The sequence below is a fragment of the Eurytemora carolleeae genome, unplaced genomic scaffold (assembly GCF_000591075.1).
Source record: "Eurytemora carolleeae unplaced genomic scaffold, Eaff_2.0 scaffold718, whole genome shotgun sequence".
Classification (NCBI taxonomy): domain Eukaryota; kingdom Metazoa; phylum Arthropoda; class Copepoda; order Calanoida; family Temoridae; genus Eurytemora; species Eurytemora carolleeae.
In genome coordinates this window covers 18,999-142,851 of record NW_019396607.1, presented here as the reverse complement: position 1 = coordinate 142,851, position 123,853 = coordinate 18,999, and the positions used below count along the sequence as shown (strand labels likewise).

Genomic DNA, 123,853 nt, shown 5'->3' with positions numbered 1-123,853 from the left:
TATGTATATATATCATTTCAGGATTCATATATGTATATATATCATTTCAAACTTCATATATGTATGTATATCATTTCAGGATTCATATATGTATATTTATCATTTCAAAATTCATATATATATCAAGCTAGGATATTATTAAAGGTTTCATATATATATATATATATCATTTCAGCATTCATATATGTATATATATCATTTCAAAATTCATTTATGTATATATATCATTCCAAAATTCATATATATATCAAGTTAGGATGCATATAAATATTATTTCAGGATTCAATATATATATATCATTTTATGATTCGCATTTATATATATATATCATTTCAGAATTCATAGATGTATGTATATCATTTCAGGATTCATATATGTATATATATCATTTCAGATTTCATATATGTATATATATCATTTCAGGATTCATATATTAATATATATCATTTCAGAATTCATATATGCATGTATATCATTTCAGGATTCATATATGTATATATATCATTTCAGGATTCATATATGTATATATATCATTTCAAACTTCATATATGTATGTATATCATTTCAGGATTCATATATGTATATTTATCATTTCAAAATTCATATATATATCAAGCTAGGATATTATTAAAGGTTTCATATATATATATATATATATCATTTCAGGATTCATATATGTATATATATATCATTTCAGGATTCATATATGTATATATATCATTTCAGGATTCATATATATATCTATATGTATCATTTCAGGATTCATATATATGTATATATATATCATTTCAGGATTCATATATGTAAATATATCATTTCAGGATTCATATATGTATATATATATATTTCAGGATTCATATATGTATATATATCATTTCAGGATTCATATATGTATATATATATATTTCAGGATTCATATATGTATATATATATATTTCATTTCAGGATTTATATATGTATATATATCATTTCAGGATTCATATATGTATATATATATATCATTTCAGGATTCATATATGTATATATATCATTTCAGGATTCATATATGTAAATATATCATTTCAGGATTCATATATGTATATATATATCATTTCAGGATTCATATATGTTTATATATCATTTCAAGGTTCATATATGTATATATATCATTTCAGGATTCATATATGTATATATATATCATTTCAGGATTCATATATGTATATATATCATTTCAAGATTCATATATGTATATATATATCATTTCAGGATTCATATATGTATATATATTTTCATATATATATCAATTTAGAATTCATAGATGTATGTATATCATTTCAGGATTCATATATGTATATATATCATTTCAGAATTCATATATGTATATATATCATTTCAGGATTCATATATTAACATATATCATTTCAGGATTCATATATGTATGTATATTATTTCAGGATCATATATGTATATATATCATTTCAAGATTCATATATGTATATATATTATTTCAGGATTCATATATGTATATATATATATCATTTCAGGATTCATATATGTATATATATCATTTCAGAATTCATATATATATATCATGTTATGTTGATTGTGATGCATATATGTATCATGTTGTGTTAATTGATGCACAAATGTATCAAGATGTTAATTTTAATTGGTTAATAAATGTATTATGCTGTATTGGGTGTTTCAGATATGTATCATGTTATGTTGATCGATGCATATATGTATTATGATGTGATGCATATATGAATCATGATGTGATGCATACATATATTATGTTGTGTTGATTGATGCATATATGAATCATATTGTGTTGATTCATGCACATATGTATCATGATGTGTTAATTGATGCAAATATGTATCATATTGTGTTGATTGATGCACATATGTATCATGATGTGTTGATTGATGCACATATGTATCATGATGTGCTGATTGATGCAGATATGTGTCATATTGTGTTGATTGATGCACATATGTATCATGATGTGTTGATTGATGCATATATGTATTATGTTGTGTTGATTGATGCACAATATGTATGTTTCATTTTGAGTGGATCATTAAATATATGTATCATTGTTAGGATTGATGCATATGTTTTTTAATGATATAATGATATCATGTACCGCTTGCTTTGCAAACGGCTTATAAGTTGTAATGCTTTACATTTACAAAAAATCAACGGAGTATTTGTCAACTAAAATATAAACTTACGCTGATCAAATAATAAATATATTTAGGTATTTATTACGCTGTAACAATGGTGCTAACTACAGCTGCAACAGTTCTTGGTGTTATTGTACTAAGGAAAGTTTATTACTAACTAAAGATTAAATCAAATCAAATGTCTTTTAACAATTTATGCAGAATTTTAATTTAATCTATAAAGTATATAGTACAGATACATATAGGTAGCAAATATAGAGGCCCTATAGTAAATCTAGATAAATAAGGTTGTACTTGGCTCATAAAGCTAAATGTGCCCATTGATAAATACGTATATCATGTATTGCGATTAACCCAATTTATATACTTAGATATATATATAACTCCGTCATACCCATAAAGTGATTGCTTAACTACGTTATATTTAACAGGGCATAACTTGAAATTACGCTAATCTAATTCTAATTCTAATCTAACATTAATTAATAGCTGATCGCACCCATTGATTTGGGGTTGATAGATTATTTGCTTGTGTCCATGTAGACATTGATATCTGATTGTGCCCATTGGTTTGGCATTGATCGATTATGTGCTTGTGTCCGTGTAGACCTTGAAAGCTGATCGTGCCCATTGGTTTGGCATTGATGAATTGAGTGCTTGTGTCCGTGTAGGCCTTGATAGCTTATTGCGCCCATTGGGTTGGCGTTGATCGATCTAGTACTTGTGTCTGTGTAGTCATGGATAGCTGATCGCACCCATTGATTTGGCGTTGATCGATCTAGTACTTGTGTCTGTCATGGATAGCTGATCGTGCCCATTGGTTTGGCATTGATAAATTAAGTGCTTGTGTCTGTGTAGTCATGGATAGCTGATCGCACCCATTGATTTGGCGTTGATCGATCTAGTACTTGTGTCTGTGTAGTCATGGATAGCTGATCGTGCCCATTGGTTTGGCATTGATAAATTAAGTGCTTGTGTCCGTGTAGACATTGATAGCTGATTGCGCCCATTGGTTTGGGTTGATTGATTTAGCGCTTGTGTCCGTTTAGCCATTGATAGCTGATCGAGCCCATTGGTTTGGCATAAATAGATTTAGTGCTTGTGTCCGTGTAGCCATTAATATCTGATCGAGCCCATTGGTTTGGCATTCATCGATTTAGTGCTTGTGTCCATGTAGCCATTGATAGCTGATCGTGCCCATTGGTTTGGCATTAATCGATTTAGTGCTAGTGTCCGTATAGCCATTGATATCTGATCGTGCCCATTGGTTTGGCATTAATCGATTTAGTGCTTGTGTCCGTGAAGACATGGATAGCTGATCGCACCTATTGATTTGGCGTTGATCGATTATGTGCTTGTATCCGTGTAGACATTGATAGCTGATCGCGCCCATTGGTTTGGCATTGATTGATTAAGTGTTTGCGTCTATATAGACATTGTGAAACTGAATTGTACCTGGATTAAACATTCACTGAACGTATGTAATCTTTAGTAGCTTTCTCATTTTAAAGGGATTGAGTCTATGCCACAAACTCTGATTTGATGATCTCTTTTACTTTTCAATTCCATTTCAAACTGTGAATTCTGTTAGATCAAATAATCTAAGTTTTGAATATCAGAGGTTTACACCATCATCAAGTTGATAAGATACATGGATTAGAAAATTTGAATTTGTGGCAAAGACTCAAACCATTATCAAAAAGTTTCCTGGCTTCTATTCAACGCAAGTGGATTTTACTTGAGCGCAATTGCGAGCCCTGTAATACTGCGCAATTTCGCACAATTCCGCCCATTTCCCTGCAATATTGCGCATTTCCGGGCTATTCCGCGCAATTGAATTCCGATTGTAAACTCTAATTCTAAGCTTCATGGGGGATACACATTATTATGGAAGGTTTTTAGTTACATTTTGTTATCATAGACCTTTTTAGCAGGACACCTTACTTTGAAAACTTTTTTATTTCTCGATTTTTTATTTGTTTAAAAGTAATAATATTTGTTATCAGATTACATCACCAGGGAAGGCGGGGTATTCCTGTTCCAAACTATCTCAGAACTGTTGCAAGGTAAACAATATTAGAATAAACTAACATTTTGCTTGTAATATTGATCTAATAAAAAGCATTTCGAAATGATAAACATTTTGTCCAAAATGAGGAACAAAATGTTAGAGTTTTCTTTACCATTCTGTTGGATTTGATATTATGGAAAAATATTATGATTTCTTATTTGTTTTGAATCTTCATGACAGAAGCAAATCTCAAGAACCCAGACCAAAATTTGTTTTAAAAAATGTGGAAATAACACCTATATTATTTACTCAGTGAGGCTTGGAGCATCTTTAAAGGGAGTGTTCGCGAAAAATGAAAGGGGGTAAAGGCTTAATGCGATAAAAAAGCGCTTTTGATCGCTACTAATCTTACTTCTATTTGTTGCGTCTAAAAGGAGAAAATTGTTAAAAACGATTAAAACCGAAGAACGTAGTGTCCATACAAATTCGGAAAGATGCAACATTCAACTCTGATCGTAAACAAATCAATTTTATTCCAAACAAATCATTAATAGTCATAGATTATTTTTCCACGCATTTGTATATAGTTAATATTTCATAATATTTTTGATTTTTTCAAAAATAATTTTCGCTGGCGCTGGATTTTCGAACATTCCTGGAAAATATGAAAATGTCAAAAAATTTTATGAAATATCAACTATTTACGAATGCGTCGAAAAATAATCGATGACTATTGTTTGTAATATCTGAATGATTTGTTTGGAAGTAAATTCATTTGTCGTACATCCAAAATTAGGTTTTAGATAATTGTACATTAAGCGTTTCAGGTCGTCTTTAAAATCTCATTTTTCGCGGATAACCTTGCACAAAACAGATAAAAGCTGTTACGACGTTTAAAGTGTTTACTCAAAAGTATAAAAATATTTATTTTACTAAACAGAAAAAATTAAGTTTGTTCTGTTTCTGATAAAAATTAGATGAAATTATGACATTTATTTAAATACCGTTTACCCCACTACGCATACACTTTTATTGAGAAGTAGAAAGTGATATGTCGTCTTTTTAAGGCTGAATTTGCTGAATTTTAATATCCAAGAATGTGTTTTTTTATCATTTTCCTTCGTATAAAACAAATTAACAAAATGACAATAATCAATTTCAAAATATAATGTTTCATTGGACACACTTGAAATCTGGTGTCCCAATAAACATAGAAATTTAAGGCACGACATGAAATTGTCTCGCTTTCCGATAATTGATAAATGACAAAGACTCAACGTCTATGAAATTGAAAATATGATCTTCCTTTCTCTTTATTTCTAAGATAGACGGAGATATTAAACATTTGAAAGATTTCGCTTTTATTAAATAGACTAGAAGCTGGACAGATTTATTAATATCTCCGTCAACTTTAAAGGTGCAAATACGGTAAACCACATTTTTGAATTATAAAGACTAGTTGTTTTTATTATTAACTGTCTCAATTGGAATACTATAAAAAATTTAATTCACATGTTTTTTGGGACACCCTGTAAGATCTCGGATCGTTTTTTAGTTGTCTTTTTTATTTATGATTCTATAAACTCTAAAAAATATATTTTGAAAAATAAAAACTTTTTATTGATTATTTTTTGCAGGTGGATGGCGTTCTTCTCCTACTCTAGTTATCCTCCGATAGAAAAACAATTAGAAAACCTAAATAAAGGAACTTACAGGTAGGTGTCTTACAATTCTATTTTACAAGTAGGTTATTTACAATTCTATTTTACAAGTAGGTTTCTTACAATTCTATTTTACAAGTAGGTTTTTTTACAATTCTATTTTACAAGTAGGTGTCTTACAATTCTATTTTACAATAGGTTTTTTACAATTCTATTTTACAAGTAGGTTTCTTACAATTCTATTTTACAAGTAGGTTTCTTACAATTCTATTTTACAAGTAGGTTATTTACAATTCTATTTTACAAGTAGGTTATTTACAATTCTATTTTACAAGTAGGTTATTTACAATTCTATTTTACAAGTAGGTTATTTACAATTCTATTTTACAAGTAGGTTATTTACAATTCTATTTTACAATTAGGTTATTTACAATTCTATTTTACAATTAGGTTATATACAATTTTTATTTTACAATTAGCTTATTTACAAATTACAATTATATTTTACAAGTAGGTTTTTACAATTCTATTTTACATGTAGGTTATTTTACAATTAGGTTATTTACATTTCTATTTTACAAGTTGGTTGTTTACAATTCTACTTTACACAATAGAAACATTTGAATTAAATTCGTTTTTTAATTAGAAACGTAACTTGTAACTAAAGCTGCTATAATTTGAGATCGAATGTAACCTTAAACATTTTTAAAGAAATGTACGTCGAAAAAACGTCGTTATGCATTTCTACTAACATTTTTTGTTAAAAATTTCTCATTTTCAACAATAATAAACCTGCCCTGCTGTCATGTGAGATGCCACAAAAAATTTGGATCCGATTGGTTTAGCTGTTTTGACATTTATTGGATACAGTCAAACAAATACCCAATCTAGCAAAGTAAATATTTATCATGTTTTTACATTAATTTTCAAGAGCATATTAAAATTGTAGTTGGGTATCAAACATAAAAAGAAAGAAAACGAAGAGTGTATATGTAAAATTTATGAATAATCTGTATTCTTTAACAATTCCTATTATGTTGTCGGTATTCGGACTCGGTATACGGAATCCTGTATTCGGTGTTCGGTGTTAGGTGTTGGTATTTATTATACGGTATTCGGAATCTTGCATTCGGTATTCGGAATCTTGTATTTGGTATTCGGAATCTTGTATTTGGTATTCGGAATCTTTTTTTTGGTATTCGGAATCTGTTTTTCGGTATTCGGTATTAGGTATTCGGTGTTCGGTGTTCGGTATTAGGTATCAGGTATTCGGTATTAGGTCTTCGTTGCCATTTTGAAATGCCAAATTTAGCTTGCCGTGTGAGGACCTTCAACCATTTTGGAATTTTGATGATTTTAATGATATTGAAAATAGGTAAGTGTCGGGTTGTATGTATTCTAACTTGCAAATAGAACTGCAGTTAGATTTTATGCATCAATTAAACTGCACCAGGTCCCATGTTGCATCACAAGCACAATATGCATCATGAAGTACGTCATTACTTGTTGCATCACTAGCTCATGTTGAATCACTTGATCAAGTGGCATCGCTAGTTAAAGATGCATCTCGATTTCAAGTTGTATCACGAGTTAAGGTCGCATCACGACCTTAAGTTACATTACAATTTTTCAACTTAGATCACTAGCTTATGTTGCATCCCTTTTTCAATTGCATCACGCTCATAATTTGTATCACGAGATCAAGTTGCATCACAAACCTAAGTTATATTACGAGATTAAGTTGTATCACATGTTCGAGTTGCATCACGAGCTTAAGTTGCATCAGGAGCTCAAGCTAGATCACAAATTTGCAACCCAACCTAAAGTTGCATTGCGCAATAATTTTGCATCACTTGTGCAAGTTGCATCACGATCTCAGTTTTCATCACGGGCGTAAATTGTATTTTGCACATTAACAGATTTTAACAGAAATAAAATTTTATTTGTAAATATAAATATAGAACTTTTATAAATATCTAATCAAAATAACATAATAACATAATAACATAATAATTGACACTTAGATATAGAAGGGGCAATTTGTTTTTTTGGTTATGTTTTTTTATAAAGTAAAAAATTTTGTTACTTTTTGAAATTAAATTTGACAAACACAGATATTCGTTTTCTTTTTGTTTTAAAGGACGAAGAAGAAAATGAGGTGTGGGGCTTAATACCTAATCTCAAGATTAGTACCATTAAGTAATAGTTTATTAAAATTCGAATAAACTTCACACTGTTCAACAATAGCATATTAAACAGATTTTAACTTATTAAATATCAAAAGTGTAAAAATTTTTCACGGATTTAAAACAAAAGTTTCATATATATTAATTCAAACATTCTTCTTTAATATAAACTAATTCAACAAGAAAAATTGGTTAAATTAAAAGTGTCCTTTTCAAAAATTCACGAAAAATCCACGAAAATACATGCCATGTAAGGAAAATACATGCCATGTAAGGAAAATACATGCCATTTACGGAAAATACATGTCATGTATGGAAAATACATGTCATTTATGAAAAATACATGTCATGTACGGAAAATACATGTCATGTACGGAAAATACATGTCATGTATGAAAAATACATGTCATGTATGAAAAATACATGTCATGTATGAAAAATACATGCCATGTACGGAAAATACATGTCATGTACGGAAAATACATGTCATGTATGAAAAATACATGTCATGTACGGAAAATACATGTCATGTACGGAAAATACATGTCATGTACGGAAGACGTTCATATCAAGACATAATCATTTTTTTACATTGACATGCACATTGCACATGCAAGTTTGGGAAAATTTTCATTCAATTAAAATTCTAAATTAATTTTTTTGCATGTCAGACATTTTTTGATCATTTAATTTCTTTTGTTAATTGAATCCAACACCGGAATGAACATTTTAAATCCGGAGGGTTGAAAAGATATTTTTTATGCATTAATAAAAACAAATTTCAGAATAATATTCACTTCATTAAATGTTAACTTTAAAATAAACTGCTTTACATGCCTAACTATCATAATTATTAAAGACCTAGAAATAACGTTTTTTGTTTCTTCTAGACTACGATCTAATCGATCAGGGTTGATTTAAAAGTATCGACTTTTTATACGGGCATATCCGGTTCACTACATATCCGGTTCACTACATCTTCACTAGATAATGTGGATCTTCCTTGATTGAAAAGTTTCAATTAAACAATTTCAATAATTTTTTTTCTGAAGCAGAATTGTGCAAGGTTTTATAGAAAAACACGAATGAAAAAAATCACTTTTTTAAAAGATTGTCATGCACTAGACGAGGGTTTTATTGGCCGATTTTAATTCTAGCAAGCCATTCTTTAAAAAGATCTCTTTACAACTTCTTTTGTTGTTGAAAAAAAAACACACATATTTTCATTGTATAAAGACATTGTATACATACATAAATAATTGTTTGTCAAACATGTTTTACATAAAGATTTCTACATAGCCTGCTAAATAAATTAGTGAAAAAAGTCCATTGCTAGTTAGGGGTTGAGAAGACAACCTTTTTTTTTATAAAAATAATTGATTAAAAAAATGTATCTACTAAATAAAGAATAGTTTGAAATTAACAAATTACTAATCTTAGTTTTTCGTGACATTTATACAAGTTTACTTTTACTTTACGTTTATGAACAAAAATGGCCGTAGTCAGGGCGAACCATAGTTTAAATATCCTAAATAATTATTCTGCAAATTTTTTTTGAATAATCTTGATTTTTATTGCAATATATTAGTTGATATTGGATTTCCTGATTTTTATTGACATTGAAAAATTCTTTAAAATTTGACGATGGATAACATTTTTTGCTTTTTCAGAATAATTTAAAAAAATTGTTTTTAAGGTCTGTGGCCCCAGATGATTACTGTTATAACATAAAGGATTACGATCATATGTTTCCAAAGAAGAAATCTCCGATTTTTAGGAATTTTTCTTTATCTTTAGCTAAAAATAATAAAAAAATATATGTAAATATTTAGTATCTAATGTTATCAGAATTTGAGACTTAATTTTAGGTGAACTTCCAGTTTATTAATGATATCCCTGAGTCAAAACTGTACTTTCCAACCTTTGACTGATCAGCGAGGGTAGAGAACTCAGTGTAAATTAAATGCTGTGGAAAAAGACGTAAAGTTTAATTGTTCAACAATTAAGAGAATAACAAGCATTTCTGTAAATAAACAAGGAAAAGTTGATTATTTTTCATCAGTTAAAGGTTTAAAGGGTATTGTTGTAAATCTAGGATCCCGCTCTTTTTTAACAAAACAATCAATCCGGGGTTTTCTTCTTTTTTTATAATTGATTGTATTCATGAATTTTGTAGCTGATTTATTTCTTAAAACCGGAAATAAATTACAACTTCTTGACGAAATTTCCTGTTCGACAAAAATAAAGAAAACGACAAACATTCCACTGTTTTTTGTTTATCACTGTACTGTATCCGATACAAAAATGCTCTGCAAAATAATTTTACATTTTTTTTTCATGAAAAAGGGATAAGAAAAATTAGACAACGGCCTTGGTTTAACCATAAACTTTTATCGACCACAACAACTAAACCCATAAAAACTAAACTCACAACGCCTAACAACATCAGTACAACAGCTCAACATCATCAACTTCAAGATATACCACATCTAAATACAAAGCCAGGGATTTGCAATCAATATTTTAAGTTTGGACATTTTTTAATGCCATTTTTATATTTTAGCTTTTTCCAAGTGAGTCGAAAAAATCAGCTGTTTTCAAAGGAGGTTGTGGATAACTTAGCAATAAATTTACACTCTAAATGTTGAATGCCACGTAAACCTATAAAAACTAATAAAAATACTTCTAAAAGATCTTGTATTTTATTAGACAAAAATTCCTACTTAAAGCATGTCAAGTGCCAAAAATGTTACAATAAATAATCTATTGATTTCCAAAAAACTGAAAAAATTGTAAAAAGTGGAAAATAGTTTAAACAAAGGAATTTGCCACAAACTCTGATTTTCTAATTCCCTATATCTTTGTCACCCAATGTCATAGACCTTAGATATTTCAAACTTTGAATTCTGTTAGATCAAAGATATTGGGATTCGAAAATTTTAGTTTGTTGCAAAGACTCGATTCTGTTTTCTTTCGTTTTCGGTGTTCTTATAATTTAGGCTTACACATACTAACTGCATCGTGGTTGAAATAGCGTCAATTTTTGGAAAAGCAGAAAAAAATTAATTTGAAGGATCAAATTGCAATCCCTTTTCTGTCTAGTGGTGAAAAAAATTGTGAAAAACGGGAAGCCAGTTTTTTCGCCGAAAGGTAAAATTTGTAAAATTTGTAAAATGTGTAAAATGTGTGATCACTTTAAAGCTTTTTTTTTTATTTTCTTTATTTACATTTTTTTCAGGTTCCCAGAAACTGAGAAAAGCCAAGCTATACAGGAATAAAGATGCTTAGTTTTTTTTGTTAAAAGAATATCAACGCAATTTCAAGTGCCATTCTTTTAAATAATTTCATATCCGATTCACAAGGATACAAAATGAAAATAAAGCAGCAAAAAATGAGATTTTCTTGTTCTTTTTCTGAAAAAAAGGAAGAGATAAAAGAAAGGAAATTAACGAACAAAGATAATATTCAAAAAAGAAAAACAACGATTTTCTCATTATTGTTACACAGATAAAGAATTTAATGGTACTGCTGTGAATCGGGCTTGGAACTCTATGAATAGAAAATCGCTTTCAATCATGTCTGCAGTACTTTAAAACTAAATGATGAATAAATCTTAACGTAATAATATTTCATATAAACTCAATTGTTTTAACCCTGATATCTTTGCAACCTGATGGTGTAAACCTTAGATATTTCAAACTTAGATTATTTGGTCGAACAGAGCTGAAAACTTTAGAATGGTGGATATCAGGATTAAGGCTTAATCTACTCTTTTTCTTAATCTCCAGATTAAATATTGCTTGTTTACCTCGTGACTTTAATCTTCAGATTAAGTTTCCGACGGGATATCTGGATATCTCATTCTAAAGTTTTCAGCTCAGAATTCATAGTTTAAAATATCCATTGAGCTGCATATATATAGGAGTTAGAAAATCCCATATTTTTAATAATACATTTGACAGATTAATAATAAGCATAATTTATTAGTTCTAAAGATAATATTTCAAAGAAAGATTTCTACAATGAAACAGTAAATCAGAACAGGTGCATTCTTATCAATCCATTTTCATTCTTTTATGTAAACTATTCCTTTTAATAATTTTTTATAAGAAACATTAAAAATAATTTATGCCTATTGTAAGTAAAATTATTATCAATGTTCACATGTATTTAACAATTAACAATTAACAATTAACAATTAGCAATTATTAAAGGGGGGTAGAGAGGTGAAAGTGCTGTAGAATAAAATTATAAATCTAAAAAGTAAAAAAGCATTAAAAAATGTTCCAATCTTTTTTTCAAACAGCAATGAAATAATCATTTTTCAGTGTTGTTATACAGATAGAGGACGGAGAAACAGATACTCTCTTGGGACCTAACCCTCTATCTAGAGATCTACTCTATCCTGAACCTAAAAGAGATCTACCCTATGCTGAACCTATGCTAGATCTACCATATCCTGTCTCCCCCTCTCCAACTCCTGACACGAGGGTAAGGAGGTCTGATCCGACCACTGCAGATAGGGGCTTGAGATTGTTGTTCATGCTTTTAAAGGTGATCTTGTCCTTGGCATGTTCATTTTATGTTTAAAGCATGTCAAGTGCATACTCTTTTCCCTAATCAAGGCATGTAAAGCATGCTCATTTCCTGCTTCAGACAATTTAAAAACTTGTCATGTTTTGCTTCAAGCATGTCAAGAGCACATTCATTTCCTGCTCTAGGCATTTCAAGAACTCGTCATTTCCTGCTTCAGGCATATCGAAGCATGCCCATTTTCTACTTGAAGGGACTGTAAAGAAAAACTGAAAGGGGGTATAGACTGAAACCTAAGTTCTATCTGATGTTCCTGTCTCGAGAAATAAAAAAAAAATGTGTCAAATTTATACAAAAATCGGTATATACCAAATTTTGTATAAAAATAGTAGGTTTAAGCAGATCATATTCAGCAAATACGCAACCAATTTGAAAACGACGATCGCTACTAATCTTACTTCTATCTGTTGCGTCTATAAGGAGAAAATGGTGAAAAACGACTCATAACGAAGAACATAGCGTCCATACAAATTCAGAAAGTTGCAATATTCGACTCGGATCGTAAGACATCATTTAATTCCAAAGAAATCATTCAAGTATTGCAACTAATAATAATCGATAAGATTTTGATACATTGATGATTGGTATATAGTAAATATTTCATAATTTTTTTATTTTTTTTTAAATTTAATGCACTTAAAACGACGATATTTTTCCGGTAGGTGTCTCTGCCACGTGAAATCATTCAGATCATCGAGAGCAGAGACACCTGGCGGCCAACTAATTGGCGTTTTAAGTGCATATTTCAAAAAACAAATAAAAAATATTATGTTAAATACCAACTAAATACAAATTCATCGAAAATTATCGATAATTGTAGTTTGTGATATTTGAATGATTTGTTTGGATTTAAATTGATTTTTATACGATCAGAGTCGAATATTGCAACTAAATTTGTATGAGTCATTTTTCACCATTTTCTCCTTAAAGACGCGCAATAGATAGTAGTAATTTTTCGCCGTAATCCTATAGTCCCTTTAATTTTTTGTTAACCTCCCGTTCAGGCATGTCAGAAGCTTGTTATTTCCAGCTTCTGATATGTCATAAACCTGTTATTGCACGCTCCAGGCATTTCAAAAACTTGTTATTTCTTGCTCCTGGCATGTCAATTTTTTCCTATTCTGGCATGTCAAAAACTTGTTTTTTTTCTGCACATTTTTTTTCTGCATGCCAAAAACTTTTTAGTTTTTGCTCCTGAAATGTCAAAAACGTGTTATTTCCTGCTCCTGGCATGTCAAAACCTTGTTATTTTACGCTCAAGGTATTTTAAAAACTTGTTATTTCCTGCTCCTAGCATGACATAAACATGGTAATTCCTGCTCCTGATTTCTTACTTCAGGCGTGCCAAAAACATGTTATGTCCTGCTCCGGGCAATGTCAAAAACCTGGTATTTCCTGCGTCTGGCATGTCAAAAGCTTGTTATTTCCTGCTCTTTGCATGACAAAAACCTGGCATTTCCTGCTCCTGGCATGTCAAAAACTGTTTATATCCAGCACCTGGCATGTCAAAACTTGTTATTTCATTCTCCTGGCATGTCAAAAACTGTTTACATCCTGCACCTAGGATGCCAAAAACATGTTATTTAATTCTCCTGGCTTGTAAAAACTGTTTATATCAAGCACCTGGCATGTCAAAACTTGTTATTTCATTCTCCTGGCATGTCAAAAACTGTTTACATCCTGCACCTAGGATGCCAAAAACATGTTATTTAATTCTCCTGGCTTGTAAAAACTGTTTATATCAAGCACCTGGCATGTCAAAAACTTTTTTGATTCATTCTCCTGGCATGTCAAAAACTGTTTATATCTAGCACCTGGCATATCAAAAACTTGTTAATTCATTCTCCTGGCATGTCAAAAACTATTTATATCCTGCACCTGGCATGTCAAAAACTGTTTATATCCTGCACCTGGCATGTCAAAAACTGTTTATATCCTGCACCTGGCATGTCAAAAACTGTTTATATCCTGCACCTGGCAATGCCTTAAGCTTGTTATATTTGCATTATGCACCTCTAATCATTCTTTTTATATTTGATTGATAACAATGAATTTCTTTAGTAATGCCTAATTTGAAGTGACCCTCCATGCAAAGATGACAATGTCCGATTTATAACGGTACCCTTAAAACCTTAATATTTGATCAAAATGTGGAAGATATCATCGTTTTTCTGACCCAAAAAAGTTTTCACTTGGTGGGTGGATTTTTGGTAACTAATTATTTGGTACCTAACAATTTGGAAACTAATAATTTGGTAAATAAGAATTTGGAAACCCGACAAAATGGAAACTAATAATTTGGAAACCGACAATTTGTATCTTGACAATTCGGTGACCTGATAATTTGGAAACCGACAATATTGTAACTAACATTTTGTATAATACAACCTAACCACAAATTTCGGCTAACAATTTATTAGTTAGATAAATAAGGCGCTCAGCCCAGATATTGTCTTGACCTAACCAATAACTCCACATATTGGATATCATTGTATTAGTTTTTAAAATATGGCCGCAGCGCTCAGCCCCCTAGCCTGTCCTGGCCGCACCGCTCGGCCCAGAAATCGTCTTAACCTAACCTAACCAAATTGCGAGGTTACCAAATTGTCAAGTTACCAAATTGTTCGGTTACTAAATTATCAGTTACCAAATTGTCAAGTTACCAAATTGTTAGTTACTAAATTTTAGTTACCAAATTGTAAGTCACCAAATTATTAGTTTCCAAATTGTTAGTTACCAAACTGTGTGTTACCAAAAATCCGCCAATCGTTCACTTCTGTAAAAACATTTATATCGAATTCACACTTTATAATACAAAACTGTTGTGAATCGGGCATTAGCATCTTTGCATGGAGGGTCACTTAAAATTACACTTACAATCCCTTTAAATTTAATTATAGTTTGATGTTAAATATTTGTATAGGTGGTGGACTGGCATCCTTCGTGTTTATGTATAAAGAATAGGCATGCAATCTGAGCTAAAAACTTTAGAATGGGATATCCTTAATCCCGATCGCTTAATCTGAGTATCCAATGTACACACTTTGATTTTCTTCCTAATCCCCTTTTTTGGATATCCCTATACTGTATAAAAGTTACGTTTGATAACAATTACAGATACAATGCTATATCAATTGGACTAATATCCGATTTAACTAATGTCAGCTGTTCACAAGCCGGCTTTTAGAGCATTTAAACAAATATAAATTTAATCATATTAATATGAAATTATTAAAAAAACATATTTTATCACATTTGAGGACTATAGCCATTTGAACGTTTGTCATAATAAACATTAATCCAAAACTTAAATTCGTTCAATCAATCATTAGTTCAATTGATATGACACCATCAACACCAGAAATGCGCAAAAATTAAAAACTGGTTTTTCAAAAGTTAATGAGCGTATCTGTAATCTCTAGAAATTAATCTAAAGAGTAAATTAGTCTTGATATTAGCAAAAAGAGAGGATCAAGTATTGATCTCGATATCCACCATTCTAAAGTTTTCAGCTCTGTTCACAAGCCGGCTAGAGCCATTTTGAACGTTAGTCTTAATAAACATTAATCCAAACCTTACGTTCGTTCAATCGATCATTAGTTCAATTGATATGACACCATCAACACCAGAAATGTGCAATAATTAAAAACTGGATTTCTAATCTCTAGAAATTATTCTAAAGAGTAAATTAGTCCTGATAATAGCAAAAAGAGAGGATTAAGCATTGATCTTGATATCCACCATTCCAAAGTTTTCAGCTCAGATGACTTAAGGTTACAGTGTACACTATACACTCCGTGCTAATGTACACTTGCGCTGTTTCTTGGCAATACGAAATCCTTGATCAAGCAAAGGTTAAAGGGTATCGTTGTAAATTGGACATGTCACTCTGTAAACGAAGGGTCACTTGAAATTATGATTACAGTCCCTTTAAGCTCAGGAGATATATACATGTACAAACATTACATTTTGTACATGTACATGTAACAAGATCTTGATGCTGTTCGTAGGTTAAAGTGCTCTGGAGAAAAGCAGCATCATCTGAAAAAGAGAAGAAAAAAGAAGTTTCACCAAAACCAGAGGTGGGATTTTAACAAAATAAAAAAATTCATATTGTAACCCCTTCAGTCCTCATACGGACCTGTAGCTAAGATGTAACAAGTATTAGCTCAATAGCTCGGGATAGGGATAGTTCCATTGATGTAACCCCTTCAGTTCTCATACGAACCTGGAGCTAAACTCAGAGTGGATAGTTCTATTGATGAAACCCCTTCAGTCCTCATACGGACTTGGACCTAAGCTCGGATTGCAAGTAGTCCTGCTTATAAACAAGAAAGCATATTGCTCTTTTGTATATAGCTATAGGTCGGACAAAAGGTGGGGCGGATGATAATTTGCCAACATGGAGAAATATTTATCCGTTAAGAAATGCCAACTCAGAGAACACAAGTTGGTTAATTTATCCAATAGGCAGTTCGACACGGCTTGAAAACGATGCAAAAGGAAATAGAATGAAACAAAAGTTAGCATGCACGAAGTGTCTGGAGACGAAAGTTAGCAAGCACGAAGTGTCTGGAGACGAAAGAGTAATTCGTCGTACGAGACAAATGAAAGGCGGAGAAACTGTCAGAGAGCTCCGACTTTCCATATGGATCATTAGTTTCATTTTATTTGTTCATTTTTCACTTGTAAATACATTTCTTCCTATAATCTATAACTCATGTCTGTTTCAGGCTTTAGATTTCCTTGATTTCATACCAGTTTTAAATGTTGCAATATAATCTCAAGTTGTGTTATTTGTCATTTTTCTTTAAATGTGTGGGGTTGAAAATCAGTCAGAAAAATGGATACAAAAGACCGAATTATAAATGCCCGATACGACATTTGCCGAAAGGTACTTTTGCCAGACATTTTCATCTGTCCGAACCGGAAAAAATGTCGGGATAATGTAGTGTCGGGAAAATGTAGTGTCGGGCAAATGTAATTCGGGCAAGTGTTCCTCCGGGATTTTGTAAGTCGACCTTTTGCAATTCTGGTTTTTGTATCCACTCCAAAAAATGAGGATACCTTAGTTTTCCTTGATCCTGGGTGTAAAGGTTACCGTTGTGAATCGGCCATGTCACTTTCTATCTGTATTGTAGTTGAGTGGTGCCTGGAAGGATTTAACGAATAAGATGATGGAGGAAAGATGGAAGGCGGAGGAGAGAAAGGAGATTATTGGAGAAGAGTGGAGGAAAATCTCTAGAATATTCGATAGGTAAAACAATTCAGGACTCGACTCAAACTCAAATTTTATTTATCTTTTATCTTTGCAACCTGATGATGTTTTCTATTTTAAACTTTAATCTAAATCAGAATCATAGTTTAAAATATAAAAGGTCTGTGACATCAGGTTGAGAAAATTAGAGTTATTAAAAATATAAAGTGATAACCAGAAAACAATGGAATAGGAAGGCGACATCAAAGCAATAATAAAGTGTATTAGATGTTCTTTCAAAGCTAATAGTTTTACTAGACACTCATTAAATAAATAATTTAGTAATATGGGTCCGTTTACACTACACAATTGCTGTGTCTCTTGCTTATTGGACTTTTTAAAGTTATAACTTTTTTTCCTTTTTCAGAGTTTTCTGGTTATCACTGTAATTTCTTCTTAAGCGAAAATATCTTTAATTTATTTAATTTTCAGGTTTTTATTGATTGTTTTTGTGATAATGTCACTGATAAACACTATCTGGTGTATTTTTACATCTCCGCATTTCCCCGACAGTGAAACTGATGATGAAGACATTCCTGATTTTAAATAAACATTGTAATAAAATACAGTACAGTACAGTACATTACAGCACAGTACAGTACAGTACAATACAGAACAGTACAGTACAGTACAGTACAGTACAGTACAGTACAGTACAGTACAGTACAGTACAGTACAGTACAGTACAGTACAGTACAGTACAGACAGTACAGTACAGTACAGTACAGTACAGTACAGTACAGTACAGTACAGTACAGTACGGTACAGTACAGTACAGTACAGTAATGTACAGTACAGTATATTATAGTTTAGTATAGTACAGTACAGTAGAGGACAGTACAGTACAGTTCAGTATAGTGCAATACCGTGTAGTACAGTGCTTTACAATGCATTATAATTCAGCACAGTACTGTGCAGTACAATACTGTGTATAAGAGTATATACAGAGTATAAAAATTCAGCACAGTATTGTACTGTACCGTATAGTAATAGTCCACTACAGTACAGTTCAGTACTGTACATTTTACTTCAGTGCAGTCCAGTACCGTTCCAAACTTAGAAAAGCTTAGGCTGATTTATTTTTTCTTGAATTACAGAGAGACCCATTAAACTATGAAATAGGAAGACATCAAGCCAATCTTATTGGTCTATAAAGCAAATGTTTTACAAGCTTGAACATTAACTAATAACTTAAGTCCATAGAACAGTCTGCTAGAGCTGTATAGTATAAATGGTATTTGGGCATTTTACAAAAAGAAAGAAAATGAAGAAATTTAGTTTGAAAAAAACGAAGTAAAGCAATTAATTTTCAAAATGTAGATTGAAACTTTGGAATGCATAGTCCGATTTGGCGTATTTTAGAAGGGATCAAAAATAGAGAATTTCCAATGAAAAATCTTTTGCATTGTAGCAAACACTTAGAGGAAAAATTTATGAAAGTTTTAAAAGTTATTTAAAAAACCTTTTTTTATTTCCAAAAGAATTTCTGAAATAAAATAAAACCATTTTCGTTATTTTTACATTTTTTGTTGTATCAATGCATTCCGTAAAATGATACTTATTTTGTTTTTTAATAAATTTTAAATTTTAAATCTTTTGCAAACTTAATTAATTGTTATTAATAAGCCAAGATTGTAATTATAGTCTCACCTTGTGTGGGTAACTCTGTATCTGATTTATTACATCTATATATATATATAAAGTTTGTGTATGTCTGTTTGTATGTCAATTCATAACTTTTGAACCCCTTGACAAATTTGTTTCAAATTTTGAAGAACTTGGGAGACCCACGGAAAAAATCTTAGCTTGGTTTTGAGATTTTAATTTAAGTACGCCCACTTGTATTGGAAAAATAGCTAAAATCGAAATTTTACAACTCGGGTTTCAAGCAAAAAGGAAAAGTCGTTTCGCGAAAAAAAAATTTATTTGCGACCTTTTCGTTTCATTTTTGCATTTCGTTTGCTCGCGAGAAATACGAAAATTTTCTTTTTTTCGCTAAATTTCGCTTCAATTTGTATCGAGAAAAATAGTGCTAAAATTTGCTAAAAAATAATGCGAAATTTGGCGTTTTCGCGAAACTTTGCTTCGTTTTCGCTTCATTTATTTTCATGAAAAAATGCGAAATTTCGCGAAAAAGTTTGCGAAATGCGACCGAAAATTTTCGCACTTTTCGTATTTTTTCGCGAAACGTTTTGTTCGCTGGAAACCCTATTTACAACCAAGCGCAGGTAAACGGCGGGGAGTAACTATGAGTACCCTCGGCAACACTGCAGGTTCTTAATCTTAAGCAAATATATAATATATTTAACTTTTGTCCAATCAGCTGATATTTATTTCTATGTTCTTTCTTGTTATTTGTTTAGTAAATGTATTATTTTAAAATTATCTTAAATTAAATATATATTCTCTAAAATTTATTTTGCTACATTTTAAGTAAGTTAAGGAATCAATAGTTTTTATGATAAATTAATAATAAATTGCGAAAATCTGCTTTTCACACTGTAGAAGATGTAAAGATGTAAAATGTTCTGAAAATGGGGTTTCTTTCTTTCTACTGAACACACGATGAAGTGTGTTTATATGTGTGTGTGTGTGGGGGGGGGGGGGGGNAAGGTGGTTAGGACAAACCAAGATTTTTTATTCGAAAGTGTTTTTAAATGAAAATAAAGCTAAAATTATAGTAACATTTTTTTCAGATGATTCTTAAACTTATCTTTTAATGCATATGTTACTGTTAGGGTTCAAAAGAGTCGGATGAACAAATGCAAATCTTAAAGCAATAATATGAAAATATATTTTGTCAAATTTTGTAATTGGCGAAAATTCAAAAAGAAAGAATAATACAATTTTGCACCTTAAATATAATTTTTATGGCTCCAAGCAAATAGTTTAACTCGATGTTAGAAATACCACGTTTCTTTTTAAACAGAATCTATTTTTTATTCATTTAGTTATTCATATTGATATTTGGTATTTCTCTATATATTAATATATTATTCATTGTTCATGTTTTAAAAAATCGTTTTTCTTGTAGTTGTAAAAGCAAAAACAGTGAAGTAATTATCGTCTTGGTTTTTTCTTTCAATGTCGTTGCTGAAGATTTTGTAATGATTAAAATTTTTTTATATTAGGGCACATTTAAAAAAACTAATTTGTTAAAAATACCAAAATTCTTATTGTCACTTTTTTAGACAAATAAATTAGACAGAAGGTTGGCCACTATATATTCTTTTTTATCGTTATTCGTTATCTGAAAATATAAACAATTGTTGAAAACTTGTCAGGTTTTTGATTTTATTTCTATTTTTAAAGGTAGAAGCCTTAAAAATGATGTTGTAAATTTTGATTGGTTATATGTTAAGGTGAATTAAAAAATGCTGTGGGAAATTTTTAATTTCTCTTAATTGGTTAATTGTTTTATTTTAAATAATAGTACTTATATTCTTTTAAATCATGGACTCTTATCTTTAACATACAGGGTGTCCCAATAAACATGGTAGAAAGTCGTCTTCGATTTATGATATTTAATGCATGGCAAAGCAAGTAAAAAGACGAGGCTGTACGTCTGACGAACTTTTAATATAATGGTCTACCTTTCTTGTATCTTAAAAATTGACGAAGATATTAGATATTAAGACAATTTTGATTTATTAAATAAATTGAAGTTTGTACAAATTTTGCAGTATCTCCGTCAATTTTGCAGATACAAAAATGGTAGTGCACATTTTGAAAATCTCAAGACCAGGGGATTTCGATATTAAATGTTTGAGGTGGAACACTGCAATAATTGTGCTCATGAAAAAATGACACATGGATCGAAGACGATGTAAAAGTCGTCACTAAATTCCTAAGTTTATTGGGAACTTTTGTGTTTAATACCCTTAATCCCTTTCACTTAATCTCGATATCCACTGTAGACACTTTTAATTTTTGCTTAATCTCTTTTTGGGGGGATATTCTTGCTGAGATCTGATCAATGAGAGTTCTCTAATTTATGGCACCCAAAATTTTTTTTATTATTGTATACAACTGTATATATAGGCTAATATACCTGGTATGAAACCTTGTGGTTTAGATTGCCCAACTTGTCCCTACATCGAGCCGGGAACAGTTATACAATCCTCTAATACCAGCTCTAATACCAGCAAGAAGATTGAGTTGAATGGAACTTTCAACTGTAAGACCAGAAATGTAGTTTACTGTATTACATGTGAGAAGTGTATACTACAATATATACTATATTGGACAGACAAAAAGATCTTTAGATGAAAGAGTGAGAGTACATATTGGTTACATTAGAAATCTCCATACAAACCAGCCTACATGAAAACATTTTAACCTTCCTGGACATGAACTCTACCATCTAAAAGTAAGCGTACTAGAGAAGGTTTGGGACCTTGAAGAAGTTTACTTGAAGTACAAGAATTTAAATACATCAGAAATTTTGTGACTGAACTCAGAGGAATGAACAAAAAAACCAGTTTTCTTTTTAATTGTAAACTGTAATTCAGTATTCAAAAAAAGAGTATTGTTTATGTCCAATTCTTTCAAAGATTTAAATACCCCTCCTTAAACAAGCCGCCCCCGCCTGATTTAAGTAAAACTTCGTTAATTAGATGGACCCCCACAGGCCACAACCACTCTTTACACTTTACAAATAAACAGCTAGTTTTTAATTTTCCTGACAGAAACAATCTCAAGGAATAATAATTGTCTTAAAACATTCTTTAAAAAATGAATATTTGCAAATTATCTTTTTCCATCTCATGATCTGAGTTCGTTCCTCTTTTGCCCATTTATAATATTTTTTTTAAATAACCTTTTTTGTTTGTTTTTTCTTGTAGTTTTTAACATTTTTACTATAAATTTTGATGGTTATTATATCGTTAGAATTGACAAGGGTCAACCTAGACCGAAATATATTTTTAATAAAATGTAGAACATATACTTTTTTTTAATTTAAAGAGGTTTGTTCCATCGCCATCACCGAATTTTAAATATAATTCTATTTCTTTTTGGGAACCACTGCACTATCGATTTAATTAAATTCTATATTTTTGCTTCAAATAATTTAGTTTAAACTGATGCAGGCATTTTTTATTGATGCAAGATTGAATACATCATTTTCGAATGTCGAATTGATTGGTATCAAAAGTGCAAATAAAATTGATTTAAAAAGATTTTTTTTTTTTCACTTTTGCAAAATTTTATGTTTATTGACATTACAGATGTTCTTGTCAATTACAAATATTTTTTAGATAGGTGGTTTGAAAGTTTTAATGTTAACGTTTTTTTTTATTTTCAATCAATTATATTTTAAGTTACAGTATAAGCAGTTATGAATCATATCAAATCAGCTTAATTGATAGAATTGAAGATTAAAAGCATGATTATATAATTTAAATGGTAAGTGTATAAGAACATCAAAAAGTGTGATTTGACATATTCAGAGTACAAATAAATATGTAAAATTTAAACAACTAAAATATGGATTTCGTCAGAATCCTATCAATTTTAGAAAGATATTTACGACAACGAATATAGAAATTTAATTTTTTGCAATAATTGTACGAATTCCAATTGCTGCGAAATATATGAAACTTCTAAAATTGCAAAAAGCTTATTCTTCCAACATCCGAACATTCATTATAGAAAATATTTTCCATGCCAAAAACATAAATACTACAAAGCAATCTAACACTTGAAAAAAGATTCAAGGTTAATTAAAGACGCAAAGGTGCAATGTAAAAAAAAACTCAGAACGATAAATTCGACTCATCACTTTTTTCATCACTAAAACAGAGTGCTTTTCGTAATACAATTATTGATCAAGCATCTCAACTACTAAGTATAAATTTTGACGTTTATGATCTATTGAAAAATTCAAATTTTTGTTTTTGATTTGAACTTCAGAGAACTTCAAATAAAAATTGGCAAGTACCTCATTATAGTTATACCTAAATATTTAAACAATTCCTTTTTTCGATGACTTCTCAATCTATGTATTACGTTTATACAATGTCTTTGTAACAATTAAACTTTAAATTTGTGCAGTGAACTGATTACTTCTTGTTGTTCATCATTTGTCTGAATTCATCAAAGTCCAGCTTCCCGTCACCGTTTGTATCAAACTTGGCCATTACTGCATCAACCTAACAATTATCAAATAAAAATAAAAGATTAAAACAAATTTTTCTTCACGTGGTTTCAGGGGCGGATACAGGATTCAAGTGAAGGAGGTGTTAGATTTATTTCGGAACAAAAAAATCCATATTTAGGAACAAAAAGATATGCCGCATTCTGAAATCTCAGAGGGGTGTTAAGGTCCTGTCCCCCCCCCTGTATCCGCCTCTGCGTGGTTTACACTTTAACTTTTAAGGGAGTGTAAGAGTAATTTAGAGTGTCGACCATCTAGGCAAATATACCAATTCCAGATTTACAATCCTTGAAACAGTTTTCTGATAAAAATATCTCGTTTATTTCTTTGAAGTTCTCCATTGTTCCTTATAAGCCAAAAAAAGGCCAACCTTCGTTTGCAGAGAACCCACAAATGAAAATAAATAGTTTAAAGAAACAAAAACATAAATACATAAATCATACTTTTGGTAATGGTCAAAGCTTTAAAGGGTATCGTTGTAAATCGGACATTACCATTTATGCATGGATGTTAACTTATAATTACGCTTACAGTCCCTTTAAACTTATCGCGGGTTTCTTACTATTATAACTTTTTTTAAAAGAAAGAATGGAGTCAAGGTGGACCTTGAAATCAAATCATGTTCAAGTATTGATCATCGATAGAAAACACGTATTTTCAAAATTCAATTATTATACAAATAAACAACGAGTAGAAAGAATAAAAAATTGATAGGATTGGAAAGAAAGCATCCCAGACTTTTTTCTTTATTATAATATTAAAACCCTTTGGAAACATCTCGGTAAATTCTTTTTAATCTGTTATCAACATTTTTGTTTGGTTCTGGTATCAATTATCAATTCATCTGAACTAGATACAACTTCTTGTTTAAATTAAATTGTAATTTTTAATTCAGTTTTTAAAGGAAATGTCGGCGTAAATTCAAGTTTCCTCCATTTCAAGGGTTCACAACGGTCCCCTTTTAACAATTTTCTTAATGTTTTTTAAACTGAAAGTTTATAACTTAAATATTGTACTCTATTAAAGTGACTTGTGGATTTATGCTGCAACGACAAGGAAACCGAACTTGACAGTATTTGTATCCTATTATGACAGGAAAACCACGATCGTTGTGAATCGGGCTTCACATAACTCTTTTAATGGAGTGTCCCTTAATATTAAACCGACATGGTTCCTTTGATAAAGATGTCCGCCATATTTATGAAATGGAAAAAATCAGAATGTGTTTCAATAGAATGAATATAACATATGTGTATTGTGTAGCCATAAAAAAGTTTAATAACAAACCTGTTCTTTCTTCAGATTTTTCGCTAATTTCTGAAACTCAGCTTTAGAAATATATCCGTCCTGGTTCTTGTCAGCCACCTATATTTACAAAATTTAGAAATACATCTGTTCTGATTCTTGTCAGCAACCTATATTTACATAATTTATAAATATATCTGTTCTGATTCTTGTCAGCCACCTATATTTACAAAATATAGAAATATATCTGTTCTGATTCTTGTCAGCCACCTATATTTACATAATTTAGAAATATATCCGTCCTGAGATGGAATTTAAAGAATTTGAGCCGCGGTTTAAATCCGCCAAAACCCGGCTTAAATCTTGAAACATTTGGTACAATTTTAAGTGGAACCAACCATATTAAAGCCGCGGCTTAAATTTAAACCGACGCTCAAATTCTTTAAATTCGGCCACAGGTTCTTGTCAACCACCTATGTGAGGATTAAAAATATCGAACAAAAATAAGGATTTTTCTCAAATTAAATTTTACCATAAAAATCAGCAAAATCTTATAAATTTTTTTGTTGTTCTGCAAAAATCTATAAAAAAAAAATTCTTGCACTAAAGTAAATTATTGCAAAAGTCTGCTAAAGATGAAGTGGTGCTAAATGTCCTAAATCTTGAAGTTCATGTATTTTAATAAGTTAACCTTAAAAGCTAGCTCTGCCTTACTGGTCATCTCTAGGCTTGAGACCACCCCGTCCCTGAAAAAAACATATTTTTTAAATTTTCATAATTTTTATAAAATACCAGGCAGTTGGTTTTTTAGAGTCAGTCGTTTTAATTAAAGAAAACATTGGACATCATCCTTAAAGGGGCTGTTTAGTAATTTCAATTGACCCTTTATTATTAAATAGAGTGGATTTACAACGATGCTCTTTAAACCTTATAAATTCATTTTGAGCAAGATATTAACGTTAATTTCTAGCTGGACAAGTTTTTAATTCTGATCATGTCTTCATTTTTCTGCAGAAGAAATCCAATTTCGTAGAAACACTGGAATCAAAATCATCAGTTTTTAAATAGAAACTTATTCATATCACAGACAAAGCTTAAATGGTACTGGTGTGCATTGGAAAACCAATTTATATATGGATAATCACTTAAAAATTCAAAGCATAGATATTAGAAAATCTCCAATAAAAACCTGTTTTTGTCGAGGCTTTTCCAAAGCTCAGATTCCTTCGTGTACAACTCGAAATCATGCTTCGTAACCTACAGGATTAAGTATAAAAATAGATTTTACAATTGTAGATATGACGGTTTGCTGTTAACCCACAAGCTTTTCTCACTCCTGTATGCCGAGTAAATTAGCGCCTGATCCAATCAGGGTTCAGTCATGTGTTTGTTGTCTATTCTGTACCAATAGAAATAGTATGGCGGTAACATTTATCTTTCTATCTATCTCATTATCCAATCAGTTATGAATCCTTCAATCGGCGCTATCAGTAGATGGAAAACTTTCGATTTCTATTTCGGCGGACATTTTTCAATTTGGTTTCCATCTTTACTGGAAAGAAAATTTTCCGGTTAATTTAATTTTTGAAATGAATTTTTCCGGGAACAATCACTTTAGTTTCAGTAGAAGTAAATATTTCCATTTAGTGTATAGCGCCGATTAAAGGATTTATTTCTAATTGGTTAATGAGATAGATAGAAAGATAGATGTTACCGCCATTCTATTTCTATTGGTTCAGAAAAGACAACAAACACAGGGCTGAATCAGGCACTAATGGAGTGGCATACAAGAGTGATGCCAACTAATAAATAAATATGCCCCCCCCCCCCTACTACTGTTGAAAAAACCTTGTTTGCATTACAAACTGACAATACTGTTTTGACAGTTAACTGTTATTGAGAAAATTGTTGAAGTTGAAATGTTTTTAAATATTTTTGCAAAAAAATATATTTGCATTTAGCCCAAGAAGCATAGAAAATAAAATTCAAAAAGGTAAACCTTTCAAACATTTAAAATACATATGTTATATGTGTAAATGGAAGAAAGACACTTTACCAGACAATGACAATACCAAAAATATAAAAATAAATTTTACATCTGTAGATGAATTAACATAAAAGTTATCGACTATTTTAAATTTTTTTGAAACACCAAACCCCTATTTGATTGTCCGATCCACCATATCTTCGGCATGCAGTTTTTTTGCTATAAATTTGTGCACAAGAATTCTCAATTATGAGGTTAACAAAGTGAAAAAGTTTGAGCGTTCTTGTGTTAACTTTTTTTCATTTATGGAGAAAAACCATGGGGGGGGGTACCCCCCACATTGTGATAGTGTTAAATTTTAACGAATTTTTGTAGGATAAAACTTAATTTATAAATTCTTAACTTGAAGTTTAATCAGCTGATGGATTTCCATATGATTAATAATAGTTTTAAAACAAAAATTATGATTTTGCATGATTTGGCTTTATTTATAGGGTTGAAAGAAAAGATTGCATGACTGCATTAATTGATGAATAAAGAGGAATACATAAATGTGTGAAGGAATTTTTCTTTCCTTCGCTAAAATTTTGAAGTTTTAATACATCATGATGCATCATCTAAACATATTTGATAAAAAAGGTGTCAGAATTTATTCAATTAATTTGGTCTGCATGAAAATAAAATTGTATTTTTTAAAGTTTAAAGGGACTATACGCGTAATTTAAAGTACTTTAAGCATGCAAAAACATTGCCGGCATATAGTTTAATGCATATTTACCCTCCCCCCGGGATATAATGTATTATTTACCTCCCCCCGGGATATAATATATTATTTACCCCTGCCCCGGGATATTATGTTTTTTACCTCCCCCCGGGATATAATATATTATTTACCCCTCCCCCTGGGATATTATGTATTATTAACCTCCCCCCGGGATGTATTTTATTATTTACCCCTCCCCCCGGGATATAATGTATTATTTACCTCCCCCCGGGATATAATATATTATTTACCCCTGCCCCGGGATATTATGTTTTTTACCTCCCCCCGGGATATAATATATTATTTACCTCCCCCTCTTCATCTGCAAACCTCTTCAAGTGCTCTAAACAATATTTTTATAATATTACAGTGAGACCCATAAAACTGTGGAAAAAAGCATGGACAACTTTTACTTTCATATTTAAAGAGTTTAAGGTCGTCATTCAAGTTGTATTCTTCATTCTGACTTTTCTACATGAATAATATAAAGGGTTTAAGAAACGAAATAAAAACTGAGAATTAGAATAGAAATAGCTACTTATTTCATACTTCTGATTAAAAAATTGAGAATTTCAATAGAAATAGCTACTTATTTCATATCTCTGATTAAAAAATTGAAAATTAGAATTGAAATAGCTACTTATTTTATATCTCGGATTAAAAATTGAGAATTTCAATAGAAATAGCTCCTTTTTTATCTTACTTAAATGTTGTGACATTTAAATACAGGGTGTCCCAAAAACATTGGAATTTATTAATTTGTTATGAATTAGCATTATAATACCTAATTTCAACAGACATAATAATATTATGTCTCCTAGAATTTATTTAATGAAAAGGGTAAACGACTGCAAAGATGTGTCTATAATGTCTCCGCAAGATGAACAGTGAAGACGGACAAGTTTACTCTGTTTGTATACTGCAATATTCTTGTTTTACTAAGTACAACCGTGTGCAGTCAAAACATAAACAAACAAAATGTGAACATAACAGACGAAACTCTTACAGATCACAACTTTCTCATTAAGTATCACTATACTAAATCAAAGAATTATTTTAAAAGACGATATCGAATTCGTCTCTGAATTCCCATGTTTATTGGGACACCCTGTATTTTGACATTTGATGACATTTAAATCTTAACCGTTGCCCTTGTGAAGAAGATATTTGGAGGATGTATTTATAATGATTCTTTTGATATTCTTAAAGATATTTTGGAGGATATTTATAAAGATATTTTGGAGGATATTCATTATGAGATTTTGGAGGATATTCATGAAGATTTTTCGGAGGATATTCATAAAGATATTTTGGAGGATATTTATGAAGATATTTTTTAGGATATTCATGAATATAGTTTCGAAGATATTCATAATGGTATTTTTGAGATTATTCATGAAGATTTTTCGGAGGATATTCATGAAGGTATTTTGGAGGATATTCATAAAGATATTTTTGAGGATATTCAAGAAGATAGTTTCGAGGATATTCATGAAGATGTTTTGGAGGATATTTTTATGAAGATTTATTTGGATGATATTCATAAAGGTACTTTGGAGGATATTCATAAAGATTTTTTGGAGGATATTGAGGGGGGGGGGGGGTGAACAAATTAGTAAGTATTTTAAAAAGTTACCTATTTCAACCTCGTCTACTTCAATATCGTGAAGTTTCAATTCTTCCACAAAATCACGGATAAAGATTTTACCTGAAAAATAAACTGATAATTATAAATCTATAAAATTTTTGAGTTTTAATACTCCAATGAACATGATACACGGTAATTGTGCAGTGTGCTCAGGCCCATTTAACTCAATTACTGATTTTATAAGTTGCTGGTAAAACTCTTTGCTTTGTAAAACATCAAATAAGCTAAAATAGTGCCATGATGTCGTCTTCTTATTCCACAGTTTTATAGTTCTCACTGAAAAATAAATGTTTAAAAAAGGAACGATTAGTTTTTGGATCTTGATTAAAGTATTTAAATTACGTGGACGTTGTTGAACCAATTCTCTTGAACTTGAACTTTGCAGGCTCAAGAGAAGGGGTTTAATTTAGTAAATAATGCAAAGATAGTTTTCGCTATTGGTTGCATGATTCGAACCATTGAACTGCGTACACATTAATGCGTACCAGCACGTCTAGTGAGCCGTTTAGTTTACCCAGCGCGTTTTATGCAAGAAATAAATTTAGTTTTTGACATAGATTTAAATTTTCTTTGCAACCTGATGACTAAGACTATTTAATTTAACAGGGTTGCCTATACAAAGGGATTAGAAAATCAGAGTTTGCGACAAAAACTTCATTGTTTTAGAGATTTGCTGGGTACAATGTCACTCACTAGTTTTATCATAGAGCAAAAATGTTTCATTGTTGAATCAAATTTTTCCAGTATAAAGAACAAAATGTTATACAAATTCAAATCTAAAAATTAAGTTTAATGGTCATCGATTAATGGAAAAAAAACGAAAACAGAAGTAAATGCATAAAAATAATCACTAGATTTCCAAACTTACTTGTGTTTTTTATACGCCCTTTATAGTGTAGACTAATCATTTTATCCGCCCTTTATAGTGTAGACTTACCATTTTATCCGCCCTTTATAGTGTAGACTTACCATTTTGATTATGATCGAACTTAGTAAAGATTGACTCGAACGCTTTCAGCCGAGCGCGTTCTGTGAGATTTCGTTTCATTGCCATGACCGCCATTTTTATCTGAATATTTTCAAAATATTAAATTTATTTTTTATTATGTGTATAATATTTTTTCTTAATATTCTCATTTACTTAATATTATTTTATGCTTAAAGCTTACAAACATGAAACAAGTTGTTTATGTCACTTTAAACCAATATTTCATCCATTATTTACGACACATTTGAAGTTTACAATATCTGTATATTTATACAATAAATGTATTATAAAATTACGGAAATATTTATTTCTTAAAACATTGAACAAGACTTTGCTCGGATAAAAACTATTATTTTCTTTACCCTAGGTCAAAGTTATAAATAAACTACTATTGGGGAAATGTCGAAGATCTTGTAATAAACTTTATTTTATGTTTTATACTTTCTCTCTCCACATCCTTTTCTTTACATTTTTTCTGACACAAACAATATTTTTGGTGAACTTTTTCACAGAAATGATGGAAGATGTTCAAAGAATCTAATCTAAAGTCAAATTCGTTCTACTTCTACGGTCCATGCATGACAGACACCACAAAGACAAACTTCTGAAAGAATGACTTCTAAAAGATAATCTATTATTGGACAAACTCCCCAAAAGACAAACTCTTGAAAGACAAACTATTGAAAGAAAAGCTCTTAAAGAAAAATTCATAAAAGACAAAGTATTGAAAGACACCCTTTTGAAAGACAAACACTAAAGGACAAATTCATAAAGACAAAATCTTGAAAGAAAGACTACAGAAAAATAAACTGCTGAAAGACAAACTTCTCATAGACAAACTCAGACAAACTTCTGAAACTTCTGAAAGACAAACTTCTGAAAGAAAAACTTCTGAACGACAAACTTCTCATAGACAAACTCAGACAAACTTCTAAATGACAAAGTCCTAAAAAACAAACTCCCAAAAAACAAGCTGCTGGAAGACAACCTTCTATAAGTACAGACTTTTATAGTTTTCTTTTCCGCATTGCTCGGACCCCTAGTACATTCTAGACGCAGCGCTCAGCCTAGTACATTCTAGACGCAGCGCTCAGCCTAGTACATTCTAGACGCAGCGCTCAGCCTAGTACATTCTAGACGCAGCGCTCAGCCACGCACCACTTGTGGGGCGACAAACGGCCTATTCTAACTAACTGAACAAATACCAAATATAAATATTTCATCTGAAACTTGTATAAAAAGTTTGATCTTTTAAATGTTTGTTTTTCCGAATTATTTTGTAATTTAAAGTTTGTGGTATGGCGCCGCTACTACTAAACATAATAATTTTACAATATTTAAATGGCTGCTGCCATAATCCAATGTCATTGTATGCCAATGGATTCTACTTTTATAGATACTAAACAAAATATATTAGATCATAAAAGCTCTTATTTGACTTGTCTATGAATTCTAATTTTCTAACCGTGAAACCTTTGCTATTTCAAACAAATTTGCTAAATATAATAACCAAACTTTAAAATATCAACAGCTTTCGCAATCAGGTTGCAAAGAAATAAGGATTAGAATATTAGAGTTTGTGGTAAATGTTGATTTTCTTTTCTTTAAAGCAAATTGCTGTATTAGAAAAAAAAACAGTTTCCATCAATTATATAAAAGAAAAATTCGTTTGAAAGTTAAAATTTCTTTAAATATCCACTACTTCCAACTCTGCAGACAAAGAATCGCAAAGCTCATTTTTCCCCCGCATTATTAGCACATCAATAAAAAAAGTTATCCTAACTCTAGCAATAATTGTGCACATGTTAAACGCTTTAAAAGATTAAAATAAAATTAATTTTTAAAACATTAAAACAAATATTTTTGATGTTAAGCTGTTTTTTTCTCTCAATTCTTTTTGGATGAAGAAAAATGGCTTTTTATTGTGAATTCAGAGTCTACGGAAAAGAAACCCGAAAAATAATCAAAATTTTTTTGACTATTCAGATGAATTTTTAAATCAGTTTCTTTGTTACGAAGAGAATCTCATGAAACATGAGTTTTTAAAAGAGATTTTCTTAGAATGAAATTGTACAAAAGAAAATTGCAACATGAAACATCAAAGTCTGGTAGGAACATTTTTACAAATTATTTACATATTATCATTTACAGATTACATACAATACTTTATGCAAACTTCTATTTAATCCTTTTTTAAAAACAGAGCTAAAAAACAAACAAAATGGACCATTCTTTTAGTAAAAGTAGTTTACTTTAGTTCATTGTTCAGGAAAAAGCTTTGCTGTTTCCCAAATATAAGTTACAAAGAACAATTTATCATACTCTACACAGTGTCTTTCAGAACTTTAAAAATAAACGATATCCTGCAAAAATACTTGAACATTTGTTTGGAATATCTATATTAAATAATAGTTTTGGGGGTATCACGTGGTAATGATGTATCAACAAACCAACCATCCACCGATCCATCCAATCAACCAACCAACCATCCAAACAACCATCCAACCAACCAACCATCCAATCAACCAACCAACCAACGAACCAACGAACCATCCACCCAATCAACCGACCAACCAACCAATCGACCCCAAACAACTTTTAGTTTTGTATTTTTATTATTGAGCTTCAGGCGCTATTTTAAGTAACCCTCCATGAAAAAATGGCAATTTCCGATTCACAGTGGTACCCTTAAAAGCTGTGCCTGATCAAGTATGAATTATAAATATATTATTTTGAAATCAAAATATTGTGGTTTCTCTACACAAGTGTCTTGCACATTTCTACTGCAGGAAAACAAAGACGAATCATCAGAATAAAACTTTTAAACTGAGAAAAAACTATGATTAAAAAGTAAACGGTTGTGAATCGGACATTGGCATCTTCGCATGGTGGGTACCTTGAAATAACTCACAATCCCTGAAATACTTGTGACAAATCTGTGGATAAAGAAGATAATATTTCCCCTTCTTAATGCATGTTTTCTAATACTTTCTTGTAATAATATTAAACATTTTCTATCACATAACCAACAACAAAACTCAATTCTATTAAGAAAAATACGACTTACAGCTAAATATGTATCTTGTATGCAATTATACAAATTAGTTAGCAGGGTGCAAAGGTGCAAAGTGCAAAGGGTCTGATTATTGGCCAAAACTTTAATTTAGCTAAACCCTCTTTGCAACCTGATGATGTAAACCTTAAAAATTTTAAACTTTTTATATTTTATCTAGCTGAAGAAACAGAAATATCAAAGGTTGCATCTTGCAAAAATATAAGGATTTAAAAAAATCGGTTTCTTTAAAAATAGATTATTAACGTGGTTTTTTTTAATTAAAAAAGGCAAATGTTACCCTTCATTATTAAAGTGGAATGTTCTATAAACAACGGTAGTTTTAACATTTTATTACGATCAAGAATAAATGAAATATCCTAGATTTTCTATAAAAAAATGATCACTTACATTTGTGGTTTCTCTGTAAAAGTAACTTTAACACCTGAGACGAGAAAAGGAATTTAACACTTTTCCAACTTAGTAATTTAAAAATCTTGCGTTAAACTAGAAAACTTGTTTTCTGTTTCATTCATTAGTTTTTACCTCCGGCACCTTGAAAGATATATAAATATTAAAATAGAAAGGTATGGTGGGTACTTCAAGTAAAGATTTGTTAAATAAAACAATACGCAAAGATTAAAAAAAATACTTTAATAGTAAATAAAATCTATAAACAAAGCTAAATGGGAGAGTTGGGTTGGGTTATGCCACATAGCCCCCCCCCCCTGGATGACGAGAATGTTTGAAGAAAACATCATTAAGAAAGTGGTATTGTAAAGTAAAAGTGTAAAATCTAATTAATTAGAGAGAAAAACAACATGTTTACTACTCTATCTAGTGACAGTGAGTAGTATGTATATTGGGTTATGACCCCAAAGGAATTGAGTCTTTGCCACAAACTCTGATTTTCTAATTACTATAGTTTTTGTAATCAAATTCCTAAGACTTTAAACATTTCAAATTATGTATTCTGTCAGATCAAATAATTTAAGTTTGAAATACTAAAGGTTTACACAATTAGGTTGCAAAGATATAATGATTAGAAATTTGAGTTCGTGACAAAGACTTAATTCCTTTTCAAAAGATACAGTACTTGGTATTTTTTAACATAACTATGTAAAAAATGCATTCTTTGATAAATTACCACATTTATTTACCTACACAGAAATATTTGACTTGCAATGTAAATTAGTATTATCAAGGTAACCTCCAAATACCCTTTAAACCTTTAAAGAAAAAGTTTTTAAAATTGAAAATAATAACTCTTAATTACAGTTTGGTGACTTGTGATTTATCTGAATTTATTTTTATTCAAGATGAAAAAACAGAAAAACAGAAAACAGACAATATCTTTCTAATTAATTGCAATTTAATAAAGAGTTGAGGGTACCGTTGTAAATCTGGCATGCCACTCCTTTTTTAATTAAAATGAAGGTTCATTTGTGTCGATAGCCTCCTTAAAGAAAAGTGGATCCTGAGGCCTGATCTCCCTGATCCGTGGTTTAAATTTAACCTGCTGCTCAAACATGGTTGGTTCCACTTAAATTTGTATTAAATTTTTCAAGATTTAAGCCGGCGGTCAATTAAAACCGGTTTTAGGGTTATTTGAGACGTGGCTTAGATTCATTAAATTCGGACACTGTTTGAAAAGGAAAAATAACAAAATTAAAAAACTGATTTTTTTTTTTGTTATAACAGGGGCCGAATTTAATGAATCACCGATTCAAATCCTTTTATTTTTGTAATATGAATTAAATTAAAGTAAATGGAAAACTTTTCTTTCCTTTTATTTTTGTTCCATGAAAGCTAGATAAATATAAGTCAAGTTTAAATTTAAAATACTTTTTTTTATACAAAATATAGAACACTTTATTCTTTCTCCGCTACAGTTGTAAAATCATAAATTCTAAATCTAGTATCTACTATAGTTGCATTCATGCAAGTCGATGAAACCCTTCCTGGGAAAAAATTTAATCAATTTGAGCTACTTCTCTGAACTACCTACAGCCAGTTCAAATTTAAACCACAATGCACATGCAATCACAATACAAATGCAATCACAAAACAAATAGAATCACCACATGCAATCACAATGCACATGCAATTAAAATGCACATGCAATCACAATGCACATGCAATCATAGTACACATGGAATCACATTGCTAATGCAATCACAATGTACATGCAATCACAATGCAAATGCAATTACAATGCACATGCAATCACAATACACATAGCATCACTATGCACATACAATCACAATGCACATGCAATCACAATGCAAATGCAATCACAAAACACATGCAATCACAAGGTAAATGCAATTACAATGCACATGCAATCACAATGCACATGCAATGAAAATGCACATGAAATCAAAATGCACATGCAATCACAATGCACATGCAATCACAATGTACATGCAATCACATTGCACACATGCAATCACAATGAACATGCAATCACGATGCACATGCAGTTAAAATGCACATGCCATCACAATACACAAGGAATTACAATGCACAAGCAATCACAATGTACATGCAATCACAATGCACATGCAATCACAATACAAATAGCATCACAATGCACATGCAATCACAATGTACATGCAATCACAATGCACATGCAATCTCAATACACACAGCATCACAATGCAGATTCTGGTGGGAACATTTAAACATTTAGGCTTTGTTTTGTTTTTAAGAGGTTAATTTCAAGAATGGAAATGTTTATAATTTGATATAATTTAATAACCCGTACTGCAGAGATCAGCAGTACACTGACCGAAAAAAATAATAGTATTTTGGTTTTAGCGGATTGTGAACTACCCTGTAAACAACGCTGAACCGAAATAAAAATAATGAATTTTCTTGCGCAGGAGTATTAACTACTAACCAGTAGTTTTTCATAGTCTGATATAATTAATAGTTCATATTTCTGCAAACCATAACTCAGCCAACAAGAATGTAAAGGTATCATATGATTTATTTTATATCATTATCATAATTATCATTATAATACCCAACTTTCATCGACCCCCCCCCCCTAGAAATATGTATAGAAGACCATTCCATTTCACAGAAATCCAATAATTCTGTTTGATCAAACAGTCTAAGTTTAGGGATTCTAAATTTTGAGTTTGTGGTTAAGTAACAATCGAACACCCATTTCATTTTTAGGGATTTTATCCAAACTTTATCGAGATGAACTTCCTTAATATCGAACTCAAATTATTTTTAGAAACATTTTGAGCCGTATATCATGAAACATTCAGAGTCTCCAATGAGGTTTGGATCTCCGCTGAAAATTTTACGATCTTTTTTCCTTTACATTTATTTCGACCAATAAAGTGTTAAAAATCTCAAACTCTACAGTATCTAGATAAAAGTGGGATAGAGTATAATAAAGGATAACTAGCTCAAGAAGCTCAGGTTTACCCTAGCAGTGGCAATCAATATTTACAGTATCTGCAGTCTGGTAAAATTATAGTAATTGTATTGGTCATTGCAAACATACAAATATTGCAAACATTTGAAATATATCTGTATAAAACTGTTGAGGAATAAAAGCTAGGGCTAATTTAATAGTTGAGTAATTTCGAAGAGAAATAAAACTATTGTTCTTAATTTTACTAAACCAAAATTATCCAACTTCAATAATTATACTTTATATATAACTTATTATTTATCTGTCCGGGCCACAGTAACAAAAAGCTTAAAGGGACTGTAAAGGAAAAATGAAACGGGGTATAGGCTGAAAGCTAATCATTTTAGCGCTTGATCGCGACCCATGAAAGTTTTATCTGATGTTCCTGTCTCGAGAAATTGATTTAAAAATGTGTTGCAATTATACGAAAGTTCATATATGTAAAATTTAGAAAATCTTAAACTTAAATCACTTGACCAGAACTATCACCAATGGCAGAGCAGTATACTGAAACGTGTCTCCGCCTGTATCACGTGACCACTTTACTGCACTGCCATTGGTGGAATTTCTGGTAAAGTAATACGGAAGTATAAATAATATTATGAATTAAATCTATTAAAAATAGAAATAACAAATATAAAATTAGAATTGGAGTAAACCTAACTTATAATTAGCTTTCTCTGGGATATCATAGTTTTCAGATTGGTTGCATATTTGCTGAATTTGATCTATTTAAACCCTCTACTTTTATACAAAATTGTATATATATTAATTTTCGTATAAATTTGACACAGTTGTATATCAATTTCTCTAGATAGGAGCATCGGATACAACTTTCATGGGTCGCGATCGAGGGCTAAAGTGATTAGCTTTCAGCCTTTCATTTTTTCTTTACAGTCCCTTTAAGACCAATTTGAAAAATAAAGTTATCAAATACAAATAAGTATATGTTGTTTTAAATAGGAATTTAAACGTAATATGTATTGACTCTCCATTTATAGACTGGAATGACCGATTTTCAACGGTAAAAGCTTTGTTGTATCATAGATGAAAACTTTTGAATCGAGAATATCGAGATCTATGCTTGATCTCCTATTTTTTTTATTTTTTAATTTAATCCACTGTTTGTTTTCTGGAAAGTGTATGAAATGAAATTTTTTAAAAATCAATGAGAGAACTCTGATTGGTTGTAATCCAGCAGGGAAATCCAAAAGAGAGGATTAAGAAGAAAATCAAAAGTGTTCCCAGTGGATACAAAGATTTAGTAATAAGAATTAATGGTATCCAATACAAAAGTTCTCTGCTCAGGTGTGACTTAGACTATTTCTTTTTTGACAACTGAATATTTTCATTTGTGGTTTCTCAACAAAAGTAACTTTATCATTTTTTGCTTCAGAAACACTGGGAAATTATCAGACTTAAACACTTTTCATACCAGAAAACGATATGATCTTCTTCATCTTTCATAATTGATAGTAGATAAAAAAGTTATTTGAAACATATTTATTTGAAATATATTTATTATTTCAACTTTAAGAACAACAAACGATCGACATGCAATGCAAAACTTTCTCTAAAATTACGGCTCAGTTTCATTTTCTATGATACTTTTGCAATAAGTACGTTTGCTATAATTTTCATATTTTTACAAAAATGTAATGGAATTGAGTCTTTGCCACAAACTTAAATGTTCTAATTCCTATTTCTATGCAACCTGATGGTGTAAACCTTAGATATTACAAACTCAAATTATTTTATTGAACAGATTTTATAGTTTGAAATATTTAAGGTCTGACATTGGGTTGCCAAGCTATAGAAATTAGAATATCCCAGTTTGTAGCAAATACAATTTAGTTTGCAAACTGGTTATAATCAGAAAATTTAGTTTGCAAACTGGTTAGAACCAGCAATTTTAGTTTGCAAACTGGTTATAACCAGCAATTTTAGTTTGCAAACTGGTTAGAACCAGCAAATTTAGTTTGCAAACTGGTTATAACCAGCAATTTAATTTAGTTTGCAAACTGGTTAGAACCAGCAATTTTAGTTTGCAAACTGGTTATAACCAGCAATTTTAGTTTGCAAACTGGTTAGAACCAGCAAATTTAGTTTGCAAACTGGTTATAACCAGCAATTTTAGTTTGCAAACTTGTTATAACCAGAAACGTTAGTTTGCCAACTGGTTATAACCAGAAAAGTTGAGTTCCATCGAGACTACCAAGAAAAGTAAACCCATGGTTTGGGACAGCAAAAAACTTCACCTACAACTTGCATACATTCGATAATACGCCACAATTTGTGTTATAATAAATAAATCCAAAATTGTCCAAAATTATAGGATCTGAAGTTTGACAGTTTAAAATACTGTTATGATTTCAATTATCGATTCTGAAGAAAAACATGATTATTGAGGGTGGATTCCCAAAAGTATTAATAAAAAATCAACAAAATTCCTAAGCGCTGTTAGAAATTTGGTCCAACTAAAAAATAATTATATTGTTAAACAAATTAAAAATGAAAATAGCAAAAACTTTAAAAATTAGAAAGTTGCCCTGAAGTATTTGTTTTAAAACAATTCTTGGAATATATCTCAATACTAGGATTTCACCAGTCAACAATTCTATTGAAAAAGGAAAAAAGAAAACCCCTGTATTTACTTTGATCTTTTTGTGAGAGAAAGTTGTATTTTAAATGGAATTATTGGAATGACTTTAATAGCTCGTAATTTCTCCAGTTTTCATTTTACACACAAAATAGAGAAAATAAATTTGACTTGGTTGTACGTAAAAACTTTTTCTGGACAAAATCTTCTCAAAAATAGTAAGAGTTTAAAATTTGTTTTGTGCAGTGGTTACTTAGTTTTTATTTACATTTGATAATAATATGACATTTTGGTTTCACGCCATCAAAGAAACTGTGGGAGTAATTTGCAGTGTCCCTAGAATTGAACATGTAACGTCAGCTGATTTGAGTAAGAATTCAGAATTTACATTATACACTCCTTTTTAGAGAGATAAACACACAGGGTTCGCTTGCATCGATGATATGTTAAAGGTTTACAAGGTACCGTTGTAAATCGAACATTGTTATCCATGGAGGGTCACTTGAAATTACTCTTACTTTTTAATGTAAAAATACAACTTGTAATAAATATTTTTTGTGTTCATATATTTCTATGTAAACGCATTTTAAAAACGATTTCTTTAAAAAAGAAACAATCCCGATCACAACGAATTGAAAATATCGATGAAACAATTTTAAATGCATGTAATTTTCCTTGTCCTTTAATCAGTTTGCCGAACTATATAAACATATACATATATATATAATATATATGCATACTTCACTTTTAAATAAGGTTATATTACAAACTTTAAACACGGTTTAAATCGATATTTCTTTAGTTGATTAATATTAAAACAGTTGATGAATGTAAGTGCAGTGGTCTACAAAATGTAACAAGAAAGATTGTGGATCAATGAATGAATAAAGAATGAAAAACTGAATATTTAGGAATTGATCGATTAAATAATAAAAAACCCTGAAATGTCCCTGTACAGTGTATATTATATTCCCCGTAGTTCCTACTCTACTATTGGAAACTTTACACTGCGGCCTTTTCTTTACCCTACCTCCACCCTTACTCAGCCTCTACTATACAATACCAGGATACAGTGGGCCCTGGACCATATATACCAGGAAACAGTGGGCCCTGGACCATATACCAGGATACAGTGGGCCCTGGACCATATACCTTGATACAGTGGGCCCTGAACCATATACCAGGATACAGTGGGCCTTGAACCATAAACAAGGATACAATGGGCCCTGGACCATATACCAGGATACAGTGGGCCCTGAACCATATACCAGGATACAGTGGGCCCTGGACCATAAACAAAGATAAAGTGGGCCCTGGAGTTTAATTTCTTCTGAGTTACTGGCTGAACTTTGCGATCTTTACTCCTTTAAAGGGAGTGTTCGCGACAAAATGAAAGGGGGGTAAAGGCTTAATGCGATAAAAAAGCGCTTTTGATCGCTACTAATATTACTTCTATCTGTTGCGTCTTATAAGGAGAAAATTGTTAAAAACGACTCACACCAAAGAACGCAGCGTCCATACAAATTTTGAAAGATGCAACATTCAACTCGGATCGTAAACAAATCAATTTAATTCCAAACAAATCATTTAGATATTACAAACAGTAGTCATCGATTAATTTTCGACGCATTCGTATATAGCTAATATTTCATAATATTTTTGATTTAGTTTTTTTTAAAATAATTTTCGCCGGTGTTGGATTTTCGAACATTCCTGGAAAATATGAAAATGTCGTCTTCATTATCAAAAATCCTTGAAACAGGAATAAATGTTTTCAAAAGTAACTCTCAGATCATGAAAAATACAAAATATTATGAATTATCAAATATTTACGAATACGTCGAAAAATAATCGATGATTATTGTTTGTAATATCTGAATGATTTGCTTGACATTAAATTGATTTGTTTACGATCCTGGTTAAAAATTGCATCTTTCTGCATTTGTATGGACACTACGTTTTTCGGTATTAGTCATTTTTAACAATTTTCTCCTCATAGACGCAACAGATAGAAGTAAGATTAGTAGCGATCTAAAGCGCTTTTTTAACGCATTAAGGCCTATAGTCTATACCCCCTTTCATTTTTCGGGAACTCTCCCTTTAATTTATATTAAGCAAAGACTCATTTAGTCTCGAAATTTCAAACAACAGCTTTTACATTTCAACAGCTTTTTAGAAGACAGTGCACGGTGTTTTGGGAACATGATACTGTACAATCTCGTATTTAGATAACACTGTGCCATACAATCTTGTGTTTTGAGTATTCTGTGCCATATCATTTTATGTTTTGAAAAGATTGTAATGTAAGTCTTACGTTTTGAGAACAGTGTGTCATATTATCTTGCTTTTTAAGAACTCTGTGCCAAATAATTTGTGTTTTGAAAACAATGATTACTTTATATGCAGTATCTATCTATTTGCGCAGGAAACGATATATAGCAACATTTTATAACAATTAATTAAGAAAACAAAGGTTTAAATTTTGGAAGCATTTTAAATCTGTAAAAAACAATTATTCTTTTAATTCATTAACTACTAAAGAAGTTTCAGGGTCCGTAAATCCATAAACAACCGTTTATCGGGACTCCTTATATAATTAAATACTTAGCATAATATATATATCATGAGTTCTGTAGTCACAGGGGGGATATAATTGCACCTCCAACCATTTATAAGCTTAATGTTTTTATCCATTCAGTTAAGAAATNTGTATTAGGGGGCAGGAGACAATCACCGGGCCCCCCCAAAAAATAACTATTGAATATATAAATTGTATAAATAATTTTTTATCTTCAAAAAGATGTATTAATATCATTTTCTCTTACTTATAAATTGTTGAAAAAAAACATAATTTATTTTCATAATATAAAAAATATTATTATTTCCCAAAAATTATTCAATTCAGTTCATGGTTAATTAAGATAAATTAATTAAGAACTTGATCCAGACCTAAATCCGGACCTGGATCCGGACCTGTAAACGGACGGACCCAGGTCTGGATCCATATCCGGATCCATGTCTGGATCCAGGTCTAGATCCATGTCCGGATCCAGGTCTGGATCTTGGTCCGTTTACAGGTCCGGATCCATATCCGGATCCAGGTCCGGATCCAGGTCAAGGGATCCGGATTGTTGTACTCTCTGATCTTTAACAAAGTGTGATGTTTGATTTATTTTATATTTATTTATATCTCTTTTATAACTTGGTTTACAGCAAATAGGAAATCCTTGCTTTTTCTTAATTCTGCCAACATCACAGAAACTAAAGAAAGGAAGATTTTATAAATCAAATAAATGTTTAGTTTTTTTGTTCTAGGACAGTTTGGCACTTTTTCGGAACTTTGTATTTTTGCACTTAGTCATTGAGAAGTTTATCATGGCGCCGAAAAATGGGAATAAATGTAATTTCAAGTAACCCTTCATGCACAGATGGCAATATCCGATTTGCAACGGAACCCTTAACATCTTTGTCTAATAATGTAAGATATCCATGTTTTTGTTTTTCTAAATTGTTTATTTCATTTGTGGTTCTTACACATTTCTTGCTTTTAAGAAATAACGGAGAAATTTAGAGAAATGAACACTTTTTGGGTAAGAAAAACAACAATTTTTTATTATTAATAAGAACATTTTTAAGCAGATAAATTGGACATTGCTATCTTTGCATGGAGGGCTACTTAATATTACGCTAACAGTCCCTCTAAACAATGGTTTAAAATCTATTCCTAAAGAGGTTGATGAGTTAAAGTCTAGATCTGGATGTGAGACTGCAGAGGTATCCTCGACCAAGGAGTCTGGATCCTCTACTTCAGGTGTCCTGTAGTGAGGGGGGTAGTTAGAACATTCAGAATACAGAACACCACAATTCTCACCACTGCAAAATAAAAAATAGAATTTTAAATGTACGTTTTTTTTGTACTTTCTATCATGCTAATCCGTGGATTAGTTTAGCCATTTTCGTTATTTTTCATTTATTTTTATATTGAAGAGTTGCAAATTTTTTTTTATCTCCCAGAAAAAAGGTTTGTCAAAATTAAATGAATATTGAGCGTTTTATTATTTTTGGAAAAGATGGACACCATCTTTAAGTGATAGATGATAAAAATCTACAGAAGTGGCTTAGTTTTCTAATTTACAGAAAGTAGGCTTTTAGGGCGCTTCGCGCCCATCTTCGATTTTAACTTTTAATTGTGTCTTCATCTGTAAGAATCTTCTCTTTGTACAGTGTAAAACAATAACAAAAAAGTTCACGAATTTACTAATATTTTTTTTGCGTATTTTCAAACTTTAAAAAATGATATGCTATGACATGAGTTGTCCTGAATTTTATTAAATCGTGATAAAATTTCCAAACTAACTTTAATCCTTGAAGTAGAGAATGTTTTCTCCAAGAACCCAACGTTTCTCCTCCTCCTTCACCTACTATTCTTCCAACCTAGAATATAATATTTATAGTTGCAACCTCCTTCCTTTATGTTTTTGATTTATAGTTGTTGCACCTCCTTGCTTTATCATATTTAGTTACAGTTGCAACCACCTTGGTTATGTATTTTGGCGAAAGTTGCAACATCCTTGTTTCCTAAGTTTTAGTTTATGTTGCAACCTCCTTGTTTTATTATAATTAGTTACAGTTGCAACCACCTTGGTTTTTTATTATGGCTAAAGTTGCAACATCCTTGTTTTACAAGTTTTCGTTTATAGTTGCAACCTCCTTGTTTTTTATTAAATTGTTCTCGTTTAATTTAAGTTATATCTTAATTTGTTTTCAAAGGTTTTATTTCTTAATAAATTTTAAAAATATTTACCTTTCCATATTTTCTTGCCTCCCTCCCACCTTCACACATAAATCTTAAATAAAATTTGGGAATACATTTTTAGTTAATTTCAAATTATAAAATAAAAATAAAAATAAAAATAAAATATTTGTTTGCTGCTGTACTGTACTGTCTACACAAACAGACAAATTGTTCGCTGCTGTACTGTACTGTACTGTATTGTACTGTACTGTATTGTATTGTACTGTATTGTACTGTACTGTACTGTACTGTACTGTACTGTACTTTCTACACAAACAGACAAATTGTTCGCTGCTGTACTGTACTGTACTGTATTGTACTGTACTGTATTGTACTGCACTGTATTGTACTGTACTGTATTGTACTGTACTGTACTGTACTGTACTGTCTACACAAACAGATAATTTGTTTGCTGCTGTACTGTACTGTACTGTACTGTACTGTACTGTACTGTACTGTACTGTACTGTACTGTACTGTACTGTACTGTACTGTACTGTACTGTACTGTATTGTCTACACAAACAGACAATATTCAAACGAGAATATTTTACAAATATTATAGTTTCACCAAAGCTTTGATTAAATCGGGGGAAAAAATTAGATTTGATCAAAATTCAAATGCTAGAATTGAGAACAAGCATAACGAAAAAAACAGTTAAAACGAACGTTATTTTCAAAGATAGATGTGAATTCTTGAAAAGTTTGAAAAGTGTTTAATTCTAAAAAAATCTAGTTAATTCTAAAGAAATCCGCAAGTCACTTTAATACAGAAATCACAATTAAAAAGATAAATATTTTATTAAAGATAAATCACAGTTCTGACAAACAGAAATCGGACATATGCTCAACTATTTGAAATTACATTTCCTTTCAAGTTTGGAAAAATAAATCCGTCTCTCTCGTAACCTCGAATAGCAAAAACAAAACAAAAAAAGAACCCTTTTTATTAAGTTTTCTTCTATATTTTTACAGATAAAGTAAATAAGTTTTTGACAAATCCAGCAATATCTTTGCAACCCGATGTTTTAAATCTTTGATATTTTAAATTATGAATTTTTTGTACATCAAATACCTAAAGTTTACAACATGAGGTAAGATATTAGAAAATTTTAGTTTGTGGCAAAAACTTAGTTCTATGGTACAGTTATAACCAGGAAAACGACATTGAAGCAATAATAAATAGTATTTGATGCGGTGACAAAGTAAATTGTTTTTCGAGTAAATTATAAAATCATTTTTTAAGTTATTTGGGCCTTTTTACACTCCAAAATTGTGTTGTCTCATGTTCATTGCACTATTTAGAGTCATTTATGGAGTCTGAAAGTCGTCTCGCTATTCCAGAGTTTTCTGGTTATCACTGTAGAATAGAACCATTTCTGGTTATCACTGTAGAATAGAACCTGAATTGCTTACTTTTTCATGCACCAATCATCTACACCCACACTATTCAAGGCAGATCTAACAAATACATATTTCATATATTATTTATTACACATATTATATTTCTTAATGACATAGAAAAAGCATTATAGCTCAACCCCATCGGGATCAAAAGAAGATTTTTTATTTTACTTTTTAGAAAACGTTTTCAACGGATTTCGAAAGTTGTGAGTGGTGTGCGGCATTCTTAGATAGTTGCGCAAGCGACAAGAGAAACAAACAAATTAATTGAAAAATATTATAAAATATAAACTATTTACAAATGTGGCTAAAGATAATCGATGACTATAGGTTGTAATATCTGAATGATTTGTTTGAAATCAAATTGATTTTTTACGGTCTAAGTCATAGTTGCAATTTTCTGAATTTGTATGGCCGCTAAGTTATTCGGTATGAGACGTCTTTAACAATTTTCTCCTTATAGACGCAACAGATAGAAGTAAGATTAGTAGCGATCAAAAGCGCTTTTTTATCGCATCAAGCCTATACCCCCTTTCATTTTTCGCGAACACTCCCTTTAACCTGCTGTTTTAAATACAGAGCGTCCCATATCATATTAGATTATCTCTAATCTTTAACGACAAAATAAACCCTTAATACTCGAAGAACTTATCATTTTCCGCAAGAAAATTTTTATATAAGCCTTATGTTATTTTTCAAATTGATTTATTCAAATTAAATTTTCTTATTAGTCCCGAAAATCGCAATTTTTAGACCCGTTGACGGTCTAATATGATGTGGGACACCCTGTATATCTTAGATAATTCAAAATTTATGAATTTTAGAAGATTAAACAGTTTAAAATATTACAGGTTTAACCGTTAGGTTGCAAAATTAAAGGGATTTAGAAAATTAAAGTTTGAGGCAGGTGTTCAGTTAATGAGGAGAAAAAAACCATGATTTGCGATAAATTAACGATCTTTAGTTTCAAACCATAATAATAAAAAGAAAATTTGCAAGAACAATTATTTTTGTGTACCTGAGAATTGAATAGCTCGCAAGCACTGTATTTTCATGAATAGTTGCTTCATTTAAACTTGAACAATCATAAATACTTCTCTTCTTTCTAAACATACTTAAACTTGAACACTCATGAATACTTCTCTTCTTTCTAAACATACCTAAACTTGAACACTCATGAATACTTTGTAACGGAGTTCAAAGTGCGTATTTTTACAAAGAATGTCAGATCATGGTTGGAATCAATTATTTCTGTATATGGGAACTCTGTTGGGTGTTTACATAAACTAAAACTCCTTTTTTGTAAAATTCACAAACAAATGTAACAGATTCTTAAAGAATTGATATTTGTGCTTTTATGAATTGTTAAAATGTATTTATATGTTTGTATTTTTTGTGAACATCCTGTGAACACTGTATTTTTAAGTATAGGCTCAAGGTTACGCCTTAAAATCTAACGTGGAAATCTGGAAAACATGAGATAGACAGTTGTAACCAATCCTTGAGCAGCTCCGGAGTTCCATACCAACTCTATACCAACAAAAAAGGGATTTTATTGATATTCTAAAATCAGAATAGAATTGTCAATTTCGAAACCAGAAAGTTCATCTACACCTGCAGCTTCAAGCAGCTCCATACAGAAGCAGCCTTCTACAGTTCTGCTCCAGACAGCTCTAAAGGTTCATCTACACCTGCAGCTTCAAGCAGCTCCATACAGAAGCAGCCTTCTACAGTTTTGCTCCAGACCGCTCTAAAGGTTCAACTACACTTGCAGATTTACAGAAGCAGCCTTCTACAGTTCTGCTCCAGACAGCTCTAAAGGTTCATCTACACCTGCAGCTTCAAGCAGCTCCCTACAGAAGCAGCCTTCTACAGTTCTGCTCCAGACAGCTCCGTGTTCTGAAGATTCATCAATACCAGTAGTTGAGAAGCTCCCTAAATCCCCCTACAACTAACTCCACAGTCGTAACGCTCCCATATATTCCGTATAACAAGTTTTTACCAATAAACATTTTTCAAACCCCACCACGTATCATTTAATTAGACCAAAGGTTTTACAACTTCTCTTCTTTCTAAACATATCAGGGCTTTTAGGACGATTTCCCCCCTTTTTCTTTTAAACAATATTCACGGATTTTTCTGTTTAAATTGGCGCATGTTAAAAAAAAAAAATTTCTACATTTTTCAGTTGCCATGGGAACATTTCGGCCAGTTCAGTTCAGCCGATTTGGCGTTTATTGGGTACAGACATAGTGCCAGACAAGCCAAATTTATGTATTTATGTTACACCAAAATAATCGTGAACAGTTCCAGGATAAAATAGTTAGAAAACTAATAATAACATATGATTTACAAAAACGACATTTTTTTACTTTTGTCTTATTAGGGAAATATTCATTTCACCTCAGTTCAATCTAAAAACTGATGATTTATAACTGTCTTGACTTGCAGATTTTATACAGCAGAATCAAAGAACGTAAATTCCCGAATTCAACACTTTTTTATATGTTAAAACAACAATATCTTCAATATGTATTTACAGTGTAAAAAGTAAAATACTTTTCAAAACAGTAAACAGACCTTTCTTATAAAATATATTCTTAACATGAACAGTTTATATATGTCTGTCTGGAGAACTTCATGTTGATTTCATATTATGTATCTCTTGCATTGAATCAATTTTTTAACGCTTAAAGTGTCGCAATTCTTTAACCTATAATTTTACCTTACAAATTCACTTATACTTTTTAAAGAGATAATGGGCACCATGCTCATCAAATTTTGGATGAGATCTTGCAACCTTTGAATCACTTTGCCATGGTCCTTTTTTAATTTTCATGTTTAGCGATACACACTGTATCACTGTAAACTCCGGTTTAACCAGCTATAGCAAGATGTACAGTACAATTACTGACTATGTAAGGCAAACCGGGACTGTACGCCAAATGAATGATACCCTTCCAGTGAAATTTATGTCTGTAAGTTACCTTCCGTTCATATTCATGATAAAGTTTCCGACAGCCAGGGCGAAGGCCAGGAAGGAAAAGATGGAAAATGGGTCTGTACAACCCCCTCCAGATCTAGCTGTACCTAGAGTACATTGTTTTTATTATGTACAACCCCCTCCAGATATAGCTGAACCTAGAGTACAATATATTATTATGAACAACTCCCTCCAGATCTAGCTGTACTCAGGCGCGCAACTAGGGGGGGGGCCAGGGGGGCCAGGCCCCCCCCTAGCCTGATTAAGGGGGGGGCATGCCCCTCCCTAGAGAAGTCTTGCCCCCCCCTGTAGGGGGGGGCAAGAAGTGACGAAGTCCACCCTGTTTTGCAATTTAGCGATTCATGAATCCTGACCCTGAGGAAATTTAAGAGCTCTTATCGTAAAATAAAAAAAGATAATTGAACGTTAGTTTATTGAGCTTATAGTTCAATCCGTATAGCACTTAATACACCATATATACACACACACAGACCCCCTTCGTCTCCGAGCCTAACTACTGCCGTAGATCAGAACAGGTTGACAAGGTTCCAAGGTGCCTTAATCTTTGTTGTTTTCACTATTCAGTTTTTTTCCTGGGAAAGGGAAAGGGGGTTTATTAAGTATTTTTTAGATATTTTCACTATCAGTTCTGCCACTTATTATGATATTGCTTTAATACTGTAGTACAACTATTAAATTAATCCTTCGGCTTCATGTTCACCGCAAATATTGTGTGATGTGTCATATTAAAAAAAATATATTTCATGTAAAATCATGAATTTTTAATGAAAGGCATTTCTTGTCAGTTTTTGAGTACAATGTACATATTTGATTTATGGATAACTAATGAAAATTTATACATATATAATATATATGTAATTTGTATTGTAAATTAATTATTTTTGTGATTTATACCAGAATCAGGGGCGGATAAAGGATTTAAGTGAGGGGGGGGGGCAAGATTTTTTAGGAAAAAAAAAAATTCATAATTAGGAACCAAAAATCGCGGCACAGGCGAAAATTTTTTTTGACTTAAAAGACTCAAAAAGAGTGAAAATTAATGACAAAAGACTAAAAAACTAGATTTTTAACTTTTCACACATTATAGTTTATCAAGACAGATATTTTTCCTGTTTTGCACTAGGGTTTCTTTCCCAATTAACCATGCTATTATAGAAGCTATTCTGAAAATAGGAACAAAAAATTCCAAATTCAGGGGGGGGGCAAATTCCTCCGCCTCCCCCCCTGTATCCGCCCCTGACCAGAATAGATTTCTTGTTTTATTTCATATCAGATGTGTTGACTTACTGAATATCAGGTTGGAAAGGTTAGTTTTTTATTGTTTAAGTATAACACACATTTTTCTTGCCCCCCCCTAAAAATGTTAAGGGGGGGGCCAAAAAAATTTTTCGCGCTTCGCGCGACATATTTCCACCTAGCCCCCCCCTAACCAAATGTCTAGTTGCGCGCCTGGCTGTACTTAGAGTACATTGCATAATTATGTACAACCCCCTCCAGATTTAGCTGTACCTAGAGTACATTGTATAATTATGTACAACCCCCTCCAGATCTAGCTGTACCTATAGTACATTGTATTAGTATGTACATACCCCTCCAGATTTAGCTGTACCTAGAGTACATTGTATTATTATGTACAACCCCCTCCAGATTTAGCTGTACCTAGAGTACATTGTATTATTATGTACAACCCCCTCCAGATCTAGCTGTACCTATAGTACATTGTATTAGTATGTACATACCCCTCCAGATTTAGCTGTACCTAGAGTACATCATATTATTATGTACAACCCCCTCCAGATCTAGCTGTACCTAGAGTACATTGTATTATTATGTACAACCCCCTGAAGATCTAGCTGTACCTAGAGTACATGGTATTATAATGTATACCCCCGGCCAGATCTAGATGTACTTAGAGTACATTGTATAATTGTGTACATCCTCCTCCAGACATAGCTGTACCTAGAGTACATTGTATTATTATGTACACCCTCCTCCAGACATAGCTGTACCTAGAGTACATTGTATTATTATGTATAAACCCGTCCAGATATAGCTGTACCTAGAGTACATGGTATTATTGTGTACAACCCCCCTCCAGATCTAGCTGTACCTAGAGTACATTTTATAATTATGTACAATCTCCTCCAGATCTAGCTGTACCTAGAGTACATTGTATAATTATGTACATCCTTCTCCAGACATAGTTGTATATAGAGTATAGATTGTATTATTATGTACAACCCATAGATAAAGATAGATTGCGCATAAGACGACATTTTTCATCTTGAAAGATATAAATGTACAGAGATGTTTTAAAGATATTCCTATTATATAGATTAACTAGGTCGGTTGTGAACATTGGCTGTTCTTATGTCATTGAGTACTTGTGGTGTACATGACTTCTGTAAAAAGAAATTTAAGTTAGTTTAGTCCTTCTCATGTCCTTCTTCAGTTCTCGTCAATATGATATATTGTTCAGTGAAATAATTTGATATTCTCAAAATAAAATTCACTCCTGAGTGGTTTAATAATTATGAAATCCATTAAAACATCAAACCACCCCGCTTATCATTGAAGTACACTTTGACCCCTAGAAGTATGAGTTCGCGGACTGTACAATTCTTGGTGATTTTGCGTACATAAGCTATCTATGTTTATTTATTTATCTATGGTACAACCTCCTCCAGATATAGCTGAACCTAAGGTACATTATATTATTATGTACAACTTCCTCCAGATTTGGCTGTACCTAGAGTACATTGTATTCTTATGTACTGCATAATGAAAAACCACAATGAAGGGTTTTACAGTGGTATCTAGAAAACAGTGAATTTATATCTTTTTATGGAGTTTTAGAAAACATCTTTTTATCAGTAATTGATTTAATTTTTAAAATATGCACTGATCATTATAAGAAATAATTCAGTTAAAACAAGAACAAGGGAAATTATGCTAAAAACTTATTTTTTAATCTAAGAAATTTATTCTTTGCCAGCTAAAAACTCAAATTTTCTAATCCCTTTATCTTTGAAGTTTGATGGTGTAAACATTATATATTTTAAACTTAGATTATTTTATTTAACAGAATTTCTAGTTTGAAATATCTAAGATCATACGACATTGGGTTGCAAAGATAAAGGAATAAGAAAATCAGAGTTTGTGGCAAATTTGAATTTGAGGCAAGATGTTTAGTTCCTTTCAAATTTATTCAGTTTTTAATACCTTGTTCTGTACGATTATATGCTAATCCTTGAAACATCTGTCTAGGTAAACCAGAGAGAATTCCCTGAACAGTTTATAGTAAAGTCGTCGTCGTATTATATCAAAACAATGAAGATACTTTCGATTTCTATTGTTTAATTATACCAAGCTTTTAAACAGCATGGATACTGCACATAAACATGGGAGTAAAGAGAAACTGTCATCATAACATAAAGCCTTTGTTTACAATTGTAACCTTAGGTAATTTGTTAAAAGCTTGTTAGATCGAGATCAAAACAAGAAAATTCGTCATAATTGTGGTGATATAAACGCTGACCACTGTATTAATGCCGCGTAACGCATCATAATCAAAATTTCCACTTCAATACTTATGATTTCAATTCAGCTCAAACTTTACAACTTTTATCAACGGTTATACTGCACAAACATAAAATCATATAAGATCATTTCATAATCTTAATTTTGTTTATGTGTTGCTAATACTCTAAATTAAGTCAAGTTCATTATTTTTCTAAGCTCAAGATTTAGACCTTTGTTTCTGGTTTAAATATTAGTTTATAGTTTTCAAGTTCTATAAATTAATGAAGCCACTTTTCTCAATTTTAAAGGACTGTTAGTAAATGTTGGTAACATGGTCCAAAACCAAAATATGGCCATTCAAATTGTTTTACATAAAAGAGTTACTTAGTAAAAAAACACAATTAATTAATGAATATTCTTGTAACGGTTTAAAACTGTTAAAACAGAGATAAAATTCGTGAAAATTAATCAAAACCGGTTCTACATACATATTTAACTAAAAATGTTAACCTATTTATAAATATTCACAGTACCCCAATTTTGAATTAAAAAAAGTTTGTTTTTTTTAAATACGTGGAAACTAGCCTAATCATACATGACTAAAAACTCGATGAAAACAAAAATGATAATCATTATAAAATTAAGCAAAGATGTTTTTTGTGTGTGAGAAAGTGCGGGTTCGTAACAGGAAATATATTGTTGCTGCAAACTCTAATTTTGAAATCCAGCACTATCTTACCAAACTGCATAATGTCGTAGACCTTTGAGAATTCAAACTTTTAATTATGTTAGAAAGTGTAGTTTAAAATGTTTACACCATCAGGTTACAAAGATAGATAGAGATTAGACATTTTTAGCTCGCGGCAAAAGTTCAGTTCTTTTTATACTATTTTTTTAATAAAACGGAAACCAAGTTTTATGCAGAAAAATGCTTTGTTTACATGAAAAACGAACATTCTTGCCTTCAGAGACATTTTTGTGCAATAAAATACGCATAATTAATTGCATTTTTAATGTTTTGATTAATTGCATTTTTTAATGTTTTGTTTTTGATTAGGTTTATTTTTCAATTTGGCGAACACTCCCTTTTAAGTAAACTAATTATACCTCTGCTGCTTGTAAATGTAGTTTCCAAATCTCTAGATTAGAATCCATTTTACAATCTTAATTATAATTAAACAAAGGATGTATACGTGCACTGTTTAATATGTTTACGGATTCGAATCTAAGGATTTACTTCACATCAAACTGTAGAAAATTGCACGTGTATGATTGCACTCTTATAATATGTTTTTAATGGTAACCCGGAACCCCTCTTATTAAAGAGCAACTAAGAAGAACAAAATATTTTGAACACCACTAGACACTACACTCTAAAAACTGGATACTAAACACTGGACACTAGACACTAGACTCTAGACACTAGACACTAGACACAAGACACAGGACACTAGACACAGGACACAGGACACTAGACACTTGACACTAGACACTTGACACCGACACTATACACTAGACACTAGACACTAGACACTAAAAACTTGATACTAAACACTAGACACTAGTCAATTACCACTCGACACTAGACACTAGACACAGGACACTAGACACAGGATACTAGACACAGGACACTAGACACAGGACACAGGACACTTGACACCGACACTAGACACTAGACACTAAACACTAGAAACTGGACACTAGACACTTAAAACTGGATACTAAAACACTAGACACTAGACACTAGACACTAGACACTAGCCACTAGACACTGGACACTAGACACTAGACACTAGACACTAGAAACTAGAAACTAGACACTGGACACTGGACATTAGACACTGGACAATAGACACTTGAAACTAAGCACTAGGCAATAGACACAGACACTAGACATTAGACACCAGACACGAGACATTAGACACAAGACACTTGACACTAGACACTAGACACGAGACCTGGACCCTAGACATTTGACAATAGACAGTGGATACTTGACACTAAACATTGGACACTTGACACTGGACACTGGATACTGCAGGACACTGGATACTGCAGGACACTGGATACTGCAGGACACTGGACATATTATATTTATAAAATATAAAAAATGATAATACAGGATACAGGTAGACAGATAGATAGATCAGATAAGAGCCGACTGTTACCCGCGCTAACTTTCCTTAAAGAACCCGTTACATTTTCATTTTAGTATTATCATCCAGCTCTACTTCAATTAGATAGATATATATAGATAGAAATATAATATAGATACAGATGTGAAATTGAATTCTTACAAAGTTTTGATGAAACTTCATAAAAATGATATAGATAAATAGATAAATAAAAGGGAGGCAGGCATTAATTAAATAAATTTTAAAAGTATGGCCCACCTAGGGAGGGTGCAAATTTACCTTCCCTCGAGTTTAATGTGCTCAATTTGCTCTTTTTTCCTTTGAAGTCAAATCCGTCCCATTTGTAGACCACTTAGAAATATGTATATTTTTATCATGCATTGTATCCATCTGTTATATAGTTCTGTATTACTCTCTGAAGTCCTGAGTAATGCATTTACATAGTATGCAGTGATAGCCAGAAAACTCTAGAAATGGAAGACGAGTTTTAGACTGAAGTATGACTTTTAACAGACCAATCGACCCATTTCACTTTTTATATAACGTTCTTTCTTTTTTGACCAACGTTCCTAAAATCCTAAATTGCTTAATTCTTACCTGAATTGTTGTTCCTTATTTTAAGTACGACATTCTCCTTATCCATGATTTGATACCAAGTTCTTTGTTTTCGTATTTAATATCATTCCCACTTAAATAACTTGACAAACAATAAAATAATTTAATAAAGTCATTTTAGCAAATAATGAACATTTTTTGCCGCAAATTAACAATTGGGGGCGTTGCCTTGCCACCCACTGAGTCCGTCAGGGGGGGGGGGGCGAAGGTAATCCCGCGGCCTTGAATCCTCCCTTGCTCACAAATCCTAATAATAATCATTAGTTAATCAATAATTTTAAATTAATAAAATTATACCGAAATATGGAGTCAGATTTTACACTGCGCATGCGCAAAAAACAACAACACACAAATGTCAGCTGACTCAGATCTGGAGAGAAATTAGTCAGGTGACAGACAGAAACAACTGATAATTAAATATATGACAACACTTGAACACTTTCACAATTTTACTAACAGACTTATTATCCGATCTTAGGGTAGAGTTTTGAAAATAGATATTAAAGTATATGTATATTTCAATCAGAGATTTAACGTTATGTTTGTGTCATGTTTGTCACGAGTGTTTCATTATCAAATATAACAATCTAGCTGAAGTGTCCGGCGTTGCCCGTGTAATCTACAAATTGTCAAATATCAGACGGAGAACGACATCCTTTGCTAAAACCTGTTTCGTATTACATTTAACGATAACTGCATTTTCTTTTCTTTTTAACCGGCAGTAGGTATAACAGTGATACATATCGACTATTTGTATGGAATAAATATTTTTTTAGACGATTTCAAGATGAGCTCTGTAATGGAGGGCGCTCTGAAAACAAAAACAAAAAGATTCAAAGTAAAACATCCGAAGCGGAAAATTTTCAGGTATTATAATGGTCACTAAAATGTTAAAAGGGAGTAATAAAATATATTTACTCACAATTAAACTCACTTTTATCGTCTCCTTAGAAAAACCTGTAAGAGGGATTTAGCAAGCCTTTCCGAAATAGGCAGGCTCGCCATTTTTTTTGCAAAGTAAGAAGTAGTTTATGTTAAGATAAGTTGTTCAAAGTTCATTTATTTGCAAATGCACAATATATTCTAATATCCGAACGTAAACTCACAACAAGACTTCTTATCTATCAAAAATGTTTCTGAGAGCCAGAGTGTAAACATTTTTTGAACATTTAGAATCAGTATTTCTCTTGAACATTTAGAATCAGTATTTCTCTTGAGCATGTAGAATCAGTATTGCTCTTGAACATATAGAATCCGTATTTCTATTGAACATGTAGACTCAGTATTTCTCTTGAACATGAAGAATCAGTATTTCTTTTGAACATGAAGAATCAGTATTTCTTTTGAACATATAGAATCAGTATTTCTCTTGAACATATAGAATCAGTATTTCTCTTGCACATTTAGAATCAGTATTTCTACTGAACATTTAGAATCAGTATTTCTCTTGAACATATGAATCAGTATTTCTCTTGAGCATGAAGAATTAGTATTTCTCTTGAACATGTAGAAGTAGAATCAGTATTTTCCTTGAAAATCTAGAATGAGTATTTCTGTTCAACATTAAGAATCAGTATTTCTCTTTAACATTAAGAATCAGTATTTCTTTTGAACATATAAAATCAGTATTTCTCTTGAACATGAAGAATCAGTATTTCTCTTGAACATGTAGAATCAGTATTTCTCTTGATCATGAAGAATCAGTATTTCTCTTGAACATATAGAATCAGTATTTCTCTTGAACATGTAGAATCAGTATTACTCTTGAACATATAGAATCAGTATTTCTCTTGAACATGTAGAATCAGTATTTCTCTTGAACGTATAGAATTAATATTTCTCTCGAACATGTAGTGCTTGTTCAATCAGTCTTTCCCATGTTATGCATTTTAAATATTTCCTCTTAAAATTATTTTTTCTCTTCAAGGTGCAGTAAAAAACCTCAATTTTTTTTATCTTTTCAGGTCTAAGGATCCTTTTCTCTCTGTTTTCATGTGGGGAGTGAACCACACTGTTAAAGAACTACAGCATGTACATGTACCAGGTATTGTTTATGTACCGTGTACAACATAAATACAGGGTTACCCACAAACCACAATGTTTAAGAACTACAGCATGTACATGTACCAGGTATTGTTTATTTACCGTGTAACAACATAAATACAAGGTTACCCACAAACCACACTGTTTAAGAAATACAGCATGTACATGTACCAGGTATTGTTAAATGTACCTTGTACATTGGTACAACATAAATACAAGATTACCCACAAATCTATGATTCAGGGTTACCCACAATGGATGTACTTACATATGACAACCTGAGACGCTTCTTGTTTCAATTCATTCAGAAGTATAATTTTGTTGAGCCAATTTATGATGCTGTAAAGAAAAAAAGTATCTTGCTAAATCAAACCATGAATACAAGATATGAAACCACAGAATAAATTCTGATCAGTTGTTTTTGAAGTCTGATCTGTTTTGGGTAACCGAGGGGAAAACTCTCCTGATTGCTAAATCTCCACTTTGGACACTTGATTTTCGGCTTAATCCTCTCTTTTGGATATTCCTTCTGGGTTCCGACAATCTCATAAAATATTTCACCGTTCGGTTTATGCAATTGACACTTTGATTGGTTGGCTCAGACTCAGGTCATCTACCTTATAGTAAATAATGGTCATGTTCATGATCTTCTATTAGTCTACTTATTTAGCCATATATCTATCTATCAATACTTCTTGAATATTAGATATATAATATTTATTTGTTTATTCAGCCATATATCTATTTATCCATCCTTCTTGAATATTCAGTATATAGTATCTATCTATTTATTTAGCCATATATCTATCTATCCATCCTTCTTGAATATTCAGTATATAATATCTATCTATTTATTTAGCCATATATCTATCTATCCATCATTCTTGAATATTTATTGTATAATATCTATCTATCTATTTAGTGATGTTAATGCCCGATGATTTCCGTGCATACTCTAAAGTAAAGATTGATAATCAGTCTTTTAATAAAGAAAACCTTCCCTCACATTTCAAGGTAAACTATCAATTAATTAATTAATTTAAAATTTTCCCTTTTGATTTTGTTTGACAAAAATATTAAACAGCGCAGGCAACACTTTATTAGAACTGCCTCATGCATGGGTATAATTTTCAAGAATTATTAACCCCTTGATAGGGGAGGGGTAATATTTAAAATTAACAATTTGAAATATATTTACTTTTCATACACAATGCTAATGACCCTGAAAGAATATAAAAACCAAAAACGACCCATGAACCAACCAGAACAACCCCTGAATAATATTTTAGGGATCTTTTTATTATTGTTAGGTGAAGGAGTACTGTCCTCTTGTGTTCCGGAATATTCGAGAAAGATTCGGAATAGATGACTTAGATTTCCTTAACAGTCTTACCAAGGTTAACTGATTTATTGAATAATAGATAGATAGATAGATATATTGATTGATTAATTGATTGCTTGGTTGGTTGATTAAGAGATTAGATAGATAGATTGCTTGTTTAATTTACAAATTGATTGGGTGGTGAATTAATTGATTTCTTGTTGAATCGCCAATTCATGAGTAGTTGGTTGATTTATTAATTTGGATCTAGCAGTCGATTGATTGATTGATTGATTGATTGATTGATTGATGCTTACCCTGTACTTTGTTGTGTAGAGTCCTAGACCTGTAGATAACCCTGGACGGAGTGGAGCAAAATTCTACATCAGTGCTGACAGGTGATAAATTAGTTTTAGATATTTTTCTTTTTCATTTTTTATTTTTTGGGAGGAAACAGTTTAGTTTTTTAGTGGTGAAAACCATTTCAATGGTGGTAATTTTAAAGAAAGTGTAAAGTTTAAAGGATTTTTATTATGAAAATATGAAAATCAAACTAGAACTGAGCTATACAATTTTAAACCGACATATTTAGTTAGAATCATACTTCTTCCAGGTAAATAGTTAATACGATTTCCCGTTGGATAAATCTTCAAAGGTTTCAACAATTCGATTTCGGTTCAAAAACACAGACTTTCTGTTCATGTTTTATCAATCCGAGTTCGGTTCAACCTTACCTAACAGACCTTCTGTTCATGTTTTATCAATCCGAGTTCGGTTCAACCTACCTAACAGACTTACTGTTCATGTTTTATCAATCCGAGATCGGTTCAACCTACCTAACAGACCTTCTGTTCATGTTTTATCAATCAAATCGGTTCAACCTAACAGACCTTCTGTTCATGTTTTATCAATCCGAGATCGGTTCAACCTAACAGACCTTCTGTTCATGTTTTATCAATCCGAGATCGGTTCAACCTAACAGACCTTCTGTTCATGTTTTATCAATCTGAGATCGGTTCAACCTACCTAACAGGCCTTCTGTTCATGTTTCATCAATCTGAGATCGGTTCAACCTACCTAACAGACCTTCTGTTCATGTTTTATCAATCTGAGGTCGGTTCAACCTACCTAACAGACCTTCTGTTCATGTTTTATCAATCCGAGATCGGTTCAACCTACCTAACAACTCTTCTGTTCATGTTTTATCAATCCGAGATCGGTTCAACCTTAACCTACCTAACAGACCTTCTGTTCATGTTTTATCAATCCGAGATCGGTTCAACCTACCTAACAGACTTTCTGTTCATGTTTTATCAATCCGAGATCGGTTAATCTCTCTTCTGGTTGAGAATGAGTTTAACTTGTCAGTTTAAAAGTTTCCAGCTCTGATCTAAACATGATGACGATGTTCAGGATGTACATGATGAAGACACTGACTGGAATAGAGGTGGCAGAGATGCATCAGCTTCTAAAGGCAGATCTTTAAATGATTTAATAAACTAAACTTACCAAAGCCTGAGGTGGGATTTTATGAATAGCATGATTTAGATGAATTAGGTAGGGCTAGTTCTTTCACTTCTCTGGTCTGGCTGTTTATTAATTCCCACCTCGGGGTTCTTGTATAAAAAGTATATATATATATTTCAAAAAATATCTGATACAATTCTGATTTGATAAACTAGGTTTGCTTCTTTAAACTTTTTAGTTACAAAAAATAAATTACTAAACTTCTCGTATTTTCTGGAGTCCATTGTTTAAAGTACTCCCGTATCCAGGAGTATCATCCTTATATTGTGGAACGACATGGCAAGGTAGGGAAAATGTCGTCTTGAATAAATTTTTAAATTGGGCTGTAGACGTTATTCTCAATAGATTGGCATGTCTGATTCTCAATAGGTACCCCTTAAATTTTTATCTAAGTAATAATGGGGAAGATTTTGAGTTTTTCCACATTGAAAAGTGTATAATTACGATTTCCTTCTTTTACTTTGCAGCATAAATCTGCAGGTAACTTCTACAGGGAAACTGCAATTGAAAATACATAAATTTTAGCTTTAAAAACTAGAATATTGAATCAGATTGGCACAGTAAGATTTAAAGGGTACAATCGGACGTGCCACTTTATTAATAAATTGTCACTAAAAATGTACGTCTGCTGTCTATTAATTGTTTTCATACAGAGTTACCCATAAAGGACAAGACTATAGAGACGATTTAAATAAAATTAATTTAATCTTTTTTCTTCAATGGTTTTCTGTAGCAGTGGTTTTTTGCCAACGCATAACTTCTACAAATGTTTTCAAGAGAATTAAATTTAACCTTCAAATATTAAAATGAAGAGTTATTAGTCGTCTTTGAAGTCTCCTCTATTGTGTATAACCCTGGAAATGCTCATTGTTCGCTTGCTAATATTTTTGTTAAGAATTATACGGCTTCAGGAGTCGCTAAGAGAAAATACGAATAGTAGAAGAAAAAAATAGAAATGAAAAATATTAATAAAATAATAATTAAATAAATGAAATGAAAACTCATTATTTTGTTTTGTTAACAGACCCTACTTCCACAGTATCTAGCTATGTATAGACTCACAGTGGAAAATCAGGTAAAACAAGGTTTTAAATAGAAATTTTGATTCATATTTTAATAAAAAGTAGCAGACTTTTTTAAAGAACTGTATTACTCCTCTGTCTTTGTAAAATCTTTTCATTCTATGAAATATCTGATATATGAATAGTTCGCAATATCATTGTTTTTTTCTTATAATTAAAATGTTATGTGTCTGATAGATCTTTTTTCTTCTTCATTTGTAATCTTTGAAATATTCCAACAACGTTTAAAGAATTATTCATACATGGCACTTCTAGATAAAACTAATTATATCAATTTTTAATTTAGAAAAGTTTAATTTTTATTTAGTTTTCAGAAATTTAATTTTCATCTTGAATTTTATTAAAATTAAAAATATTTAACTTAGAGAAATCCTCCTTTATTTATTTAGAATAATATAGATATGGGAAATCAATGTCGTCTTCTCAGGCGCCCAGAAATATCAAATGATTAACTTCTGAAATGTGCAGGAAACCTACATGGTTGTGATTAGAAACGTGCTTGGAGGACATCTCAAAATACACAAGAAATACGATCTCAAAGGTGAACATTAACAAACCAAAAGCCAGAATTTTTTAATCCATTTTTCTTTCAAATTAAATGTTTTTAATCATTAAATTGCACGAAAATATTGCGTTGAATGTTATATAAATAAAAAATATGATGCATAAAGTTATTGGATTTAATCATTAATTATTGATTTCCTGCTGAAACACTAATTTCTTTCATTTGTTGAATAAAAACATTATAAAAAAACATTTTTTCTTTTCGAGAGAAGCAAAAGGTATTATTCAAGGTCAAAACCCCAAAGGGGAGGGGGATCTCAAAATTAAATTTTCTTCTATTTTCCTGACTGTGTCTGTATGCTTATTTAAAAAAAAAGTTTACTCATTTTATTTAGCAAACCCTTAAATTAAAAAAGTATGCACAACACTTACAGATAAAAAAGTGTACTTTGCATTGTAATGTATATTGTACAATGTTCATTGTATTGTACAAATGTAGTTAAATAAAAAGTGTACAAGTACATTAGAAATCCAGTACAAAAGTATGCTTGTAGATAAGTACATGAATCTTCTATCTATATACTTTGCTTGTCTATCTGTCTTTCTGTCTGTCTGTTTGTATCCAATAAACGTCAAAACGGCTGAATCGATCGGGCCCAAATTTAGTTTGGGACCTCACATGACCCCAGGGAAGGATTTTAAATGATCAAAATCTAAAATATTTAGGCTCCAACGAAATTCGATTTTCATTAAATTTTGTTTAAGGTTCTACAGTTGATCGGGAAGCAAGTGACAAGGAGAAGGCAAAAGATTGTCCAACATTCAAGGAAAACATTTTTTTCATATTTAAGAATTTGTTATTGTTAAATTCAGGGTTATATATTTACAATTTTACTTCCCCCCCCCCCCCACCACCCATTTCACGATTTTTATACTTTTACCCAAGAAAATCTTACAATACTGAAGATAAAATCAACCCTCCAGATCTTTAAAAATTATTCCTCCCTATCTACGAAAGTCGTACAAGGGAAACGGAAAACATATTTAAGATTTTTTGGCACTCTGTTAAAGATTTTGGAAAAATAAATACAATTTTTAGGAAAAGTAGCTAAAGATACTATTATACCCATGTTTACAATTTAAATGTGGAATTTCAAACAATATTCACCATTTAAAAACCCCAGATAAAATATTAAAATCTGTAAATCCTAGGATAATGATTTCTTGAATGATGGAATCAAAATATCCATCGGAGACGAAGCTAAGGTAAATTATTTATCTTGAAAAAAATATCAATGATTTTTATTGGATGCAAAGATGACAATGCCCAAATCACAATGTTACCCTTCAAACCTTTTTCTGGTCAATAATCTGGAAGATATTGTCGTTTTTTCTAGTTTAAGCGTTTTTCCTGATAATTCCATATGTTTTTCTGCAGTAGAAATGCGCAAGTCACTTTAGTAATTACTAGAGAAACCCCCATTTAAAATATTCAGTTTTCAAGATTATAAACATAGATATATATTATATAATCAATACTTGATCAGATAAAACTTTTAAGTGCACCCTTGCATGGAGGGTCACTTTAAATTAATTGAACTGAACGCAGCTGACATTTACTTAAAAGTATCAGAAATCCAATGCAGTTTTCAAAAATTAAAATGAAAATGTATACTTTCTGCGACTAAATATATATTAATATTTCTTAAAAATGAAAAAAAAAATCGTCAAACAAATCGGAACGGATCAAAAATATGAGGAAACTGACCTAAAAATATGAGGAAACCAACCTAGAAAAAGTGGAAAACATTTAACTATAAATATTAGGAAACGGATACAAAATATTCGGAAATCCCTCAACAATTCTGAACTTTTGAGGGATTTCCTCGAATTTCTAAAAAAAACTGAAATTCCTCAAAAGTAATGTTAGATCTGTTTCCGTGTTGAGGCGTATCCATTTCCCAGTTCAGTATCATTGTCACGTGATACAGACTAAGACACATTACAATGACACTGCACTGCCAATGGTTGAAGTTCTGATCACATGATACAGACGTATAAATTATATTATCAATAATATCTATTAAAATGAAAAATTATGAAATTCAAATTATAAATGGAGTAAACCTGAGTTTTTCCGGCTTCTCTGGGATATCGTCGTTTTCAGATTGGTTACGTATTTGCTGAAAATGATCTGTTTAAAACTTAGAATACTATACAAATCTCACATATATAAGTTTTGGTATAGTTTTGACGCAGTTTTAAATCATAACAATTTCTCGAGACAGGAACATAAGATGGAACTCTTTTAGGTGTCGATCAACTCTTAAAATGTTTAGGTTTCAGCCTAAACCCCCATTCATTTTTCACTGAAATAAACAGAAATAAACTGAAATAAACTGAAATAAACTGAAATAAACTGAAATAAACTGAAATAAACTGAAATAAACTGAAAGCTGCCTCAACAGTTCAATTTTATCAGCTAAACCCAGCACTCAGCATACACACACTATAACAAGAGTGACATTGTCCCGTTAAAAATAAAATCCAATTTAGTTTAACTTCTTAGACATAATCCAATTTTTTAAATAATTTTAATGCTATATTTTGACGCAGGGGCCATAGAGAATGGAGAAAAACACTTTTTTTTTGTCCTGCAATAATTGATTTGACTGAATTTGTTGAAATATATATATTTCTCCAGGATAAGCTGATGGATACCCTGTCAGCTGATGTGGATTTTCTAACCAAGGTTTTTATTTAATATTTTCAGGCTTGTATAGTATTATTAGGCTAGTATTAAATTAGAAATAATATTGAAAACGGGACTTCAATTAATCAGCTTTTTTCTTCCTTTTCGTAATTTTTTTTCGTCTATTTTCGCCTAAAACCTTTTGTTTTTGTTAAGATATAGAAAACATTTATAATAATTGAATATTATGGTGCACTTTTATGATTTTTTCCCAAGAAAAGAAGTTGATTAATTAGGTAATTTTTTAACTTTTTGATGTTGCCTTTTCTTTAAAATATTAAAAATGGCTGAGAATCATGAATTCAACGAAAATACTTTTCATTTTTATTTTTAAACGGTACATTGAACAAGCTATAAGATCTCACTTCATTCAAGAATGTAATGCAAGGAGAGTTAATTGCAGTTGCGTATACTCTGCGTACATATTGAAACCAGTTCTCTCCGGGCGGAATTTGTAAACAAGAATAGATGCTTCAATGTTGGTTTAGTGTCCGAGGAGGTTTAAATCATTGAATTTTGATAATTTTAATAATTCACATAATAGTTTCCTATGACCAGAATATTTCATTGATTATATATGTGAAAGATGGATCTCATGTCAGGCTTCAACATCCATCTTGTGTTTACATTACCGCCCAGTGACAGTACACTGCAGTACAAGAGATGCGTACACCTCTGAAATAACTTTCCTTCCATTAAATCCTTGACTTCATTCTTGAATTAGTAAATTCATTTCAAGTCGGGGGGGGGGGGGGGGGGGGTAGGACATCCCTAACAGCCTGATTTTATTTTATTTGTTCTCAGGTAAAAGTTAACTAATGTTGTATGTTTCAGCACGATATAATGGACTATTCTCTGCTGCTGGGGATACATGATACTACTAGAGAGGACGATAGTCTGGAACCAGAGGTTTTATTAGATTCTTTATATATCTGTTTTCCTTAATTGTTTTGCTCTATCTGCAGTATTTTCTCTTCTTCAGTTAACACAAATTTTGCATTTTTATAGTTTTGTTTTCGTGAATTTTTGTAATGCAATTTTTTAAATTTCTACCACCCATAAACCTTCCTTGGTGTCGTATGAGGTCCCACAAAAAAATTGGGCATAATCGGTTCAGCCGTTTAACGAATACAGAAGGACAGCCTGACAACCCATTAGCAAAGTATATAAATGGATGGAATGATGTTGATTATATTGATGATGTTGATTATGTTGACAGGGTTAGTAAAACCCCGGTTTTTTAAGAAAAGCCAGTCAAGTGGGTTTTATTGGTTTTTTTAGGGGGCTTTTTGTGTTTTTCAATTTAAATGGAATTAAAATCTACTACAATTCATTTTAATTCATAATAATAAGACTTTTTAAACAATATGTGAACTTTATAGTTTTGAAAAATAATAATGATGGTGTGATATTAGGCTCTTAGGCTATAATCATATTTAAATACTATACAAATACAATAATATCACCTCCCTTCTTCATAGAGGGAATACTCCTTTGTTTTGTATTATAGTCAGAGGTGTATTCAGGGGGGGCCATGGGGGCTAAGCCCCCCTGGAATAGTGAAATCTATGGATTTCAGGGGGTTTTCAGGCCCCAACGGGTCCTGAGCCCCCCCCCCCCTGGAAAGAAAACAATTCCTGAATACGCCCCTGAATATAGTTCTATTTCAGACTCATTCTATTTTCTCATTTGAATACATATTTTTAATTGGGGGTGGTGGTGTTAATCAAGATATTATATGCTCAAGAAAGAAGACCATTGTTAAATACCAAAATACTTGAGCTCATTCACACATAAAAATGACAAAGGAGAGATTTAAATTTATTTTCTTGTTCTATCGCAACAAATTTTGAAAACTGATGTAGTTCTGTGTGTCTTCTTGGGTTCTTCAATATTTTTGATACTTGTGATAACAAAACAAGCACTGCAGATGATCGATTGCTTTAAAAGTTTTCTACAATTGGATTTGTCAGGTCTAAAACTAGAAACCGTCTTTAAGTCCAGAGTGACAATGTTGACTGCTTTGTTAATAATGTTGATGATGATGTTGATTATTATGTTTATAATGTTGATGATGAAGGTTATGTTAATTGTATTGATAACATTGTCTAGGAGGATGAGGATGAGGATGAATATGATTCTGGAGGATCCGGAGGTCCCCCTCTATCCCCAGACAGCGTAGGTAAAAACATAAATTAACTTCAGCCAGGGTCAAAATTTGGCAAAGTGTAGGAAAAATGAATATTTAAAAAAAAAAAAGTACAGTTGCTTTCTTACACTTTGCTAAATTATGACCCTGAAAGAATATAAAACCAAAAACAACCCAAAAACGAAGCATCTACAGCCTTTACATCTCAAATGGCAACTTCCCATGGGTATTTACCATAGTGGCTATCTTCCTAAATGTGCAATTTCCCAAGCGGCAACTTTCCAAAGGCTAGGTTAGGCTCTCTGAGGCGTCGCAGACTGCAATGGGGGCATAGCGCTTTGGGTAGTTTAGGCTTAGGGGCAGACCGCCGAAGCTAGCACAGGCTGTAATAAAGCTCTTTTCTCATGTATATATATTTGTATATATGTTAATTGGCCAAATCGTTGGACCGGATTGGCTGACATTTTTTTAAGGACCAATGGGTATCCTAGGAGTAACATGGGCATCAATTTAAAATTTTTATTTTTAAAAATAGATTTTTTTTCTTCAAATCAAATTATTTTCTTTCAAAATTCGATTTTTTTTAAAAATTCCACGGGCATTTCAGCTAGTTATTAATCCTCCTGAAGGTACAGGAGTAGAGGGGGAGGAGGAGGGAACTATATCTGAGCTAGTTATTAATCCTACTAAAGGTACAGGAGTAGAGGGTGAGGAAGAGGGAACTATATTTGAGCTGGGAGGTCGTATTGATCCTTCTAGAGATATATACGCTATACCTTCACAGGTAACACATTCAGATTACATCATTTATTGATTTATCATGATGAATAGATGAATGGTTATTTAATTGCTTGATTATTGTTTGATCTGATTGTCTGATTAGTTTATGGGTTTACCATTTCTTACTGGGTTAATTCATTGTTTAATTAATGTATTTATTCCTTAGTTAATGATTATATTTCTTGAATTAATTTATTGATTGAGTAATAGTTACAAAATTGATTGTTTATTTATCGATGTATTATTTATTTATTGATTTATTGTTTACATAATTATTTAGCTACTCTCAATAAGGACTAAAGTTTATTAAACAACTTGGAAAAATTATATATTATTTTGTACGTGGAAAATATCTGGTGAGCTGGATTCCTATTCTCTCGCCGCCGCGTCGAGTTCTGTTGAAAAATTATGGATCGTCTTCCGCCACTATTAAATCATTCATCATTTCTTGATGGATTGAGATTGATTTATAAATAAATAATTGATTGGTTATTTATTGATTGAATTATAGATGAATAATTGATTTATTGATTTAATGATTGAGTGATTGATTGATGTGTTGATTGAAAAACTGATTATATTTATATTACCAGGGTAATGGGTCTGGTCCACCAAAGGAAATCTATTTCCTGGCTCTGGTAGATGTGCTTACCCACTACGGGGTCAAGAAGATGACCGCCAAGGTGAACATTTTTACATATCTATATATAAAGTTGTAATCTCTGTTTGTTTGTTTGTCTGATCATAACTCTTGAACCCTTGAATCGATTTGCCTGAAATTTTGATTGGGGACCCATGGGAATATTCTTAGCTTGGTTATGAGATTCTAAGTTGAGTGGGTTTACTTTATACGGGAAAAATAGCTAAAATCGTAATTTACGACAAAGGGCGGTTGGACTAACTTTAACTTCCCTGGGCCACTCTGGGTTCCCAAGCTAGTTTTCAAATATTTTAAGAACTCCTTTATTCCTCTTTTGGTCTTCTTTTCCCTAGCATAAAAATTTATATTTTCCACATAATTTTAGAAATTATTAATGTTGCGAAAAATAAATGAGATTGAGAAAAAAAGATAGTGATGTTTGGGAAAAGTTATTAAAAAGAGTGAAAAACTTTATAAAAGCTTAAGTCCAAATGTAATATTTTCACCTAAAACTGGTGGAAAATTTTAACTTCTCTGCTTATTGTTTACACAAAGAAAACATTGAATGATGTCAAGGGCTTTTTGCCACTTTGATCTGAAAGTTTAGGCTCCAAGTTCTAAACTTCTTTTCCTGCTTGAGCACAAATTCTGACTTGCAGGGAAAATATTTTTTTTTAAACCATTTCTTTCCCGCCATTTTAATACAACTTTTTTTCTCCGGATTTTATGTTATGGTCTTATTCGCTGAATTGGGATAAAGAAATGATTTTTATGCAACAGTAAATGACTTTTTGAGATAAAGCAACTTAGCCATTGATGTGAAATTTTTCATTCCTCCACCCCTCCCCCCGAGCATCATCTAGTCATTACCCAGGGGCCGGGGGGTGGTGGGGGGATAAATGTTGAAAATATACACCCCTGATAATGATTTGATGTTTGGTAATATGTTGTTGATCTAGGCTGCAAAAACGGTCAAGTATGGTGGAAGCGTGGATGGAATATCAACAGTTGAACCTGACCAGTACGCCAAACGATTTATCTCGTTTATAAGCGACGGAATTGAGTAGTCTTTGTATATTATCCTTCGGACCAGCGATAAACTTTGTATGATTAGTTTATTTAGCGATTTATTCTTTCGGTTGATTTATGTTAATTTAATATCAACTGACTTATAAATACTGGGTTATCCTAAGAAAGATGATGCTTTTCAGACGACTGTATTCAGTCATTTTGCTTGTAGATTGCATATCGAGCTTTTTTTTTTTGGTTCAAATTAAATAGTTCGGCATTAAAAAATGATATTAAAGACCTAAAATAAAAATCAACCTTGAGATCGTCATCTCTAGAGTTTCGGGCCACTTTTTAAAGTCTCATCCTAATTGTGGGTTACTCTGTATAGTTTATCTTTAGTATATTGCTGACTACTTTGTAATTAAACTGACATGCTGTAATTATTGCAATATTATTACTGTCTCTAGTTAGCTTTGTAAAGTTAACTACAGTCGTCGTCGTCGTCAAATATATCAATCATTACAATGAAGACGACTTTAGATTTGAATGTTTGAATTTTACTTAACTTTTAAACAGCATGGATGCAATTAAACACGGAAACAAAGGAAGCTTCTCTTTGTAAACTAGTAAACTTTTAATTTGAAAAAAGGTTGATAGTAATCAAAATTTTAAACAAAGTCGTCTTCAATGTATTGATATAAACGCCGACTTCTAAATATATTTACAAGATCCCCTGACAGCTTGCTGAACATTTTAAAACTTGCATTTTACACTTGCGCTTGATTTCATTAATTTTGTTGATGAATATTTTTCCATGGCCCTTGATTTTGATATTCAAGATATTTCAGACGGTTTGCACTTTTCAAAGACATATTAAAATGAATATTAACCAGGTAAAAAGTTTCGAAAATCCAATTGGATGTGGATTTTGTTTTCATTTCATTTGAAACTGATCTCAATTTTTACTGATCTCATGATAAAATGCAAATCTATGAAATCTAATTACGTTTTGGGTTTTTGATTCTGGAAATTAAATATTCATTAATCTATTCTGAGTTGCTCATCTTTTATTTTTTTATTTGAGCAATGTTTTGATTTGTTTCTTGTCTTTCAGCCTTATAGAGATTCGAAATTTTTTCCATCTTAATTTGAAAATTCCACATTCTATCTTTGTGTTTTTTTTTAAGGATTAATATGCTTATTGAAATCAGATAATTAGTTTGTGCAGATTTATTAATGTTAATCATGAAAAATAGTTGTGTCTTGCAACAATTTGTACCGTGGCACACTCATTATATTAAGTTTATTAAGTGTATTGTATAATTGAGCATTGTGCATAATTTTTAGTCATGTAAATTACTTGCCCCACCTAGTCGTATCAAATTTTATCTAAATGTTAAATGTATTGTATTTGTATACAACTGTATATAGCTTATTGTTATATTGAAAACCTCGTCATCTTTACTACAAACCAAAGTTTTAGACACGCTTCAGCTTGGAATTTAAAGGGACAATTGACGGTATTTCAAGCGGCACTTTATTCTAAGATTTACCGACCCATCCCATTTATACTTATGTTTTGGGATAATGAAGATATCCTTAAATTTAAAATTCGGTGATGGTGATGGACCAAACCTCTGTAGAGTAAAAAAGTAGATGTTAGTTCCACATTTATTGAAAATATATTTCGGTCTGGGTTGACCCTCGTCAGTTCTTGAGATTGTTTCTTCACAAAGATTAAAAACAGTTATATTTATTTTTCAATTTCTGGGTCTTACTACTTCCGGATTGATGCAGCAGAGGCATGAAAGGAAATGTATTTTTTTATCACGAAAATATAACGACGACATCGTCTGCAGGGTAAATCAGGGTTCAAGAAGGACTGTTGCGAACCCTTTGAATAAAGAGTCACTTAAAATTACGTCTACACTGTACAGTTTACAGACCCTTGAAACAAATCAGCTGATTGACTAGCTTTAAAAAAGTGTTAATGATCAAATAAATTCGAGGATTTTTCAGAAAACATGTTTGCAGCATTTGTAGTCTTCAGCTTGGAACAAGAGTAAAGGAAGAAAAAATTTGTCTACCAGATTAATAAGCTAGGTTTGTAAAAGCCTAATATTGAGTTAATTGATCAGAAATAAATTAAGTTGGTCCGTAATACAGATTTTGAGTAAATTAAAGTCTAACCTTCTAAACCCTTTTTATGTGGAACCCGATGCTATATATTTTTTATATTTCAAAATTTGAATATTTTTAGATTGAGTACTTTTCCTTGAACAAGTCGAAGATTTAAACCATCCGGTACCCTGGAGGGCAAAGATAAAAGGTTAAGCTAATTAGTAGTTAAAGTGCGTAGTACTTAAAGCAGAAAAATATATTCAGTAAATTATAAGTAATGGATTAAAATTAAATATATTAAGTAAATTATAAGTAATGGAATAAGATTAAATATATTTAGTAAATTATAAGTAATGGAATAAGATTAGATATATTTAGTAAATTAAAAGTAATGAAATAAGATTAAAAATAGTTAGTAAATTATAAGTAATGAATTAAGCTGATTAAATATATTTAGTAAATTATAAGTAATGAAATAAGATTAAACTTATTTAGTAAATTATAAATAATGGAATAAGATTTAATACATTTAGTAAATTAGGAGTATTGGAATAAGATAAAACATATTTAGTAAATTAGGATTAATGGAATAAGATTAAACATATTTAGTAAATTAGGAGTATTGGAATAAGATTAAATATATTTAGTAAATTAGGATTAATGGAATAAGACTAAATGCATTTTGCAAATTAGGATTAATGGAGTAAGATAAAATATATTTAGTAAATAAGAAGTAATGGAATAAGATTAAATATATTTATTAAATCAGAAGTATTGGAATAAGATTAAATGCACCAAGAAAGGATTGTTTACTAAGATTTTTGTATTACAGCAGATAGAATACAGAGATTGAATTATGAGCCTTTCTGAAGATCTGAACAGGTTCGTTTTTTTTTTATTTTGTGTTTAATCTTCTAAATTTTGAGAAGCATTATTGTGATCACTCAGGGGTTTATCAAGGATTAATCTGGTTGAACACTGTATCCTTTTCTGGGTGAACACTGTATCCTCTTCTGGGTGAACACTGTATCCTCTTAAGACCCAAAAAATTCCATTTGAATCAGTTTGTATAATCTATTACAAATATATATATATATATAAAGCTGTAATCTCTGTCTGTTTTCTGATTATAACTCATAAACCCCCCTTGACCGATTTGTCTAAAATTTTGATTGTTCTTAGAATGGTTTTGTTTTCAATCGACACTTTCCAAAATCCTACGCGATTAACTTTTTCCCTTACAAAATTAATTTTTTCCCTCCATAAATTATTTATTTTTCCCACAAAATTATTTATTTTGTCCCAACAGGAAGATAATTTATTAATGCTATATTATGTGTTTTTAGTTATTTAAAGAAGTCGTCTTCTGCGAATAGCATTTCCTTATCCAGCCTGACAAGTAACCTCAAGCTACCAACATTCAAGGTAAAATAAGTTAGCGTATGGTTCGTCGGCGTAAATCGTGTTTGTTCGGAGGAGAAAAACCAGTTTTAATCACAGATATTTAGGGGTTAAACAAGATCATATATAGATTGAAAAACAAGGAAGAATGTAGGAATCTGTCTAGTGGGGGATTACACTATTATATTCACAAAACCCAACATTCTGGTGCTTTTTTAAGATAAAAGTTTGAAACAGTGATAACCAGAAAACTCTGACATAGGAAGACGACTTTTCGAATAAAGTTATGACTTTAAATAGTCCAATGAGCATGGGACACAGCAATTTCTCAGTGTAAACAGACCCATTTCACTTAATTAGTGATTTAATAAGTGTCTAGTAAAACTTGTTTTTACAACAACCTTAAACCTTAATAAGTAACCTAATCTCCCTAGGGAAACCAACCTTTGAAAACCTCGAGGCCTCCTTTATCTCAACAACTGAAGTATTGCTATAAAGTCGTCTTCTTCCTACTCAGAGTTTTCTGGTTATTAATGTATGTGTGTATTTAGCCTCCATTTTTCTTTTTGGATTTTTTCACTCCTTTTTCTTATCTTAGATGCAAATATTTCTCTCGTGAAAAGGCAGTCTGTTAACATTTCTTTTTTAGTCCCCATTTGGAGAATCTGGAGGTCTTAAAGAAGATGAAGAACCTTTTTTATCCGAACAGGTGACGGCTGGCGAGTGTCTACTGTCTAGCATTCATATTGCTTAAAGTGACTGCAAGTGTAATTTCAATTGACTCCATTCAAAGATGGTAATGTCCGATTTACAACGGTATCCATGGTTAAATTTGAAAACTGATTATATTCAATTGTGATTTTTCCTTAAAAATGACTTGAACATTTTAACTACAGGAACACATGTAGGAATTATCAGAATTAAACACTATTTAAACTAGAATAACGACAATATTTTCAACATCATTGAGGAGAAAAAAGGTTCAAGGGTACCATTCTGAATCGGGCATTGCCCCCCTTTTTGAATGGGAGGTTACTTGAAATTACGCTTACAGAAAGTTTACTTAAACTTTCATTGCATTGGTTGGAAACTGGCATCGAGAGAAAAAGAAAGAGAAGGAGTAGATTAAGAAGGAAATTAAAAATATCCACATTGGATATTCATATTAAGCGATCGGGATGAGAGGTATCAAATTCTAAAATTTTGAGCTCTGGTAACCTAGTTCTCTTTAGGGAGAGGGTGGCTCTGGGACTGGAGCATGGTTTGGGAGTAAGAGCAGCAGTACAGCCAGCACATGGTTACCAGGACTCTCAAGAAAACAAAGAATATTTGGTTTCATGACTAGTATAGTTTTAGGTAATTTTATTGCGCTTAAAAGAAAGTCCTCTAGTCCCCTCCTACCTATATAAGGAATGCTTCTTTATGTTTCTGTGTTTGAAGACGTAAGAAAATAATTTTTTTAAAGGAAGAATATCAACTTTTTAAACTTTCTTTTTTCCTCCGAACTAAGAACTCCCCCCCCCCCTTCTTCCCACTCCCGTTACTATTATTCATCAAAAGTGATTTGAAATTATCTCATCATTTACTTGAATATTTATATTTTAGGAATTATCTGTTTTGGACTAGCTAGCCTGTATATTCCGTTTATTGTACTGAAAGCAAGGAAGTTTTCTCTCCTCTTCTCATTGGGAAGTTTGTTCACTATAGCAAGGTACAATTTTTAACTTATCCAAGAACCAATAATGAATTTGAACTAGATCGCTGAACTACCTTCCACCGCCCGGTTCAAAGCTAAATTCCATTAGGATTTGAATCGGTTTTCAGGATTTGAACCGGCTGTAGGTAGTTTAGCGACCTCTCCAATCCATTAAATTCGGCCCAAGCTTCATGAAATTTGTTCTTTTTTGTCAAGAAAATGAGTCTCTCTTGTAAATAGATGAACTTGGACCATTTTACCACCATTTCATCACAATTTACTTCAATAGAATATAAAACCTTTTGTGTATCTTACCACTACGCAGTTATTAAATAAATCATATGTGCATCAGCTATTAACACTAGACTGACTTCAAAGTGTCACCAGGCTTGATCTTATCATTTCTCACCACAACCTGCTGAGCATGCGTTCCGCATCACAATCTGCCTAGGTGGATCGCCAGGAGGATTTTAAAGATCGATTTTGCGCTCTTACTTAGAAATTATACAACGTAAGAATGTGATATAGGTCTCACATTATTTATAAAAAATTTCTTTTACGATACTGGACTCGCAGCTCAACTGCCATTTCTAGCCAGACACTCCCTTTTTTGCATTAAAATTTGAATAGTTTAGCTCTCATCTTTACTCACTGTAAAGTGAGTTAAATAGAACTTTAATTATTAAACAATCCTAAGAAAAACTATAGAAGTAGTTGTTGCAGAGTGATGGACAGGGACATGCCGGGGACTTTTTTATCACAATTATTTGAATTTAAATTCATTTTTAGTTTTTCCTTTTTGTACGGACCCTGGAACCATGTGAAGCATTTGTTCAGCAAGGAACGCGTTCCATTCACAGTGGTTTACCTGTTGTCTTTATCAGGTAAAGATACATCTATCTGTTCATTTCTTCATTACGCCGCACTGTTCAAAATTATTATTTATATTCTACCTGTTCATTTCTTTATTGCGCCGCGCTCTTCAGAATTTTTATTTTGCAAATTATTGATGCTTCATGTCGGACACTATAAATTTTAAAATAAAAAAAATGCTATAATCAACAAATAAATCGCGTTTTTGGCAGTCATCCCACTTTTGCTGCCAATAAAAACGATTTTTTGTTGAAATTTTCGTCGGAGCATTTAAAAGTGGCATATTCAATTTACAAATATACCATTTGAACCGTTGTCTGATCAAAGATGTATGTGATACCATTAACTTTCTCTCTAAAAATTGATTGATTTCAATTGTGACTTCGTTGTTAAAGTAACTTGACAATGTGAAAATTGTGAGAAAATTACACTTAATTATTTCGTAAATTGGCGATATCCTTCATTTTTACTCAGATAGAGGTTTCAGGGGTACCGTTGTGAATTGAACATTCCAGTCTTGAAATACATGATGACATGAAATTGATACTGTCTCATTAAATTACTCATTTTTAGGGACTCTGTATTTTGCTATGGGATTACAGAGTACAATACTCACTTGTACAGCTGCAGCTTTTCAGGAATTTTTAACAGAAAAATGTTTTAGATATTTTTGTTTTATAGTTTTTACCATTTTTTATATTATTCGAAAAGTACCAGATAGACTTCTACCTAAACATGTGATGTTATTTTTTTATGTCAAATAAGTAATTCTCTTTTTGTCACTTACATAAACATTTCTCTTAGTATATTAGACTAGAGAAGCTATGAAAAATTGGGTCAAAAACATAAAAAAGATAAAGTCACAAAGTATATCAAGTCTCATATTTCAGAGGATATTTTATTTGTAAACAAACAGAAATCTAAATTTAAAATGTTACTTTTGACTAGTCTGATCAATGACAGAAAAATTTGATACAAAGTTTCTCAATTTGTTATTTCTCAATATCTGAAAATTTTACTTTCATTCTGAGCCTTGAGAAAATTTGTCAGCTAACATTTTAATCGGAATTTAAAATACTAGGCTTTTAGGGCGCTTTGCGCCCATCTTCTATTGAAATTGTGAACATGTTCTTTTTGTTTACATTTTAAAACAAAGAAAAAATTTTTTTTGCGGATTTAAAAAGAATTCGCGCATTTTCAAGAATTTAAATTTTTTTACAAAATTATAAACCTCTAAAACACATTTTTTTTTTTTTTTTATCATTCATAAACCTTCCCTGTAGTCACGTGATGTCCCACAAAAAATTTTGGCCTGATCGGTTCAGCAGTTTTGACGTTTATTGGATACAAACAATCAAACAGACAAGCCAAATTTATATATAGAAGTCAGGATATTTTTCTTTAATCTTTCAAATATTTGCTTAATTGTAATTAAAAATGAACAAAAAAATGATAGACCCAATTGTTAAATGGTAGCCCAGAATATTTCTTATTAACTATTTGCTTCTAAGTTTCTGTTATAAAATGTTAACATATTAGGTGGTGTCGTTAGTATGGTTTATTATTAGCTATGTTCCAGGAGGACAAACAGGTAAATCTAGTTCAGTTTTTCCACCACACTCTACAAAAAATATATCATTACCCCCCCCCCCCTGTTAAAAATGGGCGCGTTCAGTGAGTTTTTAATAGAGAGGGGGGGGGGCAGTGGGCCTAAAAGAACGGCTAGCATAATTCTAAGTAACCCTCCACGCAAAGTGGGCCATGCCCAATTTACAACAGTACCCTGAACACCTTTGTGTGTTCGTTGAGTACATAAATGTATTCCAAGAGCTCCATCATCTTTCCACCACCACCACCAACCCCTTTATGCCTATGGTAGCCTGTAGTATCTACCTGGGGACAGCAAGAAAGTAAGGAGCACAGTCAGGGTTGGAAATAAAACGTTTTGTTTTCTTCAAAAAAACCCGCCCCAGTTGGTTTTATTGGGTTTTACCGGGGTTTTCTGGGTTTTTTTCAATTTGAAAGTAGTTAAAACCTTCTTAAATTCATACTCATGCTAATTCAAAATATTAAGACTATTTAAGCAATAGGTGAACTGAATAGTTATGAAAAATAATCATGTGATGATCATATAACAACTCTTCAAATTCAATAATATCACCTCCCTTATTCATGGGGGAATACTGCAATTTTTTTTTAAGTTCTATAATTTTCAGACTTATTCTATTTTCTCACTTGGATGGGGGTGAGGCTACTCAGATTAATTGGTAGATATTCAGTATTTATCTGCTCAAGAAGAAAGACCACTCTTAAATACCGAAAAGCTTAATCTCATAAAAATGAGTAAAGAAATTTTATATCCTTGTTTTATCGAAACAAATGTTGACAGCTCTGATATAGTTCTGTGTATCTTCTTGGGCTTTTCAATATCTTTGATTCTTGTTGTAAAGAAAACAAGCACAGCAGATGATCGATTGCTTCAAAAATTTTCAATGGATTTGTCTGATGTAAAACTAGAAACCGTCTTGAAGTCCAAAGTGACAAGTTTGACTTCTTTGATTAATTCAATATTTAAAAAAAAATCAATACAGTTGATAGTAGACCTTATTTCATCATTATAAGAGGAAAGAAAAGGTAATAATTAAAAAAAAATATTTGAAACTGCATTTTTTTTTTTAGCAAAATCTTCAGATTAATAATCAATCTGCGTAAATCTGCAATTTAAAGTATTTTTAATTTCTATTTTGCTATACAACAAACATTTTATTTAAAAGCTTCCTGAAATGAGCCCCTGTAATATTGTGGCAAGATAGAAGCTAACCTTTGACGAGGTCAAAGTTTCGCGTACATTTGTACAATGTACATAGTTCCTCTTTGTACTATTTAACCTCCTTTTGTATCCCTCGCTTGTATTCAGCTGTACATTTAAGTGTGCGCTGTGTTGAGTTCAGGCTATTCGTAAATTGCAGCTGAATACCACTCAAAACAACCAACCCTGGTTAGGCGGGTCCAAGCTGCATAGTAAATTGTGATTGCTTATTAATAATATCTCATGAAAAAAAATATATATATATATAATATATTTATATATGTATATATATATGTATTTATATATATATATATGAATACATCCGATTTCAAGGAGTTTAAACACACACATCTCTGGACTCAACGAACACACAAATGGTATAAAGGTACCGTTGTGAATCCGGCATTGCCCTCTTTTTATTTGCATTATGCTTACACATGGAGAAAATAAATTAGATCCGAACGGAGATGATTTTAAACAAAACATATCCCAGTGTCCGAATTTAATGAATTTAAGCCGCGTCTTAAATCTGCCAAAAACCGGTTTTAATTGAGCGCCGGCTTAAATCTTGAAACATTGAATACAATTTAAGTAAAACCAACCATATTTGAGCCGCAGCTCAAATTTAAGCCTCCGCTCAAATTCTTTAAATTCGGTCTCAGGTAAGATTAGTTGGGAGAGAGGCAAAGGCGTGTATTTTGTAAATAATTAATCCCCACCTTACAAAAAAAAAATTTTTAAGAATTTTTTTCTGTTTCAGGATTGAAGTTTTTCTCTAAACTGTTTACTGGGCTATGCAAGTCATCTGGCGGAAGCACTTTACCGATATGAACTTTAAATTCTAAATATTTTTTATCTGGAACGGATTTTATATTTTCTTTATCCCACCCCACATATATTGTTAAGTAGTATTTTAAGGAGGGAATGTGGCATTTTGAACTCTAGTTTCTGAATGTGTTTTTCTGTTTTATTTTTTAAGTTTTAGCACTTTTTTTAAATTCTAGAATAAGGAAATAACCATAAACAAAAAGGCTTCGTTAATATTTTTTTTAAATTTCAACATCACAGTATTATAAATCATTGCATTATTCCTCTACGTTTTAACAACTTCAGAGGACAAAAAAACTTTAAAGGGAGTTTTCTCGAAAAATGAAAGGGGGTATAGACTTACGTCGAAAAACATTTGATGGTGATTGCTACTGATCTGACTTCTATCTGTTGCGTCTATAAGGAGATAATTGTTAGAAACGACTCATACCGAAGAACGTTGCGTCCATAAATATTCAGAAAATTACAATATTCCACTCGGATCGTAAAAAATCAGTTTAATTCCAAAGAAACCATTTATATATTGCAACCAATAATCATCGATACTTTTCGATGGTTGATATTTCTTAATATTTTAGTTTTTTTTAAATTGATATTTCACTTGCAACTTTGTTTTCACGGCTGGCCGCTGGATTTTCGAACTATCCCGGAAAATATGAAAATGTCGCCTTCATTATTAGAAAATCCTCGAAACAGGAATGAATGTTTTCAAATTAACTTTTGTATCATAAAAAATATAAAATATTATGAAATATCAACTTTATGCAAATGCGTCGATAAAAAATCGATGATTATAGGTTGCTTCAGTATGAGTAATTTTTAACAATTTTCTCCTTATAGACTTAAGAGATAGAAGTAAGATTAGTAGCAATCACAATAAAATATTTTCTAGGAATATTTTTCGCGAACACTCCCTTTAAGCCTTGAATTCTAGTATCTCTTTGTTTGGTTTTGTCTTGAATGAAAAGTCCAGGACATTAGACTAATTTTGTTAGGCCACATTTAGGAGATAAAAACCCCTGCTCCTGCTTGGACTTGTTGGGTTGAATTAACTATTATGAGATTATAGACGGTTTTTAGCTGGCAGTTATTATTTCTCATGTTTATTGAAACTCCCTAAATATTTTATAACCAACCACTTGCCAAGTATCAATCCACCAACCATCATTTTATTATTTAAATTAAAATTAAATTTTGAAGTGGAGCCGTGATTATTGATAAAACTGTGATAACTAAAATGTTTATTACAATATTATAATTTGGGTGATAAATTCGTTTGTTCAAATGTGATAAATTCATGTTTTTTAATATTATGTATATAGTTAGAGGTCAGATACTTTTCCAAAGGTCTTTTCTCAAACGGCAACTTCCCAAGGATATTTTCCCAAGTGGCAACTTCCCAAATATGCAATTTCCCAAGCGGTTAACTTTCCAAATATCCATTTTCCCAAGTAACAATTTCCTTAAATAATTTACTTATTTTTTTTTTAAAAAAACAAGTAATAGCCGCAGCGCTCGACCCCTTTCACATCCTAGCCGAAGCGCTCGGCCCCCTAGCCCATTCTAGCCGCAGCGCTCAGTCTCCATTTTAGCCTTCGGTGCCTCAGACGTCTAACCTAACATTAAATAATGTACTATATGTTCGTTAAAACAAGTATTAGCTGCAGAGCTTGACCACCTAGCCTCAGAAGGCTTCGTTTAATAAATTTTTGTTTTTTGAAGAAAGGGTGTAGGCCGCCAACATGTTCTTGAGAGAAACAGAATGAAACTTTTTTAAAGTTGTGTATTTTCTTTAAAAAAATGTTAAGCTTAAATGTTCATTTAATACTTCCTTAATGGGGAAAATGTTGTTTTTCTTTCATGGGGAAGTGGCCACTTTGGAAAATGTACATTTGAGAAGTTGCCCTTGGGAAAGTACCTAACACCTGTAATTAAACTCTTGCAGGGTTGTTTGAATAATCTAGTGTTGCATTGCATTAATTTCTTTTAATTTAAGATTCTCGAAATTGAAAATTGTATTTCATAAAAGTGTACTTTTGTCATAATGCTAAATGTTATTACTAACCATATTGTTATAAAAGCAAAATTCACGGAGGAAAAATTTCTGATTTATAATGTCGTTTTTTTGTAGAGCCAAATACAGAAGATCCTGAAATGTACTATGTCCACCTCCACTTGATTAAATATTTTTAGATGAAGAATATTCACAACGCTACCCTTATCAAGTATCAGAAAGATATCAATGTTTATATTTGGATAACTGATTATTTGTGTTTTCTCTAACTATAAGTGACTAGGGCACTTCTTTAAAGGAAAACATTTGAATTGACTAGGGCACTTCTTCAAAGGAAAACATATGAATTGACTAGGGCACTTCTTCAAACGAAAACAATGAATTGACTAGGGGACTTCTTCAAAGGAAAACATATGAATTGACTTGGGCACTTCTTCAAAGGAAAACATATAAATTGGCTAGGGCACTTTCATTAAAGGAAAATATATGAATTGACTAGGGCACTTCTTCTAAAGGAAAACATATGAATTGACTAGGGCACTTCCACTAAAGGAAAATACATGAATTGACGAGGTTACTTCTAAAGGAAAACATATGAATTGGCTAGGGCACTTCTACTAAGGGAAAATATATGAATTGACTAGGGCACTTTTACTATAGGAAAACATGAATTGACTAGGGCACTTCTGCCAAAGGAAAACATATGAATTGGCAAGTGCACTTTTACTAAAGGAAATCATATGAATTGACTAGGGCACTTCTACCAAAGGAAAACATAGGAATTGACTAGAGTACTTCTACTGAAGGAGAACATATGAATTGATATAGAGCACTTCTACTATAGGAAAACATATGAATTGACTAGGGCACTTCTACTGAAGGAAAACCTGAATTAACAGAGTTAAAACAATTTTAAACCTAGAAAAACGACAATCTCTTCCACATTGTTAATCAGATAACGGTTTTTTCATCTGTGCGTTGAGATTCGCTTTTAGTTACGCTTACAGTCCCTTAAACATTCGTCAATTGAATGTAATGGAGACAATTTTTTTTATCTTTTGGAGTAAATTTTGTGGTTTATGATAACTAATATTCAACATTGTATTTTTCCATTTCACAGTTGCAAAAAGAAAAATATAATGACACCATTTTATTTTCAGTATTTTGTGTTTCTTTTCATAGGAAATACTTGTGCTATACCGCAGCAGGAAAACGAAGCTTTATTTTTAGGTTAACAATTTATAAAAATATATTTTTCTCAACAGGAAGACGACAAAAATAGACGATTCAGTTTTCTCAAGATTTTTTAGTTGGTTGATTCTTAAAGAGTTTGATGTAGCACAGCTGACGTTGCCTAAATTCTTTAATAATCCCAAAATATTCATATGTCCAATGCAGTTTACCATAAATTCGATTGTAAAGATTATTTTCGATTGTAAAAATTAATTTAGAAATTATTATTTCTAAGATTTAAAGTTTTCAAATACATATGTTTTTGTAGAAACCCGTTATCCTTAATCTGTCCAATGGTTTAAAGGTTAATTTTGTGAATCAGACACGCCACGAAGGGTAACTTGAAATTTAGCCTACGCTCAAGTAATTTCAATAGACTCTCCAGCTTTTCCATTTAAAGAGCTCTATACAGTATGATGTACATTGTTCAAAGGTTTAAAGAATAAGCTGTTGTAAATGGGAAATATAACTATTAAAATATTAAGATCGCGTCGATATCAGCTTTAAACTTATTTTTTACTATTTAGCCGTAGTAGATGCTGGATCCAGTCATACTTCCTTCTATATATTCCAGGTTTTCATCTTATCCAATTATTAATAGCAAAATATCGTCTATTTTCTGCCAAAAGAAAGAATATTTAAAATTATAAATTTTGCATTAACAAAGGTTAAAAAGAGGTAACATTGTGAATCGCACATGCAACTTGTTGAATCCATAGTTAAGAAGACGACATTTTCCGTACATTGGAGCGCATCCAGAGGCCATTCCTTCTATCATTACATTGGTCGACCACATGACGTCTATTACGTTTGGTCGTACTGCAGGTCGTATGAATTATCTGTCTATCAGAAAAGAATTTAGCTTGAGACCCCTGGCGACCAATCTATCGTCCTCCAAAGTACGACCAATGTTCATACATTTTTAAAGAGAGAACGGGCTCTGAGTATATGTAACCTTAATTAACAACCTTAATGTACGGTCACTTTAAGACGACTTTTATTCTGTTTTATACGAGTTATATCTGTATATTTTCAAGGTGATGAGTTCTCAAGAATTGAAACAAATAGAAGAATGCTACATTGATGGAGGTAAATACTTTAGTTTTTAATAGAGTATTTGAGAAAATCCATTCGCAATGGATCAACAAACTTCTCCACTTACAGTTGAACACTAACATTTACAAAAAACCTGTCCTAAAATATCTTTAATAATTAATTTTCCCAAATAGTCCTTGATTCTATTTTAACAGTTTCCATTCAATTGTTTGTTAAAGTCCCTTTCTAAATTCTTAAATAGTCAATTTAAATAACATTTTTGTCTAATTGTAATTATAAGGCGTTGATGAGTTTCTTTTCAACCTGGAGCAGTTGGACATTTACTTCAGGTAAACACTTGCCACCAGATGTTAAATCTATTGGACCAATGCGTCATCATTATAAAGATCTGTCCTATAACTCCTAGCAGAAGCGCTCGGGCCCAGAAATGGTCGTAATCATAACCTAACCCTCTAATATTTAAGATTACATAAATATAATTTTTTTTTTGCAAAAAATATATAAATCTAACAGAATTGCCAAAAAGGATTAGACAATCAGAGTTTGTTAAAAGTTAAAAGTTCCTCTGAATCAGTTTATTATCAACGTTGTGGTTTAAAGCGACCTTTCCTTGGTTATAAACACAACCTGTGGCGATAGCTTTTTAAAACGCAACATGGTAAGTTTGATTATGGCCCAAAGTCGAAGGCCGCATGATCTATCATAAAAACATTAAGTTTTACGAGTCTTTGCAACAAACTCTGCTTTTTTAATCACTATATCTCTTCAACCTAATGTGGTAGATAGTAGATATTTTAAACTATAAATACTGTTATACATCAAACAAATTTGAAATATTAAAGATTTACACCGCCAGGTTGCACAGAAATAGGGATTAGAACATGAAAGTTCGTTTTTTTTAGTATTTGTCTTGATGTTGTATACGGAGTTCTTCCTACAGATATTCTAAGGTATAATCTTCTATCGGTCGGCGATGTCATCAATACAATGAAGACGAAGCTTTTTATTTAAGTTCTAATTGTTTCCAGGTATAAGCTTACAAGTTTAGAAAAGCTTTTTTTAATTTGTAGCTTCTCTTTGTATCCATGTTTAAAAGCTTGATATAAATCAAAATTGAAATATAAAAATCGTCTTTATTGTATTTATATATGCGACGAGGACTGTATTCAAGTTAATTTTAATTTATTATTTTATTACAAAACGTAAAATTATTATTTTTAAAAGCCTCTATATATAAAGTTTTAATATCTTTTTGTCCGTTTGTTTGTTTGATCATAACTCAGGAACCCATAGACCGATTTGCCTCAAATTTTTGTTGGGAAACTCGAAAGAGCCACGGGAATGTACTTAGCTAGGTTTTGAGATTGTAAGTTGAGTGCAGATTGACTTTAATAGCGAAAATTTAGTTTCCCGGTAAAATCGTTCAAGTGTGGGTAAACGGCGGGAGTAACCTTTAATAAGATACAATAGTAGAATTTTTATCGAACCAAATCTAACTCGCTAACTTTTATTTATAACTGCCAAAAATGAGTTCTATATTTATTTGATAATTACAGTTTAATTAGTTATTGTAAATGTATTTATCTATATATACTGATACAATTCTGGAGCCTCTATCTTCATCCATAAAAAGGATATCCTCCATAGCCTCCGTATCCTCCATAGCCTCCGTATCCTCCATATCCACCGTATCCACCATATCCACCGTATCCACCATAGTCTCCGAATAATAACTTACTGAGAAGCCCAAAACTTGCTTTACGCTTCATACGTCCTCCATCTTGTTCTTTGCCTTGAATTAGTCCTCCCATACCGTCCTCTCGACCTTGTTCATTGACCTCTAAGCGTCCTCCCTTCTGTCCTTCAATATGAACATCATCTACGACATATCTTGACGTACAGACTCCAATAAGCACGGTCAGAACAACGAATATTAAATTCATGTTTTCTCGGTTTGAATGTGTTTCAAGGAATGGGGTTGAATGTGTTTGAAGGAATGGGGTTAAATGTGTGATGTCAGAAATAACATTCACAATCTTATACGTCGTTAAAAAATTATGACGCGTAGATTTTACGTGATACCACTTTGCATTTTTAATCATTAAAATTAAATATTTTAATTATTTTTTGATTTTTTTTAAAGATCTACCCCTCTTTATGTCGGAGCTACGGCCGGGCTTAGACTTTTACAGATTTCAAATCCGGAGGTAAATCTGAAAGGAAAAAAGTTTAAATGAGAAGTATTTATCAAAAAAAATTATAAATTGATGTAACATTTTGCCATGTTACATTTTTACCCCAAGTAAGCATTAGTATGTAGGTTAATCTTATTTTTTACCTTTTCCATAATTCATGCCTCTCTATTTATCCCTAAAATTCTTACTTGTTCTAAAGGCAGACTGCTTTTTTGGAAAGCCCATACCAAAAGGAAGAGTAATTCTGAAAGAAGTTATGCAAATTTGTTCCCCAAAACTTCCCATAAAGTAAATTTATTATTAAACATATATATCTGTAATACGGCATCTACTTTATCCTAAATATGTTTTATTATTATTATTATTAATATTAAAGTTTCTAGAGCCGAGTTCTTCAAAATTTTGCAAACTTGTTTTTGCAAATTAAAATTACATGGTCGATGGCTTTAAAAAATATATTTAGGGAGCCGAGTCTATAATGATGTACATCAGAGACTTTTTTTCAAGGACAGAATTCATTTTCAAGGTACAGTTTTGTAGCAATACAATGAAGACGACTTTTCTATTTAAGTTTGGAGCGTTTTTCAAATTACAAGTTTACAAGTTAACAAAGAAAATCTTATAAATGACAGTTAAGCTTTGCTACCATTTATATACGTATCCATGTTAATTGACAGCTTGGTAAAAAATAAAATTAAGATAGAAAGTCGTCTTCATTGTATGGATATATACGACGCTGACTGTATTTGTTAGTTATTAAATCAAAAAATCAAAAAATCTTGAAAATTATATTTTCGATTGTCTCCCTCTAAATAAAATTACAGCCTGTCAGGTGAACAGGGTTATGTCATATTCACAAAGATACCCTTTACACCTTTATCTGATCAAAATGTGTATTATTTAAGTGTTTAATTCTAACAATTAACTCTATTGTTTCTGTCGCTTTCATAGAGAAACCACACTTGAACATTTTAAAATTTCAAATACTTTAATATAATATTTTATTATTATTTATAGTTTTGAATGTGTTTAGGATGAACATTGTTGGATTCTAACCGGTAAGGAAGAGGGGGTTTACTCACTTATATCAACAAATATTTTAGGTAATCAAACATTTATCATCATTTTAAAATCATAAATTAGAACTAAATGTATTCAGGGTTTCAGAAAGATTATGTTGTTAGGATTTTTTTCTTCACTTATCTAATAGATTTGCATTCAATACTTTTCCCCCCATTTATGAAATTACTAAAAGTTTTACAATATCATTTAATTAAAGAGACGTTAAACATTTTTTAAGTGACCTTCCGTGCAAAGATGTCAATGCCCGATTCACAACGGTACCCTTAAAAGTTAATAATTTTTAATTGTGCGGTTTCTCCACAAAAGCGACTTTTACATTCGGCAATCCTACTGCAGGAAAACATACAATTAAACCAGGGAGTAAGGAATAGAAGGGAGATATAACTGACTCGGTTCGCCCTACCAAATGATTATACATGCTTTGCAGACGGGTACTCCATTTGAATAAGAAGTATTTGTCTGATGTACATTTACTGCGTATACAATAACCTATTCAGAATATTTCATATTCAAATGGAGTACCCGCCTGCAAAGCATGTATAATCATATGGTAGGGCGAACCGCGTCAGTTGTATCTCCCTTCTATTCCTTACTCCCTTAATTAAACACTGTTAAACCTAGACAGGTAAAGGTTTTAAAGGTTGCCGTGGTGAATCGGGCATTGTCATCTATGCAGTGAGGTAGACTTGAAATAGCGCATGTTCTGTTGATCCCTTTAATATGAAAAATTATCATGGAATTAAATCATACTTGCCCTCACCCACGATCGTTCTGTCTGAGTCGGAATTGATCTTAATTTTTAATATACAGAGGTTGGCGATTATAGCAATACAATGAAGATGATGTTTAGTTAATATTGATCCTTTGATCCCTAACAAGCAATTTTCAGATTATTCATTTACAAGTAAACAAAGAGAAGCTGTTAATTGACAACTTCTCTTTGTTTAAATGTTTAAGTGTTTCTGCTCTTTAAAAGCTTGGTACAAATAAAAACTGAAAAAGAAAGTAGTCATCAGTGTATTGATATATACGGTGACGACTGTATGTTTAGAGGGAGGATCTGGTTTGTCTGTTGGTTCACTGGATATGGGAGGAGGATCAACACAAGTTGCTTTTAAATGTTTCCCTGGTAAATTTATTATTTAATTATTTTTAACATGTTACGAAAAAATCACAATTAAAACAGGTTTATCCACAAAGGATGAAACTGTAAAGATGACTTGAAACTCTTCAAATTTGACGATCCCAAGTTTAAATTGAGTTTTCTACCTTAAATGTCGTCTTTAAATGAATTATTTAACATTATGAACAGTCGTCACTGAAGTATTATCCTTTATTGGTAACCCTGTATCTTTGCAAGCTAATTTTGTACAATTTTCATACAGGTTGTACCAATAAACATGGGAATTAAGAGACGATTTTGATTTGGTCTTTGTAAATGATTTTGAGATATAGTATGGTGATGCCTATAATTGGGAAATTACAGGGTGTCCCACATAAAATTAGACCGCTTCAATGGGTCTAAACTAAGATTTGGGGGACAAATCAGAAAATTAAAGTCTAATAGAACATTTTTTTGTAGAAATTGCTAGATTTTTTCGTGTATTATGTGCGTGTTTTGGCGTTAAAGATTGGAGATAATCTATAATATGATATGGGACGCTTTGTATAATTCGTTTGCTAGAGTTCAGAAATTTAACAATTACAGAAATTCTTTTATACAAATACATGACAGTTGTTTCTCTTCACTGTTTATCTTGCAGAAATGTTACAGAACATCATACAACGGTTTTCAGAATAAAAAAACAGTCTATACCGTTTACATAAAATATACTCTAGCAGGCGTAACATTATTTTGACCGTTGAAATTAGGTAGAATAACGCTTATTCTTTACAAAGACAATTTTGAATTCGTCTCTGAATTTCCATGTTTATTGGGACCCCCAGTATTTCAATCTTTTATCAAAGAAAAAAGGCTAAAAAAATTAGACTACAAGTGTTCATGCGTTTTTATCTACAGGGTGTCCCATTCAGTAACGATTTCGATATCGTCTTTGTAAATGATTTTTTGATTTAGTATGGTGATGCCTAATAATAGGAAAACTATATATAATACGTTTGCTAGAGTTCAGAATTTGTCTGTTATGTTTTTACTGAATACTGTCTCGTACTTACTAATATCAGAAATTCGTGTTTATAAACGCGGTACAGTTGTTTATCTTCACTGTTTATCTTGCAGAAATGTTACAAAACATCAAACACCGTTTTCCATGTTTATTGGGACAACCTGTATTGGAACTTTTGAGTGGACATTGTTAATCTTGGACGCTTGATCTCGATATAAAATGCGGGCTCTTTTTTAATTTGAGGGTCAATGCTTGATCCCTCATTTCGCTGCAGGATTTGACTGTCACGGGATATTGAAGAGGAATAACAATTAATCCGTCTGCATGTAATGATGTAGGATAGAGATCAATTTTGATTCTGAGATTCACAATACAAAAGTTTTGACTTCAATATGTTTTAAAATGACCAAAGTGAACAACTTCCAATTCCCATTATTTTCTTTTAACTTGGGAAAATACAGTGGTCAGCGTTTATAACAATACAATGAAGACGACTTTTTTATCCATAATAATTTGATCCCTGACAAGCGTTTTTTAAATTTCAAGGTTACTTGTAAACAAAAAGAAGCTCTTAATTGACATATTCTCTTTGTTTACATGTTTATGTGTCTCTACTGTTTGAAAGCTTGGTAGAAATCAAAATTGAAATAGAAAGTCGTCTCCGTTGTATTAATATAAACGACGACGACTGTAGTGAGAAAAAACACAGTTTTAATTAATCAATTAATTTTAGAAATAATTATTAATTTTAGGGATTATATTATTGATTTGAAGTATAATTATTAACTTTAGAAATATTTGATTGTTTTGAAGTTGATATTTTTGGTGAAAAACAAGCTATTTTTTCTCAGAGGTAGAAATTAGTCATAATTAACTTTTAAAAATTATATTATTTTATAAATGCGTTTATAAATTGAATTCCCACATAGGATGAGAGTTTAAAAAGGCGACTGAACATTAATTTTATCATCTATAAATTTTGTAACCTTTGTTGCTTACTTTGTCAAATCATTACCCTCAAATTGTTACATTTTAAGAGTTGTAGGCCGCCGTTAAAGTTTAATGCTTTGTGGAAAACCATAAACACGTTTTTTTATTTCTTAATTTAGTAATCTCTGTTTTGGGAGGGATGAAGCCGTTAAACGGTTTACGATTCTTCTCATTTACCAGGCATTCATTCAATACGGGCACATACAAGGTATTCATTCAATATGGACACATACAAGGCATTCATTCAATACGGGCACATACAAGGTATTCATTCAATATGGACACATACAAGGTATTCATTCAATACGGGCACATACAAGGTATTCATTCAATATGGACACATACAAGGTATTCATTCAATATTGACACATACAAGGTATTCATTCAATATGGACACATACAAGGGTTTTCCAATGAAAATCTGGGGGTCTCCAAAGAAAACATGTCGGTTTCAAAGAAAATCTATGGTCTCCAATATTAAATTATTTGGGTCTCCAATAAAAATCTGGGGGTCTGCAACAAAAATTCGGGGTCCTGATGAAAAGCTGGGGTCTCCAATGATAATTTGGGGAGGGGGTCGTCAATGAAAAGTTGGGGCTCTCCAACGAAATGGTCGTAATGGCCGACCATTACCACTAATGCTAGGTTTCTACAAGGCAGAAACCTAGCATTAGCCCTAATGCTAGGTTTCTATAAGGCAGAAAGCGAACATTAGCCCTAATGCTCGGTTTCTATAAGGCAGAAACCGAGCATTACCCCTAATGCTAGGTTTCTATAAGGCAGAAACCGAGCATTAGCCCTAATACACGGTTTCTATAAGGCAGAAACCGCCTATTAGCCCTAATGCTCGGTTTCTATAAGGCAGAAACCGCCCATTCGCCCTAATACTCGGTTTCTATAAGGCAGAAACCACCTATTCGCCCTAATGCTCGGTTTCTATAAGGCAGAAACCGCCTATTAGCCCTAATGCTCGGTTTCTATAGAAACCGCCCATTCGCCCTAATACTCGGTTTCTATAAGGCAGAAACCACCTATTCGCCCTAATGCTCGGTTTCTATAAGGCAGAAACCGCCCATTAACATGTTTCAGAACCCGAACTGTATAATAAGCATTTTAGCTAGATTTTTGAAAATTAAATTTTTATCTTTTGAATCTGGGGATTTTAGGTAACTGCAAAGGATGTAAAACAGGGTTTATATTTTTTGTAAAATCATTAATATTAATAAGTCATAAATATGTAAATATTTTATTTTAGAGATATTACTGAACCCCTGTCTGAATTCTAAACTCAAATGGTTTTCCGAATTTCCGACTAGAAAATCTGATATTTTTGATTCACCCTGTACAATTTTAAATCCAGGTACGAAAAAGAATAAGTAAAATAAGTTATAATTTTGTTATATTTTAACTTTTTTTTTGAAAATCTAGAATTATCAGATTTTGTTTCTACCCTTGAAACTCTACCAGATGATTTTGAATTTCTTCATCATTCAAATTTTTCAAATTTAGGTAAAACAAAAATATTATGAAAGAATTTACAAAAATATATATTTTAATAAATCTATTTATTTAGAGGTCTGCGAGGACGTTATTAATGATTTTATTGACCTGGAAACATGTTCTAACATTTTTGCTTCAAATTGTTTTCAGGAAATTGAAATTATTGAAATTTGCCAGAAATTTTCTAAAATTTCTGTGTAACCAGAGATTTTACATAGAATTTGCGGTTTTACATTTCTTTTATTGTTTGGCGCATTTCTTATAAAACGAAGTATTTTCCATTATTTATAACTGAAGAACTTCCGAACACACCGAAAGTAAAACTTTTAATTCAACTAAAAAGTCTAATAGATAAAAATTCATGTGTTTCCAAAAATATCACAACGCGGGATGCTATTTTATTATCTCTGATACATACAGTTCACCCAAAAGTGCTTAAAATTTTAACGTTCTAAAAAGGTAAAAAATATCGGAAAATTTACTTTTTCTAACAAACCTCACATTTTAAGTGTTGCCTAGTAATGAGATATTATTAAAACCATCTTAAAGAGAGTGACCGGCAATGTATGGTAGTAAAATTGAGAATGCAGTATTGTGGAGAAATGTTTTAGGATTCATTTGAAACATATAAAACGTTTTAATGATGTATAATTACTGAGTTTAAGCGCAAAGTCGACTTTCAAAATCATCCATTTGGGTGGTTACGTTTTGAGAATCGTTTTTTTTAGATATAAGATATAACTTTCATGGGTCGCGATCGAGAGCTAGAATGATTAGCTTTCAGCCTATTCCCCCTTTCATTTTTTCCTTTACAGTCCCTTTAAGTTATTTATTCAGTTATTAGGTTCTGTAATGTCTTATTGTTCGAAAACATTTTCTGTAGATTTTCTGGAATTTTTATGGTAAAGACTTTGTATTTGTAATTTGTAGAAATCTGCGAACAAACTCGTAAATTATAAGAAGTTCAATTTAAGGATGAAAAAGAAATAATTGATTCTAACATTGATTTATTGACAAATTTTTATCGAGAAATATGTTGCTAATCATCTAGTTAGTTTATTGCAGAATTTTTGATACATTTTTCGTCGTCGTTATTTAATAATTTAAAAAATCGATTCTCAAAACGTAACCACCAAAATGGATGATTTTGAATGTCGACTTTGCGCTCAAGCTCAGTAATTATACATCATTAAAATGTTTTATTTGTCTCAAATAAATCCTAAAAAATGTCTCCACAATAGAACATTCTCAGTTCAACTATCATACATTGCCGGTCACTCCCTTTAATCTTTGAATGCTAAATAAACATTCTACATAAAACGCGACGCTAAAGAAGATTTTGGAAATTTCTTTTGGTACAAAAAATATTTAATCCTATCCTTAAAGAGACTGTTAGCTTAATTTCAAGTAACCCTGCATACAAAGATTGTAATTCCCGATGTACAACGATGCCATTGAAAGCTTTGCCTGATCAAGTTTTAATTAGTTATCAATGTGTATGTTTCCCTAAATTGTTTATTTTCATTTGCGGTTTCTATGAGAAAGTGACTTGCGCATTTCTTGCTTTTACAACCCCGCGGAAATAAACACAAGTAAGAAAAACGACGGCATCTTCAACAGTATTGATCAGATAAATATTTTAAAGCCCGGAGGGTCACTTGAAATTCCGTTTATAGTCCCTTAAATTGAAATGAAATAATTCAAACAAATGGATAATCCAAAAATAATAAATTTATTGATAAACTAGTTTTCTGCTGCTCTCCCTGCTTCAAGGTTCTACGCTATGTCAACCTATTATTGGGATTTTGCGGTCATCTTGAATATGCACACTCAATCTATAGGTATTATAACTAGTTGGATTGACCGGCGTTGCTGAGGTTTAAGTTAGTTACCCACCATTTACCCTCGCTTGGTATTAAATCATGATATTAGTACACAGCCGGCTATGCACGTGGAAATAAAAATATATCCATGCATTTGTGACCTAAAAAAATTCAGCCAATTTGGTCCAGCCGTTTGGCCATGCTATAGCGAACATGTATATAAATATGTGAGCGAAGAGTATTATTATTTAGATAGATCATACATCGTTTAAAATCTCTTTGAATCATTTTGAGAAAAATATTGCATATATATATCAACCAAACTTTTAAAATATGTCATGTTGAGGAAAAAGAACTTCTTTAATCAAATCTTAAAATGCTGACCATAATTTAGTTTTAAAAGAGAGTTGTAAAACCACTGAAAACCTTGCGGGATTCAACAACTTCATACTTTTTTTTTTAATTTCTTGAAAGTGGGAAAATTGTCGGATTCAAGAAAAGCTGTTGCACTCTCAAAATTTTTTTTTTATAAATTTTGGTGATTTTTTCTCAGACTAAAGAACATTAATATATTTAGGTTTAGAGGAAGCTAGATTAAGGATTGTTGATGCATGTAATCAGATTTCTGATGAAAACACAGATTTAAACTGTTTTGATCTTCTATATATATTCAATATTTTAACAAGGTAATTCTTCTATAGAATATTAGGGGAAAAAGTCCACCTTTAAAGGGACTGTACGGCTAATTTTAAGTGACCCTCCATGCAAAGATGGAAATGCCCGATTTACAACAATACCCTAGAAACCTTTATCTGATTAAAAATGTGGACGATTGAATTAATGATTAAAATGATTAAAAATTTGTTCGTACTAATAATCTCTAATCTTTTCTGCAGTAGAAATACCCAAGTCAATTTTGTTGAGAAACCACAAATTAAATAATCAGTTTTCAAAATTATAAGCATTGATATTTAACCAAAACTTGAAACGGCAAAGCTTTCAAGGGTACCGTTGTGAATTGGACATTGTCATCTTTAAAGTTAGAGTCACTTAAAATTACGCTTGCAGTCCCAATATTGATACTTCTTGCTGCTGTATTATCTCTGATTGGCAGATCTACTCGAAAATATAAAAAATGAAAATTAAAAATCTGAACTTGATCAGTTAATCAATTTTGCATTTCAGATTTCAATCTTTTGTTTATTGTTTATAAAAATGCTGCGAAGGCATAACGTATACACGGTACAATCTATACTTGCAAATAAAACTGATTCTAGGTTTATTTTGTTGAATAGGGGAAATATTAAATAATAGATTTGCAGGGGGAAATATGTAGATGAATGTACTAAAGGGTTAATTTTGATTAATTTTAGAGGATATGGATTTAAAAAAGAAACTTTTTCTTCCATAGACTTCGTTATGGACATAAGGTAATTGTAAGCATATTTTGGATTTAATAATTTTTGCAGTATGATTATGGTTGGAAATCTTCTTTCCCCTGCTAAGTAGATTCATAATAATAAATTCTCATTTCCTGAATCTGAAAACTTTAGAATGAGATATCCTTAATCCCGATTACTTAATCTGAGTATCCAATGGACACACTTTTGATTTTCTTCTTAAACCGTTCTTTCTTGGACATAGGAGAGAAAAATTCAAAACCGGTTTTTTTTAATTTGAGAGTTCCTCCCGTTTCTGTATATTTATCTTAAATGGCGCGCAAAATTTAAAATTTATCGGCTTCATATACGCGACTCTGATTGGTTGAATTTTTTACACTTTTCAGGATACAAGTACAAGATTAAGTTAGTGTCATAATAGGAAAAAGAGAGGATTAAGCATTAATCTCGATATCCACCATTCTAAAGTATTCAGAGCTAGAAACTTTAGAATGGTGGATATCGGGATTAAGGCTTGATCCACTCTTTTTCTTAATCTCCAGATTAAATATTGCTTGTTCTCCTCATGAATTTAATATCCAGATTAATTAACAGATCGGGATTAAGGATATCACATTCTAAAGTTTTCAGCTCAGCTCAGATTACATTCCTGGTTTTATCTAATTATCTTCATGAAAATAAACTATCAAAATCTTTGAGCAAAAAGAGAAAATTCTGCAAACTTATCTTAAAACTTTCAAATGGAATGCTAAACCATTACAAATCTTTGGGGATTCAATGAAAACTTTTAATTAATTATTTCAACTTTGTAAAAGTTTATTAATTCTGGATTCCATGAGATTTGTTGCATACCAAAAAACAGGATTTGCTTTTACAAATGAAAGGCTTTTGGGGAGATATTTTTGATAAGGTTCAAGGTAATCTTCTTTATACAAACATTATTATTACACCATTTTTATGTAGAGTTCAAAGGGACTGTGAAGGAAAAATGAAAGAGGATATAGTCTGAAGCCTGAGTATCTCAGGAGTTGAACGATACCTATAAGACATCTATCTGATGTTCCTGTCTCGAGAAATTGATATAAAACTGTGTCAAAATTATACCAAAACCTATATATGTAAGATATACGTCCGTATCACGTGACCAGAACTCCCTCCAATGGCAGTGCAGTATTTTGGTCACGTGATACATGTGACAATAATACTGCACTACCATTGGTTGGAGTTCTGGTGACATGATCCAGACGTATAAATAATATTATCAATTATATCTTTTAAAAATTAAAAATTATTAAATTCAAATAATGATAGGAGCAAAACTAAGTTTCTCAGGCTCCTCTGGGATATCGTTGTTTTCAGATTGGTTGCGTATTTGTTGAATATCATCTGTTTAATACTACAACTCTTATACAAAATATTAATTATTTACGGTTTGGTATAATTTTGACACAGTTTTATATCAATTTTTCGAGACAGGAACATCAGTTAGAACTCTTATATGTCTCAATCAACTCCTGAGATTCTCAGGTTTCATCCTTTACCTTTCATTTTTCCTTTACAGTGTCTTTAAGGTGGTTTAATGAAAGGGAAATTGTCAATCATTTTTAATCGTGGTTTCTCTAGAAAAGTTAGTTGCGGATTTAAACAGCAAAGTCTCAATCAGAAAACTCTGAAATTGGAATACGACTTTTAGATTCAAGTTATGACTTTAAAACTCCAATGCGCATGGGACACAGTAATTGTTTAGTGTAAACAGACCCATTTATTTTAACTTGCTGATTTAATAAGTGTCTAGTAAAACAGTTTGATAAGTAACAACATCAAATACACTAAAGTATTTCTAAAAATTAAGTATTTCTAAAAACTCGTCTTCCCATTTCAGAGTTTTCTGATTATCACAATTGACAGAATATAACACTTTTTGAAACGATATATAGGAGTCATTAAGAAACTTGAAAACCAAATAAAAAAAAATAAAAATAAATTAAATGAAATTTTATGGAAAATAGTGAAAAAATATATAATTTTCATTTTCAAGGCTATTTTAATTCAGGGGGTTTGAGGTTTCATGGGCTCTTGGATTTGCTGCTTCTGTTGTCTGATATTTCTTTAATCATTAATGTATTATTTTCTGTGGTTTTAATAACAATCTTTAGGATAAATATTGAATGTTTTAAAATGTTTAATTTTAGAATTTGAAGAAGACGGTTTGGTATAATTTTGACACGGTTTTATATCAATTTTTCGAGACAGGAACATCAGTTAGAACTCTTATATGTTTGTGTGTAGGGAGGGGGGTCGTTAGTACCTTTTTTTGTGTGCAGACGGTAGGCCCCCCAATTCTAAAAAAATCTAAAAATAGAAATAAGAGGAAAAGAAAAGGAAAGGATAAGGAAAGTTACATATTTATTGTTCACACTATATTTAATATAAATTAGTGGTGGATTGTTAGTATTTTTCGACGATGAACTATAACTCTATAAATTTTAGAAATCTATAACTTTTAGAAATAAATGTTATAGATTTATTTGTAATGTTAAAAAAAGTAAAAAAGCTTTATGGAGTGTGAAAGAGATATAGGTTCTATGAAAAACGGATATTTTTAGGGAGGGAGGGGGGTTCATTAGTACCTTTTTTGTATGTAGGGAGGGGGGTTCATTAGTACCTTTTTTGTATGTAGGGAGGGGGGTTCATTAGTACCTTTTTTGTATGTAGGGAGGGGGGGGTCATTAGTACATTTTTTGTGTGTAGGGATTTCTTAAAATGAAATTAAATTCAAATTTCAAGAAAATCCCAAAAAATACCACTAAAAAGTTTATTTGTGCAATGCAAGGAATATTTCTTGGTGTTTGTTTGTCTTTTATAGACAATGACAGTATATACAGCGGGGGGGGGGGAAGGGTTTTTATTATTTTTGTATAATAATCTTTCTGTTAAATATATTAGAAATTCTGGACACAACAAAACTTTTATTTATTTTATTTTAGGTTGCTTCTTTATTAGTTTATACTAAAAAAGTTTGTTATTTTTGAAACAGAATATGGAAAAAGTTGAAAGATTTTCAATCAAAAGTTAGGATGTAAAATAGAAGAAAGGAAAAATATTTAACTTTGAAATCTTCAGGTTCAGCATCAAGTTTCAAATAGATAGACATAGATAGATAGATGATGGATAGGCAGATAGATAGATAGAGTAATGGATACACAGACAAATAGAAAGAGTGATGGGTAGATAGATAGATAAATTGATAGATGAATAGATAGACAGAATGATAGATGAATAAATAGATATATTGATAGATGAATGAGTCCCTTTGTGGGGGGGGGGGGGGGGCTATGCGGCCATGAGCCCAGCAATATCCTGTTCGAGCCCAGGAAGTTAGCGGAACCCTGCCCTGGCAACTTATTATTTATCATTCAAACCGTCAGTCATAAAAAAATGTGTAGAAATTATATAACTATGATATGTATGATTTATAATTAGGGTTTCCTCAAAATGACCAAATTTTTGCGCATGAAGGGGAATAACTTTTGCGCAAAACCGGAAGTTTTGAGAAAAACGTAATTTTTTTTTTCAAACATGATATTTTTAAGCAAATTAACCAAAATTTATAGTTCAGCACAGAATCAAACAATTGAAGGTTTATTAAAAAATTTACATTAAACTAAAATTATGATATTGCTTCACTAAATTAGTTACTTTGTGTTACACAAACTTTAAGTTGAGGGAAAAAAATTAATGAAATAGAAATTAGAAAATTGAAACTTGAAAATTGATGCATAGTTTTTTTTAAATGTCTGAATCTTTGTGTGGTGCATGGTAATATTTCAAAAGTTGACTACTTAATTCTAGTAGAATGCGTATGATTGAAATATTAAAGTATATGCCTACTGAGATGTAGACAGCCCTGAGTCATCAAATTTCTATACAGCCTCAACTTTGAAGTGTCTCAAAGCATTGGCCTTTGGCTCACACTCACTAATCCTTTTTTCTAGAATTAGATATTTTAAAAATTCTTAGCGTCTGTTTCTAGCTTAAGCTCTAAAGAAGTAGTAGTGTGCCATTATGTATCAGGTTGCAAAGTAAAGTTTTAGGTAATTAATCAGTTCCCTTTTAAGCATTGCAATTATGTATCAAAATTTGCAATCACATAGATAAATAATTTATTTAGGTTTCACCTTTATTCAACTTTTTAATGAGAATTTTTTCTGCAAAATTGCGCAAAACAGAATAAAACAAAAGCGGAATAGCGCAATTTTGCCTGAAATGAAGTTTGCGAATGATTGCGCAAAGTGCTTTTTTTCTCGCGCAAACATGTAACAAAGTGAAAGCAAAAATTTGCGCTTTCTTTCACAAAAATTGCGCAAAATTTTGGCAAATGGAAACCTTAGTTATAATTCATAAACATCTAAATACTTTCTACACATTTTTGAAGAATGGCGTATGGTTTGAATGATAAATAATAAGTTGCAATACACATACATATGCTTGAGATTTTACATATCACCTATTCATCACTGCGAACATTCCTTTAAAGTATTTGTTCAATTTAGGAGGACAAAAGTCAATTATCAATAAAAGTTTTTTTTGAACAGTCTTTTGCTGGACTCGATCAATTTATTTTTTAGAAAGAAAAATAACTTTTGCAAGTTGTCTTTCTTAATGGGAATATTTTTAGAAAACGAGAATACTGTCAAATTTTCTTCTGCAATTTCTATTGTAGGGTCTTCTAAAACACCCGCTTTTTATATAACGTGAGTATTGCGGGTGGTTGTATTCATGCTAGTATAAAAATTACCATAAATTTTTAAGGTTTGAATTATCGGTATGTGAATATGTAATAATAATTTTATACGTAATCTAGAAATCATAATCCCCTGCGGCACTTTCAGAATCAAATTGATAACATGCATAAATGAAAAACACTGGTAAACGCTATACATAAAAGTTCTGTCTTGTTAAGTACGTATTTGTAAAATGAACATCTTGATACTTAACTTTTTCACTATCCATCATAACTGGCATTGAAAATACGCCCTTTTTACTGTATACTTCATTTTTTACACAAAAAAGTTTAACCTTTATATCCAGAGGTCTTTACAAAAAGTCTCATCAATTTTTAAAACAGGGTCTACTTTGAAGTGTCGCAAGGCCTTTGGGCTTTGATTTTACCGCTCTTACTCACAAATGATTTTCTGTAGCCCTTTACATGTATATTTTAGCAATATCAAGCACTTGTTGTTAGCTTTGGTTTTTAAGAAGGAATTAAATCTTATAGATTTTTTCTTGTGAGCTTGAGTCACAATGCTAGACAACCAAACTCTAACAAAGGCTCCGCCTCTTGCTTTTCAACCAACCAAATGCCTGCATTTCAAGTTCAACCTTTTCTGTAACCAATGAAATCTTGTATGTCAATGTTAAATGTAACCTATGTATATTTTTGATATATGTACCTCTGCGCAGGCTACACTCTTTGTAATCCATTTGACTATACAAGCAATGTATTTTGTATGTAATTTTACTCAGTAAACCCCCCCCCCCCTCTTCTTTAATCAATTTCTTCTTATCCTTTCTGCCTTTCTGTACGTCGTATCCGCTAGGCTTAGCTTGTAGCAATGTCCGAGTGGAAGATAGGAGGAACTGAAATAAAATAATACGTTCTAAAGTTTCTGGGAGGGATGTAAACAAAGTGCTTCCCAGAAACTGCAGTACATATTATTATTCCTTGGTTCGAGGGGTCGAAAACTCTGATAGGAATTTCTTACAGTGAATGATTGATTGATATCCTAAAGTTTTGCTAATGGATGATTCCAAAGTAAAGTTATCAAAGTTAGACAATTATTCAAATATTTTGAAACTACATCAATTTCTTCTTGAACAAAAATACTTTTCAAAACAATTCGGTTCTGAAATTTCATGAAAGGGATTATAAAGGCGTAATTTTTCAAAAAATCTTCTCTATTTTATAGAAGGGCATGTCTGATTCACATCGGTACCCTTTAAATCTAAAACTGATTATAAACTGGAAAGCTTAAAAAGTGTATAGATTTTTACGATTTTTAAAATTTCCTCCACTGCTTGTAAGGCAGAAGTGCGCAAGTCATCTATTTCGGAAATGACAAGTGAAAATAATCAATAAACAGCAGATGATGAATATGGCTTATTGACCAGGCAATGCTTTTAATGTTGCCATTGTGAATAAAAAGATGATTAATGTATAGACTTGCTGGTAGTAATTTAAAAACAAAAATCAGATCAGGTTGAAAAATAACTACTTGAATCTTATTTAAGAAAAGTGCGTTTAACATCTATTGATGGGGGGGGGGGGTAACCTTTTCAGACTTTTTATACATTCCAGAGAGAGGGGTGGGGCCCTGAAAACACATTTTAACCTCTCGGGGGGTGGGGGAGGCTTACCCCATAGGTCCTCTCTATTATTCATATTTACAGGGTCACCCATGTAGAACTGGACTTTGGAATGGACTTGATAAATTATTGCATTATACTTTAAACTTTCTGCTTTCTGTGTCAAATTATTTAGTACAACTTTTAAAAACCATTTTCTAGACCCAAAATCAAATTTAACTTTCAGATCTTTAGAAATAAAATTTGAAAAATCGTCATTAAAGTTTTATTCTTTGTGAGCAACCCTGCATTTATATTTAGGGCTGGTTAACGGAACGGAGCTTTACGAAAATAAAGAAACGGCAAATACCGTTGATTTTTAAACCGTTCACGAAACGGCCATTAGCCGCTTCAAAAAAAAATTAAAAACGAAAATGAAACGAAATTTTTTTAAACAGTGAATTTCGTATTTTTTTGCTTAAAATTGAGTTAAACTTTTAAAAAAAATTTTACTTGTTGGTAGGGTTTAAATTTTTTCACATTTTTTTCGGTGCTTTGCGCCATTAACGCCGTCTATACTGTAATAACGCCAATAATTCTGTAATAACTGTTAAAAACTTTCCAAAATGAAGTTTCGTTCTTGTACCCTCGAAAACCTGAGATTTTATTTTTTAACGGTTGGAAATAACCGTTAACGAAACGGCTTGAAAAAGTTGAAACCTTTAAAAAATCACTATCCGTAAAAAATTCCGTAAATTCGTCTTTAAAGTTACATATTTTGTGAGTACCCCTGTAGATACAGCCTGTTTCTAAAAGTTGATTAAATGTATTGTTGGTCTTTAAGCAGCTTATTCTATCTAATTTCAGGTTTACAAAAGGAGAATAAATTAGAAAATTTGGATCAAAGAATTTTTAGCTTAAAGAAGATGAAACCCGTAGAGCAAAAAACGTCTATTTTAAATGTTTCAGCATTTTTACAAGAATTTAAACGTAAAGTTCAGGCTTATAAATTTAACAAAATTTTACAATTTTGAAAGGGAATGTATGCGTAATTTCAAGTGACCCTCGATGTAAAGATTACAATGTCCGAATCACCAGCGGCGCCCTTTATCTGATCAATAATGTGGAAGATATTGTTTCAACATTAAATGTTTCATGCTACGTAATCTTCAGGATATAAAATATGTATATATATATTTATATATTTATTATGAGTTCTTCTCCAAAAAAAGAGGTTTTTATTGTATAAACATTAAATGTTTCATGCTACGCAATCTTAAGTTCAGAACATATAATCTCTATATATAAATTTAGCTTGTCTGTTTGTTTGTATCCAATAAACGTGAACATGGATGAACCGATCGTGCCCAAATTTTGTGTGGGACCTCACGTGACCCTAGGGAAGGTTTATGTGTTTAAAAGTTTTTATTTTTGTAAAATATTGAAAATGCGCGAAAAAATAATAATCCGAAAATTTTTGTTCTGTTTTTGTTTTATACTGTACAAAGAGAAGATGCTTACAGATAAAGCCACAATTAAAAGTTGAAATAGAAGATGGGCGCGAAGCGCCTTAAAAGCCTAGTATATATATTTAGATAAATGCATTGCTGGGAGCAACCATAATTTTAGTCTTTATATTGATCTACCAAAAACGTTTAGAAATTAAAAACATTGTCTTTAAAATCATGAAAAGAATGTTAGGGCAGGATTGTACATTTTTCAGATTTTTATGATTTGAATTATCTTTTTATACTTTTTCCCCGAAATTCGTTGATTTTCCTCAATTAAGCGGATAAAACCCCTTAATAAAATTTTGCTCTCCGCGCCAGTGCAAGCTTATATAACGACCAGGGGAAAAAAATAATTTCAAAAGGGGGGGGGGAGGAAAACTGATTTTTGAAAAAATATACACTCCTGTAAAAGGAAGACAGCAATTTTGAGATATACCTCACATTCAAACTAAATGTTCGTAAGTTTGAAATGCTTTCGGTGATTCTTTATAACGAACAAAATGTAAAGACTCTTGAGTCTCATATGGATATTTTACTTCTGTTATTTTAAACTTTATGTAGAAGAATTCTATTAAAATCTGAATTAAATCAGTTCCAAAACTTCCAAAATGAATGAATTAGAGATTTATGTAAGTTTTCAGGTCCTGGACTAAAATTGCATGCAAAAGTTTAAAACAACCAGGGATGTTATTCAACAAAACTTTAAAGTTTAAAACAAAGGAAAAGTTTAATTTAAAAGAACACGAGATCAGACTTAATTCTGCTTCTTGTTTCAAATAAAAATACATTTGTCTCTAGATTTTAACGATATTGCGCCTCGATCACTTGAATCTCCCTCGAAGGGGCTGATCCGTTTACGGCCGTATGTAGTCTGTTTGTGTACTGTACAGTGTACAGCTGATTCGTTTACCGTATATATGTAGTCTGTATGGGTATTGTACAGTGTACAGCTGATCCGTTTACCGTAACTAGTCTGTATTTGTACTGTACAGTGTACAGCTGATCCGTTTACCGTATATAGTCTGTATATGTACTGTACAGTGAACAGCTGATCCGTTTACCGAATATACGTAGTCTGTATGTGTACTGTACAGTGTACAGCTGATCCATTTACCGTATATATGTAGTAGCTGTATGTGTATTGTACAGTGTACAGCTGATTCTTTTACCGTATATAGTCTGTATGTGTACTGTACAGTGTACAGCTGATCCGTTTACTGTATATATGTAGTCTGTATGTGTATTGTACAGTGTACAGCTGATCCGTTTACCGTATATATGTAGTCTTTATGTGTATTGTACAGTGTACAGCTGATCCGTTTACCGTATGTAGTCTTTATGTGTACTGTACAGTGTACAGCTGATCCGTTTACCGTATATATAGTCTGTATGTGTACTGTACAGTGTACAGCTTGCTTCACTGTGAATTTTTCAGGCTACATTTGTTGCAGAAAACGTGCTGGGTCGACTCTACACTGTGTAGTACAGACTGGACAGTACGACTGTCTTAAGATGTTTGAAAGTCGGTCCGGTACTTGAAATGATTCGGAGTTTACAGTGGCCTGCACACTTAGAATATTAAGATTAAGAATGAAGAGAAAACATGAATTCTGGCGATTTCCTTTATTGCCTCTTTACCACACTGCATAAGTCACTTTTGTAGAGAAACCACAATTCAAAATAATCAATTTTCATCCACAATAATTACGACATCTCATTCATTCACGATCAGACAAAGATTTCAATGGTAGAGTTGTTGATCGGACTTAAATTTGATTTTTTTTTGTTTAATCTAAGTCTCTCATTCATCTTTATTTAATTTAAAATATTAATAAAATAAAATCTGTAAAAAACTGTTTTTGGAACTTAACAATAAATTTATCTCAATTAAATATCCCAGGGTTCCAGAAAATTTATAATAAGGTTTCTATATAAAAAGTGTTTAAAAATGTATGCAACAGTTAGGATTCTAGGTTGGATTCTAAGTAGGATTCTAGGTAGGATTCTAGGTTGGATTCTAGGCAGGATTCTAGGTAGGATTCTAGGTAGGATTCTAGGTAGGATTCTAGGTAGGATTCTTGGTAGGATTCTAGGTTGGATTCTAGGTAGGATTCTAGGTAGGATTCTAGGCAGGATTCTAGGTAGGACTCTAGGTAGGATTCTAGGTAGGATTCTAGGTAGAATTCTAGGTTGGATTCTAGGAAAGAAAACGACAATTTTTGCTGATATAAAGGAACTGTTGTTAACTTGAGATTAGCTTTAAACTGATAACTTGTAGACACGGTTTTTTTGTAAAGTTTTGGTTGGAATTATACCGTCCTTCGAAAATCTGTCCTAGGACAGATTTTACATCAGTATATCGTCTTAAATTTACAGGAATTGATTATTTGCCATAAATTCAGATTTTTTAAATTCTTATATCTTTGCAACCTAACATTTGATTTTTGATCAACATAATTATCTATAGTTTAACATATCTAAGGTCTACGACATTGGGTTGAAAACTTGAAAAAATATAGGGATACAAAAATTTGATTTTGTGTCAAACACTTATATTTCTTTATGTGGACAATCCCTGAAGTCTAAAAAGTAACAATTCTAAAATAATGGATCTTTATATTTAAAAAAGAATAATATATAAAACTATGTCTTTATCACTATTTTTCAAATTGTCAAAAGTCTTTTCAATATGTAAATACATTTTAAACCCTGAGGCATTTTAATATTTTGAATAGAGTTCAATCTTTACTAAACTCTGCTGGGTATAGAATATTTCATATCTCCAGCAAATTTTATGCCACTATAAAATGTCGCAAAATTTAAACAATATCCCTGCAAAAGTTGAGATGGGGGAGCGGGGAGCCAATTTATGTAACTTTAAGGAGTCCTCTATATAAAAAGGGGATGTTAGATTCACAATGTACCCAAAAACCTTAATATAATCAAAAACGCAGAAGAAAGCGTTGTTTTATTTAAAAAGTGCTGATAATTTCTTTAAGTTTCTGAAACAAAATTGTCATAATACATTGGCCACAAGGGTTTTATTTGCTATAGTTGATAAAAATGCAACAAGTCTTTACAGAAAAATTATGGCAAGTGGAACTTACAGTTAGTGTTACTGAAAACAAAAGTAATTTTGGCAAGTGTAATTATAGCAAAACTGAGTCGAAAAAAGGCGTCTTCAGTCAAAAGCGTAAACAAAGATTTCATTTTTAAACGTAAATTCACCCCCCCCCCCTGCGCCAAAAAAGATGAGATCATATGTTTATGATTGATGTACTCTACAAAGTTTGAATCCAATATTAACATTAATATTTTATGGAGAGGGTTTCATGAAAAAAACGTCATTAAATTCAGTCGAGTTATAGCTGATATATATACATATGCAAAAAGCCTTATTATATAGATGTACTAGCTGAAAAAAAAAATTTTTTTTAGCCAGTTTCCTGAAAAGAATTTCAGCCAATTCGGCCCTGCCGGCCGTTTGGCCAGCTAATATAAATACACACACAATCACATATATACATATATATATATATATGAGCGAAGAGCTTAGTTATATATATACATTTATATCGATCTTCGACTGTATATTATGATTAATTTTTACATGATCATGTCTCCCAGGAATCATATATATTCATACAAATTATATTATCATGAAAAAGAAGAAATATTATAAATAAGAAGAGATATATTATCCTATTCTATATAAAGCTAAACAAACCTTAACAATTTTTCCGGAATATTGAACTGACCGAACACATATGAAATTTTACGAACAGAATGGGGATTTGTTACTGTTTTTGCCAAGTAAATTTTACTTTTTCAAACCATATAAATGGGATGGGCTGCTCCCCTCTCCTCTTTGAGAATTAAAGGGGAGGTTCCTAGTGTTTTTCTAAATCCTTATTGCTTAAATTAAAATATGCATTAGTTTAACAAGCGTTATTAACCGACTATAAATCTAATTGAATTGGGAAGTGAGTATTCGCCACAAACTCAGATTTTTTATTTTTTTTTCTATATCGTCGCAACCCAACTATTTGAATAGATTAGATTGAAAGCTTAGAATATCAGTGTCTGAATTTAATGAATTTAAGCCGCGTCTCAAATCCCCCCAAAACCGGTTTCAATTGAACGCCGGCTTAAATCTTCAAAAATTTAATACAATTTTACGTGGAACCAACCATATTTGAGCAGCGGCTTAAATTTAAACCGCGGCTCAAATTCTTTAAATTCGGCCTCTGGTTGCAAAAGTATAAGGGTAAAAGAATCCGAGTTTATGGCAAAAACTCAGTTCCTTTGTATTCTATAAATCATCTAGGAAAAGAAATTACCCCTGACTTTATCAATTTTCCTTTGTCATAAAAATCCTTGCTCAGCCAAAGAGGTTTTCATCATGGAACAAAAAGAAAAATGTTCAAAATCGTTTCAAATCGGCAAGAAAAAATGTGATTTAAAAAATTTCCAGGGAAAATTTTGCGGGGGGGTTATTCTACACCACGCAAAGTTTTGAGCCCCCCCGGGCCCCCACCTCCCTGTTTATTTGTGAATATTAGAAATTTGAGAAAGCAACTCTGTGCATGGAGTGTTTAATTCTATGGTGTTCAAAATAGTAAAATATGCATAAACCTTGTACAAGCTTGTACTCTACGTACATGTATAAACCTTGTACAAGCTTGTACACTACGTACATGTATAAAGTGCTGCAGTAACATTGAGATTAAAAAATGTAAAGGAATCCTTTAATATTTATTTTTATAGTGACCCCTCCCTTACATGTGCAATTTACAATAGTTAAACTTAAACCCTTTTCTTTCTTTGAATCTTGCCATTATCTTTCTTTAACACGTATGAGGCGATAATTGAGGCTGAGGGATGGATCGTTTTCACGTAAAGAAAACGATCGTTATTGAAAAAGTTCGTCGTTTCGTTATCGTTTCGTCATAATATCATGCTTATATACGTTTTCCTGCCATCCTACCTACTCTTCCACTCGTCCAGGATCCCCCCCCCCCCGACACTAGCTTTTTTTAGGGAAAATTACGAAAACCTGGCCCACCACCAGAATAATTTCCCTCATGAGGATTCGTATATTTTGTGATTTTTATATTGTCTAAACTATAAATCTTCATGTAATAATATTTGATTTGATTTGAAAGAAAATCGTTTTCAATTTTCAACGATCGTTAACGACCGCTAACGACGACTCTTCGTTTTCACAATTATCTTCCATTTTTTGGTCTTACGCTTTGTCTGTAACATATCTAAATGTCCTTTTTATATAAATAATCAGAATTTTTTATTTGTAAAAATGTGCCTGTTAATAAAATCATAAAGAAAAAAATCTTCAAGATTTTACCCATTATTCTAACCAGTCTAGAAGTCCAGTTCACACTAGATCCATGAAAGACGTGATGGTACGAGTAAATGTTTATGCAGTACGCATAAACCACGGGCAGCCGTATTACATTTAAATTTCCGAGCCGGGTCAACCTTCCCGTTCCCAGTTTGTAACTGTACTGAGCTCTATAGACAGGACTAGCCGGTGCAACAAGGTTGACGCGGTCAGACTTCATGCTTCATATAGTTTGAATTTACTTTCACTAAAGAGGCAGAGGTGAGTGAAACATATATATATATATATATATGTTTAAACCGGTAAATTCGTTTACTGGTTCGGATTATGCAACGATTGGTCCCATTTGGCTATGAATTACAAGAATATATATATTTAGGAAAGCTGCGAGCAAAAGTGTAGTGAATTTGTAGAGAGGTAAATAGTTAGTTTATACACGCAGATTTAACAGTTCGTTCCTTTTCCAAGCAAGCTGTGACTTTCAATCCCAATTTGATCTATTTAACATTTGTTGAACTATGGACAAGTTGAGATAATTCAAAAACATAGAAGAAACCACCAAACAGATGTATCTTACCCAATACTTAGTACAGGACTTTCATCTTGTATTATAAGCATTAAAACCATATTTCCATTCTGACATTTTTCTAAAACTGAGAAAACGTTTTATTCCTTCTGATAAAAAGAAATAATATATTTTCAAGAAAACATTCTGACATATATGTTTCATTTTATTTCGTGGCATTACTTTATGTAAAAATATAAAAAAAAAATTGTTGACCAGGTTTTTTACAAGTTTTAGCGAATAACATGAAGACTAGCATAAATCAGCTAATTAATTTTCGAAAAACATCTTGTAAAAGTTTATTTTCTTGTTTTTTTAACTTTCCTGTTTGAAACTTGATATCATTGAATATTTACAGTTTTGTAAATAGTGTGCAATTTTGTAAATTGAAATATTTCTGGTTTAAATATTCGAATTCCATTTTAGAAATATCCAACAATTGGATTTAAATTCAGCTTAACAAGTTTCTATTTTTCAAAATATTTTTATTCATTGATGAATCGATTAATTTTATATTTATTATTTTATTATTGGACAGTAGACTTACCTTGAAGTGACTTTAACATTCAAAGAGATGCATGTTCGATTTACAGCAGGGAGTACTTTACACTTTAAACAACAAGATTTACGGCAGGAAGTACTTTACACTTTAAACAACAAGATTTACAGCAGGGAGTACTTTACACTTTAAACAACAATATTTATAGCAGGGAGTACTTTACACTATAAACAACAAGATTTACAGCAGGGCGTACTTTACACTTTAAACAACGAGATTTACAACAGGGAGTACTTTACACTTTAAACAACAAGATTTACAGCAGGGAGTACTTTCCACTTTAAACAAAAGATTTACAGCAGGGGATACTTTACACTTTAAACAACAAGATTTAAAGCAGGGGGTACTTTACACTTTAAACAACAAGATTTACAGCAGTGAGTACTTTACACTTTAAACAACAAGATTTACAGCAGGGAGTACTTTACACTTTAAACAACAATATTTATAGCAGGGAGTACTTTACACTATAAACAACAAGATTTACAGCAGGGCGTACTTTACACTTTAAACAACGAGATTTACAGCAGGGAGTACTTTACACTTTACTTACAAGATTTACTAAGGTATTAATTTTTTTCAAAAAAGAGGTTTTTAAGGGGGGGGGCACAATGTTGCCAAGGGGGGGACCAAAAATTGTGCCCCCCCCCTAAACAGAAGCCCTCGTACGCCCCTGTGTACTTATCTTATCATAATGGTTTATACTACCTGCTGAGATAAAAATAATATTGCATGCCCCCATAGCTATATACTTATCTTATTATAATGGTTTATACTACCTGCTGGGATAAAAATAATATTGCATGCCCCCATAGCTATATACTTATCTTACAATGGTTTTTACTACCTGCTGGGATAAAACTTTACACTTTAAACAACGAGATTTACAGCAGGGGTACTTTACACTTTAAACTACGAGATTTACAGAGGGGGTACTTTACAATTTAAACAACAAGATTTACAGCGGGGAGTACTTTACACTTTAAACAACAAGATTTACAACAGGGGGTACTTTACACTTTCAACAACAAGATTTACAGCAGGGAGTACTTTACACTTTAAACAACAAGATTTACAGCAGGGAGTACTTTACAATTTAAACAACGAGATTTACAGCAGGAGGTACTTTACACTTTAAACAACGAGATTTACAGTGGGGGGTGCTTTACACTTTAAACAACGAGATTTACAGCAGGGGGTACTTTACACTTTAAACAACAAGATTTACAGCAGGGAGTACTTTACACTTTAAACAACAAGATTTACAGCAGGGAGTACTTTACACTATAAACAACGAGATTTACAGCAGGGGGTACTTTACACTTTAAACAACAAGATTTACAGCAGGGGGTACTTTACACTTTAAACAACGAGATTTACAGTAGGGAGTACTTTACACTTTAAACAACGAGATCTTTACAAATGTCAAATTCATTGTCGTTTAGCACTATAAATTTGCAATATCGCATACAAAATAACAATTAATCGAATTTAACAAGATAAATAAGAATATCTCATTCATTCTTCCATCAAAAAGAGGTTTAAAGGGTACCGTTGTGAATTGTAAACATTACTCTTATGTGAATAATTCATTTGGAGCACTGAACCATTTTGTTACTTGCCTAAATATCGGTTAGGCACTGAGATGAAAAGCTTGTAGTCTTAAATGAAAATCATAGGGTTTCAAAAGAAAATCTTGGGGTTTCAAAAGGAAATTCGGTGAAATAAAAATTTTGGAGACTCCAATGAAAATCTGGGAGTCTGCAATGAAAATAAGGGGTCTTTGATGAAAATCTTGAGGTCTTCAATGAAAATCTGGGGTTTTTTGATAAGACAGTTGTTGGGGTCTCCGATAGTACTCTACTGATGATGGTAATCTTCCAGGTTCAAAATATTAAAAACTATCTAAAGTTTAAATATATATTTTATATCACTTTCTTCGTTTCTATTAAAATAATTATAATCAACTTCAAAAGAATATGATTAATGAAATTCTTTTTCAGTAGAAATTAAATTTGAATGTAATTTTATTCTTCTATAATGTCAACGAAAGTTTCAACTCAGTTTTAAAGGGAGTGTTATATAAAAAGGGTAGACTATCTACAAGAATAACCAGACAATCGAATGAATAAATTCAAAAATAACCAGACTACCAGATGAATAAATAAAAGCATAACAAAACTACCAGATGAATAAATACAAGAATAACCAGACTACCAGATGAATAAATACAAGAATAATAAGACTACCAGATGAATGAATACAAGAATAACCAGACTACCAGATGATCAAATACAAGAATAACCAGACAATCAAATGAATAAATACAAGAATAACCAGACAATCGAATGAATAAATTCAAAAATAACCAGACTACCAGATGAATAAACACAAGAATAACCAGACTACCAGATGAATGAATACAAGAATAATAAAACTACCAGATGAATAAATACAAGAATATCCAGACTATCAGATGATCAAATACAAGAATAACCAGACAATCAAATGAATAAATACAAGAATAACCAGACAATCAAATGAATAAATTCAAAAATAACCAGACTACCAGATTAATAAATACAAGAATAACCAGACTACCAGATGAATAAATACAAAAATAACCTGACTATAAGATGAATAAATACAAGAATAACAAGACTACCAGATGAATAAATACAAGAATAACCAGACAATCAAATGAATAAATTAAAGAATAACCAGACTACCAGATGAATAAATACAAGAATAGCCAGACAATCAGATGAATAAATACAAGAATACCCAGACTACCTGATGAATAAATACAAGAATAACCAGACAATTAGATGAATAAATATGAAGAGTAGAAATGTATATTCTGAAGTATAATGAGTTTAAGAGACTGTAAATACAATTCCAATTGCTATTTCTTTATTAATGCTGCCTATAAAGAGAATTGGATATTATCTGAATTAACACTTTTTCAGAAAAACAACAATATCTCCGTTATCATTACTCAAAGAAAGGTTCAAAGATCTGTAAATGGGGATTCACCTGAAATGACGTATACAGTCTCTTTAAGCAGCGTATCAATCATCATCATTCTTAATAATATTGTATACCCTCTAGCTATATACTTATCTTATTATAATGGTTTATACTACCTGCTGGGATAAAAATAATATTGCATGCCTAAAAATAATATTGCATGCCCCCTAGCTATATACTTATCTTATTATAATGGTTTATACTACCTGCTGGGATAAAAATAATATTGCATGCAGGCCCCTAGCTTTATACTTATCTTTTTATAATGGTTTATTCTACCTGCTGGGATAAAAATAATATTGCATGCAGGCCCATAGCTATATACTTATCTTATTATAATGGTTTATACTACCTACTGGGATAAACATAATATTGCATGCCCCCATAGCTATATACTTATCTTATAATGGTTTTTACTACCTGCTGGGATAAAAATAATATTGCATGCCCCCTAGCTATATACTTATCTTATTATAATGGTTTATACTACCTGCTGGGATAAAAATAAGAAAAGGATGTAATTGGAGAAACCTCGTTCTTCAGTCTCCACAGATTCTTAGAAATAAGAAACCATGTTGTCTTTTCCCGACATTGAACATGAACACAGAACTCATAAAAATGAGATAAAGTCCATTAAAAGACACAATTTTAACTAAAACAGAATAAATACCTTTTGCATTGCATTGTGAATCTAATGATCTGCTAGTTGTGCTCTCATTATTTTTATGCAGACAGACTAAGGATTAATATTATTCCTCTTCGATTTCCAATGTGTTGGTCATAATCTTCAGGGATAACTTAAACTGACAGATGAAGCGTTTTCCCTCAAATGTAATAGTGCCCACTGCCCACATTGAATATCAAAGTCCACACATAAGTTTCTCAGATTTATTTAAATTATTATTTATTTTGGATTTCAAATAAACCACAATTTAACCTAAAGCCAAAACTTCGGAGACACCTAAAGAATTTTTAAAATGTCGTTTTCTAAATTTACTGTAAATATTTAATTTTTTTAATTGAATAATTATATAGAGATATTTTAGCTAAATGACTGGAATAAGCAATGTGCAATAAGAAAAAGTACAACCCCCTCCCATCGGTCGGGGGAAAGATGACTTCTGCCCCCCCCCCACCTCTCAAAAACATCGTTGTTTATATAATCTCTATTGCATTAATCCTAAAAATCCCCTCTTCTTTCAAACAAATTTTATAGTTTTATTGTATAAATGACAAAACTTTTTCCCACTGTGAGTTTTTGGCAACAATTGACACCAAACAAAACTTGAGTTAAATGTATAGGTTAGAAACTACAGAAAAGTTACAAATATTGTAAATGTTATAAATATTAATGAATTGCAGAAACTGTGTAATTTTCACATTACCAGCATACTTTTACATTAAAAAAGCTCGTGGTAAAGAAATAAGTTTTTTCACTTTTTTTTATTGAGGTTGATGAACTTCTCAATTCTAATCTTAATTTAAATTCTTTCAGTTTTGATTAAAAAACAATGAAATTAGAATTAACCCTCTGATGATGAAGTATGAAAATTAAATATAATGGCTTAAAATTTTAAAATCTGTTTATTTTCAATTAGGGGGTTTCTCTACAAAATACACATGCAGGAAATCATATTAGAATTGTCAGAAATAAACACTTTTTCAATTACGCTGTACATTAACCTAACTATGATTATAAATAACGTCGTTGGATCTGTATTGTGATTAATCTAACTACGCTTATAAATAACGTCGTAAAACTTGTAATTAAATTCATTAATCTAACCTGTATCATAGAAACCAAAATAAACAGATACCTGAGATTATTGAGTGACCTGGAGTTCTTGATTGAGTACTTTAGTATCTTGTGATAAAGATACCTGAGATTATTAAGTGACCTGAAGTTCTTGATTGAGTGCTTTAGTATCTTGTGATACACATACCTGAAAATTTTTGAGCAACCTGTATTGAAGCTGATCTAATAGGATTTATTGGAGTAGGACATTCAGTAATTAGAGTCATTTTAAATTACGCGTATACTCCCCTTATGTTAAAATGTAAAAACTTGAGTTTACGTAAGCGTACAGTGTAAACACAATACAACGCGAGTTCATTCTCATCATTACTCAAATAAAGGTTAAACTTTTAAATAGGAATTATTACAAAATGCGAATGGAAGATCCATTGAAATTACCTCTCCAGTCCCATTAAATCCTACTTCAAGAATCAGCAAAAAACTGTGCAACATTAGTTTACAAAATTTGGGCACTCAGTTTTATGTTTAATTAGCAGAGCTTAAACTGTGACTTTATCTTTAATACATTTTAGATTACGAAGTAGGTTTATATTGATTCAAGAAATATCAAGCTGATTTTTAACTTTATCATGTTTCTGCTGTTGTAGATTCATAAGGTTCTTACCATTTAAATGGGATACCCTCTGGTTGAAAATATAAAATAATGTAAACCATTTACATTATGCAGTAACTGGAGAATGCATAATAAATCACGCTTATTTAGATGTTTTGTTAAATACTGAAAATATGTCTTTTTATGCCAAATTTTGAGGTTGCCATTTACACAATGTTTTTTTGTATGGTGGTAATTTAAATTCAAAATTGACCGGACATGTTTATCCCGGGTTAGATTAACGTGAACCATCTGCATAATATTGACCGGACATGTTTATCCCGGGTTAGATTAACGTGAACCATCTGCATAATATTGACCCCGGGTTAGATTAACGTGAACCATCTGCATAATATTGACCGGACATGTTTATCCCGGGTTAGATTGACGTGAACCATCTGCATAATTAGTTGATCTTGTTACAGCTTTGTATTAACATCGTAGATGGATAGATAGAAAGATAAATAGATACTTATTTATTTTATTTAACTTATTTATCTTATCTATCTTATCTATCTTATTTATCTTGTTTATCTTATTTATCTTGTTTATCTTATTTATCTTGTTTATATTATTTATATTATTTATCATATCTATCTTATTTATGTTATTTATCTCAATAATCTTATTTATCTTGTTTATCTTATTTATCTTGTTTATATTATTTATCTTATTTATCTTATCTATCTTATTTATGTTATTTATCTCAATAATCTTATTTATCTTGTTTATCTTATTTATCTTGTTTATATTATTTATCTTATTTATCTTATTTATGTTATTTATCTCAATAATCTTATTTATCTTGTTTATCTTATTTTATTCTATATTCTGAAAACTGGATTTCGAGTGAGTTTTGAATCCCGTGAATTTGCCAATAATGTATTTGCTCTTTCAATTTTAAATTTTAAATTATTCATAACCAAAAATCCCTAAATATCAATTTTTTTATTCAAACTAGAAACTCTAGAATTACAAGAAAGGAAAAGGTCTAAATAATTGTACGACTTTGAGACCTCGTAGCTAATCTAGTTTTGATTTCTACTGCAGGAAAAAATTTATGAATTATAAACTTCTAATCGGAAAACGACAATATCTTCCACATTAACGATCTGATAACGATTCCAAGAGTACCGTTGTAAATCGGACATCATCTTTGCATTCAGGGTTCCTTGAAATTACGCTTAGTGCAGTCCCTTAAAGCGTCCGTCCGTTTAAAGATTTTTTTTTCTTGAAAAGTGTCTGATTTTGATAATTTACTTTTTTGTAAAATACTTCAAATGAAAATAAATCAATCCTCAAATAGAAAAATATGGATATCTAATTTATACTTGATCAGACAGTGCTTTGAAGGATATTGATACCACTCGGTCTATTAATAGAGCACTGTGATTTTACCAGGTTCATTTGTTGCATAAAATGTACTGGATCGACTTTACACTAGGTAGTCCAGACTGGACGGTACAATGGAAATCATGTACAGTACAACCTATCAAATCACTCCTGCTGCAGTAATTTTACATATATATATATATATATATATATATATATATATATATATATATATATATATATATATATATATATATAAGTATATGTATATATACATAAATATATATATACATATATTTATATATACATTATTTATGTATAAATATATGCGGGTGGAGTTGGAACATTTATATATATTTTATATATATATATATAAAATGTACCAATGTTTTGTTAATAACTGTTAGAATTTATTATTACAGCTGAAAAATATATTATTGATTTGATTTTAAATGTTTTTTCGGCTCCGGTCAGACAACTTTTAAAGTGGTGTGATCACTTAAAGTTTCGGTTAAGTTCCTTTAATTTATAAATTTATATGCATCTTGTATGCTTGTAGTGATTTAATAGTTTAACGCTTGTCTAGTATGGTTAAAGTGGATGCCAGCATAAAAAGATAAAAGGCAAAAGTAATAAATTCTCATCCTAGCTTGGAACCTTCTTCTTTATTGATTTTCCTATAAGAAAACAGTTGTGTAGTGTGTACACACTCCTTTAGAAATACTTTTTACAAAGGAGAAACATTCCTTTGTCTTATTTTCATTGTGCTTCTCAGCGGGCTTGAGATAAATTGTATCTAATTATTTTTTCCATCAAGGTCCTAAATTAAAGGACATTTTATAGATTCTTTTCCTCTCAATCCTATATATATTTAATATGGCTTTCACAAAAGAATTTTTATATCAGAACCTTTTCAGAATTACTCAATTTTAAAGGTATGGTAGATAAAACTAATTTTTTTAATAATTTAAAGGTCACTAGGCTTCCAAGGCACTTTATGCATCTTTATCTTTGAGTTTTTCAGGCTTTAACATTTTTGCATAACTTAAAAAAATAACAATTTTCCAATTTTTAATAACTATTTATAACCCTACTGGTTGAAGGGAGGCGAGGTATAAAGTATTTAAGCCAAAAACTTTTCTTTTTCGAGAGGGTTCGAGACTTTCTTGATGAGATTTTTTCAACCAGAGCGTAGCGAGGGTTAAAAATCTCATCAAAAAAGTCGAGAACCCTCGAGAATACTTTACGAGTCTCCTTCAACCAGTAGGGTTTTAGATAGAAATAAAATGGAAAGAAAGGAATATGAATTAAAATGAAATGTTAACACTATCAAAATAAATAAATACACAAAAATGGCACGTCAATTATATAACATGTAATATAAAGTTTAAACTTTTAAAAAGTACATATTCAAGAAAATCCCAAATATTAATGCAGGAAGATGATCATTTAAAAGAATGCGTATTGCAATTTCCCCTGGTGAAGCTATTGCAGATTTTTGCAAGCAATAACTCTTTCTTTTGTTTCATCTTAGATCTATAAATATTCTTTATTTTAAGAAATTACTTAAAAATCATTTTACAAACATAGATTACATATACGTACTTAATTTAGCTCAGGCATATATACAAAGCATACAAAAAAAACATAATTTAAAACTTTTTAAAATATTATTTTTAACACAAATAAAAAAATATGTCGAAAAATATTCCATTTGAAATTTATAAAAACAAAGAATTATTTAATCGGTTTTCATTTAAAGGCTAAAAATGTGGAGGGGTTGTGGAATTTTGTATTTTAAACACAATATCTTTAGCAACAATTTAATATAGTTTTACATCATCCATAACAATAGAATTTTATATAAATTTATATATTTATCTATCCAAAAATTAAAAAAAAAATATGGTTAAAGATATCGTCATTGTGCTGGCAACCAACGCAAAAAAGCAAAGAGTGGATAACTCTTATATATTTTTATAAAATAGGAACTATTTTAGATTATTTTTTAGAATGTTATTTCAAATTCTGAAATATACATCTGATCTAAAATTAATGAAAAAATATATCTTTAAAATCTTTAATGTCAATAATAATACATATTTCTTAAGCCATAAATTTTATATTTATACATTCACTTAATACAGGTCAAATTAAACTTCTTAAAGGGACTGTATGCATAATTTCAAGTGACACTAATAGATGTCGATGCCGGATATCACATGAAATAACACGAACAGTCTCTTTCTTTTCTAGAATAATTTCACTTTTATAATTCTAATGATTTAGCCAAATTCTTATTTTTTTTCTTATATTATGAACAGTGGAAAGTTAACTGCAAGGCAATCAATTAATTAAATAATATTTAAAATGAGTTTTAGAATTATGGAAAGGGGGAATCTATCCATTTTTAATCTTCTGATTACATTAATTGAACAAGAGTGGATCATAATATAAAGATGGCTAGTAAACAATACAGGCATAACATTTTTTGTAATTTGTTTCATATTTACCAAGAATTGTAAAAATTCATAGAAGAAAGGTTTTGAATTAGCTTTTTCTTGCTTATTGTTTGTTAATCGTTTTGGCTCGTTTAAAAAAAATTATTAGATACATAAAATTTAAAAACAGTTTTCTGTTAAAATTAGCTTTTATCTAACCTTGAAATAGAGACAAAAAGATTAACAAACCGGAAAACGATGGTTTTAACTTGTTCACTTTTGTTCGATTTTTCGAAATATTTTCTCTCTGGGTCAAAAAAAAGCTTAAAATAAACAATTTTGAAATTTTTGTTAATTATTTCAAAAGTACAAAAAGGATCTAACTTATAGAACATAACAAGTCCTAATCCACACAAACTTACTTGGTGTGTCAAGAGCAATGTAAGAAATACAAAACAAATCCCCCCTTTTCAAAATTAATAACGTACTCATTTCAAAGAGAGTGTCTCATTTGGTTTGTTCTGGTTGAGATCCTTTTGAATGGGTCGGACGGGATGTTATAACTGTGGGAGAGGATATTCTTGGTGGAGACCCTAAAGACATGTGGACAGGAGGAGGAGGAGGAGGAGTTCTTGCGGATAAAATTGGAGAGAGGAGTGGAGGAGAGGTAGACAAGTAGGATTGAGAAAGGGGTTGGGAAACAGGAGGAGGAGGAGGGGTTCTTGCCGATAGCATTGGAGAGAGGAGTGGAGGAGAGGTAGACAAGTAGGATTGAGAAAGGGGTTGGGAAACAGGAGGAGGAGGAGGGGTTCTTGCTGATAGCATTGGAGAGAGAAGAGCAGGAGAGGTAGACAAGTAGGACTGAGTAGAGGGTTGAGGGGAGCTAACCAGAGGGGACGGTATTGCTGGAGATCTCGGAGAAGAGAATACCCCGCTGTTGGAGTATGTATCTAAACATTTCTTATAAGCAGGGTAAACTTTACTTAATTCTAGTGACACGCAACATTCCGGTAACGGATCATACGAAGGTTCCGTTAACGGCACCAACTGTTACAGATTTATCTTCTGTTGTTGATAAGATTGAGATCGCTAACGAAGGATAACTTTTGAAAAACCGGAAAATACTGTCAACTGAACAGAATGTTCAGTTCTTAGCTAAGAGCAAACAGATATCTGAAGAGTTGGTTTGAAGATGTTGTATTTTGTCCATATATGTTTTACCTAAACCGTAGTTTCTTATGACTGGAGATGTGGAATATCGTGCTGGAGAACCAGGTATGCTTATTCCTGTGCCAGGGGAACCGTGACAACTTGATCTTTGATTTAAACATCCTGAAAATAAATTATACAGGCTGTTGATATTTCAATATGGACAATACCTTGTTAAAAACCTGTTTAGAACATTACTGAGAATATGGCTTGATGTTCCTTAAGTATGGGTACCTGGGTGAAACATAAAGACAAGATAATTCTTCAGTAACATAATAGCAGTTCAGGTGAATTATTATGCCATTATTAATGGTCTCTTATAATAACGATTAGATTTTAGAGTATGTTACCTCCCATAGCAAGTGGCGGAGCGGAGAATCTAGATGTTGGAGGAGATCCACCATAATTCAAAGATGAACCTTTACAGAAAACAAAGCTTGATTGATTACAATTATAGATCTATTACATTTTTCACAACTCAGAAAACAATTCCTCTTTAACTCTTTTTATTGTATTTTCCCTTTCATACTATTTTGATGGGATGTTGTTTGGAATATAAATGGGAAAGTTCACTTGATTATTTGGGTAATTTCAGGGTAAACTAAATAGCCTTGCAGCTAGTTTATAGGGATTAAACTTACTTTTTAAAGATAAGTGAGGCCTTGTAAAAGGCCAACTTATCGTTTAGAATTCTAACACAAAGGTATGATTGTTTGCCCTTTGGGCTTGAAAGGGAGAGTGTGAATATTGTTGACCCACGGCTTTACATCTTCAGGTATGTTTTGGGGGGCTTTAATACCTTTGTAAAAACACTATTTTATAGTTTTGTCATAGCCAGGGATTTTAAAAAATTTATAAAGAAACTATACTGTAATAATAAATTAATTGTAAAATATCAAAAAAATTGAAAATTGTTTTAAAACGTTAGTTTCTTGCTAACTCTATGATATCAAAAGTTTTTATGTTTTAGTAGATACAATGGTTGTATGTTTTTGCAGAAATTCTGAACAACAAAAGACTAATACTAATGACAGGGGCTAGCAAATGGACTATTTAATTTAACCTGAAACTTCCCAAATACCTGAATTGTACCTTTAAAATATGGCCAATAATGCTTTTTTTTAAGATCTAGATATTTATTTATGTATCGAGGTTATATTACAAAATTTGTTTATATGGATTTAAAAGAAAACTATTTTACGATAGTATCGTGTACATACATTAATTAAGAAGAAATCTATTAGTTTACGGATACATTTTTTAGTTTTTTTCTTGCCAAAATTAATGTTACATTAATATTCAATTATTGACGAAGCAGCAGTTCAAAAGAAAAAACTACATTATATTTAATAGGATAGCATACTTGTATGCAATGTGACAAACACAAATAATGCTTTTTTAAATTGCTTTTTATTACAGATTGAATATTGAACGATTTTTTCTAATAAATTCAGGAAAAACTCTGGTTTGTGGAATGTGGATCATGATCATGTAAAAGACAAAACAAATAAGATTTGTATGAAAAGAATATTTTTGTGTACTTTTAAGATCTTTTTTACAACTTCCAGCATATTTGATTAAGCTTCACTCTACAAATTAAATCATATTTACCTAATGCAGTGTGCATCGGAGATCCTACTGGTGTGATGAGTTGACTATGAGTAAGATTAGAACCATGAAGTGGACTACCGTAAGGTGAATCGTAAGAACCTGGGCTACCAGCCAGAGCTCCAAACTCAAGTCCAAGTACGGAGGCAGGTAGCTTTCTTAGCATGGCAGGAGACCTTTCATCTGCCAACCTAGAGTACAAACAAGGGTCAGAAATATTTTAATCTAAAGTTACAGAATTAGCCAGTTATCTTGCATAGTCACATTAATTTCTTTTGGATATCCTATAGTGGTCGTGGGATAACCTAAATATTGAGATTAAGCATTGTAAACTGAATTTGAACTGTACAGCATTGCTCTAGCAGCTTAAAATTCAGCCCGATATTTGAAATGAACCGGAGTTTACAGTGCTAGCAATCCTTTTCACAAAATTTTTGGAATGCTTTTTTTAACCATATATAATAATATCAATGTTAATCCTAAACGATTTTCAGATGAAATAATGATCTTTTCATCGTAGAACTTATTGTTCAATGCAGATCGGGTTGAGCAGTATAAAAATACCTCGATGATCGTTTTATAAATGACAGAAAATTAATGAAAACGAAACTTTTGTTATAAAATGAAACATTTTAGACCAAATGATGATGCCATTCTCCCAGCGTTTAATATGAAATCAATTTACCATCTTTTAAAGGAACTTTAAGCATATTCTTAAGTGACCCTCTATGCAAATATGCCAATGCCCAATTCACAACGGTACCCTTAAAAGCTTTGTCGGATCAAGTATAAATACGATATTTTAATTTTTATAATTTTGAAAACTGAATAAAAACAATTGTGGTTTCTCTACAAAAAATTTCACACCAGGAAAACATGTACAAATCAACATGGTTAAACGCTCTTAAACCTAAGAAAACCACAATACCTTCCACATTATTGATTAGATATAGGGTTAAAGGGTACTGTTGTGAATGGGACATTCCATATTTACATAGAGGGTCACTGGAAAGTACGCGTAAAGTCCCTTTAAAGGGACTGTAAAGGGAAAATGAAAGGGGGGATAGGATGAAACCTGAGTATCTCAGGAGTTGAATGATACATATAAGACATCTATCTGATGTTTCTGTCTCGTTGTCATCGGAAACAGACGGATATCACATGACCTGTATACTGCATGTGCCATTGGCTGAAGTTCTGGTGACGTAATACGGACTATACAGACTATATGTAATAATATTATCAATTATATCTATTAAAAATGCAAAATAAAAAAATTATAAAAGGAGCAAACCTTAGATTTTCAGGCTCCTGTGGACATCGTCGTTTTCAGATTGGTTGCGTATTTGTTGAATATGATCTGTTTAATACTAGAACTTTTATACAAAATTGCATATATATGAATTGTCGAATGACACAGTTTTTTTTTATCAATTTCTCGAGACAGGAACTTCAGATAGATGTCTTATATGTGACGTTCAACGCCTGAGATTCTTAGGTTTCATTCTATACCCTCTTTCATTTTTCCTTTACAGTCCCTTTAAGCACTTTTTATTTAGGAGGTCTTCAACTAAATAAACAAATAAAATATACAATCATATTGACGATAAAATTAAATTCCAGATAAAAACTACTTAATATGTTATGGCATATGGAATTATGTAGAAAAGAACAAAAGTCCAGATTATCAAAAGAAAAAGGGGTTAGGAAGTATAACAATGTGTTACACAATTGTTTCAGATTTGTTCAGTAAATATATATGGTAGGCAATAAATCAATAATCAATCCAGTATATACCTTCCTCATATTACATATATTAATATTAGAAAAGAAAACCTTTATGAATATCCATTTAGTCTGGATAATATTTACTCTCTTATATTTGATAAACGTTTTGAGTGTGCAGAGGGGAGTGGGGGTGGGGGGATTTCCTTCCGGTTTTCTAATAGAGGTTTTAAACAAATAGAGTATTTAAGAAGAGATAGTTAAGTACACACGCTTTGCTCTTTTACACTTATTAGCAATGGGATCTTGAAAACATAACAGTCACTGTCAATGACATCAAGACCTTCTCTCTGCTTTATTTATAGAGATGTCACTGTCAATGATATTGATACCTTCTTTCTGCTTTATTTATAGAAATGTCACTCTCAAGTCTCAATTACATCAAGACCTTCTTTCTGATTTATTTATAGAGATGTCACTGTCAATGACATCAAGACCTTCTTTCTGATTTATTTATAGAGATGTCACTGTCAATGACATCAAGACCTTCTTTCTGCTTTATTTATAGAAATGTCACGTTCAATGACATCAAGACTATCTTTCTGTTTTATACTTATAGAGATGTCACTTTCAATGATAACAAGACCTTCTTTCTGATTTATTTATAGAGATGTCACTGTCAATGGCATTAATGCCTTCCTTCTATAAGTGATTGGCGACCATCTAAAGCAGGGTGGTAGTANGGGGGGGGGAGGGATTTTACACAGTGTTACCTACAAAGAATGAGATATTGATCAGTCTTTTTCTTACATTCTTGGATTCCTCGGGTTGTAAATATGTTTTGTTTTTTCTTACATTCTTGGATTCCTCGGGTTGTAAATATGTTTTATTTTTTCTTACATTCTTGGATTCCTCGGGTTGTAAATATGTTTTATTTTTTGCCAAATCATCAAGTATATGGGTAAATTATAGATTTAAGACCATTTTTAATTCTTACATGTTAAAATTTTCAGGTATCCAATAAACTATCATCCTTTGTGGGTAACCCTGTATCTGATACATCTCTCCCCCCAGTATTAACGATTTTTAAGCCTAGGTACCTTCTGTGCAGAAACTTTGGAAAATTTCAAACTTTTATCAAATTGTGAAATATCATTATTTTTCAAAGTTTCATATTGGATATAGAAATTCTGTCTAACCCTTGAAACGTCTATAATATTAAGACTCCAGAGGTAAGAAATTATGACTCCAAAGAAAAGTAATTGAATGTAATACAAATGGTTAAATTACTTTTTAAATGAAGACTAGAAACCTAACCACATAGTTTCCGTAGTAGTAAATATTTCCATTTACTGATATCGCCGATTGAAGGATTCATAACTCTAATTGGATAATGAGATAGATAGAAATAAAATGGAAAGAAAGGAATATGAATTAAAATGAAATGTTAACACTATCAAAATAAATAAATACACAAAAATGGCACGTCAATTATATAACATGTAATATAAAGTTTAAACTTTTAAAAAGTACATATTCAAGAAAATCCCAAATATTAATGCAGGAAGATGATCATTTAA

General features: G+C 31.4%; 6 protein-coding genes across 16 annotated transcripts in view; 3 read left to right on the top strand and 3 right to left on the bottom strand.

Annotated features, from left to right (window-relative positions):
* Nucleotides 1-2,240: 2,240 nt before the first annotated feature.
* LOC111706215 (uncharacterized) lies at nucleotides 2,241-18,489 on the top strand. Of its 3 annotated transcripts, none has more exons than XM_023479026.1 (13): nucleotides 2,241-2,309; nucleotides 4,175-4,234; nucleotides 5,817-5,894; nucleotides 7,153-7,215; nucleotides 9,723-9,803; nucleotides 10,389-10,531; nucleotides 11,129-11,176; nucleotides 11,265-11,298; nucleotides 12,014-12,070; nucleotides 12,355-12,517; nucleotides 16,630-16,701; nucleotides 17,761-17,876; nucleotides 18,309-18,489. In XM_023479026.1, exons 1-13 carry the CDS (start codon nucleotides 2,263-2,265, stop codon nucleotides 18,424-18,426), a joined length of 1,080 nt encoding a protein of 359 aa, XP_023334794.1. In that variant the 5' UTR covers nucleotides 2,241-2,262; the 3' UTR covers nucleotides 18,427-18,489. The 3 variants fall into 3 exon arrangements, with proteins under 3 accessions (XP_023334794.1, XP_023334792.1, XP_023334793.1); XM_023479024.1 differs by having other exon boundaries at nucleotides 12,355-12,580; XM_023479025.1 differs by lacking the exon at nucleotides 7,153-7,215 and having other exon boundaries at nucleotides 12,355-12,580.
* Nucleotides 18,490-23,135: 4,646 nt separating this feature from the next.
* LOC111706217 (troponin C, skeletal muscle) lies at nucleotides 23,136-30,741 on the bottom strand. The gene is made up of 7 exons (XM_023479027.1): nucleotides 30,646-30,741; nucleotides 29,665-29,736; nucleotides 28,337-28,371; nucleotides 26,468-26,535; nucleotides 25,970-26,024; nucleotides 25,321-25,398; nucleotides 23,136-24,028 (listed from the first exon to the last, which is right to left on the bottom strand). The coding sequence occupies exons 1-7, from the start codon at nucleotides 30,737-30,739 to the stop codon at nucleotides 23,939-23,941; spliced, it is 492 nt and encodes a 163-aa protein (XP_023334795.1). The 5' UTR covers nucleotides 30,740-30,741; the 3' UTR covers nucleotides 23,136-23,938.
* A 12,176-nt stretch (nucleotides 30,742-42,917) lies between these two features.
* LOC111706212 (uncharacterized) lies at nucleotides 42,918-53,932 on the bottom strand. Its single transcript, XM_023479021.1, has 9 exons — nucleotides 53,579-53,932; nucleotides 52,172-52,235; nucleotides 48,933-49,035; nucleotides 46,964-47,050; nucleotides 45,958-46,002; nucleotides 44,553-44,595; nucleotides 44,106-44,182; nucleotides 43,473-43,621; nucleotides 42,918-43,009 (listed from the first exon to the last, which is right to left on the bottom strand). Exons 1-9 carry the CDS (start codon nucleotides 53,624-53,626, stop codon nucleotides 42,933-42,935), a joined length of 693 nt encoding a protein of 230 aa, XP_023334789.1. The 5' UTR covers nucleotides 53,627-53,932; the 3' UTR covers nucleotides 42,918-42,932.
* LOC111706211 (phosphatidylinositol 5-phosphate 4-kinase type-2 alpha) lies at nucleotides 43,469-71,358 on the top strand. 7 transcript variants are annotated; one of them, XM_023479018.1, is made up of 22 exons: nucleotides 55,506-55,610; nucleotides 55,998-56,088; nucleotides 57,186-57,265; nucleotides 58,187-58,278; nucleotides 58,575-58,661; nucleotides 58,922-58,983; nucleotides 59,999-60,059; nucleotides 60,361-60,396; nucleotides 61,137-61,187; nucleotides 61,663-61,735; nucleotides 62,464-62,525; nucleotides 62,911-62,964; nucleotides 64,403-64,450; nucleotides 65,285-65,359; nucleotides 66,563-66,632; nucleotides 67,292-67,383; nucleotides 67,973-68,062; nucleotides 68,979-69,466; nucleotides 69,759-69,923; nucleotides 70,218-70,550; nucleotides 70,968-71,133; nucleotides 71,291-71,358. In XM_023479018.1, exons 2-18 carry the CDS (start codon nucleotides 56,009-56,011, stop codon nucleotides 69,084-69,086), a joined length of 1,221 nt encoding a protein of 406 aa, XP_023334786.1. In that variant the 5' UTR covers nucleotides 55,506-55,610; nucleotides 55,998-56,008; the 3' UTR covers nucleotides 69,087-69,466; nucleotides 69,759-69,923; nucleotides 70,218-70,550; nucleotides 70,968-71,133; nucleotides 71,291-71,358. The 7 variants fall into 7 exon arrangements, with proteins under 7 accessions (XP_023334782.1, XP_023334786.1, XP_023334784.1 ...); XM_023479016.1 differs by having other exon boundaries at nucleotides 68,979-69,505; XM_023479015.1 differs by having other exon boundaries at nucleotides 68,979-69,532.
* An 8,247-nt stretch (nucleotides 71,359-79,605) lies between these two features.
* On the top strand, nucleotides 79,606-96,357 carry LOC111706209 (ectonucleoside triphosphate diphosphohydrolase 1). 3 transcript variants are annotated; one of them, XM_023479011.1, is made up of 19 exons: nucleotides 79,606-80,105; nucleotides 80,674-82,002; nucleotides 82,533-82,579; nucleotides 83,043-83,094; nucleotides 83,342-83,390; nucleotides 83,964-84,011; nucleotides 85,205-85,268; nucleotides 85,720-85,782; nucleotides 86,290-86,359; nucleotides 87,391-87,468; nucleotides 89,258-89,318; nucleotides 89,575-89,663; nucleotides 90,711-90,815; nucleotides 90,884-90,964; nucleotides 91,029-91,105; nucleotides 92,703-92,796; nucleotides 93,356-93,464; nucleotides 94,152-94,208; nucleotides 96,232-96,357. In XM_023479011.1, the coding sequence occupies exons 2-19, from the start codon at nucleotides 81,852-81,854 to the stop codon at nucleotides 96,278-96,280; spliced, it is 1,344 nt and encodes a 447-aa protein (XP_023334779.1). In that variant the 5' UTR covers nucleotides 79,606-80,105; nucleotides 80,674-81,851; the 3' UTR covers nucleotides 96,281-96,357. The 3 variants fall into 3 exon arrangements, with proteins under 3 accessions (XP_023334779.1, XP_023334778.1, XP_023334780.1); XM_023479010.1 differs by having other exon boundaries at nucleotides 80,659-82,002; XM_023479012.1 differs by lacking the exons at nucleotides 79,606-80,105; nucleotides 89,258-89,318; nucleotides 89,575-89,663 and having other exon boundaries at nucleotides 80,304-82,002.
* Nucleotides 96,358-118,061: 21,704 nt separating this feature from the next.
* The window catches only part of LOC111706213 (actin cytoskeleton-regulatory complex protein pan1), a 24,422-nt gene continuing 18,630 nt past the window's right edge, over nucleotides 118,062-123,853 (bottom strand). Inside the window, exons 10-13 of the mRNA XM_023479022.1 lie at nucleotides 120,552-120,739; nucleotides 119,291-119,359; nucleotides 118,953-119,063; nucleotides 118,062-118,681 (exon numbers count right to left, since the gene is read on the bottom strand). Coding sequence (XP_023334790.1) covers nucleotides 118,239-118,681; nucleotides 118,953-119,063; nucleotides 119,291-119,359; nucleotides 120,552-120,739 — 811 coding nt within the window. The 3' untranslated portion in view covers nucleotides 118,062-118,238. The remainder of the gene's footprint in view (nucleotides 118,682-118,952; nucleotides 119,064-119,290; nucleotides 119,360-120,551; nucleotides 120,740-123,853) is intronic.

What these genes read in the sequence shown, in the direction of transcription:
- LOC111706215 (XM_023479024.1), top strand. Translation starts at nt 2,263, where the DNA reads ATGGTGCTAACTACAGCTGCAACAGTTCTTGGTGTTATTGTACTAAG. An exon ending in ACATCTAAATACAAAGCCAG is followed by an intron (nt 10,532 to 11,128) that starts GGATTTGCAATC and finishes TTTTCTGTCTAG; the next exon opens with TGGTGAAAAAAATTGTGAAA. An exon ending in GCCAGTTTTTTCGCCGAAAG is followed by an intron (nt 11,177 to 11,264) that starts GTAAAATTTGTA and finishes CATTTTTTTCAG; the next exon opens with GTTCCCAGAAACTGAGAAAA.
- LOC111706217 (XM_023479027.1), bottom strand. Translation starts at nt 30,739, where the DNA reads ATGGCGGTCATGGCAATGAAACGAAATCTCACAGAACGCGCTCGGCTG. An exon ending in AAAAGCCTCGACAAAAACAG is followed by an intron (nt 26,025 to 26,467) that starts GTTTTTATTGGA and finishes TGTTTTTTTCAG; the next exon opens with GGACGGGGTGGTCTCAAGCC. An exon ending in AAAATCTGAAGAAAGAACAG is followed by an intron (nt 24,029 to 25,320) that starts GTTTGTTATTAA and finishes GATAATTGTTAG; the next exon opens with GTTGATGCAGTAATGGCCAA.
- LOC111706212 (XM_023479021.1), bottom strand. Translation starts at nt 53,626, where the DNA reads ATGGATTCTAATCTAGAGATTTGGAAACTACATTTACAAGCAGCAGAG. An exon ending in TACATTTACAAGCAGCAGAG is followed by an intron (nt 52,236 to 53,578) that starts GTATAATTAGTT and finishes TAAACTGTTCAG; the next exon opens with GGAATTCTCTCTGGTTTACC. An exon ending in ATCATGAATATGAACGGAAG is followed by an intron (nt 47,051 to 48,932) that starts GTAACTTACAGA and finishes AAGTATGTTTAG; the next exon opens with AAAGAAGAGAAGTATTTATG.
- LOC111706211 (XM_023479014.1), top strand. Translation starts at nt 56,009, where the DNA reads ATGAGCTCTGTAATGGAGGGCGCTCTGAAAACAAAAACAAAAAGATTC. An exon ending in AAGATTGTCCAACATTCAAG is followed by an intron (nt 62,526 to 62,910) that starts GAAAACATTTTT and finishes TGTAAATCCTAG; the next exon opens with GATAATGATTTCTTGAATGA. An exon ending in TCAAGAAGATGACCGCCAAG is followed by an intron (nt 68,063 to 68,978) that starts GTGAACATTTTT and finishes TTGTTGATCTAG; the next exon opens with GCTGCAAAAACGGTCAAGTA.
- LOC111706209 (XM_023479011.1), top strand. Translation starts at nt 81,852, where the DNA reads ATGATAACTAATATTCAACATTGTATTTTTCCATTTCACAGTTGCAAA. An exon ending in AGAATGCTACATTGATGGAG is followed by an intron (nt 83,095 to 83,341) that starts GTAAATACTTTA and finishes TGTAATTATAAG; the next exon opens with GCGTTGATGAGTTTCTTTTC. An exon ending in TGCTTTTAAATGTTTCCCTG is followed by an intron (nt 87,469 to 89,257) that starts GTAAATTTATTA and finishes TATTAACTTTAG; the next exon opens with AAATATTTGATTGTTTTGAA.